The sequence below is a fragment of the Oryx dammah genome, unplaced genomic scaffold (assembly GCF_014754425.2).
Source record: "Oryx dammah isolate SB20612 unplaced genomic scaffold, SCBI_Odam_1.1 HiC_scaffold_18, whole genome shotgun sequence".
Classification (NCBI taxonomy): domain Eukaryota; kingdom Metazoa; phylum Chordata; class Mammalia; order Artiodactyla; family Bovidae; genus Oryx; species Oryx dammah.
The window spans coordinates 78773976-78918154 of record NW_024070202.1 but is presented as its reverse complement, the minus strand read 5'-3'; positions in this window follow the sequence as shown (position 1 = coordinate 78918154).

Here is a 144179-nt window from a genome sequence, read left to right as displayed (position 1 = left end):
AGTTCAGCAAAAGGAGAAGACAAATCCAGCTGGTAATGAATTATGCATGTATTTATCATGTCTTGAGAATGGGGCTGGAATTCAGAGCAAAGGAGAAGGCACAAGGGAAGAAATGATTTCAATGTCAAATGTATTTATTCATCATAACTCAAAACAGGGGTTTTGAGTGGGAAACTCCAGCTGGAAGTGATGTATAAAAAGGAAAGGCTGAGTGTATGTTGTAAACACGTTCATGTTTGTGGGACCAAGGATGGCTAGGGTGAGATCAAGGGCTCAGGGGGAATGGCAGGGTGTGAAACACAGAGAAATGCGAGTATTCGTAGCTCATATTCTGCTTACACAACTTTGAGATGAACGTGGTCTTCATAACTTCACAGGCCTACATAGCATGGGAAATCAGACATCTTTACAATACAGGGATACTTTCCTTTGGGGTCTCAAGAAAGAAAATTCTTACATTCTCCCTATCCTCGCTCTGATCTCATCAGGAAGCCTGCACCATCAGCATCAAGAAGGTCGTTTAATCCATTCAGTGAGTGGCCTCACTGCTGACTGCCATCAGCCACAGATCTGAGGGCTGAGATTCCACTGTAAGGCTCAGTGGTAAAGAAATTGCCTGCTAATGCAAAGACACAGGAACTCCGAGTTCGATCTCTAGGATGGGAAGATGACCTGGAGGAGGAAATGGTAACCCACTCCAGTATTCTTGCTTGCAGAATTCCATGGACAGAAGAGCTTGGAGGACTATAGTCCATAGGGTCACAAAAAGTCATACATGACTGAGTAATTGAGACAGAATTAATTCCACTACAAACATAACTTGTGATGAAAATCTTTTTTCAGACAAGGATCTTCATGTCATTGTTGTTCTTTTAACTGTATTTGTGTACTGACTTAAGTTTTAGAAGCAGTGTAAAGTAAGGAACATCTGGATCTGTATAATAGATCAATGTCTCTTATCCTTTGTAATGAGGTTAAATCTAAAGGATTGCTATGAAGATCCAATGAAATTGTTCAAGTGAAATCATGATGTAAATACTAAGGAATAAACAAATGGAAGATTTGTTATTGAAATGGAGCGGTTCTCCATGGTTCTTCCACTGCTCCCCTTCCATGTCATCAGCCTGCCTTTTGTCTGTGGAAAAAATTTAGCCAAAGAATAAGTTTAATCAGAGAAGTGAGAAAATGCAGAAACAAAGGAAAACTGTCTAGTAAGACAAAATAATAATAGTTTAGTCATTAAGCAAAATCAAGGACTTTTTCGTTCCTCTTGGAGGCCTATGAATAATATTCTGATTCATATCCTATGAGCTGTCTTTTAGATACTGAAACCCCCACCAGGTAGAAGAAGTTAACTACATGATGACCAGATTGTATCCATGACATAAGCTGCCACAATTCTGAGAATTGGTCTCAAGGAAATGGAAACAAACCAACCCTGGAGAGAAGATTCAGTTCAGTTCAGCCGCTCAGTCATGTCCAGCTCTTTGTAACCCCACGGACTGCAGCATGCTCAGGCCTCCCTGTCCATCAACAACTCCCGGAGTTTATACAAACTCATGTCCATTGAGTCGGTGATGCCATCAAACCATCTCATCCTCAGTCATTCCCTTCTCTTCCTGCCTTCAATCTTTCCCCACATCAAAGTCTTTTCAAATGAGTCAGCTCTTCGCATCAGGTGGCCAAACTATTGGAGTTTCAGCTTCAGCATCAGTCCTTGCAATGAATATTCAGGATGGACTAGTTGGATCTCCTTGCAGTTCAAGGGACTCTCAAGAGTCTTCTCCAATACCACAGTTCAAAAGCATCAATTCTTTGGTGCTCAGCCTTCTTTATAGTCCAACTTTCACATCCATACATGACTACTGGAAAAAACATAGCCTTACTAGATGGACCTTAGTTGGCAAAATAATGTCTCTGCTTTTTAATATGCTGTGTAGGATGGTTATAGCTTTTCTTCCAAGGAGCAAGTGTCTTTTAATTTCATGGCTGCAGTCACCATCTCTAGTGATTTTGGAGCCCAGAAAAATACTCTTTCACTGTTTCCATTGTTTCCCCACCTATTTGCCATGAAGCGATAGGACCAGATGCCATGATCTTAGTTTTCTGAATGTTGAGTTTTAAGCCAACTTTTTCACTCTCTTCTTTCACTTTCACCAAGAGGCTCTTTAGTTCTTCTTTGCTTTCTACCATAAGGGTGGTGTCATCTGCGTATCTGAGGTTATTGATATTTCTCCAGTAATCTTGATTCCAGCTTGTGCTTCATCCAGCCTGACATTTTGCATGATGTACTCTGCATGTAAGTTAAATAAGCAGGGTGACAACATACAGCCTTAATGTACTCCTTTCCCAATTTGGAACCATTCTATTGTTCCATGTCCAGTTTTAACTGTTCCTTATTGACCTGCATACAGATTTCTCAGGGGATAGTCCCATCTCTTGAAGAATTTTCCACAGTTAGTTGTGATCCACACAGTCAAAGGTGTTGGCATAGTCAATAAAGCTGAAGTAGATGTTTTTCTGGAACTCTCTTGCTTTTTCAATGATCCAACAGATGTTGATGCTGGGAGGGATTGCAGGCAGGAGGAGAAGGGGATGACAGAGGATGAGATGGCTGGATGGCATCACCGATTCGATGGACATGCGTTTGAGTGAACTCCGGGAGTTGGTGATGCACAGGGAGGCCTGAAGTGCTGCGATTCATGGGGTCGCAAGGAGTTGGACATGACTGAGTGACTGAACTGAACTGAACGGATGTTGGCAATTTGGTCTCTGGTTCTTCTGCCTTTTCTAAAACCAGCTTGAACGTCTGCAAGTTCATGGTTCACGTACTGCTGAAGCCTGGCTTGGAGAATTTTGAGCATTACTTTGCTAGCGTGTGAGATAAGTGCAATTGTGCAGTAGTTTGAGCATTCTTTGGCATGCCTTTCTTTGGAATTGGAATGAAAACTTTTCTTTTCCAGTCCTGTGGCCACTGCTGAGTTTTCCAAATTTGCTGGTATACTGTGTGCAGCATTTCACAGCATCATCCTTTAGTATTTGAAATAGCTCAACTAGAATTCCATCACCTCCAATAGCTTTATTCATAGTGATGCTTCCTAAGGCCCACTTGACTTTGCATTCTCGGATGCCTAGCTCTAGGTGAGTGATCACAGCATCGTGACTATCTGGGTTGTGAAGATCTTTTTTGTACAGTTCTTTTGTGTATTCTTGCCACCTCTTCTTAATACCTTCTGCTTCTGTTAAGTCCATATCATTACTGTCCTTATTGAGCTCATCTTTGCATGAAATGTTCCTTTGGTATCTCTAAATTTCTTGAAGAGATCTCTAGTCTTTCCCATTCTATTCTTTTCCTCTTTTTCTTTGCATTGATCACTGAGGAAAGCTTTCTTATCTTTCCTTGCTATTCTTTGGAACTCTGCATTCAAATGGGTATATCTTTTCTCCTTCTCCTTTTGCTTCTCTTCTGCTATATTTAAGATGGATAACCAACTAGGACCTAGAGTATAGCACATGGAACTCTGCTCAATGTTACGTAGTGGTCTGAGTGGGAGGGGAGTTGGGGGAGAATGGATACAGGTATATGTATGGCTGAGTCCCTTCACTGTTCACTTGAAACTATCACAGCATTGTTAAGCCATAATCTAAAACAAAATAAAAAGTTAAAAATGAAATAAAGCAAGTTTTCCTTTCCACCAACTTGCCTCTTTATTGGCTTTTGAATGGCAAGCAGCCAGACCTCACTTTCGGTTTCAGTAAACCACTCTAATAGAAGAAAGTGAAGAGGAACTAAAGAGCCTCTGGAAGAGGATGAAAGAGGAGAGTGAAAAAGTTGGCTTGAAATGCAACATCAAAAAAACTAAGATCATGGCATCTGGTCCCATCACTTTATGGCAAATAGGAGGGGGAAAAGTGGAAACAGTGACAGATTTTATTTTCTTGGGCTCCAAAATCACTGCAGATGGTGACTGTAACCATGAAATTAAAAGACACTTGCTCCTTGGAAGGAAAGCTCTGACAAACCTAGGCAGTGTATTAAAAAGCAGAGATTTTTGCCGACAAAGGTGCACATAGTCAAAGCTGTGGTTTTTCCAGTTGTCATGTACGGATTTGAGAGTTCGACCCTAAAGAAGGCTGAAGAATTGATGCTTTCAAATTGTGGTGCTGGAGAAGACTCTTGAGAGTCCCTTGGACTGCAAGGAGATCAAGCCAGTCAACCCTAAAGGAAATCAATCCTGGATATTCATTGCAAGGACTCATGCTGAAGCTGAAGCTCCAATCCTTTGCCCACCTGATTCGAAGGGCTGAATCACTGGAAAAGACCCTGATGCTGGGAAAGATTGAAGGCAAAAGGAGAAGTGGGTGTCAGAGGATGAGAAAGTTAGATAGCATCACTGACTCAATGGACATGTATTTGAGCAAACTCTGGAAGATAGTGGAGAACAGAGGAGGCTGACCTGCTATATTAGTCCAGTTCAGTTCAGTTGCTCAGTTGTGTCTCTTTGCAACCCCATGGATTGCAGCACACCAGGCTACCCTGTCCATCACCAACTCCCAGAGCTTGCTCAAACTCATATCCATGGAGTCGGTGATACCATCCAACCACCTCATCCTTAGTCGTCCCCTTCTCCTCCTGCCTTCAATCTTTTCTTGCATAAGGGTCTTTTCTAATGAGTCAGATCCTCACATCAGGTGACCAAAGTATTGGAGTTTCAGCTTCAGCATCAGTCCTTCAAAAGAATATTCAGGATTGGTTTCCTTTAGGATTGACTGGTTGGATCTCCTTGCAGTCCAAGGGACTCTCAAGAATCTTCACCAACACCACCATTCAGAAACATCAATTCTTTGGAGTTCAGCTTTCTTTATGGTCCAACTCCCATCCATTCATGACTACTGGAAAAAACAGTTTTGACTAGACAGACCGTTGTAGTCCATGAGGTTGCAAAGAGTTGGACATGGCCTAATGATTGAACAACGGCAATGACAACATTAAGTAGTTGTAACCTTAAAGAAATGTTAAGCTAAGTGAGAGAGAAAAAGAATGAATCAATCTTATAAGTGCTCAGATTATTATAAGTTTTGGGAGATTTCCAGTTGACTCTATTCATTTAGTATATTTTGAATAAATAATAACTCCTAGTTCTGATTTTAGTATATGTGCTGCTGAAGCAAGCACAACCATTAGTTCTGAATGAGCAGATGAGACTTAGAAAATACCATGTGTATGTGTGTATCACATTTGTAGAAATGAAAACGTACACAGTTGATCTGGAATCTGAGGGCAGTAGTTGCCTTCCATTCTCACATTCCAAAGTAAGAACTGATTATCTAAGTGTAACCCGGAAAGGAGGTGGCCAATAGCTAATTTTGTGACCTTTCTGATGCTTATAAAAGTTTGAAAGTTCCAGAGTGGATTTCTGAACAAAATGCTATCAGGAGCAGGGAGGGTGCTGGGACTTCTGTCTTTTCCCATGGAGGAGGTACTTCTCTTAACCTCAAGCCTTGTGGTCCTTCAAGGACCACACCCCAACCCCCCACACACCCCTCTGGAGACAGTCCAGGGCTGCCCCAGCAGCCTAGGACAGTGGAGGACTGTGGCTGTAATAACTAAGCTCCCATTTACCTAGAGTGTAAAGCACAAGTTTCCTACAATAAGATGTGGTGTGTGTAAGGAAAGGAGCCAGGCTGGCCCCTTCTTTAAAGGGGTGACTCTACCCCAATAGAGGAGATGTGACTTCAACAGACAACTTCAACTTCTGAGTTGGCATGGGCACCAGAGAACCAGGAGCCAAAGTGAAGGATGGAGCAGGCTGTTCTCCACATCAGTGAGTCAGAACCAGTGAATTCTCTTGGAACTCATGTCACCTCTGAGAGAAAAAATCCACCTTAAAATGTGACCTGGCCAGAAGCCAACACCAGGCGGGCTCCCCTGAAAAGTGGCTGAGGATTTCATGACAGCTAAGGGAGGATGGGCAGCAGAGCCTTGGAGCATTAGGTTCAGGGACTGAAGAGCTGCAGGTAACCTGGGGGCTCGGGCTGGCTTCCCTCTCTCCCTGCTACCCAACGCTCTCTTGCCCTGTGTCCTCTCTTGCTCTACCTTCTAGAATATGTCTACTTAAACTTGCACCTCTATTTCCTTCTTTCTTTCTCCCTAGTTTTCACTATTAATGGTGCAGAGATGCAAAGACAGCTCAAACTTATAGATTTTCTTACTTCCAGTGTTAGTTGCTCAGTCATCCAACTCTTTGTGGCCCCATTGACTGTAGTCCTTTGACCCCATGGACTGTAGCTCATCAGGCTCCTCTGTCCATGGGAATTCTCTAGGCAAGAACACTGGAGTGGGTTGCCATTCCCTTCTCCAGGGGATCTTCTCAACCCAGGGATCAACCCAGGTCTCCTGCAATGTTGGTGGATTCTTTTACTGCCTGAGCCACTAGGGAAGCCCTCTTACTAACAGAAGTGAAGTGAAAGTGAAGTCGCTCAGTCATGTCTGACTCTTAGCGACCCCATGGACTGCAGCCTACCAGGCTCCTCCATATATGGGATTTTCCAGGCAAGAGTACTGGCTGCTGCTGCTAAGTCACTTCAGTCATGTCCAACGCTGTGCGACCTCAGAGACAGCAGCCCACCAGGCTCCCCTGTCCCTGGGATTCTCCAGGCAAGAACACTGGAGTGGGTTGCCATTTCCTTCTCCAGTGCATGAAAGTGAAAAGTGAAAGGGAAGTCGCTCAGTTGTGTCCGACTCCTAGCGACCTCATGGACTGCAGCCTACCAGGCTCTTCTGTCCAAGGGATTTTCCAGGCAAGAGTACTGGATTGGGGTGCCATTGCCTTCTCCCAAAGAGAAGAAACCCAAATTGAGAGAACCCCAAATTGACTACTGCATATAAGGTCCCTTGAAAAGACCCCGATGCTGGGAAAGATTGAAGATGGGAGAAGAAGGGGACAACAGAGAATGAGATGGTTGGATGGCATCACTGACTCAGTGGACATGAGTTTGCATAAACTCTGGTAGTTGGTGATGGACAGGGAGGCCTGGCATGCTGCAGTCCATGGGGTAGCAAGAGTCAGACACAACTGAGTGACTGAACTGAATTGAACTGAACTATAAGGTCCCAATTTCAAATTCCCAGGGGAAAGATTTCAGTGAGCCCAGTTAGAATCAGTTATCTGTTCACTCAACTCAGGCCACTGTTATAGGGTCATCTTGTGCAAATAACATCGTTAAGGGCTCCTTCACAGGGGTGTGATAAAAATTTTTATGCCAAGAATTCTCAGCCTGAGAAGAAATTGCAAAGATTTTCTACCATGTATACATTCCAAGACACTGAATAAAAAAATGGAAATAAAATATAGTCCATATAGAAAACAGAGAAAGAAAAAAAAATACAATGAGAAAGAAAGAGAAAGGAGGAAGAGAGAGAGAGAAAGATCATACTTATCAAACAGGTCACTGAACATATTAATAAATGGTCTAGACTTCTTATTAAAAGACAAAAACTTTTAGATTAATTATAGAGAAATAAAATAAAATCAAACTCTACTTCAGAGTGAAATTTGTAGAATTCCAGCTACTAAGAATACACGGAAGAACTGTACAAAAAAGATCTTCACAACCCAGATAATCATGATGATGTGATCACTAATCTAGAGCCAGACATCTTGGAATATGAAGTCAAATGGGCCTTAGAAAGCATCACTACAAACAAAGCTAGTGGAGGTGATGGAATTCCAGTTGAGCTGTTTCAAATCCTGAAAGATGATGCTCTGAAAGTGCTGCACTCAATATGCCAGCAAATTTGGAAAACTCAGCAGTGGCCACAGGACTGGGAAAGGTCAGTTTTCATTCCAATCCCAAAGAAAGGCAATGCCAAAGAATGTTCAAACTACCGCACAATTGCACTCATCTCACATGCTAGTAAAGTGATGCTCAAAATTCTCCAAGTCAGACTTCAGCAACGCGTGAACCGTGAACTTCCTGATGTTCAAGCTGGTTTTAGAAAAGGCAGAGGAACCAGAGATCAAATTGCCAACATCTGCTGGATCATGGAAAAAGCAAGAGAGTTCCAGAAAAACATCTATTTCTGCTTTATTGACTATGCCAAAGACTTTGACTGTGGGGATCCCAATAAACTGTGGAAAATTCTTCAAGAGATGGGACTACCAGACCACCTGCCTGCCTCTTGAGAAATCTGTATGCAGGTCAGGAAGCAACAGTTAAAACTGGACATGGTACAACAGGCTGGTTCCAAATAGGAAAAGGAGTACGTCAAGGCTGTATATTGTCACCCTGCTTGTTTAACTTCAATGCAGAGTACATCATGACAAACGCTGGGCTGGAAGAAACACAAGCTGGAATCAAGATTGCCAGGAGAAATCTCAATAACCTCAGATATGCAGATGACACCACCCTTATGGCAGAAAGTGAAGAGGAGCCAAAAAGCCTATTGATGAAAGTGAAAGAGGAGAGTGGAGAAGTTGGCTTAAAGCTCAACATTCAGAAAACGAAAATCATGGCATCTGGTCCCATCACTTCATGGCAGATAGATGGGGAAACAGTGGAAACAGTGTCAGACTTTTTTGGGGGGGCTCCAAAATCACTGCAGATGGTGACTGCAGCCAGGAAATTAAAAGACGCTTACTCCTTGGAAGAAAAGTTATGACCAACCTAGATAGTATATTCAAAAGCAGAGATATTACTTTGCCAACTAAGGTCCATCTAGTCAAGGCTATGGTTTTTCCTGTAGTCATGTATGGATGTGAGAGTTGGACTGTGAAGAAGGCTGAGTGCCGAAGAACTGATGCTTTTGAACTGTGGTGTTGGAGAAGACTCTTGAGAGTCCCTTGGACTGCAAGGAGATCCAACCAGTCCATTCTGAAGATCAGCCCTGGGATTTCTTTGGAAGGAAAGATGCTAAAGCTGAAGCTCCAGTACTTTGGTCACCTCATGCGAAGAGTTGACTCGTTGGAAAAGACTCTGATGCTGGGATGGATTGCGGGCAGGAGGAGAAGGGGACGACAGAGGATGAGAAGGCTGAATGGCATCATGGACTCGATGGATGTGAGTCTGAGTGAACTCCGGGAGTTGGTGATGGACAGGGAGGCCTGGCATGCTGCAATTCATGGGGTCGCAAAGAGTTGGACACGACTGAGTGAATGAACTGAACTGAACTGAATTGAAGAGCAGAAGGAATGATGGAATCAGATAATCATTTTGTAGTCCATCATGTGAAAGAGGACACAGGCAGCCATTTAGCAACTGCCTGGTAAAATCATCAGGAAAATTGATGGAAACTCTATAATGGCTGGACTAGGCTCACCACACCAGAACCTATTGACTCAATCCTTACATCTAGCATCACTCAGAACAAGACGCTCATGACATATTCTTGGACAAGCAAACAAGCCTTAGCATCTAATCAAGGCTTTTCATTTGATTATCAGTTAGGAAGAAATAGACAAAGCAGGGGGACATGTTAAATGATACCACAAGGAAGCAGCCAACCAAATGTAGAATGTAGAAAATGCAACAGGACAATGACCTGGTTATTTTAACAAATAAATGACATAAGAGAAAATGAGGGGAAGGGAGACTGTTAGAGATGAAAAGAATCCTTAGAGACTGATCAGTCAAATGCAATGTAAGGAACTTATTTGAACCCTGATTTCAATAAACTAACCATGCAATGTTATGGGTTTTAAAAAACTTTTTATTTTATATTGGAGTAGAGCTGATTAACAATGTTGTGATAGTTTCAGGTGGACAGCAAAAGGACTCAGTCATACATACACATGTATCCTTTCTTCCCCAGACTACCCTCCCAGCCAGCTTTCCACATAACATTGAGCAGAGTTCCCTGTGTTATATAGTAGGACCTTGTTGATTATACATTTTAAATATAGCAGTGTGTACATGTCGATCACAAATTCCCTAATTATCGCTTCCCCCCACTCATCCTTTCCTCCTGGTTATGTTTGAGACAATCAGGGGACTATAAACTCAAACTGGGTATTAAATGATGTGAGGAATTGTTCACTTTGCACTCATCCTTTCCTCCTGGTTATGTTTGAGACAATCAGGGGACTATAAACTCAAACTGGGTATTAAATGATGTGAGGAATTGTTCACTTTGTTACAAGATCATGTACCATGGTTATCTTTAAAAAATCTTAAGATGATACAAAGTACTTACGGGCAAAGTGATATTAAAACTGGGATTTGCTTTAAAATGCTTTAGCCATCCTTCCAAAATAAGTGTGTGAATGAATGATAAAACAAGATTATTTTCATGTTGGTAATTGTTTAACTTAGTTGATTATGGCTCATATATCTATTCTCTCTGTTTTTGAGTATTTTTTTTTAATTTCCAGAATAAAATGCTTATAAAACTTATCAGGCATTGTGTAAGCAAAAGTAAACATAAAATTATTAAGAGATATGCACTACTATATATAAAATAGATAACCAGCAAGGACCTCCTGTATAGCATAAGGAACTATACTCTATTTTGTAATAATTAAAAGAAAAAGACTGTGACATTCCTGTAGCTCATATGGTAAAGAAACTGCCTGCAGTGCAGGAGATCTGGGTTCCATCTCTGGGTCAGGAAGATCCTCTGGAGAAGGGAATGGCAACTCAGTCCAGTATTCTTGCCTGGAGAATCCCAGGGACAGAGGAGCCTGGTGGGTTACAGTCTGTGGGGTCACAAAGAGTCAGACATGACTGAGTGACTAACACACAAAAGGAAAAAGAATCTGAAAAAGAATATATATATATATTCATATGTATATATATGAATCACTGTGCTGTATACATGAAACTAACACAACAGTGTAAATCAGCTATACTTCAATAAAATGTTTAAAATATTTTAAATGAAAATAAATTTAAAAGTAAACATTAATTGTATTACATTTGTTTTATTTCCCTTCTGCTAAGGAGAGTATCTAAAATGCCCCTCTTTTTTCCCCTCTGAGGATTTCTAGGCTTCTGCTCTTGGATACCTTGATTTATCGCCCAGTGAAACCACCCTCCAAACACCCAACCAAATCATCCACCATCATATCCTTAAAAGTGGCTTCAGGAGAAAGGTAGCATGAAAACTAGGGACTGAGTCCAACAACAATGAAAACATTTCTCTGTTCGCTCTGATGGCTTCAATGGCTGTAAATTTTTCCACTTCTGGAAATCACATCAGTAAAAGCAGTAGAGCCAAGTGGCTAAAAGCAGGGGCTCTGGATTCAGAGAGACTGTCTTCTGCTCTGGCTCCGTCTCTGACAACTAAGTCACTGAACCTTGTGAGTAGCTCTGTGAAGAGTAGAGACTCATAGTGCCTAATGCATAGGATTACTGTAAATGTTAAAAGAAGTACATTTAGTTTAGAGACTGACGGAGTAAGAGAGAAATGTAATAGGATGCATACTAATATAATCTATGTGTTTTAATAATTTATAGTTCTTCTGAATTCATTTTTAAATTTTTTAAATTTAATATTTAATTTTATATAAGAGTATAGTTTGAATTTATTTCCTTTTCTTCCTTTGTGACCAAATCATTTTTCTATTTTGGAAGCCAAGTTTCTAAATAAAGTCAATGTCTTTATAAAAGGGGAGCTACCAGCTTAAACTGAATTCATAATGCAATCCTTTTGACTCAAGAAAACATGGTGGAAACACACTGTTTTAATTAATTTAAAATCATCTTTTTATTTTGGGTAATTTTAGATTTATAGAAAAGCTGTAAAGATAGAACAAGAGATTCCCATATATCCCTCTGCAACTTGTATATTTAAAATGCAGGTGTGAATTATTTGATGAACAATAGTTATTGGATGATTGTGAGAGAAATGAAGTTAGATCTCCAACAGAAAACAATAAAACTATTTTATTCATAAATTTAATTCATGTTCGTTTACTCACTAGACAGTTGTCTGGAACAGAGCCTGGCCCATGGTGAACCAGCAAAGAGTTTATGCTTGAAGACATTATTAAAGTTATTGATGGGTCTTTGTAACTCTTCACTGTAGCATGTTTCTTTGTTGACAGAAAAGATTTCTTATCTATGACTTAGGAAAATTTGCAGATATGAAAGAGCTGAAACCTGAGAAATGGTGAATAAAATATAACTGTATCACTTAAAGCAATTGTTCTTGAAGTGATCCAGGGACCACTTGTTGGGGGTCTGTGACATTAAAACTACTTTCATAATATTTATGAGATTGTTGGTGATTTTAATGAATGTGTTTTTTCTATATTCTGAATGAAATGCATAAAGATTTGAAAAAACAACAAACCAATTTTTTTAGCGTTTAAAATCATGCAAGCAAGGTCCAATCCAATTGTAAGATAAATCAACCATATTTTAATGTTTCAGAGTAGAGAGGTACATCATCAAGGTTTCAGATTCCGTACTGTCACCAATCTGTAAGAAATCACACCTTGAGTTCAGGTGTAGTATCAAAGGAGAATATCTATAGTTATCTGCAAAGCTACTAAAATATTTCTCTTTTTTCCAGCTACCTATTTGTGTGAGGTTAGATTTTCTTTATATATTTCAACCAAAACAATGTATCACAACAGATTAAGAGGGAAGCAGATATGAGAATTCAGCTGTTTTGCAATAAGTCAGGCATTAAGGATATTTGCAAAAATGTAAAGCAATTTCACTCTTTCCACAAATGTGTTTCTTTTGGAAAAATATTTTTAAATAAAAATATATAATTGATGTTAACATTTAATGGATTTGTCACTAGTATTTTAAATGAATTATTAAATAAGTATTTTTGCTTTAATTTATAATACAGTAACTATTGGCAGATATAATTCATCCAAATAAAGGTTTTAAGTTTGTCAATACATTTTACAATTTTAAAACATTTACAAAACCAAAAAGTTTGAAAACCACTGCAGTTAAGTGAGCCTGAAGGAGAAATGGGCTGACCATCAGAACAGGATGCTATGAACAATGCTATCCAGCCATCCCTGGAGTTTAGTAACTCAGTTAGGGCTGTGGATTTGAGTTTAAATGCCCATAGAGGGTTCCTATTTCTTGTTCCTGCATAAATGGGAGTTGGAAGGGAGGTTCTGGCATGAACCCCACACTTTAGAACATCCTGGAGAAAGAAGAATATTTTGTCAAACCAAGCGAGTTCACTCACCCAGGCAAAGCATAACCAATTGACTGACTCTTGGTTGTGGTGAGGGTTTCTGAAGCTACTCAATGTGGTGTCGTGTAAGCAGAACAGGCAGCTCATGCTCAAAAGACCTGAACTCCCAGAAAGCTTTTGGAGAAGAGGTTTTAAAGGCAAAGTGAGGCGGAGACTTGCAGGGTGCCTGATCAGCTTATGGACATTTTTTCTGATTGGTTGGTGGTAATGCAACAGAGTGGTATTATATTTCAGGAGTCAATGTCATCAACCTTTTGGTTCAAACTAGTCTGAGGCTTCCCACGTAGCTCAGTCAGTAAAGAATCTGTCAGCAATGCAGGAGACCTGGGTTCGATCCCTAGATCGGGAAGATCCCTTGGAGAAGGAAATAGCAACCCACTCCAGTATTCTTGCTTGGAGAATCCCATGGACAGAGGAGCCTGGCAGGCTGCAGTCCATGGGGTCACAAGAGTCAGACACGATAAACCACCATCAGTCTGGGCTCTACCTGTTGGTGGTCAGCATGCAGTTGCCTTCTTCCCCCTTCAGGGGGTTTTAGCATCTCTAAAATGAGTCAAGAATATGGCTCAGTATATTATCTATAGCCCTTGAGGAGGAACTAAAGGTCCTTGACTTTGTTTTATGGCTCAACTATCATTATTTTGTCTTTTTCTTTGTTTTTCTGTGTTTCTGTATTTTCTCACTTCTTTGATTAAATTTGCTCATTTGAAGCAAACTCTTTCAAACTCAGAAACTGGAAGGAGTTTAGGAGGCTAAAGCTTTTCTACCAACAAGAGGTGGGGGACATGGGAGGGCTGTGTCCCCAGCAAGGTCCTGCAGGGTCTGACTTGGTCTCAATATTAAGTTCCCTTTACAGAATTGACAGATGACAAGGAAGCTCACTCTGCCATAATTTGATGTGGAAAATCAAATCCTTCTGAGAAATTGGATTGCTGGACCTACACCTGAATTGGAATCCTAACCCTTAAGGGATGAAAAATCACATGTCAAGACAAGAGTGTAAGAACCGGTTGAGTGTTTGGTACTCCTGGGGCACCAAGAAGGAGCAAATGCAAAACCTCTTCAGAGGAGCTCTTTAGTAATCCAGTGGCCATGAGATTCAGAATGGGCTTTGGGAAAACCAGGTTTTGCTAAATGGAAATTTTTAAAGAAAAAATTTCCTTTTTTTCTAACAACTTTTGTGGGAAGGGAAATTTCTTAACTTGATAAAGTTAAGTTAGGTATATTTGTTGAGATCCCTAACTCCATATTTCTACAGCTTAGTTAAGGAAGCACAGGGTTAAAGATGAATTTTAGAGTTCCAGAGTGTGAATTCACTGTCTCCCCAAAGCTGGCAGCATGATTTCTTTGATAGCTTAAATTCATTTTCTCCCTTTTCAGTCGACTCTGAAAATGGCTTTTAATTAGCTTAACTTTTCTTCCAGCCAGGCAGTGATATCATTCTTTTGAAGGCTGTAATTAGTTGATGGAAGAAACCACCAAATGAACCCATTGGCTAATTATCGGGTGGAAAACTTGGTTTAGGCAGTTTTGGGCTACTGATGAGTTAACAATAGATGTAATAAGGATTGCCAGCCCAGAATCCTCTGAGCTAATTTAGGCATCCCGTAAGTACCACACAAAAGCCCAAACAGAATGTTTTCAGAGATTGCCAATTTTTCTTTTTTTTCCAAGTTGAAGGGTTAATGAGGAGGTGGGACTGGAAGCTAATGGAGAAAGAATCATCTTTCTGAGCCTGAGAGGCAAACCATTCAAGGAAACTAAAATGTAGACCTTACTAGAGGTAATGGAAGTGCTCTCTGGCACCAAAAATGAAGTCATCGTTGAGGCCATCTCTATATTGTTTAAATCTCTTAAAGTTGCCTGCAGCTCTTGCTAAGGTGCAGCTTGCAATGTATAAATTGTGCTGTTGGAACAACTCACCTTTCTGGAACCCACTTTCAATGTCAAAGATTGTTTTGTGAAAAAGAAGAGTAACAGGCTAACAGAATTTGACACAACTGTTCTATCCCCATTCACTAAATCCACATCTATGTGTGAAATGCCTTCAATGTTGTACCTTATTTGCAAGAAGGTACAAGTAGACACATCATTAGGGATGGACACATTTTCACTATTTTTGCCTTTTTTTAAACACAGATGGAAGAATTGTACATTTTAATATAAAATACGCCATATCTCTAGACCTCCCAGCCATTACATACAAGTCTGTTATACTTGTGTGTTAAATGAAGCCTTTATTAGGCATAAAATTCCCAGCAGTTGCAGGACAGGAGCAGCAGCCCTCCTCTCCAGGAGGTGAATCAAGTCCATATGGTGGCCGGAGAAAAAGACTTATTCTAGGAGAAAGCCAAGGGGTATGACTTATTAGCATGCCCCCTGCTTGTTTTGCTGGGCTGGTGTACGCATCTTCTTAGATCCCTGGGCTATATCACAATTGCATAGGGCAGGCATCCAACAGGAAAGCAGAGAATCCTCTAGAGAGCTCCCAGGTGCTATTGACAAAAGCCTACGCTGAGACAGGTCTTAAGTGATAGTGCTTCTTGCTTTAAGTGTGGGTTGGATGGAGTCAAAGGCAGTTTTGCTTTTGCCAGTGTTACAAAGGAAAGGTCTGTGTAATAGTTTGTTAGTAGACTTTAGTTTTTAGAGGAGTTGTACATTCACAGCAAGATGGGAAAGGTGGTACAGAGATTTTCCATACATCCCTGCCCCCATACCCACATAGTCTTGCCCGTCATCCTGACCCCCCATCACAGTGGTACATTTGCTATAGTGGATGAGCCTCCACTGACATGTTGTTAACACCCAGATCTCTGGACTCACTGTTGGTTTTGTGGTATTGAACAACTATAGAATGACATGTATCCACCATGATAGTATCATACAGGGTAGTTTCACTGCCCTAAAAATCTTCTGTGCCCTGCCCATTTATAATAATTTTTTTCAAAAATGCTAAACCTCAATGTAAATTCTCTTATTCAATGCTGCATATGATGAAGGAGTAAGGGAAGAAACAGATTGAATTCTTGCTTTCTCCCAAGCTGCGATAAAGAAGGACGCTCTCTGTTTTGATTCCTGCACGTCCTCAGTCATCCAGGAGAACACCATCAGCTTCCTCTTCCTATCAGGCAAGTCCCCCTTGTATCAGAGGTCTGAATGCACTTTGAATCTTGTGTGTCTTGTCTGGGAAAACTTTCGCTCAGCTCCCCTCTCTCCTCCACTTCTTGTCCCATGTGTGTTGCCTTCTCACTGAAAGCTCTCTTCCAACCCAGTGTTACTAAAACTCATATTAGTATAAGACTGAGAACACACTCGTGGGGTCATGTGTGTGCAAATCTGTGTACATAGCCATGGATTTAGTAGACATTTGGTTAATGCATATTAGAGAATGTCTCCCTCACTGTACTTACTAGCCTTTCTGCAGTGATCAGTTCCAGGAGTGGAATATAGAATGCAAAATTCTAAGAAAGTTAGATCTGAAAACCAATGCCCTATTACTTATGTCCAAGTGCCTAATTTTCAATTTAAAATCAGTCACAAAAGAAGAAGCTTCTTTGAAAGATGCCTACCATCTAAGTAAATACAACCTTGCTCTTCCCAAGGATAAGCACAAAAAGCACAGTCATTGAGTACAATCCAGGGGACTTGCTAAGAAGGGATTACAAAAGCAAAGATGGGCTTTCCAGGGGGAGTGGTGCTTTTTTTTTTAATATCTAGAAGTACCTCATTATTTTCTAAGGCAAAACAAACAACAACAAAACCAACCCAACTCAAATAAAACAAAGCAAAAACGTATCAGAGCATGTTGAATGGGATTTTCCCTGTTGACAGGAACTGCAGTTAAAGCTCTAAATTATAGGCAAATGGTACTAAATTCCTAAATTCTATGTTCAGAGTTCTGCCAACAGTTTTGGCCAGCCTTCTCACCAGAAGGCTTCCAGACAGTCGGCAGGAGAGAGAGAGGCAGCCTTACCACCAACCTCCCCATCATTACTCTGTAAGTGTTAGTCCCTTAGTCGTGTCCGACTCTTTGACACCCCATGACTATATAGCCTGCCAGGCTCCTCTGTCCATGGAATTCTCCAGGCAAGAATCCTGGAATGGGTAGCCATTCCCTGCTCTAGGGGATTTTCCCGATCTAGGGATTGAACTTCGGTCTCCCACATTGCAGGCGTTTTCTTTACTGTTGGAGCCACCAAGGGGGCCTTAAGAAGGGTGATAGTGCGGGGAGGCTGAGCCCATGGAGAGCTTACTGTCTCCCTTCAAGCCTTGCATTGGGAATGGGCTTCAAGTGGCTGCTAATTCCTTGTCCATAAGCCTGGCAGGAACTCCTCAGAGAGTTCCTACAAGACAGGGAGACCATTTATCCCCTGGTAGGACAGCTTAGCCAGACTACTTGCTGAGCTGACCCTGGACTGTTAAGGCTGTGAGAACGTAAAAGAAACTAAGGAGAGATGTCATTTTGAGAGAGTTATAAGTGCAGAAAAGGCCAGAACTGTGCCAGTTCTACAGAGATATAGAAGCTGGATAACACTGAAACACGCAGCGGATGATAGGAAAGCTTGGGATTTCAGGATATCATCCCAGGCATGGCGCAATGCCTCCTGCTAGAGATGCAGTTCCATCACCAGGGGTGCCCAGAGCCCCAGAGGGTCAGCTGTTTTCTCCAGCACAAAGGATGGACATGTGTTTTCTTCTTTGCCTTTTCTGCTTCTTGCAGTCAGAGGGGCTTGTGTGCGCAGAAGAGACTGAGGGAGAGCTTGGTCCTGCCCCTACCCCAATCACAGCTCCAGTCTGCATTAGGGAGAGGAGAGGAGCAGAGTACTGGATTCTCAAATCAAGTGCTATTCCAATGACTGAGGTGGCTAGGAAAGATAGAGTTGGGCCAAGCTGTCATTATGAGGGTGAAGAAATGAGGATTTGATGGTGAGAAACAGGTCATATTTAGAAGAATTAAAACTTGTAGGTTTGGTTCTTCAATATGTCTCTCAAGATCCAGGCTTCAAATCTGGTCCATCTTCTTATAATGTTGTTGTTGTTGCTGTTCAGTCACTATGTTGTGTCTGACTCTTTGCGATCCCGTGGACTGCCAGACTCCTCTGTTCACAGGATTCTTCTGCGAGAATATTGGAGTGGGTTGTGGTTGTTCAGTTGGCTAGTCATGCCTACTTTTTGCAACCCCATAGATGGCAGCATACCAGGCCTCCCTGTCCTCCATCATCTCCCAGAGTTTGCCCAAGTTCATGTCCATTGAATCCAGTTGCTTCAAGTGGTATAGACGACTGCTGTCAGTTGTGCCCCTCTCTGGGACTTGTCCTATACCTAAGAGGGCCACTTCTCCCATAGCACATGGAACATCCAAGGTCTCAGTTCCAGGAAACTCACTTTCTGATTCTGGGCAACCCTCCAGGCTCATTCTAGCTCTGGGGTTCCCCAGCGGATAGGTGGAGGCTCTCTTGTGACTGCATCTCAATTTCAACTTCTTCCTCTAAACCAAGGTCAACAATTTCAGCCCACTGACCGCATCTAGCTTGCTGTCTGTTGAGTGATCCATGAACTAAGTATAGCTTTGGCATCTTTAGAGGGTTGAAAAAAATCGAAAGGAAGATAATATCTTGTGACATGTAAAAATTATATGAAATTAAAATTTCAGTGTCCATAAGTGAAATTTTAGTGGGACACAGTCCAGCTCATCTGTTTACATATTTCTTTTTGTGGCAGTTTTTCTGCTGTGACAGTAGTCCTAAACAGTTGCCACAGAGACCATCCACACATCCCAAAGTGTTTATGATCTGGTCCTTTATAGAAAAAGCTTGCTGACCTCTGCTTTAAACCAAACTTGTTTCCTTCACTCCGCAAAAGTGATGGTCCTGAGCTCATGCTCTGATGAACTTCTAACATTCAAGCTCCATCTCAGAGTCTGACTCCTGGGATTCCTGACTGGGGATGGGACATCACACATAGTTATTAAGTTTTCAAAGGCATGACATTGAATTCAATGGTCTTGAACATCTCAACACAAGGAGTACTAAACACATTTTCAGTATCAGTGATTTTCTATCTTCAATCAGCTTTATGGTATCTGTTGTTTATTAATGATTCTTTAAAAAGCAATTCTTGTATATAATTATTATATAATGAAATATATTTTAGTGGATCAGCTTCTGTTCTCGCCTTTGGTAATACATGCTGATTGAATTGGGTCCTCTGCACTCAGGGAGGAGAAAGCAATGGCACCCCACTCCAGTACTCTGGCCTGGAAAATCCCATGGACAGAGGAGCCTGGTAGGCTGCAGTCCATGGGGTCCCTAAGAGTTGGACATGACTGAGCGACTTTACTTTCACTTTTCACTTTCATGTATTGGAGAAGGAAATGGCAACCCACTCCAGCGTTCTTGCCTGGAGAATCCCAGGGATGGCAGAGCCTGGTGGGCTGCATAGTCCAGTCTATGGGGTAGCATAGAGTCGGACACAACTGAAGTGACTTAGCAGCAGCAGCAGCAGCACTCAGGGATCATGTAAATCCACCCCTGGCCCAGTGGGTGGGCACATGATCTGAGCTGACCAGTGTAAGTACCATATTCTCATATCTCCAGAACCACACCCCCAAACCACAGGGTGGGTGCAGGCATGCTCAGTCGCTCAGTCGTGTCTAACTCTTTGCGACTCTATGGGCTATAGCCTGCCAGGCTTCTCTGTCCATGGGATTTTTCAGGCAAGAATACTGGAGTGGGTTGACATTTCCTCCTCCAGGGGATCTTTCAGTCCCAGGGATTGAACCAACATCTCCTGCTTTGGCAGAAGGATTCTTTACAACTGAGCCACCTGGGAAGCCAATAGGGTGACCCGACTCAAGCCAGCAAGAGCCAGCCCAGAGCTTTGTACCTGGGGCTTTTGGAAAAGGGGAATCACTAAACTAGTTGGATGTCAACCTGGAGTGCTATGGGCCACCGTGATGAAGATTTGCCTGCCAAGAGAGACAGAAATGAGGTCTTAAGTGGCGGGGTGGGGGGGTGGGGGGGCCTTTTAGCTCTGTTCCCAGCTGTGATTTGTCAACAAATCTCTTCATTTGCATAAACCAGTTTTAGCTGGCTTTCGTACTTGCAGCTGACACCAATGGCAGAGATTGCCTTCTGTAACCCAGGGTTCTCACATGCAGTTCTCTTTGATCCCCGCAACATTCTGAGCTGTTTTCACATTTTAAGAAGCCAAGGCTCAGGGAGAAGTAACCTGCCCTACGTGCTGAATCTGAAACTTGAACTCTTGCCATCTCACTCTAAATCCCTGTTCTTTCTGCCATAGGGTATACATGATTGCTCATTTTTCAATTGCACATGATAAAGCAACAGAGAAAATGCTTGCTGAAATTCACAATCAGGGAGAAAAAAATCCTTCATGCCATGACTAACAGTGTATGTATGGCACTGAAACTCATTTACCTTCCTTTGTCAGTGGGAGCAACAAATTATTTTAAGAAAAAAATGTTCAAAGGATTTCAAATGTATCAGAGAACACTTAAAGAAAACATTTTGAACTAGTTAGAAATATGTTGATCTGACTTTCTTGAAAAGTCCCCAAAGTCTTGAGACTTAAACACAGAGTCCCTGGTGTATATGAGCTTCCTTTTGCTTTTTTAAAAATTATTTTATTTTTTAATTGAAGTATAGCTGATTTACAATCTTTTGTTAGTTTCAGGTGTACAACAGAGTGATTCAGTTGTGTATATATATATATTCTTTCTCAGATTAATTTCTTTTATAGGTTATTACAAAATATTGATTATAAATCTATGCCCAAACCAATACAGAATTGTAAAGTAAAAATTAAAAATAAATAAATAAATTAAAATTAAAAAAAATATATTGATTATAGTTCCCTGTGCTATACAGTAGGTCCTTGTTGGTTGTCTATTTTATGTATCAGTTCAGTTCAGTTGCTCAGTAATGTCCGCCTCTTTACCACCCCATGAACCACAGCACGCTAGGCCTCCCTGTCCATCACCAACTCCCGGAGTTCACTCACACTCACGTCCATTGAGTCGGTGATGCCATCCAGCCATCTCATCCTCTGTCATCCCTTTCTCTTCCTGCTCCCAGTACCTCCCAGCATCAGGGTCTTTTCCAATGAGTCAACTCTTAGCATGAGGTAGCCAAAGTATTGGAGTTTCAGCCTCAGCATCAGTCCTTTCAATGAACACCCAGGACTGGTCTCCTTTAGGTTGGACTGGTTGGATCTCCTTGCAGTCCAAGTGACTCTCAAGAGTCTTCTCCAACACCACAGTTCAAAAGCATCAATTCTTTGGTGCTCAGCTTTCTTCACAGTCCAACTCTCACATCCATACATGACCACTGGAAAAACCATAGCCTTGACTAGATGGACCTTAGTCAGCAAAGTAATGTCTCTGCTTTTCAATATGCTATCTAGGTTGGTCATAACTTTCCTTCCAAGGAGTAAGCATCTTTTAATTTCATGGCGGCAATCACCATCTGCAGTGATTTTGGAGCCCCCCAAAATAAAGTCTAACCCTGTTTCCACTGTTTCCCCATCTATTTGCCATGAAGTGACGGGACCAGATGCCATAACCTTAGTTTTCTGAATGTTGAGCTTTAAGTCAACTTTTTCACTCTCCTCTTTCACTTTCATCAAGAGGCTTTTTAGTTCCTCTTCACTTTCTGCCATAAGGGTGGTGTCATCTGCATATCTGAGGTTATTGATATTTCTCCCGGCAATAGTAATGTGTTTAATTAATCCCAATCTCCCAGTTTATCCTGAATTTCACTTTTAGAGGTCCAGTTGCTCAGGCAGCCACCACTGGCCTAGGCTTCCTTTCTGGAGAGACAACAAATCCACGTTTCATAAAGACAATTATGTTTCAAAATTAAAATAGAAGGATTGATTTTTTCTAATTACCTAAATGATGCATGCTGATTGTAAAATATAAAAAAGGACAGAAAATTTAAGAAGTAAGTAAACATTGCTCAATATCTGTGCCACCCAAGGAGGACCACTGTTAATATGTGAATGACACTTCCCAGACATTGAAAATGCTCACCTCCTTCATCCTCCAAAGAGGAGCATCAGGGCTCCTAATGATACAAGCTTTCCAAGCCACAGCTGTGAGCTCCAGTCTACCTGAAAACCCAGGTGTTTGCTCCTTTCTTCTTTTCCTTGATTGTGTTTCCTTTAGAACCATGTGGCTAACCTACATATACATGTATCATACATGCATGAATATATGTGGATGTATGTGTGTGTGCTAAGTAGTTCAGTCATGTCTGACTCTTGTGACCCCCACGGACTGCAGCCTGCCAAGCTCTTCTGTCTATGGAATTCTCCAGGCAAGAGTACTAGAGTGTGTTGCCATTTCCTCCTCCAGGGGATCTTCCCAAATCAGGGATCAAACCCATGTCTCCTGCATTAGCAGGTGGGTTCTTTACCTCTGAGTCACCTGGGAAACTCTGTATATGGATGAATACACGTGTGCATATACATGTATATGTAGTATGTGCATATTTATGTATATAGCTATATGTGTGTGCATGAATATATGTTATGTATGTATGTTTCTGTGTGTATATATATATTGTGTATATATATATTGTGTGTGTATATATATATATATATGTTTACACACAATTCACATGTACAGATATTCCATTTTCCTTCTGCTTCCCAGCTTTCTGGTGATGGAGAACATTGGAGTACATGCATTTTTTCCTCTATGCTTATTCACAAAGTCCATGATAACTTTGTGCTTTTCATATTTTTTAATATGGAAATCCTCCTTAAACATCAGAATGTATCTTATTGACCTTAGTACAGTACAAGTGTTCTTTAAGTAAACACTGACTGAGAAAATTCTATGAACCCACCATGTTTTTTTTAATGAATCAAAACTATATGTACATATATTACAACTGCCAGGGGAGGGTATATGTGGGAAAATATCATTTATGCAATCTATAAAACTTAAAGCTGATTACTGATACTAATCTATCTACTGAATAAAATACAAAGTATTGTTTTATGCTCAAATCTCATTCTCCACACCACATATTTTATTGGATTTAAATAAAAACCAAAATGATGATGCTTGTGTGATACAGATTGGAAGGCTCAATTCATTAATTCATAGATTTCTCAGTGTTTCAGGATGCTGAGGTTTAGAATCACTATTCTGGAGAATTTTTTGGTCAAAATCTCAACCCTCTCCTCCACATACAATAATTAGTTGAGCTCTGGTGGGTGGTAGTACAGGAGAAAGGCCTATACATGTGGTACATGACTCAAGCTTAGAATTTAAAAACTTTTATGAAGTCTTTTGGACACTGCAAATGATTCATCCTGACTGGTCATCACACACAATGGAGGAAATGATCCATATTCCTTTTTTGGTTTATTTTTAAGGCTTTTTAAAAATGTGGACCATTTATAAAGTCTTTACTGAATTTGTTCTATTATTGCTTCTGTTTATGTTTTGTTTATTTGACCACAAGGCATGTAGGATCTTAGCTCCTCAACCGGGGCCTGAACCTGCACACCCTGCACTAGACGTGAAGTCTTAACCACTGGACTGCCAGGAGAGTTGCATCCATATTTATTTTTTGATTTAGCATGTGATACATATTCCATAATGGGATTGCCAGGTGGCTCAGTGGTAAAAGAACCTGTCTGCAATGCAGGAGACAGAGTAGATATGTGTTCAATCCTCGGGTTGGGAAGATCCCCTGGCAGATCATTCCAGTATTCTTGCCTGGGAAATCCCATAGACAGTGAAACCTGGTGGGCTACAGTCCATGGGGTCACAAGGAATTGGACATGACTTAGTGACTGAGCACATGTGTGCACACACAGGTACACACACATATACTCCCTAATACAATAGTGCTACTTTGATAAGTCTACATAGAAATTGAATGTCAATTTGGAATCGAAAGTAAGAAGTAGTAGAATCTAAACCAGATTTACTGCTGTCTCCCCACAGCAGGGCATGGTCCTCCAACCACCCTCCCTCCACTCCAGCACAGGCATCGCCATCTTGGAGATCAAGGCCATGTTGCCCTAGACCAGGGCCTCAGCTTCCTGGCTTCCTGCTCCTGAATCAACTCATTGTGTGAATCCCATAAAGTCATTCATACTCAACTTGTAATATTTTATTGAACAGCCTAAAACTTAGTGGGGTACAACTATTATTAAATGGTTTTATTATATTCTAGCCATGGCCTTTAGCTGTGGAAATTCCCTTTTCCATTCTCTTACGTGTATGCCTCAGGCAGATCCCATGGAGTCCAGTCCAGTCCAGACCAATTAAAAGTTGTTAGTCTAGAGTCTCTATCTTTAGAAATAAGACTAAACTATTTATAGACAAAATAAAATTGTGCCTGGGATTTGGTTCAACTTCATATTGGAGAGTCATGAAAGGGGAGGAGAGTATGGGTCAGGGTGTAAATGAAGGAAGACTAGCTGGAATTGATAGTAACTGAAGCTGGGTAAGTAGTATATAGCAGTAGTTTCATAGTCTTTATTTCATAAACATTTTTTTCTGTCTTTTCTCCTTTCCTTTATTTTATTTATTGTATTAAAGTATAGTTGATTTACAGTGTTTCAGGTATACAGCAAGGTGATTCAGTTTTATACATACATGCATATATATATATATATATTCTTTCATAGATTCTTTTCTGTTTTAGGTTGTTACATGATATTGAATATATTTCCCTGTGCTATACATTGTGTTTATTTTTATTTTATATATAGTAATATGTATCTGTTAATTGCCAATTCCCAATTTATTCTCCATCTTTCCCCCTTGATCACCATAAGTTTGTTTTCTATGTCTGTAGTCTATTTCTGTTTTAAAAATAAGTTCATTTGTATATATCGTCTCTGCTTTTGAATGTGTTTGAAATTTTCTTTACAAATTTTTTTTAAAAACTGGTTTATCATCCCAATTATAAATGCATAATATGTGTGTGTGTGTGTGTGCCCACGTATGTGTGTGTGCAGTCACTTAATCGTGCCTTTTTGCTGCCCAGTGGACTGCCAGGCTCCTCTGTCCATGGGATTTTCCTGGCAAGAATATTGTAGTGGTTACAATTTTCTTCTCTAAGTGATCTTCCTGACTCAGGGATCAAACCTGCTTCACCAGAGTCTCCTGTATTGTAGGCAGATTCTTTACCACTGGGCCACTGGGGAAGTCCAAATGCATTATAAATCACAAAAATAAAACATTTATAATGAAAAACAGCCATTGAGGTGGGAAAACTACTTCAAGATCTTGTCCAACCTAACATGTATGCCCTGGCCTATGAGCCGGCTTCTGTGACAAGAGTCTTTGGAAGAGAGAAGGCTATGGTCTGCTCCCACTTTAGTTTCCTCCTCCTTTCTAGATCTTTCTGTGTCATTTCTACATCCTCTGGTGTTGGGATATGGAAGAGAGATTAGGGGAATAGGGTCACATCCTCTCCTGGGAGTTTCTGCTTCTGGGTCCTCACATCTTTGCCTAACTCTGGCAGGCATCCTGTCCTCTGGGTTGCAGGTATTCGACTGCTGGTTCTCATGTTCCTGGAGGTGTTGCTTTGGGAGCATCCTTGCTGCACATTTCCTTTGCACAAGAAGTCCCCTTATGGCTCCATCCCATTGACAACCACCAGTCTCTTCTCTGTATCTGTGTCTCTTTCTTTCTTTCTTTCTTTTTTAATATTCACTAGTTTGCTGTAATTTTTAGATTCCACATATAAGTGAAATCATACAATATTTCTCTTTCTGACTTATTTCACTTAGGACAATGTCCTCCAAGTCCATCAGTGTTGCTGTAAATGGCAAAATTCCATTCTTTTTGTGGCTGAGTAGTGTTCCATTGTATATATGGACCACATCTTCTTTATCCATTCATCTGTTGATGGACACTTAGGTTGTTCCCATATCTCATCAACTATAAATAATGCTACTATGAACACAGGGCTGTATGTATCTTTTTGAATTAGTGGTTTTTTTTTTTTTTTTCAGGTATATACCCAGGTGTGGAATTGCTTGGTCATATGGTTGACCTGGATTCAATCCCTGGGTTGAGAAGATTCCCTGGAGAAGTGAATGGCAACCCACTCTGGTATTCTTGCCTGGAGAGTTCCATGGACAGAGGAGCCTGGGCAGGCTACAGTCCAGAAGGTCGCAAAAAGTTGGATATGACTAAGTGACTTTCACTCACTTTCACTCACTTTCACAGTTAGTTTCTTACTAACATGGTAGTTTCTTACTAACAGATAGAAGTACTGTTCTGCCTTGACCCTTGAAATTTCCATCCCTGTGTGGCCTGTTTGTGTTAGCAGAGCAAGCTTATTCTTTTCATTCAACCATGTCTTGAGCAAGAGATGAGGATCTCTCTCTCAAAATTCACATTTCCAAACAGGTTGTCCAAATTTCTCACCAAGTTCCTCAGAATGTGGTTCAGAGTTGAAGTGTAGCTGGGCCCTAAATCTCTTCTTCCTGATTCCTAGGCCTTTTGAGTTAGGATATGCTTTTTCCCCCACTTCAAGGACTCTTCCCCTTCTCTGTCTTTTGCTCCAACTCTATGCCACCTCCTTCTTACCTCCACCCACAGGATTTTAGCTCATGGAGGTAGGTGTGCATCTGAGAATCTGCAGAAATCACCTTCAGCTGAGGTGTTTCTTCTTGCTCTTTCCCTCTATCGATTGGCAGATGGAAGAGGAGATGGCAGTACACTGAAAACAAACAGGCCACACAGGAAGACGTTTATCCTTCCCCAGTAAAACTATGACCTAATTCATACTCAAATGACAATGGCTGGGATTTAATAAGCCAACCTACACATCAGTATTCTTCAGATTGGCTTCAGAGAGTTGCCACCTTGGAAAGGAGCCATAGACTTGGGTTGTAACAACTGGGTCCAGCTCCATGGGAGTGAAAGAAAGCAGAAAGACCACCAGCTGAGGGGCACTGCAGAGTGGCAAGATATTAATTCGGGAGCCTGAGTGCTGTTGTTTGAGTTCTGCAGTAATGTTTGTGATGGTTAGGTCGTGCCTGACTCTTTGACCCCATAGACTATAATCACGAGACTCCTCTGTTCATGGGATTCTTCAGGCAGGAATACTGGAGTGGTTTGACTGCAGCCATGAAATTAAAAGATGCTTACTCTTTGGAAGAAAAGTTATGACCAACCTAGATAGTATATTCAAAAGCAGGGACATTACTTTGCCGACTAAGGTCCGTCTAGTCAAGGCTATGGTTTTTCCTGTGGCCATGTATGGATGTGAGAGTTGGACTGTGAAGAAGGCTGAGTGCCGAAGAATTGATGCTTTTGAACTGTGGTGTTGGAGAAGACTCTTGAGAGTCCCTTGGACTGCAAGGAGATCCAACCAGTCCATTCTGAAGGAGATCAACCCTGGGATTTCTTTGGAAGGAATGATGCTAAAGCTGAAACTCCAGTACTTTGACTACTTCATGCAAAGAGTTGACTCATTGGAAAAGACTCTGATGCTGGGAGGGATTGGGGGCAGGAGGAGAAGGGGACGACAGAGGATGAGATGGCTGGATGGCATTATGGACTCGATGGACGTGAGTCTGAGTGAACTCCGGGAGCTGGTGATGGACAGGGAGGCCTGGCGTGCTGCGATTCATGGGGTCGCAAAGAGTCAGACACGACTGAGCAACTGAACTGAACTGAACTTGCCATTTCCTTCTCCAGGGGATTGTCCCCACCCAGGGATTGAACCCAGGTCTCCTGCATTGCAGGCGGATTCTTTACTGGCTGAGCCACCAGGAAGGCAGCAGTGTTTACTAAGTACCAGATATGTCCATGAACTTCAGTGCCCTCATCTGTGAAAGGAACTAGTAGTTTTCTCCCAGGATTGTTGTGAGGATTAATTGAGATGATTAATATATAAAAAAAGAGCTCTGGAAATGGTAATACACATATGCACAAAACAGATATAAAAACCCCTTGAGGGCCTCTGAGGACATAAGGTATTTGTACTATTACTGACCAGGATTCTTGGCCCCTTAAATCAACAGAAATTGATCAGAGACTAAACAAGAAATTCAGGCAAGGCTTTACTGGGGCCCCTGCTGCAGTGGGAACAAGGTTGCCTCACTTGCTCACTCCCTGAGGCAAGGGAATGGGGGACAAGCTTGTTCGTTTTATGGAACAAGGGTAGGGGTGTGTTCAGGGGTTGGACCAGAGAGGTGGCTTAAGTGATCTGCCCTCCTTTGGTGATGCTGTATGCAGGGGGTCTTGTGCAGTACCCTGCTTTTGCTCCCAGATCTTCAGAAACAGTGACAATCTTTATTTTTTTAGGCTCCAAAATCACTGCAGATGGTGACGGCAACCATGAAATTAAAAGATGCTTGCTCCTCGGAAGCTATGACCAACCTAGACAGCATATTAAAAAGGAGAGACATTACTTTGAGAGCTCATCTAGTCAAAGCTATGGTTTTTCAGGTAGTCATGAATGGATGTGAGAGTGGACTATAAAGAAAGCTGAGCCTTGAAGAATTTATGCTTTTGAACTGTGGTGTTGGAGAAGACTCTTGAGAGTCCCTTGGACTGCAAGGAGATCCAACCAGTCCATCCTAAAGGAAATCAATCCTGAATATTCATTGGAAGGACTGATGTTAAAGCTGAAACTCCAATACTTTGGCCACCTGACGCGAAGGACTGACACATTTGAAAAGACCATCAGCTGGGAAAGATTGAAGGTGGAAGGAGAAGTGGACGACAGAGGATGAGATAACCATCACCAACTTGATGGACATGAGTTTGAGCAAGCTCCGGGAGTTAGTGATGGACAGGGAAGCCTGGTGTGCTGCAGTCCTTGGGGTCTCAAAGAGTCAGACACTACTTAGCGACTGAAAAGAACTGAACTGAACTTCAGAAGTAGCAGTTAGGTTTTCAGTCTCTTTGTATCTTTTTGTCCATAATTTGCTCCAGCTGCCATGCACACAGTTAGTTTTAGTCCCTCATGGTTTCTCTGACATTTGTCCAGGTGCAAACATTGCATCAGAGGGTCCCAGGTCCCAGTCTAAGTACCATGGAGGTGATTTTGCTTAGCTACACCAAGAGAAACTGAAAGTTAACAAAATATTTGATTTATGGACTGCCTTCCATGGTCTTGATCCAACTATTTTATACTTCTCCTAACTCACGCAACACTTCAAAGAGGCATCTATTCATAAAATGATGGGTGGATGGGGAAAAAACCCATCACCTTTTGCACTGTTCAGTTCAGTTCAGTTCACTCAGTCATCTCCGACTCTTTGCAACCCCATGAACCGCAGCATGCCAGGCCTCCCTGTCCATCACCAACTCCCAGAGTTTACCCAAACTCATGTCTATTGAGTCGGTGATGCCACCCAACCATCTCATCCTCTGTCATCCCCTTCTCCTCCAGCCCTCAATCCCTCCCAGCATCAGAGTCTTTTCAAATGAGTCAGCTCTTCGCATGAGGTGGCCAAAGTATTGGAGTTTCAGCTTCAACATCAGTCCTTCCAATGAACACCCAGGACTGATATCCTTTAGGATGGACTGGTTGGATTTGCACTGTTATCTCTTCCTTATTAGGCTTCTCCTCCCCACACCAGGATGTGGCAAACTGGTTCCATATGTAACCAACCTAGGGGCAAACCAGGACTCTTCGCTGAGAGATCAGGAAGTTGAATTCCACCTGGTACTTGCTTGTGACAAACCAAAGGTAGATCACTTCTCTTGGCTGGGTCAGACACCGAGATCCTTTATCCTACTCTTAGTCCCACCTAGCACCAGGGCTTTAGATAGTTCCTGCTCCTTTCCTGGACCTGTTTACTGCTGTTCACTATTTGCACTTGTGTGGAAGGACAAACACAGCATCTTTTTCTTTTACATTTTTTATATAGCAATGGGATAACTATTTCAGAGGTAGGTAATAGTGGGCTCTGAACACATCTACAGCCTGGCTTGAATCTTAAAGTGATATCAGTCTGGTCACTGGCAGTGCAGTTGAGTGGACAGGGTTTTCCCAGGGGTGTGTAATGACCATGCCTTTCAGAATTGACCTTCATTACCTCCACAAATTCCTTGTGAACTTACAGCCTGTGTCTGCCTTGGGATAAATTCTGGGAATATGATTGTGACTAAGACCAAGAGAGTCTAAGCCACATGATACTTATAGACTTTAAGGAGAAGGCAGACCTTAAGCACATAATTATACAAATAATTCATGACAACTCTAACATGTGCGATGGATAGGGGTGCCAGGACACATCCAAGATTTCCAGTTAAATCTAAATTTCAGAGAAATATTTGCAACTCTTTTATACTAAGAAGTTATTTGTTATTGGTCTGAATATTGAATTTAACTCAGTGTCCCATATATTTAATGGCTAAATCTGGTGACTGCAGCTACAAACAGGTCCAAGATGCTAAGAGCATATTTACAGTTAAGTCCTAACCTCGTCTGACTTGTGGTGGTGATGAAGTGGACGACTCAGAGGTTAGTGTTAAAAGAGCCATTTATCCATTCTTTCTAGTTTAATCTTCCAAATAGAGAAGTCACCCTCCTACACAACTAAACAAAGAACACAGACAAGCTTCATCTGACCAGCACTCCTAGGTGGGAAGCTGATTTTTAAAGTTTAATATTGCTCTACAGGGTGATTTATAGATTACACTATGGAAAGACTTTATGGGAAGTTTCCATGCAGAGCTCCAGAGCCCAGAGCAGGTGTAGGAAAGACCACGTTCCAAGAAATTCAGGAAATACCCTCCCTAACCAATTACTGCAAATCCTCTGCTCACAGAGAAGGTTTTGAGAAAGAAAGAAATACAGATGGAAGCATACCATTTTCTCCAGGCAAGACCAATAACTGAAAAAAAAAGAAAGAAAGAGAGAAAGAAAACAAAAAACCATGGTAATTTTAGTTTCCATGTAAGAATTGCTGTTTCACAATATGTTTGCTTTCTAGGCTGGAGTGCAAAGCTCTTGTGGGCAGCTCCAAGGAATAACAGTCTGAAATGCAGAGAAGGGTAAATTCACAGGTTTGCTCGAGATTTTCTTATGTGGTCCCCAGACCATTCTCCACTCTGTCCTGGAAGTTCTGGAATACACCCTCTTGAGTTTTCTCCTTTTACGCTCACTTTTCTTCTTTTCCACAGGACTCTGCCATCTCCAAAGATTTCCATCTGCTTTTGAATTTGTCTCTGCTGCTTTGGTTTTCGCTTTGCTGGTAAACATACCAAATTGAAGTATTTAAAACAATATCTATTCTTGGATTGAAGAAAGTAGCATTATTCACTCTTAACTTTTTTTTTTAAAAAAACCCAAAACTAAAACGGCTTAGTTAGGCTCACCAAACCTAATGTGGCCTTCAGTTAGCTGTAGTTTAATTCTTTCCCTGGTCCTCAATAGAAAAATGTTCCATTTTTTCTACTTACTGATAAAGTCTAAGACAGAAGAACTAAAACAAGACTCTCAGATTATATCCCTGTGGTTTCACTTTGACTTTTGGCCTCACCCAAATGTTTGTTACTTCTTTTAATTCTTAGTATGACTGTGATACAATTGATTAGGAAATAACCATATTCTTGAAATATTCAGTATATATTTCTTTAATAATATCTTAAAGAGGTAAGTTGGATTTATATTAAAAAATGCAAAAGGAGGGATTGAGAAATATTAAACTCTTTCTACATAAATTAAATTCTGTATAAGTGATATGCTGTTTGCTAAGCCACTTACTTTTGCACTGCATATGTATATACACACATATATATGCATTTATGGGGCTTTCCTGGTACTCAGTTGGTAAAGAATATGCCTGCAATGCAGGAGACCATGGTTTGATTCCTGGGTCAGGAAGATCCCCTGGAGAGGGAAATGGCAACCCATTCCAGTATTCTTGCCTAGAGAATCCCACAGACAGAGGAACCTGGTAGGCTACAGTCCATAGGATTGCAACAGTTGCACATGATTTAGCGACTAAACTACCACCACCATTTGCACACATTTGTATTTACATATATGCATGGACAGAAATGGTATGGACCTAACAGAAGCAGAAGATATTAAGAAGAGGTGGCAAGAATACACAGAAGAACTGTACAAAAAAGATCTTCATGACCCAGATAATCATGATGGTGTGATCACTCACCTAGAGCCAGACATCCTGGAATGTGAAGTCAAGTGGGCCTTAGAAAGCATCACTATGAACAAAGCTAGTGGAGGTGATGGAATTCCAGTTGAGCTATTTCAAATCCTGAAAGGTGATGCTGTGAAAATGCTGCACTCAATATGCCAACAAATTTGGAAAACTCAGCAGTGGCCACAGGACTGGAAAAGGTCAGTTTTCATTCCAATCCCAAAGAAAGGCATTGCCAAAGAATGCTCAAACTACCACACATTTGCACTCATCTCATATGCTAGTAAAGTACTGCTCAAAATTCTCTAAACCAGGCTTCAGCAATACGTGAACCGTGAACTTCCTGATGTTCAAGCTGGTTTTAGAAAAGGCAGAGGAACCAGAGATCAAATTGCCAACATTCACTGGATCATCAAAAAAGGAAGAGAGTTCCAGAAAAGCATCTATTCCTGCTTTATTGACTATGCCAAAGCCTTTGACTGTGTGGATCACAATAAACTGTGGAAAATTCTGAAAGAGATGGGAATACCAGACCACCTGACCTGCCTCTTGAGAAACCTATATGCAGGTCAGGAAGCAACAGTTAGAACTGGACATGGAACAACAGACTGGTTCCAAATAGGAAAAGGAGTACGTCAAGGCTGTATATTGTCACCCTGCTTATTTAACTTCTTTGCAGAGTACATCATGAGAAACGCTGGGCTGGAAGAAACACAAGCTGGAATCAAGATTGCCGGAAAAAATCTCAATAACCTCAGATATGCAGATGACACCACCCTTATGGCAGAAGGTGAAGAGGAACCGAAAAGCCTCTTGATGAAAGTGAAAGAGGAGAGCGGAAAAGTTGGCTTAAAGCTCAACATTCAGAAAACGAAGATCATGGCATCTGGTCCCATCACTTCATGGCAGATAGATGGGAAAACAGTGGAAACAGTGTCAGACTTTATTCTGGGGGGCTCCAAAACCACTGCAGAGGGTGACTGCAGCCATGAAATTAAAAGACGCTTACTCCTTGGAAGAAAAGGTATGACCAACCTAGATAGCATACTCAAAAGCAGAGACATTACCAACAAAGGTCCATCTAGTCAAGGCTATGGTTTTTCCAGTGGTCATGTATGGATGTGAGAGTTGGACTGTGAAGAAGGCTGAGTGCTGAAGAATTGATGCTTTTGAACTGTGGTGTTGGAGAAGACTCTTGAGAGTCCTTTGGACTGCAAGGAGATCCAACCAGTCCATTCTGAAGGAGATCAACCCTGGGATTTCTTTGGAAGGAATGATGCTGAAGCTGAAACTCCAGTACTTTGGCCACCTCATGCAAAGAGTTGACTCATTGGAAAAGACCCTGATGCTGGGAGGGATTGGGGGCAGGAGGAGAAGGGGACGACAGAGGATGAGATGGCTGGATGGCATCACTGACTTGATGGACGTGAGTCTGAGTGAACTCCGGGAGCTGGTGATGGACAGGGAGGCCTGGCGTGCTGCAATGCATGGGGTCGCAAAGAGTCAGACACCACTGAGCGACTGAACTGAACTGAACTGATACATTTTATACTCATATATTTTATATGTGTATATTTTCCAGCTAAAAGTAATTAACTCATAAAACAAAGAGCAATTTAATTGTTGATATAGAGTCTTTTACAGAGTCACAAGTACAAGTGAAATCATTAGCTAGGTGGGGCTTGGGAAATACCTCTGTCCCATGAATTCTCACTTTGTCATTATCTAGCCCAGTGTCATTTGATAATCCCTTTCTACTTTCTATATCTGACTATGTCCCTTATTGTTCCATTCAAGGAAACAATTCTTTCCTTGTATCATGTCCTGCCACCATTCTTTTTCTGAAGCACAATTGTACTTTCTGTCTCTAGACTGGCCCATTTTCCAGTCCTAGCATCAGTTCTATAAAACCAAATATGCTTCCAAAAGCTCCCTTTTTCTTTAAGATCAACAGAACTTATTTTTGTTGCTTGCAATCAGAAGTCAGACTGACTCACCTGCTGAAAATGAAGCCCGATCAGTTCCTTAAAAGAGATAAACTTAGGAAATCAACACTCTGCATTTCCCCATTTTATTTTTAATGCTTCATTGCTATTTTTATTTTAATTACCCAATTATTTCAAGTGATCAGATACAGGACAAGTTCTTTATCACCACTCTCTTGATCTTAGTTCTTCCCAGCTAGGTGTTAGAGCTGGTGTACAATTTTCAGGAATTTCTGGTTGTTAAATACAGCCATTTTGGTGGGAGCCAGAGTGGGGGTACTTACATCAAAGAAATAGATAAACGGTGCACATTCTTTTTTTCCTTTTTTCGGAGCTGGTGTAGTATTAGCTGTCCCCACTGTTCCCCACCTCTCTTTCTCACTTAACCATAACTGCCCATGTCGACAAACGTAGCACTGCTTCCTGGTCATCCTTGTCGCTAAAGCAGCAGTGCTCAGGGTGTGGTCTGAGGTCAATGAGCATCTCACACGATCTGTGAGGTCCTCACCTTTCCAAGGACACATCTGCAAGGCCGGATCTTCTTCATGTGCATCAGCTAAACCGCTGTCAAACAGGCTGATGCAGAGGCATACGTGGGATTTCGTCGGTTTTCTATCAATTCAGGCATAAAGTGATCAGCAATATATGAAACAACATGAATCTTCTCACTGAATTTTCTTTGTATAGTTATTTTTTGCAGGAATATGTTATTTATGATAAAATGTAATGTGTTTATTATTTTTATTTGTCAATGAATTCATAAACATTTAAAATTTCCCAGTCTTAATTGTTAATACAGTAACTGTGTACAACCATAACCTATGTAACCTACAAAACCTAAAGCTCTTTGGGGTCCTCAATAATTTTTAACCTTATAATGGGGTCTGAAGACTAAGACGTTTGAAAAGCACTGCTGTGATCTTGGTGTGCTGGGAGTGTCAGAAGCTGCAAATGACCTCACCTTCCTGAGCGCAATTCTGAGTGTAGAGTCAGGTCTGACAGATTGTAAAATTTCACATCACCTTACAGTGCACCTGGGATTACCAAGAGTTTCGCATGAGTTGAAGGGACTTATGGAAACTTTGCTCTCTGGCTATCAGGGCACCTCTCTCTTGGGTTAGGGCATTCTCACAAGGTGGGCAGCAGTCTCTCTAAAATGGGGCAGTCCCTCGGGGTGAGACCAGGGGCTTTGAACCTATAGGCACTGAGCATATGTGAAGATGATTTTCAAGGATGTGTGGAAATGGCTGAGACCTGAAAAATAAAGTAGGCCAAATATGAAAATAGGAAAGACCAAATCAAAATAAAAAATAATATGAAAATTCAAATCGTAAAGAGGAGTCAAATTTGGGGCAAAAAATCACATAGTATTCGTGTGTACTTTCATATGTTTACTATGATGTGGAGCAGGGACTCTGAACCTAAGCCAGTCTAAGGGTTACTAAGGTTTTTACTCACTGAATACAAACTCCAGGTAAAGTGAAATGTTGAAAGATGCTCCGCTTATATGGTTGAAATCACTGCTGCTACTTTAGGATGAGGAGGTGGAAAGGTTTATCCTGGGCTCTTATTGTCAAATGCCTAGCCTTTAAGATTTGCCTAAAGGTTTTTCTAAGATTTTCCCCAAATCACTTTTGAAACTTGCTCTTTGAGGATGGGAGGTGTAAGGGGTTTAAGAAAGCAAACATGAAAAGGAACGAAATTGGGTCATTTGTAGAGACATGGATGGACCTAGAGACTGTCATACAGACTGAAGTCAGAAAGAGAAAAACAAATAGCGTATATTAAGGCACATAGATGGGATCTAGAAAAGTCATATAGATGACCTTATCTGCAAAGCAGAAGTAGAGACACAGACATAGAAAACAAATCTATGGAAGCCCAGGGGGAAAGGGAGGGTGGGATGAATTGGGAGATTGAGACTGACATATATTTCCTTCTATGTATAAAATAGATAACTATGAGAACCTATGTATAGCACAGGGAACTCTATCTGATCAATGTTCTGTGGTAACTTAAATGGGAAGCAAATCCATATATACAAGGAAAATCCACATATATAAATATAAACATATATGCATACACATATAGCTGATTCACTTTGCTGTGCAGTAGAAACTAACACAGCACTGTAAAGCAACTATACTCCAAATAAAAATTTAAAAACACAAAAAGCAAGCTTGGAAAGGAGAGGACCCACCACACCTGTGTGCACCATGTTTAGTCACACACGTGTAGATGCTTCTGTCTCGATACCCTCTTTCCAATACTAATTCTCTTGTTCACTTCAAATGACTCCTTGATCTGCCTTGGACATTCCAGACACCTCCAACCCAGGTATTTACTCTGCCTGAAATGCTCTTCTGGTCTCCCCGTTCTTATCTTTACTAAAATGCCTTCTCACCTGCGTGGCCACACCACCAAACTGACTTTCCCAGCACTTCATATTTAGCCCCTTTCCCCCTCATTTTTCCTTGGTGATTCATCACCATATGGGATATTACCTATTTTATCAGTTATATGATCTATCATCTCCCTCTCACTAGAGTGCTCACTCCAAGAGGGCAGCGATTTCTCTCTTCTTCACTGTTGTACTCCCTGTGAGTAAACATTGCCTTGCACTTAGAAGATGTTCAATAGATGTGTTGACTCAATGAATAAAATCACACCTTATTAGCAGGGTGTTATTGCTTCTGGATGGTGTTGTTCGGCTTCTCTTGTGTGAGTCTTGGAGGAAATGGAGACAACATAGTGTGAAGGTGCCACCTGGAGCACTCTGGTCCCAGTGCAATGCTGATGTGTCCAAGTTCCAGAGTAAAGAGGAGCTGGATCTCCCCAAAGCTTAGCTGGCTGTCATAGTTGATGGGGTACCAAAACAGAACAACTCTAGAAGCCTAGCCTCAAACTCAGCAGTTTTCAAACTCATAGATTTTCAGTAACTCTCAGAAGCTCAGTTGAGAGGAATGTTTATTGAGTACTGTCTTAGAAATGTATTTATCTCTAAATTAATTTATTTTATTGGAGCTGTTTCAGGTGTACAGCAAATTGATTCAGTTATACATACATATGTATCTATTTTTTCACATTCTTTCCCCATATAGGTTATTACAAGATGTTCAGTATAATTCCCTGTGCTATACAATAAGTCCTTCTTGGTTATTTGTTCTATATATAGTAGTACGTATATTTTACTACCATATTCTTAATTTATCCCCCCACCTTCTCCTTTGGTAAACTTGTTTGTTTTCTATGTCTGTGGGTTTGTTTTATTTTGTATGTAAGTTCATTTACATCATTTTTCTAGAGTTCACTTAAGTGATACCATATGATATTTGTATTTGTCAGGCTTACTTCACCTAGTGTGATGATCTCTACTTTCATTCACATTGCTGCAAATGGCATTATTTTATTCTGTTTTTATGGCCAAGTAATATTCCATTGGGGCTTCCCAGATGCTCAGTGGTGAAGAGTCTGCCTGCCAGTGTAGAAGAACATAAATTCAACCCCTGGGTTGGGAAGATCCCTTGGAGAAGGAAATGGCTACCCACTCTAATATTCTTGCCTGAGAAATCACATGGACAGAGGAGCTTAGTGGATACTGTCCATGGGGTTGCAAAAGAGTCAAGACACAATTTAGTGCCTAAACAACAATATTCCTTTGTGCAAATATTCCACATCTCCTTTATCCATTCTCTCTGTCATGGGGTGTTTAGGTGGTTGGCTATTGCAAATAGTTCTGTGATGAGCATTGGGGTGCATTTATTTTTTCAAATTATGGTTTTTCCAGAAAAATGGCCAGGAATGGGATTGTAGTATCATATAGTGGTTCCATTTTTAGTTTCTTAAGGAACCTCCATACTGTTCTCCATAGTGGCTATACCAGTTTAAATTTCCATCAGTAGGATATTCTTTTATTTAAATTCAGAGTTTTCTGAGGATTTAAAAATATACAGATCTGAGGATTTATAACTTTTAAATATATATTTATATGTTATTATAAATATATAATTAGCCTTATCCATTCTAGAATCTCAATCTCTCTTTAGCAGGTCCTGAGTGAGACTCAGGTATCTGCATTATTAAAATCCCCCACAGGTATTTTGGTTATAGAACCAGAGCAGAGAATTACTGCACAGTCAGTCAGTTCAGTTCAGTCGCTCAGTCGTGTCCGACTCTTTGCGACCCCATGAATCGCAGCACTCCAGGCCTCCCTGTTCATCACCATCTCCCTGAGTTCACTCAGACTCATGTCCATCGAGTCCGTAATGCCATTCAGCCATCTCATCCTCGGTCGTCCCTTTCTCCTCCTGCCCCCAATCCCTCCCAGCATCAGAGTCTTTTCCAATGAGTCAACTCTTCACATGAGGTGGCCAAAGTACTGGAGTTTCAGCTTTAGCATCATTCCCTCCAAAGAAATTCCAGGGTTGATCTCTTTCAGAATGGACTGGTTGGATCTCCTTGCAGTCCAAAGGACTCTCAAGAGTCTTCTCCAACACCACAGTTCAAAAGCATCAATTCTTTGGTGCTCAGCTTTCTTCACAGTCCAACTCTCACATCCATATATGACCACTGGAAAAACCATAGCCTTGACTAGATGGTCCTTAGTTGGCAAAGTAATGTCTCTGCTTTTGAATATACTATCTAGGTTGGTCATAACTTTTCTTCCAAGGAGTAAGCGTCTTTTAATTTCATGGCTTAAGTCACCATCTGCAGAGATTTTGGAGCCCCCAAAATAAAGTCTGACACTGTTTCCACTGTTTCCCCATCTATTTCCCATGAAGTGATGGGACCAGATGCCATGATCTTTGTTTTCTGAATGTTGAGCTTTAAGCCAACTTTTTCACTCTCCATTTCACTCTCATCAAGAGGCTTTTTAGTTCCTCTTCACTTTCTGCCATAAGGGTGGTGTCATCTGCATATCTGAGATTATTGAGATTTCTCCCAGCATTCTTGATTCCAGCTTGTGTTTCTTCCAGTCCAGCGTTTCTCATGATGTACTCTGCAAAGAAGTTAAATAAGCAGGGTGACAATATACAGCCTTGACGTACTCCTTTTCCTATTTGGAACCAGTCTGTTTTTCCATGTCCAGTTCTAACTGTTGCTTCCTGACTTGCATATAGGTTTCTCAAGAGGCAGGTTAGGTGGTCTGGTATTCCCATCTCTTGAAGAATTTTCCACAGTTTATTGTGATCCACACAGTCAAAGGCTTTGGCATAGTCAATAAAGCAGAAATAGATGTTTTTCTGGAACTCTCTTGCTTTTTCCATGATCCAGCAGATGTTGACAATTTGATCTCTGGTTCTTCTGCCTTTTCTAAAACCAGTTTGAACATCAGGAAGTTCACGGTTCACGTATTGCTGAAGCCTGGCTTGGAGAATTTTGAGCAGTACTTTACTAGCATGTGATATGAGTGCAATTGTGCGGTAGTTTGAGCATTCTTTGGCGTTGCCTTTCTTTGGGATTGGAATGAAAACTGACCTTTTCCAGTCTTGTGGCCACTGCTGAGTTTTCCAAATTTGTTGGCATATTGAGTGCAGCACTTTCACAGCATCATCTTTCAGGATTTGAAATAGCTCAACTGGAATTCCATCACCTCCACTAGCTTTGTTCATAGTGATGCTTTCTAAGGCCCACTTGACTTCACATTCCAGGATGTCTGGCTCTAGGTGAGTGATCACATCATCATGATTATCTGGGTCGTGAAGATCTTTTTGGTACAGTTCTTCTGTGTATTCTTGCCACCTCTTCTTAATATCTTCTGCTTCTGTTAGGTCCATACCATTTCTGTCCTTTATCGAGCCCATGTTTGCATGAAATGTTCCCTTGGTATCTCGAATTTTCTTGAAGAGATCTCTAGTCTTTCCCATTCTATTGTTTTCCTCTATTTCTTTGCATTGATCGCTGAAGAAGGCTTTCTTATCTCTTCTTGCTATTATTTGGAACTCTGCATTCAGATGCTTATATCTTTCCTTTTCTCCTTTGCTTTTTGCCTCTCTTCTTTTTACAGCTATTTGTAAGGCCTCCCCAGAGAGCCATTTTGCTTTTTTGCATTTCTTTTTCATGGGGATGATCTTGATCCCTGTCTCCTGTACAATGTCACGAACCTCATTCCATAGTTCATCAGACACTCTATCTATCAGATCTAGGCCCTTAAATCTATTTCTCACTTCCACTGTAGAATCATAAGGGATTTGATTTAGGTCATACCTGAATGGTCTAGCAGTTTTCCCTACTTTCTTCAATTTAAGTCTGAATTTGGTAATAAGGAGTTCATGATCTGAGCCACAGTCAGCTCCTGGTCTTGTTTTTGTTGACTGTATACAGCTTCTCCATCTTTGGCTGCAGAGAATATAATCAATCTGATTTTGGTGTTGACCATCTGGTGATGTCCATGTGTAGAGTCTTCTCTGGTGTTAAGTCTAAAAATTGACCACAAGCAAAATGCCTAAGGGGACCAAGCAGGTAATATAAATTAATTATGCAGACTAGTGAGGGCTATGTAAAATCTATTGCCTACCCCCTGTCCAAAAGGGGTCAGTGCTACTCAGGGCCAACTAATTGTGCCCATGTGAGTTCAGTGTTGCCAAATCTTACAATTTTTTAAGCATTGCTGAAAAATCTGGCTTTTTATATGTAATTGCCCAATTTCTTTTATTAACTCCCCACTCACTATTGTTGCCAACCCGAACTTATTTTAGGCCAAATTTTAGCTGCTTGTTTGCATCCTCTGCGAAATCTTTTCTTGGTAGAAGCCAGTTTGTTAGAGAGCCGTGTTCCTGGGTTGCGTTGAACAGGCTCTCCATGTGACTATATTCAGAAAAGTTACAAGAACAGCCCCATTAAAAGGAGTCACTCTGGTTATTTTTGACCTGCTGTGAAATATCCCTTGTTGCTTTCTGCTTTTTGTCCTTCTGGGGTCTCTGGGCAAAGTTTATTCCTGGTATTTTATAAGGACGGGCTGACGATTTCCTGAGAGATCGGTTTGTACTTCTCCTAAGACATTATGAATGATGCTTCTTGATGCTGTCTTGATCATGATCAAGCTGGATGTCATGTTTCAACAAGGATATAAAATTGCATCATATGTATTTTTTTCTTATTGACTGAACGTCTATTTTCACTTTATAATTTAATCACATCTGTCTTCTATGTCATTATTGTTACTTCTGCCTTGTTACATTACTAGATTAAATGTCTTAATTAACATACTTCTTGAGTGGATGGAGGATAGGTTGAAAGTAATGAATACTGAAGAAAAGTTTTGCTTTTTGGGGGACTTTGACAGAATGAAAATATCATTCAGGGTTTTGAGAGAAGATGGTCATGAACACTACCTCAGTGTTAAATAGCGCTTAAATCATTTGCTATCAAGCCCATAATGAAATCAAAGTATCTGCAATATTTATACACTTTCACACTAACTACATTAATTAGAGTCTGTGAGATCAATATGCATTTTGTATGATATAGGGGCCTGCAAAGTATAACCAAACAGAGAAAAAACCAGCATTACATTAAAAAAATATGTATTTTTATTTATTTATTTATGTATATGGTTGTGCCAGGTCTTAGTTGTGGAATGTGAGATCTAGTTCCACAAATAGGAATCCAGGATGAGCCCCCTGCTCTGGGAATATGGGGTCTTAGCCACTGGACCACCAGGAAAGTCCCTATATTTTTCTGTAAGTATCTAAAGGAATGCATATTTAAATATTTAAGTGATTCTGCAAAATCATCCTCTACAATTGTGTGTCCAACTTTTCTCACCTCCACAACAAAGCCTGAGGACAATTGTTCCAACTTTGTCTTCTCCATACTGAGTAGTATCAGTCTTTTAAAATTTTTGACAATGTGATAGGTAATAAATTGCATAAGTTTGTTAGTAAATTTGAATATATTTTCATAAATTTGTTGTTTATTTCTATTTTATCTTCTAAAATTTTTTTCAGGAATTTTCCAATAGGTTGTTTATTTTTTTTTCTTATAGTGCTATTTGTACTGAATTTACATATGAGGTTGAAGAGATGACTATCCATGCAATATTAATTTCCTCTACTCAAATATGTTCTTTTATGTCTTTCGTTACTGTTTTATAATATTCTCCATTAGGGTATATAGTTCTTTTATAATATGGAGGTGATCTGTAGTTGATACTATGTTTTAAATATTTCTTGGCCACTTGCACTTAATTTGTATATGACAAAAGTGTCCATAAACTTTTATTTTCATGTTGTCAAATTCAACAATATTGCCTTGATTCTGAATATTGGCTCAGGAAAACCTTCAACACTAAAATAGTTGTAAAATTATATTCTCCATTTTTTCATTAGGCTGTACACTTTAAACTTATACGATCCTGTATGTCAATTATATCTCAGTAAAATTGGAGAGAAAAAATAAAACAGATTGAAAAAACAATGGATTACATTAAACATATGGTAATAGAAACAATATTATCCAGATTATCTAGATTAATCCTGAAAAAAATTATCTTTAGAGAGAATATTATAAGAAGCTTCTTAGAAAAAAAATTATTTGGTCATAGTTTTTGTGCTTAAAGTTTTGTGTTTATTGTTCTCTGTTTTTAATCCCACTGATACCTTTTCTGTTTGAGTTTTTCCTTATTAGTCCACGGAATAAAAATTGTTATAGGTTTTATTTAAAATCACATAAAGTAATATAAACAAATGATTATATCTATTACAAAAAACCCACTTTATTTACAAATACAAAGTTACATATTTATGTTTAGTTTTTAAATTAATTTGCAATTTATTGTGTGGTTGTGAATTAGGGATTTTCTTTTTTTTTAATTTAAAATCAATTGTAAACAATTTATTGTTCAAATAACTCCTTTCCCTGTCATTTGAACTATTCCCATTATTACATTATAAATTTAGATGGATATAAAAGACTATGATAATTCATGTTAATATACATAGCTTGAGGTCATTCATCTCAAGTTTTATATGAAAAGTACAACATGTGAATATGACATTTTTTATTTATCCATTTCCATTAAGTTGTTCATATTTTTACTTTTACAAAGTGTTATATATCCTTGTACCTATTTCTTTGAATAATTATGTGAAAAAATTTTCTATCATGTTTAGTTAGAAATATGCAGTTTTAGGTGTTAGAGTAGATGTATTTTTATCCTACATGGATATTGCTAGAGTGTTCTCTTAAGTAGTAGTTGTCACAGCAAGTAATGAATCACTTCACTTCACTTCACCTCAGCTGCTCTGTTGTATCCGACTCTTGTGACTCTATGGACGGCGTACCTCAGGCTTCCCTACCATCACCAACTCTCGGAGCTTACTGAAACTCGTCCATTGAGTCGGTGATGCCATCCAGTCATCTCATTCTCTGTCATCCCCTTCTCCTCCTGCCTTCAATCATTCCCAGCATCAGAGTCTTTTCAAATGAGTCAGCTCTTCGCATCAGGTGGCGTATTGGAGTTTCAGCTTCAACATCAGTCCTTCCAATGAATATTCAGGACTGATTTCCTTTAGGATGGACTGGTTGGATCTCCTGGCAGTCCAAGGGACTCTCAAGAGTCTTCTCCAACACCACAGTTCAAAAGCATCAATTCTTCGAGGCTCAGCTTTCTTTACAGTCCAACTCTTACATTCATACATGACTACTGAAAAAACCAAAGCTTTGACTAGATGGACCTTTGTTGGCAAAGGAACGTCTCTCCTTTTTAATATGCTGTCTAGGATGGTCATAGCTTTTCTTCCAAGGAGCAAATGTCTTTTAATTTAATGGCTGCAGTCACCATCTGTAGTGATTTTGGAGCCCCCCAAAATAAAGTCTGTCACTGTGATTTCTAAATCCTTTGTAATATTTGATGTTTTCAAAGATTTCGCTTTTGTCAAACCTAAATGTGTGAAGTATTCCACCACTGTTGCTTTAACGTGCTTGTGTTTAATTGTGCATATTACATGTTTGCTGACCTTTTGATGTTGCTCCACTAATAAATACCTGTTCTTATTTTTTGGATGTTTTTCAACTTTATTGATACCATTAGTATTAAATAAAATGAATAAAATGCACATATTTTAAGTGTATGATTTAATAAGTTTTGGCATATGTACACACTCATGAAACCATCATTGTCCAAGTCAAGATAATGAATGTATCCATCACCTCACATATATGTATGAATCCATCACCCACATGCTTACTGTATGGTTCAATTTATATCGGATTCTGGAAAATTCAAATGAATCTATGGTGACAAAAAGCAGATGCCAGAGGATGCCTGGGAATGGCAAATGTTGGGTGAATGCAAAGAAGTGGAAATTAAAAAGAAGCAAAAGGGATTGTCTTTGTTCAGAACGTCTTTGCTCTTCTTGGTTCTTTTCTCTTCCACGTTAATTTTAGAATGTTATTCAAATGTCACAGAACTATGTTTATGGAATTTTGACTGAAATTGCATTGAATTCATATATGAGTATGTAGAGACTAATATATATGTAATATTGATTTCCTCTATCCCTGAATGTTCTTTTCTTTCATTAATGATTTATAATATTCTCCATTAGGTCTATACACTTAAGAACTTTTTCCCTGGGGGTCTTTAGTATTTGTTGGTGTTGCAAATAAGGTTCCCCCCCCCTTTTTCCAACATGTAAAAATGCTACTGATATGTGATGTGGCTGCTGAAATAAGGAATCTTAAAATCTTAATAGTTTTAATTTTTAATTTTAATAGATTTATATTTTATACATTCTTAACCTTTTTATGTAGACAATCATGCTGTCTGCCAATAAGTATAATTTTGTGTCTGCCTTTACAACCTCATAATTCTTGTCTATTTCTTGTCTTATCACATTGACTGGTACTTGTGATGGTGTTGAAAGGTTTCCTCAATTTGGAGACTGAATTTACCAGTTCACTAGTGTTACAAATAATACTGTATCAGAACTCAGTTTGTGTTCACTTTACTTTTCTGTCAGACCATAAAGCTAGCCCTCAAAGGAGATAAGTAACCCAATTAAATAGATGCAGATTCCAAGAACTCCTTTATTACTTATAAATCCATGTCCAAATTGGTGGTTAATTTCAGCTGTGAGGAGTGAGAAAACCCATCTGTCAAAGGAACTCAGAATCACCAGTTCAATGTTTTTATTATACAAATAGGATGGGAGAGGGGTCACATTAGATCCAATGTCTATATCCTACCATATAAGAAATGGATTCTTCCAAGAAGTTTGTTACATTTTTCAACATTTTATATTTTACTAAATATTCTAGGCCTGGAGTACATTTGGTCAAGAAAAACTATTTTAGGTTACAAGTTTTATTTTAGTCATAGTTTGCAAATTAAAAGAATAGTGTTTATATTGATGAAAGTTTTACTTATACTGAAATGCACATATAATTTTAAAAATTTATTAGTAGTGTAAATTATATTAACAGATTTCTTAATGTTGACATTGCCTTGCATTCCTTGCATGAACTCGATTTAGTTCTAATGTATTCTTTTTCTTCAAACCACTGAATTTGATTTGCTAATTGTTTGGCTGTGCATGGCATGTGGGATCTTAGTTCCTTGATTAGGGATTGAACCCAAGCCCCCTGGAAGCATGGCGTCTCAACCATTGGACCACCAGGGAAGTCCTAATAATATTTTAATATGATTGTTACAGCCTACAACTTTTAGAAGATAACTGTTTTAACTGTTATCTCTTTTGACTGTTCTTTCTTTTTTAAATGTTTCTGTACATTGCTATGTTTATTGCATAAAAAATATAGCTGGATTTCATTGTAGCTATTATTTTAAGTTTATCTAATTTTCTCACTCTTAAAATGGTCAATCTTTTATTTGTTATTTTTACCAGTATCTGAAGTTATTTTTGCCATACTAATTAATATACACTATTTATTGTGCTTTCTCTTTGCTTCTTTTTCCTTCATTATCTTCTTACAAATTGACAAAATTTTCTTTATTCTTTTTTGTTACTAACAAAGTTTATATATTTTATCTTTTTTTTAAAGATTGACTTAAATTAAAAAAAATTTTTTTACATCAATTTAAAATTTTAAAACAAAGTCCAAGATTGTTCAATCTTTATTTTCTTTTCAGAAAAATTAGCACACATTAATTTTCCTCCAAACTGCACCATTTCTATTATTAATATCTGATGTTTTACTTTTTTAAAACTGAGATTTATTAACTTTTCCAATACTTCTTAAGATTTATTATCTGTTTATTGGTTTCTTTGTTCATCTTTTGTTGTTATTTTGCTCTCAGCCCTATTCCTTAGTGGTTTATACAGTAAATAATACCTTCATTTTTTGTTGTTCAATCAACAAGTTGTGTCTGACACTTCACAACGCCATGTACTGCAGCATGCCAGGCTTCCCTGTCCTTCACCATCTCCCAGAGTTTGCCCAGGTTCATGTCCATTGAGTCAGTGGTGCCATCTAAACATCTAATCCTCTGTCACCCTCTTCTCCTTCTGCCATCAATCTTTCCAGCATCAGAGTCTTTTCTAATGAGTTGGCTCTTCACATCAGGTGGCCAAAGTTTTGGAACTTCAGCATCAGTCCTTTCCTTTCAGATTGACTGTTTTGATCTCCTTGCAGTCCAAGGGAACTCTCAAGAGTCTTCTCTAGCACCACAGCTTGAAAGTATCAATTCTTTGGCACTCTGCCTTTTTTATTGTCCAACTTTCACATAATTACTGGAAAGACTATCACCTTAACTATCCGGACTTTTGTCGGCAAAGTGATGTCTTTGCTTCTCACGGTCTTCATTTTTATATGCCTGTTTCACTCTCAATATGAGTGATATAATTGCTTGGTATAATATACTGAAGATACTGTGATTTATGTTATTGCTGATTACTTGGAGAATTTTTCTCTTACTTTGTATTTCTTATTATATAATCTTTTTTCTTCTAATTACTGATCAACTTTCTCTGACTTTCTACAATTTTATTATGGTGTTTCTAAATGGGGTTTAGCTTGTTTGAGAACTAATGGATTTCTTCACTTTTAGAAAATTATCACTTTCAATACCAATCATCTCCTATTCTAACAATTCTTCCTTTTTGGAATGTTTATTTGATATTTTTGGTCCTTCTCTATATCCTCCATATCATTTAACATCTTTCACAGTTCTTGATTTACTCGTTTGCTACATATATTTGAATTACTCAGCTCTATTTTCACACTCACTAACTCTATTTTAAGCTGTATCTTTACTGTTTAACTCCTGTACTGTTTGTGCTTTTTACCAAAGACTATTTATTTTTCATTTTTAGAATTTATAAAATATCTCTTTTGTTACTGTTTTCTCAAAAGAAATCATTTTGGTTTTTCATATCCCCAAAACATAAAATATGTGAGTATAGGAAACATTTACATTTCCTCCTCCCCAAACCCAAATATAACATTTTAAACAAAATGATGTGTTGGAAAATTCTCAAGTTATATTCTAAATATACTAGGTAGAATGTCAGAATACATGGTAGAATGGTAGAATACATGGTATTATTTTTGGAAAGTGTACCACATGTCAATAAAGGGCATCTACAGTATTTTATCATGTATGAATTGGCTGTTTATTAACAATCATTATTATTCAATAGCTCAGAATTTCAGGGAGAAATATCAATAACCTCAGATACGCAGATGACACCACCCTTATGGCAGAAAGTGAAGAGGAACTAAAGATCCTCTTGATGAAAGTGGAAGAGGAGAGTGAAAAAGTTGGCTTAAAGCTCAACATTCAGAAAACAAAGATCGTGGCATCCGGTCCTATCACTTCATGGCAAATAGATGGGGAAACAGTGACTGACTTTATTTTTTGGGCTCCAAAATCACTGCATATGGTGACTGCAGCCATGAAATTAAAAGACAGTTGCTCTTTGGAAGAAAAGTTATGACCAACCTAGACAGCATATTAAAAAGCAGAGACATTACTTTGTCAACAAAGGTCCGTCTAGTCAAGGCTGTGGTTTTTCCAGTAGTCATATATAGATGTGAGAGTTGGACTATAAAGAAGGCTGAGCACTGAAGAATAGATGTTTTTGAACTGTGGTGCTGGAGAAGACTCTTGAGAGTCCCTAGGACTGCAAGGAGATCCAACCAGTCCATCCTAAGGAGATCAGTCCTGAATATTCATTGGAAGGACTGATGTTGAAGGTGAAACTCCAATACTTTGGCCACCTGATGTGAAGAGCTGACTCATTGGAAAAGACCCTGATGCTGGGAAAGATTGAAGGCAGGAGGAGAAGGGGATGACAGAGGATGAGAGGGTGGGATGACAGAGGATGAGAAGGTTGGATGGCGTCATTGTCTCAATGGACATGGATTTGGGTGGACTCTGGGAGTTGGTGATGGACAGGGAGACCTGGCGTGCTGCGGTTCATGGGGTCACAAAGAGTCAGACATGACTGAGTGACTGAACTGAACTGAACTGAACAATAGCTCAAGAGGTAAAGCGTCCTCCTGCAATGCAGGAGACCCCAGTTCAACTCCTGGGTTGGGAAGATCCCCTGGAGAAGGGAAAGGCTACCCACTCCAGGATTCTACCTTGGAGAACTGTATAGTCCATGGGGTTGCAAAGAGTCAGACATGACTGAGCAACTTTCACTTTCATAAATTTTCTTTAAAAAATGACTCTTTCTATAGCATCTTGGACAAAAGTAGAGAAAGAGAAGGGGAAAAAGGGACATGGAAAAAGAAAAGAGGAAACTTTGGTTAGTCTGACATCTTAATTCAATTTCCTGTAGAATAACAATGATACCAATAATGTGTGCTGTGTGCTTAGTCTCTCAGTCGTGTTCTGACTCTTTGTGACCCCATGGACTGTAGCATGTCAGGCTCTTCTGCCCATGCGGATTCTGCAGGCAAGAATACTGGCGTGGGTTGCCATGCCTTCTTCCAGGAGATCCTTGCAACCCAGGGAGCAAACCCAGGTCTCCTGCTTTGCAGGCTAATTCTTTACCAACTGAGCCACGAGGGAAGCCAATACCAATAATACTTAGCTTTTATTGAGCACTTACCGTCTTTCATCAAATCTGTACATACTTTCTCACTATATACTTATGAGATAGGTACTAGTAGTTTATTGATAAGTTTTAAAAACAAAGCTCAAAATTATGAAATAATTTGTCCAAGATAATACAAAAAATAGAAGTAATAATATATATTTATAATTATTGATGTTAAATCAATAAAACTCATTTGTCTTCTCCTGCACCAAAATATTTTAACATATAGGATTTTTCCTTCTTTCTTTCCATATTCGTCATAAATTATCCCAGGTTCCAAAAATTGAATCTTGTCTGCAGAGAGGAGGGCAAACCCTTTCTTGAATATTGATTGATTTGGTTTGGTTGTTTAGAATATAGAATTAAGTGGGTATTATAATATAGCAACATACATATCATACACATGCTAATATATGCAGGAGACACTGTCCAGAAAAACGCTTCCAGGGTAAAGCCTGCTGTTTACTGATGATCTCTTACTCTCTGCCAGGCAGGAAGCAAATGTCCCTTTGGGGGAGTAAGGCTTGACTTGGACAAATGCCCACTCAGTGATCACAGTTAGAAATTTGGACAGAAGAAGGTATTACTATGGCAAGTGTTTCTACCCAAGATAGCAAGAGATTCAGAAACCCAAGGGGACAGAATAAGGCAGAGCCCATCAAGGAAAAGATTTTTCTAATGGAGGAAAAAGAGCTAAAACATCATGTCTGGAGGGCCATGGGCAGAACTGGTCTGGGATAGCATGTATATCATCTCATGCAATTCTCACAGAAACTCTGAGAATATCACAGGGCAGTATTAGCTTCACTTTGCTAGCAAAGGACCTGTTGCCTCAGGATAGCCCAAAGCACTTCACACTGTTTCTTTAGGCCTGAGTCTCCCCTGGGCTTCAGGCTTGGTTCAGACATCTGCATCCGGAAATCCCATGCAAATGGTGAATGTAGTGTATTAATATAAAAATTCAGCATGTCCTCTCACTAAGTCTGCTTCTTTTCCTGTCATCCTGGAATCCTTCCACTTCCTTGATGACATAGTCAGACATCACGTTTTGTGACTTAACCTTTTAATATTTTTGGAAGCTCTATTCTTTCAAGTCTTGCTTTTGACTTTGTTGAGGGCTTCATCTTTGTTCACTTCCCTATTTCAGGAGCTTCCTAACTAGTGTTTCTGATTTGAAGATTTGCTCTACATGACTGCCAGAGTTATCCATCTGAAACAGCGAGAACAAGAAGGTCTCTTTTAAAACATCTTTAAATGACAGAACCAACCACACCATGACAGTTCTGAGGCTGACCATAAAAGGCCAAAAAGTGGGCAGTGGCCCAATTCCTGGAAATCCCCACCCCTTCCCCAAAATAGTTGGAATAATTCTCCCATTCATAAGCCTATGAAATTACCCAGTCCATAAAAACTAACCACCCTATATTTTCGGGCTTCTCACCTTCTGAGATGACCCACACTCTGTCTGTGGAGTGTACTTCTCTCTAAATAAACCCACTTCTTACCTATCAAAATAAACAAACAACAACAAAAACAAAAACATCCTAGTCAATCTCATAGCTTACATCTCAGCAAAAGCCCTGTTCCTTCAGGCCCTTCCAGGGCCTTTCATATTTGTTATCTGTTTCTTCTGTGATTCCTGTTTTATTCAGGGCATATAGCTTTTGTAGCCAAAATGAGTCTGAGTAAAAACATTAGTCTAAAAGGAAAAGGGATTATCCCAAAGATTCAGAGGAATGGTAGATTCCAAAAAAAATTTTAATGTAGGAAACAGGAAAAATAATTAACAGAAAATAGACTTATTTGGAAAAGGATGAAATTTAATTCATAGATGGAAAATGTGCTGGCAGAGAAGCAGAAAAACTAAAAATGACATAAAATGAAAATTAAGATTGGAAGCAATATTGAAAAAATGGACAGTACAAAAAAAGAGACAATTTTTGAGGATAAACTGGAGTTCCCTTGGGCTACAGAAAAAAAGGGAAAGGATGATGGACTTCATTTTTCTGTCTGTTATATTTAACATACAAATGGTAGTAATTCCTTAAGAAACTAGAAAAATGGGAAAATGTGGTGACTAAAAATGTGCATAACAGAAGAAAATTTTCTGAACTAAATAAAGAGCTACATATATAGATTTAAAGTGTTTTTCTTATAAGGCAAAGCTGATAAAAAGGGACTTGCATTTGGACAAATCTTGGTAAAAATACTTCAATTACAAAGAAAAAAGTAAAGCAATTGGCTTTTTTCATGTAGGAATAATAGTTAGGCTGGCCTTAGACTTATTTGTAACTCTGAACGTCAGAACATACGGAAACAATGATAATAGTGTATTGGTGAAAGTTTGTGCCCCATATCGTATATAATCTAAACCTTATACGTGAAGACAAGATAACAAAAGATTAGGTTTAAGAAGTGCAAAATGCATATAAAAACACAGCAACAAACAGAAGCATTGCTACCTGAGAAGACTCTAATATTATTGACAAACAAATTAATATTAAAAATTCAAAATGTACAAATCATATATGAATAAGGTGACTATGAGAATTAAAAATTTTAAACATATATATGTTATTTATTTCAATAATTTAAAGGTGGATTCATGTCAATGTATGGCAAAACCAATACAGAATTGTAAAGTAAAATAAAAAATAAATAAATTAAAAAAATAAATAAAGTATTTATTTTAAATTAACCTACAAATTATTGATAGAGATCAATTAATTTTTGATAAGTGAATATCATGTGATCTGTAACAATACCAGAAACAATAATATTTTTGTTTCTAAAATCTAAAATTACAGCAACACTGGGAAGTGAATGAATAAGGAAATAAAGGTGGAATAAATTTATTCATCTTACTAAGGAGGGAATTAAAATATGCATTAGTTTTTCACTTGGCTGATTGGGTAAATATAAGCCCGTATGTATTTTTGAAAAGATAATTACCACTACCATGAAAATACAGAATTTATACCCCAAAGTCACAATATATAGGAAAAAATACAACAAATATAGGAGACTAAAATGTATTTAAAAAGAGAGAAAATTAGCACTGGAGTTCTAGAGCAAGGTTATTTGTTTAAATGCCACAATTAAGAACAACAACAAATTTGGTCCCTCGAGATCAGCCAGTCTCTTGGGGACAGTTCATTTCCGTCAAATCCCTTCTATCAGCAGGGTGAGTGTGTTTCTACTTTGCCTGTAGCTACACCATTTTTGCCTCTGTCATCACTGCAATCCCGTGGCTTACAGAATACTAGATATATCAACATGGTTCACACACTGCCCTGGACCAAGAGACTGATTTCAAGACAAAGCACTCACAATACATGACCACAGGATCCACTCATTGCATCTTATCACTCAGATTTGAACTGTAGTGTTGGAGAAGACTCTTGAGAGTCCCTTGGACTGCAAGGAGATCCAACCAGTCCATCCTAAAGGAAATCAGTCCTGAATGTGCATTGGAAGGACTGATGCTGAAGCTGAAACTCCAATACTTTAGTCACCTGATGCAAAGAATTGACTCATTGGAAAAGACCCTGATGCTGGGAAAGACTAAAGGCAAGAGGAGAAGGGGACAACAGAGGATGAGATGACTGGATGGCATCACTGACTCGATGGACATGAGTTTCAGCAAGCTCCAGGAGTTGGTGATGGACAGGAAAGTCTGGTGTGCTGTAGTCGCAGTCAGACACAATTGAGTGACTGAACTGAACTGAACTGAACTCAACTGAACTCAGATTCAGCAAAAATAATAGACTATTGGAATAGCCTGTTAAAGGCTCAGCTAACAGGTTTGCTTGAAAACAAGAGCCTACACAACGTGGAGGAATGGGACACATTCCTCCACATTGCAGTGTATGCAGTAAGCCAGTGGCTGATCTAAGGTGCTATAACCCTGTCAGTTAGAACACAGGAGTCCAGGAACCCAGAGGTGGACATATAATTGGCTCTATCCACTTGCAGAATATTATATTGCTAGATTAGCTATCCTAGACCCTTCAGTTGGGGTTGGGTGGACACTTCCACCAGGACACAAAATACAGGGCTCCTCTGAACTTGAAATCATGACTATCATTCGGTCACATTGGCTGAGGGTGGTTGACCCTGTTTGCCTTGTAGAGCTAGAGTTGCTGCTACGGTGGATCAGGGATATTCACTGGGACATGTCTTGCTGTTCCTGTGCCTGGTGATCTAATTGCATGAACATTTATGGAAACCACAGCCTGTAGAGGACAAGGTAACCAAAAGCACAGATTTATCAGTGATGAAGGTCTGGGTCACTGTACCTAACCAGCCATATAGACCAGTCCAAGTGCAGGCTAAAAGTAAGGGAAATGTAAACTAGAGGATGGATGAGGGAGATAGTGAATAGCAACTATGGCCTTGGGACCAGAAGCGGCAGCAGAAACCACAGCCCATAGCTTATGTAGTAGCCCTCTGTCATCAGTTTTTGAGCAATTAAATTAAATCATCACCATGAATGGGACTCCACAGATAAATAAAGAGATGAAGAGATCTGAGTAGTGTAAGGGGATGGATTATACTAGGCACTTTGTGCACTATTTCATTTTCTTGCCCTATCTTCTAACTGGCCACCTCTGGACCAATCAGGCCTGTGCAGGCTCCAACCAGCTTCACCCAGGGATCTTTTGGCAATGCCATGCCTTGGAATATCTTCAGTGGACATCTTGCTTCCTGCCCTGGGATGTTCAGGGGACCTAGATGAGCACTCATGCTCTGACAGTCCTCAGACAACCAGTAAATCCAGGAGGGCAAAATCTGCAGAGACAAGTTTGACTCATTGGAGAATGAAGCTAGCAGACTGATGTCTTCTACCTTTCATGATCTGGACAGGCAGTTCTGAGAAGTATTCCATCCAGCTCAACAGAGAGTCCCATGGGATCTCACAGGCATGTTCAATTTGATAGCACATTGGTCTTTTTTTCCCATTGTGTCCATTTTCTTTGCATTCCTGAGATCTCATTATCAAATAAGCTACCTACACACAAATCTTTATCCAAGGTCCTGCTTTCAGAGAGACACTAAAATGCGATAATTTTATTCAGAGATATCATATTACACAATACAGCAGTTCTCAAGCTTTTTGGTTTCAGGAAACCTTTTACTCTTTGTTTTTATTTTTATTGGCCACACTATGCAACATATGGGATCCTAGTTCTTCAACCAAAGACTGAACCTGAGCTCCCTGAATTGGGAGCACAGAATCTTAACCACTGACCAGGGAAGTTTTTTAAAATTTTTTTATTGAATTATAGTTGATTTATAATATTGTGCTAGTTTCGTGTGTACAGCAAAATAATTCAGCTACATATATTCTTTTTCAGACTCTTTTCCATTATAGGTCATTACAAGATATTGAATATAGCTTCCTGTGCTATATAGTAGGTCCTTGGGGCTTATGTATTTTATACCCATTTTTTAATCTGTTAATCACGTACTCCTGATTTATCCCTTTCCACATTCCCCTTTGGTAACCATAAGTTTGTTCTCCATGTCTGTGATTCTGGTTTTTTTCATTTGATCAAATTTGTTTTTAAATTGAAGTATAGCTGCTTTACAATGTTGTGTTAACTTGGATACAGCAAAGTGATTCAATTATTCATGTATAATTCTCTTTTAAAAATATTTTTTCCACTATGGTTTATCATAGGATATTGAGTATAGTTCTCTGTGCTATACAGTAGGATCTTGTTGTTTATCCATTTTATATATAAAAGTTTACATCTGCTAACCCCAACTTCCCTGTTAGCTCCGTTGGTAAAGAATCCACCTGCAATACAGGAGACTCTGGTTCAATTCCTGGGTCGGGAAGATCCACTAGAGAAGGGATAGGCTACCTACTCCAGTATTCCTGGGGCTTCCCCTGTGACTCAGTAAAGAATCCGCCTGCAATGTGGGAGACCTGGGTTCAATCCCTGGGTTCGATTCCTGGGTTGGGGAGATCCCCTGGAGAAGGGAACGACTACCCAGTCCAGTATTCTGGCCCAGAGAATTCCATGGACTGTATAGTCCTTTGGGTCACAAAGAGTTGGACATGACTGAGTGACTTTCACTTTCTCTTTCAACACCAATTTCCACTCCAACCCTCCCCCAAACCCCTCCCCCTTGGCAAGCACCATTCTGTTCTCTATAAACTTATTCTTAAAAAAGACAATCCCAAAGAGATTTGTAATGTGGGTGATATCTATTGATATTTACAACATTAGCAATGAAAACTCAAAATTTTTACATTTACTTATAAATTTATTCAAAGTTACATTAATAAGTGCACTCTATGTTAATACGAATAACATTTTTTTATGGAGTACTAGCTATATTTTCCAAAATAAAACAAAATACTTGTAAGAAAAAAGTGGCATTGTTTTACATTTTTGCAAATCTCTTTAATGTCTAGCAAAATAAAAAAGACAGCTGGAGTCTCATAGCTGCTGCTACACCCAGTCTGTGATAAGTTTTTTCAGTTTAAGTATTTGAAAAAATATAGCCTCATAAAGGCTATGCAGTTGGGAAAAGGAGGAGTATTTAATCTTTTTTTTTTTTTTCAGATGATTGTAGCTATTCTGTGCTACATCACCAAATCTAGACAAGCAATAGTTTCTTAAATATTAGTTGTAATTCTGTACTTTTATCAATAAAACATTTGTTCTCTGTTACTGCTTATTTAACTTATATGCAGAGTACATCATGAGAAGTGCTGGGGTGGAAGAAGAACAAACTGGAATCAAGATGGCTGGGAGAAATATCAATAACCTCAGATATGCAGATGACACCACCCTTATGGCAGAAAGTGAAGAAGAACTAAAGAGCCTCTTGATGAAAGTGAAAGAGGAGAGTGAAAAAGTTGGCGTAAAGTTCAACATTCAGAAAACGAAGATCATGGTATGTGGTCCCATCACTTCATGGCAAATAGATGGGGAAACAGTGGAAACGGTCAGACTTTATTTTAGGGGGCTCGAAAATCACTGCAGATGGTGACTACAGCCATGAAATTAAAAGACCCTTACTCTTTGGAAGGAAAGTTATGACCAACCTAGATAGCATATTCAAAAGCAGAGCCGTTACTTTGCCAACAAAGTTCCGTGTAGTCAAGGCTATGGTTTTTCTAGTGGTCATGTATGGATGTGAGAGTTGGACTATAAAGAAAGCTGAGCGCTGAAGAATTGATGCTTTTGAACTGTGGTGTTGGAGAAGACTCTTGAGAGTCCCTTGGACTGCAAGGAGATCCAACCAGTCCATTATGAAGGAGATCAGTCCTGGGTGTTCTTTGGAAGGAATGATGCTGAAGCTGAAACTCCAGTACTTTGGCCACCTCATGTGAAGAGTTGACTCATTGGAAAAGACTCTGATGCTGGGAGGGATTGGGGGCAGGAGGAAAAGGGGACAACAGAGGATGAGATGGCTGGATGGCATCACCAACTCGATGGACATGAGTTTGAGTGAACTCTGGGAGTTGGTGATGGACAGGGAGGCCTGGTGTCCTGCAGTTCACGGGGTCACAAAGAGTCAGACACGACTGAGCGACTGAACTGAACTGAACTGAACTGAACTGAACTGAACTGAACATTTAAATCCATTTGGTCTCTCTCACAATTTAGGTGGGTTTCTTACCCATGTGTGATTTTATAGATTATATATAGATCTTTTGGACAATATTGGTTCAGTAGCTTATGCAAATTATTCCAATATTTTCAAATTTCATTGTACATTATAGTAACACACTTTTCTTAGGAATACACTGACCACATCAGAAAAACCTTTTAACTATTGGGAAGCTCTTAAGCTCAATGTAATGGGTACAAGTTTTTATTTTTTAACTTAAACTTTTGTTTGAAAACTTCAATCAATGGCAAAAAGGATTTTCAAGTTGTTTTCTTAAACCAACAGGCTCACCTTGTTCATTGTTGAGAAAACGTCTGAGAAACATCCAAGTCTGGATAATTATAGTTCTCTAGTTCTCCTTTCAAGTAAAAATGTTGCTTTGTGAAAAAAGTGGCTAGTTCAGCTCATGGCTGAAACAATCATCAAGTGTTTTCCCTTGAGATGATTTTCCTATATCTGTGGGCAGCAGAAGAGCTTTCTGTGTTCTTCCATCATTCTAGATAGAAGACTTATTAAAAATTGATTCTTTGGTGTTGAAATTAATAAAATTAACCATTCCACTGCTTCCTCAAGGAAGCATTCTTATGTGAAACTGGCATTTCTGTCATTGTAAGCATATGGAAGTAGAGACACTGGTTTGTCACGCTGTGTTAACTTTCTTTTACTATCATTGTTTGCTCACTATCAGAGCAAATGTGAACACAGTGAAACAAGCAAGTAACAGCTTACTATGCAAATAATTTTGACCTTGAAGGTCCTCTGAAAAGTTCTTGGGGAAACCCAGAGGCCCATAGGACATGGGAACCTCTTTTCAAATCACTGATCTGAAATATTGTGCATTTTGTTTTCCCTTTCCCATATTTTCTGAAAACTCAGTAGTTAAAACACACTCACACATACACAAATACATATACACAATACTATTTTTAATGTAAGTTCTAGTTTCTAGTTATTTTCCCCTAAAGTTTCTAGCATGCAATACTGCCAGACAAGGAAGTCTTCAATCCATTATTCCCCTGTGGCCAGGATTGTGCATCTTTCAGAAACAAACACGCATCACCCTCTTGTGTAAACATGTGTAAACGTTTCTTGAATTTTCTGTTGCACTAAGGATAACATATAAACTCCTTTGCATGACTTGTCAGTCTCTCTATTGGTCTCCTGAGCACCCTCCAGGTATATCTTTTGCTTTCATCCTTAAAAATCTCTGTTCCGACCATAAGGTATCATCCTTTGCTTGAATAATTTCTTTATATTTTTCAGGTGTCACCTTTGGTGGATCTCTCATATCTCAAGCTCGCTTGGGTGATTTCCTGATGTAATTCTAGCACATCTGGAATTGTGATTTCAGACTGCACATCTGAAATCACAGTGAGTTGTGATTTCATTTTAAGCATCCATTTTGTTCACTACTCTGTAAGTTTATGGAGGCAGTGATGTCTTTTGCTTTATGTTATATTCATGGTTAGCAGACTTTTGGCTCATGAGACATTTGGTCTATGCTAAAGGGCTCAGATATGCAGATGACACCACCCTTATGGCAGAAAGTGAAGAAGAACTAAAGAGCCTCGATGAAAGTGAAAGAGGAGAGTGAAAAAGTTGACTTAAAGCTCAACATTCAGAAAACGAAGATCATGGCATCCAGTCCCATCACTTCATGGGAAATAGATGGGGAAGCAGTGGTTGACTTTATTTTAGGGGGCTCCAAAATCACTGCAGATGGTGATTGCAGCCATGAAATTAAAAGACGCTTACTCCTTGGAAGGAAAGTTATGACCAACCTAGATAGCATATTAAAAAGTAGACACATTACTTTGCCAACAAAGTTCTGTGTAGTCAAGGCTATGGTTTTTCCAGTGGTCATGTATGGATGTGAGAGTTGGACTATAAAGAAAGCTGAGCGCTGAAGAATTGATGCTTTTGAACTGTGGTGTTGAAGACTCTTGAGAGTCCTTTGGACTGGGAGGAGATCCAACCAGTCCATCCTAAAGGAGATCAGTCCTGGCTGTTCATTGGAAAAACTGATGTTGAACCTGAAACTCTAATACTTTGGCCACCTGATGTGAAGAGTTGACTCATTTGAAAAGACCCTGATGCTGGGAAAGATTGGGGGCAGAAGGAGAAGGGGACGACAGAGGATGAGATGGCTGGATGGCATCACTGACTCAATGGACATGGGTTTGGGTGAACTCCAGGAGTTGGTGATGGACAGGGAGGCCTGGTGTGCTGAGGTTCATGGGGTCACAAAGAGTCGGACATGAATGAGAGACTTAACTGACTGAACTGAAAGGGTTCTTGATATTTGCAAGATCATTTGGTCCTGTTCAAAACATGCATAAAACATTTAGTCCATGCCAAAAGGTCTTTGATATTTGCTATATCTGGTCCTGTCCAAAATCATTTAGCATGAATCAACTATACCCATGGTCATTTTTGATAGGAATAAATTTGAAGGATCTTTTGGCGTGGATCAATGTCTTCTTAACCAAATGTCTTATGGGCACTTTGGACAAGACCAAATGGCCTTCAAAGATATTCCTACTACCTGTGAAAATGCCTGCATCATTGCCCTTCTACACGGATGAGGAAGTTGGTACTGGAGGCTGGGCTGTAAGCCAGGATGTGAGTGATTCATCACTCAGGTTCTGTAATCTGTAGAATATTTATCAATATTAAATAATACATACTAATTGCAAATACAATAGAAACATACATTACATATATATGATAGACATACATATGTTTTAAACAATGCAATCATAATTTATGGTGTCCTTGATTTTTGATAAAATACTATATCTTTTAATGCCAGGAACATAAGACTCTCCTTATTAATAAAAGCTGTACAATTTTCTTTTATTTTATTCCATTGTCTATATAAATTAACTAGTTGTCTACTGATATATCTTTAGAAATTTCTGGTTAACTATTGCAAGTAAAGCATTAATGAGCATTTTAATGCACATATCTATGTATTGTACTCATATTTTGACAGAGTAAATTCCTGGAAGTGAGACCTCCCTGAGTGTATGCACTCCAAAAATATTTTGACCAGGAGTGCATAAAATGTGGTGGTCATTTCCTTATTCTGTATTAACTATTATTTTAAAAATTTCACATTGATAGGTAAAAATTGGTTTTATTATATTATCTTTATGTAATTAGTTATAAGTAGGATTATCTCTTAATATCTTTATCATTTATATTTCTCCTTACCTGAATTGCCAGTTCATACTCTAGTGGTGTGTTCTTTTTCATTGGCCTATTGATCTTCCAAAGTAACTTAAAAAAAATTTTTATGTGTTACAGATAATAAACCATTGTCCGCTATATTTTTCATTAGTTTAAAAAAAATGGTCTTTTAATGAAACTAGAGCACTTTCTAACACCATAGTGGTGGTGGTGGTTTAGTCGCTAAGTCATGTCCAACTCTTGTGACCCCATGGACTGTAGCCCACCAGGCTCCTCTGTCCAGGGGATTTTCCAGGCAAGGATACTGGAGTGGATTGCCATTTCTTTCTCCAGGGGATCTTCCCAACCCAGGAATCCAACTGAGGAATCAAAACCAGGTCTCCTGCATTGCAGGCAGATTCTTTACCGACTGAGCTACAAGGGAAGCCCTTCTAACACCATACACAAAAATAAACTTAAAATGGATTAAAGATCTAAATGTAAGACCAGAAACTATAAAACTCCTAGAGGAAAACATAGGCAAAATACTCTCCAATATAAATCACAGCAGGATCCTCTATGATCCACCTCCCAGAGTAATGGATGGGACCTAACTAAGCTTAAATGGTTTTGCACAACGAAGGAAACTATAAGCAAGGTGAAAAGACAGCCCTCAGAATGGGAGAAAATAATAGCAAATGAAGCAACTGACAAAGAATTAATCTCAAAAATATACAAGCAGCTCCTGCAGCTCAATACCAGAAAAACAAATGACTCAATCAAAAAATGGGCCAAAGAACTAAACAGACATTTCTCCAAAGAAGACATACAGATGGTTAACAAACACATGAAAAGATGCTCAACATCACTCATTATCAGAGAAATGCAAATCAAAACCATGCTGGTCAGAATGGCTGCTATCAAAAAGTCTACAAACAATAAATGCTGGAGAGGGTATGGAGAAAAGGGAACCCTCTTAAACTGTTGGTGGGAATACAAACTAGCACAGCCACTATGGAGAACAGTGTGGAGATTCCTCAAAAACCTGGAAATAGGATTGCCATACGACTCAGCAATCCCACTACTGGGCATACAGACCAAGGAAACCAGAATTGAAAGAGACATATGTACCCTAATGTTCATCGCAGCACTGTTTGCAATAGCCAGAACATGGAAGCAACCTAGATGTCTATCAGCAGACAAATGGATAAGAAAGCTGTGGTACATATATGAAATGGAATATTACTCAGCTATTAAAAAGAATGCATTTGAATCAGTTCCAGTGAGGTGGATGAAACTGGAGCCTATTATACAGAGTGAAGTAAGCCAGAAAGAAAAACACCAATACAGTATATTAATGCATATATATGGAATTTAGAAAGATGATAATGATGACCCTATACACAAGACAGCAAAAGAGACACAGATATAAAGAACAGACTTTTGGACTCTGTGGGAAAAGGCAAGGGTGGGATAATTTGAGAGAACAGCATTGAAACATGTATATTACCATATGTGAAATACAGCACCAGTCCAAGTTCAATGCATGAAACAGGGCACTCAAAGCCGGTGTACTGGGACAACCCTGAGGAATGGGATGGGGAGGGAGGTGGGAGGAGGGTTCAGAATGAGGGACACATGTACACCCATGGCTGATTCATGTGAATGTATGGCAAAACCCACTACAATATTGTAAAATAATTAGCCTCCAATTAAAAGAAATAAATTAACTTTTAAAAATGGTCTTTTAGCTAGTTTACGTTTTCTCTGTTATTAAAGTTTTCACATAGTCAAACCTCTTGTCAATGTTTTCCTTTATGGTTATGGTTTTTGCATCCTGTTTAAGACTTGTAGCATCCCAGAGGGTAAAACATTCTCCTTTGTTTTCTTTGCAGACAAGACCATCTAGAGATGTTGCCATCAGAGAGGATGCAAGAGCCACAAGAAGCCCACTTTCCTTTCTCCTTGTGCAGTGGTCACATCACTATGCCATGCTTCCTAGAATGCCTGGACCAACTTTATAAAAAACAATCACCATGACTTTCAAAAATCAGGCATTGCCTCCATCAGGATTGATCCTGATTGTATTTAGTTTGGAATTGAACAGAAATGGTTTTGTTTTGGTGGAAATTTGAGAGGGACATTTTACTTAGATTTACACAGAAAATAAGAGGCTTTAAACAACTTGAAGACACATATCTCTCCATCAAGATCAGTTAAAATGACTTAAAAACATTTGAATCTTTATTTTTAAGAAAAAAATTTCATCAAATTTTTTGTTTTCATTTTATTCCCTTAAGTTCTGAAATTGTTTGTGTACTCAATAGCTGGAAATAGTAATTTCACCACTGCCGTCATAATTAAATATAATATGATAATCACTCAGATTATGAATCACTGTTTTAATGAATGATGATTCTATTGCTCATTATTATGGCGGTTGCTATGATTATTATTTGGGGATTATGGACTCTTTGGAAATGGCATGTTCTTTCCTAAAATGATTACTATAAATAATGACAAAGATGCCAATAATAATTTAACAACAGATTTCTAGTTTGGGGGACACATAATGACTTTATAGTTGAGATTCCTTAAAAGTGAACCTAGCATTTTTTTAAATAGAAGTTAAGGTAATAAATTGTGAATAGCCCAATAGGAGTGTGATGTTTCCTAGCATCAAGGATCCTATACACTAAAGCAAAAGTACAGAAAGTTCTAAAACTTAAACATTAATTTATCAAATGTCTAGTCATGGTAAGTGATGTAAAGAGTTAAAGACAATCAAAAGCATCCTATTTCAAATATCTTATGTTACAGTGATATAGGTTAAATGCAAAAAAAAAAAGATGCAAAAGAGTACACAGCATGACTGGTGATATGAGAGACTGACTATAAACTCCAATGAAAACATATCAAGTGGCATCTAAAAAACAAGGCCTTTTAGTCCAATACCCTCATCCTTCCCCATCCTCCTGGGAAATTATGCATGTTCTCTACGACCTATGTGGGATAATACAGACTTTTAAACTTTAATTTATTTCAGATGTGACTAACAGCAACATAATTTCTTTGAGAATTCTGCCCAAGCTTCCATCCATATTTTGCCATTTAAAAAAAGAAGACTACTCTTATTATTAACAATCATAACAGTAATAATAATAAACATGTATAAAAAGATACATGAGAAAATAAACATACTTTACTGAAAATGTACCTCAGCTGTCCTGGTGCAAGTTCAAAATATTGTAATGATTAATACTACAGATAAAGCACCTATTTTTATTTAGATTTACACAGAAAATGAAAAAACATTAGAAAAAGATGAAAAGTGCCCCAGTACCATATACAAAGTATAAAACATTCAAATTGAGTAGAATATGCGCTTAGAAACAATGAATGTTATCAGAACACTCCAAGTGTTTGAATGCGTGCGAGTGTGCTCGCTCAGTCGTGTCCCACTCTTTGTGACCCTATGGACCAGAGCCCGCCAGGTTCCTCTGTCCATGGGCTTTCCCAGGCAAGAATACTGGAGAGGGTTGCCATTTCTTCCTCCAAAGTTTTTGAATACCAAGTGGCATAAAGAAGTCGCCACCGAAGAAGAATGGTTTATACTAGCATCATGCTTGAGGTTTATATGATCTCACTGATAACCCTCTAAGATTGGTATGGTATTTGATATTACACTCCCCTTTTGTGGATGACGACATTGAGATCTAGTCCCAGCATCTGACCCAAGAACTAACACATGGGTGGCTGACTGTTGGTCCACTGTCCTCCCAACATAGTGACTGTGTTAGTCACGGCTCTCCAGATAAGCAGAACCAATAGGATGCATACATTTAGATACAAATTCCGAGATGTACAATGAAGAGATAGTTTAAGAATAAAACTGGCCACCTAATGGGTGGATTTTGGAAGCGGAGGGTGACATTTTACGTGAGAGCTGAGTGAAGTTAGCAAGGCACACAGGCCAGGGCCACTACTGTGAAGGGCATTCGAGAAGGTTCCAAAGTGGGGGGAAAGCTTGTACTTTCATGAGAATTTTTTAAAAAGCCAATGCAATTGGGGTGGGGAACAAAATAGTCTCAAGGGTGCACAGAGGAATCCTCAGAACTTTGTAGAATCCAAAATTAATCTGAAATGAAGAAGGGGCCCCAGAAAGTCTTATACTGGGGAGTTACATGCTCCAATGTGCATTTCAAAATATCACTTTTCTTTGTCAGCTAGAGAGCTGGTGAGCAAATCTCCTGTCCTTAGTTTCTATAAATCTATGAGTATTTCTCCTTTTTACTTTACCCACTTTCTTTGATTTAAAAGACTCTAATGTCTCTGAGTACAAGGACTAACTGATAACTGCTTTCAAATCTCTTCAGCCTCTGATAGTAAAATTTAAAGCCTAAAATAGGTGTTTATAATTCTTCATGATGTTTAATCCATTAGAATAAATTAATAATGCATATGTTTAAACATAGGCGCGTGCACACACACAGACCAGGAAGTCTGAGGTCCCTGGCTGCGCTTCTAGGAGGTTCTTTAGAGGGATCCCAAGCAGGCAGGGCAGACACAGGGCTGGGGGCAATTTTATGGTCCAGGCTGAATCTTCCCCAGTGAAATTCCCACCCTTGTTTTATAGACTCAACTTTACTCCATGTTAAGATAAGCATCTGAAAAGAATGGAAACACCTGCCCTTGTGAGGCCCACATTCTCAGGGCTGTAACTCTAGCCGTAAAGCTTTAAAGAATGAGGCTCTCCCCTGTCAGACAGGCCTCTTCGAAAGTTCATACAGCACATTGCTTTTACCTGAAAATATCCTTTTTGTTGAAAAAAAAAAAACACCTTATTTTGGAATTTTAAAACTGCAAAAACTATTCTAAGCTGAATACATTAAAGAGAAACCCAATTAATGAGGTATTTGAGATATGGAGAAATAATTGAGATATTTTATTCTACTTCATTACTAAGAAGAAAGAGGCAAATTACATAGCCTGGGCTCAAGGCAACTGCCAATACTCTGTAAGAATTAGTGTTGAGACTGATAACAAGAGGCACATAAAGGACGAATCTTTTGTAAATATTAAATATGAATCCTAGATACACTGTAGTTACAAATGTGGACTAATACATTTTTAAAATTAATTTTTATTGGTGTAGAGTTGCTTTATGTCGTGTTAGTAAACACCGCAAGTTAGACCAATGCATCTTAAAAAGATTCTTCCCAAGGATAAAAAATAAAAAGATTTGCCATTGAAGTTTGAATATATCAATAAATTCAATTAACTGGAAGAAATATACTCTCAAGAATTTTGATTAATTGATGGTCTGCTATCATTAGATTCTGGTGCACTAATATTAAATGTGAAAATCATAATCATGTGTCATTTACTGAATATTCTGGAATGGGTAAATAATTACATTCGACTTCCCTGGTGGCTCAGATGGTAAAGCGTCTGTCTACAATGCGGGAGACTTGGGTTCGATCCCTGGATTGGGAAGATCCCCTGGAGAAGGAAATGACAATCCACTCCAGTACTATTGCCTGGAAAATCCCATGGACAGAGGAGCCTGGTGGGCTACAGTCCATGGGGTCGCAAAGAGTCGGACACGACTGAGCGACTTGACTTCACTTCACTAAACTAAACAGGATTATACAGTCAGGAAGAACAGCCTTTTCCAAATACATGAAAGACGGAAGCTTTATTGCTATAACTTTTCTAATTCTCTTGTAACCAAATTTTTGAATATACTTGAGTGGTATATGTCTTTAAACTATGGCATTAACAGAATTATTTAAACAATCTCTAAAATTCATTGCAACATGATTTAGTCATAGATTTTGTATGAATCTCAGAGGGAAAAAAGATAGCCTCAGCATATTTCCTCAGAATGCCTTGAATGAATCAGACATAAAATAATTTATTCCTGGTTCTGGATAACAAAAGTTTAGCCACACACATTATGCTATGCACATTCCAGAAAGCACTACTTCTTTCACAAAAACATACGCCAGGAGTTTTTTTGTTTTTTTTAGATCTGAAACCCAGGGAATATTGAAAAGAAATCCCAGCAACTAGAAGAAAGCCAGTAGATGAAACATACTTTTAACTGATTGTTATTGCTAATGGGAAATGGTTTCCAGTGTTCACACTAGATGTGACCAGCAGGAAAATCCTTATCCATTTGCCCTACACCTACCTCATTAGTGCTCAGGGGTTTGATGAATAATTGGGATGATCCCATAAGTTAAATAAATGACCTTAAAGTTACTATTATTGCCAAAAATATTTCTTCCTGCGGCTTTGCTGAAATTTCATAAGCTGGCTTCCCTGGTGATTCAGTCAGTAAAGAATCCACCTATAATCACTTGCAATGTAGGAAACATGGGTTTGATCCCTGGGTCAGGCAGATCCCCTGAGGCAGGAAATGGCAACCCACTCCAGTATTCTGGCCTGGGAAATCCCATGGACAGAGAAGCCTGGCAGGCTACAGTCCATGGGGTGGCAAGAGTGGGACACAACTTAGTGGCTAAACTACCACCACCACATAGTGCATTTGGTTAGGAGACCCAATGCTCCTGAAGTTCCCTGTGGTATCACTGGTCTCTGCTTTCTAAGGGGGTGAGGGTGAGGGGAGGGTGCATTACCCGTAGGAGTTTTGGATTCATATCACAATGGACACTAGAATGCATTTTCTCATTTCTCTGGTCCTTGTAACCTGTCTAGCAACGGCCACACATATTTGAAAGGATTTTTGGTCAGAATAACACAGTACTTCACTAGAGAAGGTCTACACCATGCTTGTTTTGTGTTACCTGTAGAACAGAGTTTTTACATGTGAAGGTACTCAGCATACATTTGTTGAAAACTCACTAATTTTCTTTCTTTCTCTTCCATCCACATCTATTGCAGATTTTAGCCTCAGTCTCAGAATGATGTTGATAGATACTTGGCCAAATTGCTAAAGACTCAAAGTCAGATATTTCACTTTATTTCTGTTGTTAAAAGACCCATTTCTAGGACCACAGGGAGGCTGGTTCTTTGCCCATCTTTGTGAATTTGTGCTTACACTGATTCACAAAAACTGGAATGTAGCCTATTCTAGTGATGGCCACCCTGTGCCGCAGGAACTGTCCCTGACCTCTCACTCAAGGCAAATGCCCAAGCCCTCTGGGAGCTTCTGAACTCTCAATACAACACCCTAGGCAACCAATGCACCATGGGCGTTGACACAAGGTGACCATCCATCTTATCATGATTTGCATACATGATAAAGTCTTGATTACTATAAATACAGTCGCTTAAATTTTTTTTTACTTATTTTTATCTTTAATTGGAGTATAATTGCTTTACAATATTGTGTTAGTTTCTGCCATACATCAGCATGAATCAACCATAGGTATCCATATGTCCCCTCCCTCGTGAACCTCCCTCTCACCTCCCACTAAATTCACTTTTGGTCTAAAAGTGAGTTAAACAGTGCAAGTTTATGTTTTGACATTTATTTATCTTGGTAATACTCAGCCTTGATTTTTGATTCATAAGCTTCTGGTCTTCCTCTTCGAGCTGCTCTCTGAGGGGCATCTGGGTGTCAGGGGAGTGGGTTGACTTATGTGATACATGGTGGATGGTCTTTGGAGGCCCCTTGCATTGGCTGTTCAATATTCTTTGTATACAGAGGCCCTGGTCCTGTTGGCACCCTAGTCTGAAGTCTGTGACTGGCGGACTGTGGTCAGTTGTTCTGGCTCAGCTGATACTCTGTGGGGTCATCATTCGTCTCCTCCCAGCAGATGATACGGTCTCCTCTTTGCTTGCAGTGGCTGTGGAACACCAAGTCTCTGTTGCACCCTTCATTCTGTCCCATGCCCAGCAGTCCACCACCGCAGGCTATGGGAAGCTTGAAGGCACTCATGGGGGATCTGTCTGTCTGATCAGTCTGATCCTGCTGTTCCACTCTATCTGGGATAGAATGCAGCATGTTGGCATAGGGATTTTTGAGCACTGACCCTCAAAAATCATGAATGAAGAATCTGGGGATGCTGTTCCCCCTTCTGCTCTCTGAATTACCCTAATTTATTTTAGCTTATTTGGGTTAAACCTGGAAAAGAGGAATATTGAGACATATATCCCTACTCCATCATTTTTTATCTCTGGCTTCCTAAATATTCCTGGGAAGAGAAGAGACAGGCTTTCTTCTCCTGACACAGAATCTTTGGGGTAGGGCCTAGGAATCTGTAGTTTAACAAGCTCTCCGGGTAATTCTAATGTAGCTAATGTTTGAGAATGACTAATTAAGTCATCTCCTCCTTCTTCCTTAATCCATCATGACTAGGCATTAATGGAAAATAGGTAATTCTTTCTCCATAAAGAGAAATTTATGATCAGAGTCATCTATGATTAACCCTTGACATGTGAAAAGGGAAAGAAAGACTATCTTGAATAATCTCATCTTTTGAGGGTTGGAGCACAATTCTGAGTTAATTCTGCAACAAATGCTAATCTCTTTCTTTCCCCAACTTTTCTCTTATCCTCGCAACCAAGAGAGTACTTTGAGTCAATGAGTAAGAAAGTCATGATCTTCAAAAGGAAATAATAAAAGCACATTTATTTTTGTCTTAGCTATTTACCTTTTAGAATATGCAACAAATCATGTGCAGCATCCAATGTGAACCGTGTGCTTTAAATCACATTATTAGAACATACTTGGTGGCAACTTGGCCAGGTACTGTTAAAGTGAGCATTTTTATCAAAGACAACATCTTGGTACTTAGGAGCCCTGTTTTATAGCCCATAGTGTTTGTATTCACATCCGTGGACTCATCTGCCCATTGTCTGCTTGTGGACTTTTATTACTAATTGCAAAGGGTTCTGGGTGTTCCACTTGCCATGACTCATGGTACATATCCTCCTCAATGGCTTAATAAGGTCTGCCTTCCTCCTTGGCACCATTTTGAGAGACATTAGGGGCTGTGGCTCATCCTCCAAACCCATCTTCTCTGGTGCTCTCCTCATACTGATGAACTTGAAAGCAGGGCTTACTGCTCCCAACTTTTTGGTGGGTTCAGTTCAGTTCACCCTCTCAGTCGTGTCCGACTCTTTGCTACCCCGTGATTCACAGCATGCCAAGCCTCACTGTCCATCACCAACTCCCAGAGTTCACTCAAACTCACATCCATTGAGTCCGTGATGCCATCCAGCCATCTCATCCTCTGTCATCCCCTTCTCCTCCTGCCCCCCAATCCCTCCCAGTATCAGAGTCTTTTCCAATGAGTCAACTCGTCACATGAGGTGGCCAAACTATTGGAGTTCCAGCTTTAAAATAAGTCCTTCCAATGAACACCCAGGACTGATCTCCTTTAGGATGGACTGGTTGGATCTCCTTGCAGTCCAAGGGGACTCTCAAGAGTCTTCTCCAACACCACAGTTCAAAAGCATCAGTTCTTCGGTGCTCAGCTTTCTTCACAGTTCAACTCTCACATCCATACATGACCACTGGAAAAACCATAGCCTTGACTAGATGGACCTTTGTTGGCAAAGTAATGTCTCTGCTTTTGAATATGCTATCCAGGTTGGTCATAACTTTCCTTCCAAGGAGTAAGCGTATTTTAATTTCATGGCTGCAATCACCATCTGCAGTGATTTTGGAGCCCCCAAAAATAAAGTCTGACACTGTTTCCACTGTTTCCCCATCTATTTCCCATGAAGTGATGGGACCGGATGCCATGATCTTCGTTTTCTGAATGTTGAGCTTTAAGCCAACTTTTTCACTCTCCTCTTTCACTTTTATCAAGAGGCTTTTTAGTTCCTCTTCACTTTCTGCCATAAGGGTGGTATCATCTGCATATTGATATTTCTCCTGGCAATCTTGATTCTAGCCTGTGCTTCTTCCAGCCCAGTGTTTCTCATCACGTACTCTGCATATAAGTTAATTAAGCAGGGTGACAATATACAGCCTTGACGTACTCCTTTTTCTATTTGGAACCAGTTTGTTGTTCCATGTCCTGTTCTAACTGTTGCTTCCTGACATGTATACAGGTTTCTCAAGAGGCAGGTCAGGTGGTCTGGTATTCCCATCTCTTACAGAATTTTCCACAGTTTATTGTGATCCATACAGTCAAAGGCTTTGGCATAGTCAATAAAGCAGAAATAGATGTTTTTCTGGAACTCTCTTGCTTTTTCCATGATCCAGTGGATGTTGGCAACTTGATCTCTGGTTCCTCTGTCTTTTCTAAAACCTGCTTGAACATCTGGGCATCTTCAGGCTCGATAAAATGTTCCCTTGGTATCTCTAATTTTCTTGAAGAGATCTCTAGTCTTTCCCATTCTGTTGTTTTCCTCTATTTCTTTGCATTGATCGCTGAGGAAAGCTTTCTTATCTCTCCTTGCTATTCTTTGGAACTCTGCATTCAGATGTTTATATCTTTCCTTTTCTGCTTTGCTTTTCACTTCTCTTCTTTTCACAGCTACTTGTAAGGTCTCCCCAGACAGCCATTTTGCTTTTTTGCATTTCTTTTCCATGGGGATGGTCTTGGTCTCTGTCTCCTGTACAATGTCAAGAACCTCTGTCCATAGTTCATCAGGCACTCTATCTATCAGATCTAGTCCCTTAAAATCAAATCCCTTATGATTATACCATGGAAGTGACTCACTTAGACTGTATAATCATAAAGGATTTGATTTAAGTCATACCTGAATGGTCTAGTGGTTTTCCATACTTTCTTCAATTTAAATCTAAATTTGGCAATAAGGAGTTCATGATCTGAGCCACAGTCAGCTCCTGGTCTTGTTTCTGTTGACCTTATAGAGCTTCTCCATCTTCGGCTCCAAAGAATATAATCAATCTGATTTTGGTGTTGACCATCTGGTGATGTCCACGTGTAGAGTCTTCTCTTGTGTTCTTGGAAGAGGGTGTTTGCTATGACCAGTGTGTTCTCTTGGCAAAACTCTATTAGCCTTTGCCCTGCTTCATTTCATATTCCAAGGGCAAATTTGCCTTTTACCCCAGGTGTTTCTTGACTTCCTACTTTCGCATTCCAGTCCCCTATAATGAAAAGGACATCTTTTCTGGGTGTTAGTTCTAAAAGGTCTGTAGGTCTTCATAGAACCATTTCAACTTCAGCTTCTTCAGTGTTACTGGTTGGGGCATAGACTTGGATTACTGTGATATTGAATGGTTTGCCTTGGAAATGAACAGAGATCATTCTGTCATTTTTGAGACTGCACCCAAGCTTTCCATTTCATACTCTTTTGTTGACCATGATGGCTACTCCATTTCTTCTAAGGGATTCCTGCCCACAGTGGTAGATATAATGGTCATCTGAGTTAAATTCACCCGTTCCAGTCCATTTTAGTTTGTTGATTCCTAGAATGTGAACGTTCACTCTTGTCATCTCCTATTTGACCACTTCCAATTTGCCTTGATTCATGGACCTAACATTCCAGGTTCCTATGCAGTATTGCTCTTTACAGCACTGGACCTTGCACCTATCACCAGTCACATCCACAACTGGGTATTGGTTTTGCTTTGGCTCCATCCCTTCATTCTTTCTGGAGTTATTTCTCCACTGATCTCCAGTAGCATATTGGGCACCTACTGACCTGGGGAGTTCCTCTTTCAGTATCCTATCATTTTGCCTTTTCGTACTGTCATGGGGTTCTCAAGGCAAGAATACTGAAGTGGTTTGCCATTCCCTTCTCCAGTGGACCACATTCTGTCAGACCTCTCCACCATGACCCATCCATCTTGGGTGGCCCAACATGGCATGGCTTAGTTTCATTGAGTTAGACAAGGCTGTGGTCCATGTGATCAGATTGACTAGTTTTCTGTGATTATGGTTTAAGTGTGTCTGCCCTCTGATCCCCTCTCGCAACACCTACCATCTTACTTGGGTTTCTCTTACCTTGGACATGTGTAGAAGACACATTTCAGAAACTCTATCCAGAAAAGCATTCTCATTGCTTACATTTGTTGGATTCCTTAATAAATTTTAACACAGTTTAAACATCACAGTCTTTTTCTACCTCATGCCAGTGATCAAGTATTGACACCAGTGTCTTATAAATTAATTGCTTCAAACTCTATTGATGTAGACCAGTGACTCTAGACCTTTAGTGTACATCAGCATCATCCAGAGGGCTTAGTAAACCAGAGGTACCTCAACCCATCATTTGATTCAGTATGTATAGTAGAAAGAATGATGCCCCCAGGATGCTGTTAGCATCCTGATACCCATCACATACTACATGGCAATGGAAAATGAAGTTTGCAGGTAGGATTAAGGTTGCTAATGAGCTGACCATAAAATAAAACAATTATCCTGAGTCATCCGGGTAGGCCCAAGGTAATCACAAAGATCCTGAAATGTAGAAGAGGGAGGCAGAAGAGGTCAGAGTGGTGTAATGCAAGAAGAACTCAGCCCATTCTTGCTGGCTTTGATGATGGAGTGATGTGGCTGGGATCCAAAGACTGTGAGCAGCCTCTAGGAGCCCAAAGTGAGTGAGTGAAGCCACTCAGTCGTGTCCAACTCTTTGCGACCCCATGGACTGTAACCTACCAGGCTCCTCCGTCCACGGGATTCTCCAGGCAAGAATACTGGAGTGGGTTGCCATTTCCTTCTCCAGGGGATCTTCCCAACCAAGGGATCAAACCCGTGTCTCCCGCATTGCAAGCAGACGCTTTAACCTCTTTAGCCACCAGGGAAGCCCAAAAGAGGGAAAAAATTTCCCTCCCCTTTGAGTCTCTGAAAGCAATGCAGCCCTGCTGACAGCTTGATTTTAGGTCAGTTGGAGTCATTTCAGGCTTTTTTGACCTTGAGAACTATCAAATAATAGATTTGTGTTTTTTTGTTTTTTTAATCTGCTAAGTTTGTGGCACTTTGTTACAGCAGCAATTAAATACTAATAGAGTGGGACTGGGGTGGAACCAGTGATACTGGTACTGTTGGTAAAGGATCAAACTTAAAGAATGACAGATGAAGGCTTTACTTGTATCTCTTACTCCCTGAAGTCTTTTCTGGTTGTGGCAGATGGTCTTTAGTGTCCCCTGTACTATCCCCTCCTCCTGGTGTCCTCTTATACGATTCCCTCTTTTTGAATGTGGGTCTTGCTTCTAACCAAGAGAATGTGGCAAAGTGATGGGATGTTACTTCTACATAAAACTCTGTCTTGTTAGCAGATTCATTCTCTTCCTCTGCTGCTGCTGTTTTTGAAGAAGAAAGTTGCGATGTTGTGAAAAGGTCTATAGGGAGAGTCACACAGCAAAGGACTGACAGTAAGAAGGTAACATCCTAGGTTTTAGAGTTGCAAGGAATTGACATTTGCCAACACCTGACTGAATTGGGAGGAGGGTTAGTTTTTAATTGAGCCTCCAGATGACAACATAGCCCTGCCAATACCTTGACTGCAAAAGGCTAGACAGGAAACCCAGGTAATCTGTTCCCAGACTCCTGATCCATATAAACTGTGAGAGAATATATGTAGGTTCTTTGAAGCTACTCAGGAGTTTGTCATTTGTTACACAGCATAGAAAACTAGTAGTTATAGTCCAGAGACTGGAGTAGACAGAGGTATGCTCTGTCAGCAGAGTCAGTTGTTTCCAAAGTGGATCATCTGTTGTTCAGTGATTGTAAGAATAAAGCTACCATTTAGAGAGCAGATTCTGCGTGTGCTCAGTTGCTCAGTCATGTCCAACTCTTATAATGGATGTGGCAGGCATCAAAAGTGTCCTGAGAGTTTTATACTCATGACCTTTAAAGAATCCTTGAAGTAGTTATTATCCCATTTCACATATAAAGAAATGGAGGCCCAGGAGGACATGCTGATGTCCCTGAATTAGAGAGTAACAGGGCCTGGACTGAAATATATATTTGTCTGACTCCAAAAGTCCTAGGGATTTCCCTGATGGTCCAGTGGGTAGGAATCTGCCTTCCAGTGCAGGGGATGTGGATTTGATCACTGGTTGGGGAACGAAGATCACACATGCCTCAGGGCAACTAAGCCTGTGCTCCACTAGACAGCATGTGCCGCTAGGAAGACTCAACGTAGCCAAAAAAAACACCCACACCAGTCACACCCTCATCATTGGTACAATGATATGACCCTGAAGTGAAGGTGGTCATGGCATTCTGGGTGGTCCTGGGGTGCACCACCATAACAGACAGTGATGCCTGTGACCTTTCCTGCACAGGACTGACCTGTAGGTAGCCTGGTCTGGGAAAGAGGAAATGGTAACAGCTACACCCAGGATTTTGTGTTCATTCAACTTCCAGTTCTTCCTTTGAGCCTTTCTGACTTTAGGATATCTGAGACGAACTCTACCAGCTGCTCAGGACTGTACCTGGGCAGGGGGCTGAGGTGGTGGCTCTCCCTTCAGAAGTTGAGAATGTAGGGAAAGAAATAGGACTTGCTGACTTGAACAATAAAAAACACTTGTGCAAAAACATTTAATATCTGGAAAGGGGAGTGTTTGACTAAGCCATTTGTCTACATAACATGTTTCCCTTAATTTTTCTCGTAATGGATGATTTCCGTACATTCACTAGTATAGGGACAAGATGCCCATTTTAAGCAGACCCACACGGTTGTGAGCACGTTCATAACTGTCTCATTTGCGCAACTCAGCACACCCATTGAGTTTGATGAAGTGGAAAAATTAGGAGCTTGGAGGCTCATTCAGCTTGGAGTGTGTGCAAATACAATTAGTGCACATCTCAATAACGGTGCTGAGGAAGTGTTCTCAGCTAATATCCGATTCAAGACAACCAACAGGACTAACCCAGCGCTTTGTCTGAAGAGACATCTGAAATACATCAAGGAAATAAATTAACTGTCAAAAACTTCATTTATTCTACTGAGATTATGAAATGCAGCCGGAGAATTCATCTGAAAGATGGCTGCCAGGGCTCACAGGAGAATTGCAGTTAAAATCCCTTGTGGAAGGTCTCCAGGCTGCTGAGGTGAGGAAGCCAAGGATGAGTGGAATGAAGGGGACTTAGCCTGACTGTAGAGCTCAAACAGATAAGTGATTTTTGAGCAGTGAACTAGGGCAAGTTACAGCCAGGGTTGAACTAGAAGCACAACCAAATGGTTGCGCTAAATTCCTCTCTTCAGGTTTTTTTTAAGATTTATCTTTAATGTGGACCATTTTTCAAGTCTTTATTTAATTTGTTACAATATTGCTTCTGCTATTTTTTAATATTTTGGTGTTTTGACCACGAGGCTTGTGGAATCTTAGCCCCCGAGACGAGGGACTAAGTCTACACCTCCTGCATTGGGAAGTCTTAACCACTGGACCATCAGGGACGTCCTCTCTAGTCAGTTCTATGAATATTCTATGTCATATTCTGCGGGCTTCCCAGGAGGCTCAGTCATAAAGAACCTGCTGCCAATTCAGGAGCCACAGGAGACAAGGGTTTGATCCCTGGGTCAGGAAGATTGCCTGGAGGAGGAAATGGCAAACCACCCCAGTATTCTTGTCAGGATAATCCCATGGACAGAAGAGTCTGGAGGGCTGTAGTCTATGGGACCTCAAAGACACGACTGAGTGACTGAGCACATGCCAGCACATACACACACACACACACACGCACACACACAGACACACAGACACACACACACACACAACTGAGTCACTTTGTACAGAATAAATGAAGATAATGTTGTAAATCAACTATAGTTAATAAAAAAATAAATTAAAAAAATGAAATGTTTTGAGCTGTTAAGAAAATAAATAGTTATGAAGAGTCTATAGAGAAAAATATACCCCAGGAGAATAATTTTAAAAAAACTTCTTGGGGGGAATGATAGATTGGGAGCTTGGGATTGATACGTATACACTGCTATACTTAAAATAGGTAACCAACAAGGATCTACTGTACAGCACAGGGAACTCTGCTCAATATTCTGTAACAATCTAAACAGGAAAAGAATTTGAAAAAGAATATGTGTGTGTGCTCAGTCATGCCTGGCTCTTTTGCAACCCCATGGACTATGCCCTGCCAGGCTCCTCTGTCCATGGGATTATCCTATGAGCAATACTGGAGTGGGTTGCTATTTCCTCTTCCAGGGGATCTTCCTGACCCAGAGATAGAACCCGAGCCTCCTGCGTGGCATGCAGATTTTTTCACCCTTTGAGCCACCAGGGAAAATGAAAAAGTGAAAGTCATTCAGTCGTGTCTGACTTTTTGTGACCGCATGTATATATAGTCCATGGAACTCTCCAGGCTAGAATACTGGAATGGGTGGTTTAGTCACTTAGTTGTGTACCATGGTCTGTGACCCCATGGACTGTAGCCCACCAGGCTCCTCTGTCCATGGATTTCTCCAGAAAAGAATACTGGAGTGGGTTGCCATTTCCTTCTCCAACTGGAGTGGGTAGCCATTCCCTTCTCCAAGAGATCTTCCCAGCCCAGGGATTGAACCCAGGTCTCCTGCATTGCAGGTAGATTCTTTACCAGCTGAGCCACCTAGGAAAGCCCCCGAAAAAGAATATTATACATACATGAAGTGAAGTGAAGTGAAGTGAAGTGAAGTGAAGTCTATGTGTAGCTTAATCACTTTGCTGTACACCTGAAACTCATACAATATCATTAACAAATTATCCTGCAATATAAAATAAAAATTAAAAGAAGAAGCTTCTGGAAAATGTAAGGAACATTCCAGTATTCTTGCCTGGAGAATCCCAAGAACAGAGGAGCCTGGTGGGCTACAGTCCATGGGGTGGTAAAAAGTTGGACACGACTTAACGAATAAACAACAAAACAAAGCACATATATAAATCGGCATATAGGGACAAAAGTGGAGGGAGAGAAAATATTTCTGAATGAGATGATGTTTTTCAAACACTGACTAGGCATAAGCAAGGGGTCAGGGGAGAAGACATGAAAGCTGAAACATGAGGATGGAGACTGGATGAGAATGCGAGGTAGCAGGTGGACCTCTATTCCACCAGAATGTTTTTCATTATCTGCAGCTTCACCCTCTGGGGTCCACCTGGGGCCCCGAAGACAAGACATTCCCCAAACCCCGAGGTAGCTCAGGGGAGACTAGAAGCAGGAAGTGCCAGAAATCTTGCAAGGAAGCCATTTCTTTTGACATTCCCTGCCCCGAAGATTCAAGGGGCTCAGACAAACCTCTAAACCTGAGGAAGCTCAGTGAACTTCCCCAAGTTCACCGGATCCAGGGAGAGCCCCACAGGCTGACAGCACCTCTCACCAGCAGCAAGGATTTATGTGCCCCATTTCAAAGGACATGCATTTTAGGGATTTCTTGCTGTGTGAGAAACCATTGGGGCAAAATGGAGTAGAAGAAAAGTACACCTGATTGTAATTAATGCTGACAGTAATCTCCAGCTTTCATTCTGAAAACAGCCAGATGGGAAAGTTGGAACTGTGAATAATAGAAAACCTTGCCATCCACGGTTCCTGGAGTCATAACTCTTTAAAGACTGTTTGGATTCCAGATCTCTCCAGACCGGCCCGAGCCAGATGCTGGCTCAGACTCGTCCAAAAGGAATCAAGAGAGAGAGGAAAGTTGTGCTCTCAGACCCCCAGCCCCGAAAAGAAATCTACATGTGGGAGGCCTGGAACTGGAGGGCAGAGACAGGGAAGATAAGGAGATAGCAAGAAAATGTGGGGTCAGACCATGGCCAGGAAACATCTTAACTGATAGCCTGGCGGTACCGGCCTCAGTAAGGGAGGAGCCCATGGAGTGCATGAGGTCCCTGCCCAGATGAGTTAGGAGAAACACGTTGGCAGAGGATGTTCATCTCCAAGGGCCTGGGCAGAGGTGGCCCAGTGGAGGTCAGGGTGATGGGGTGCACTTGGGGGTGGGGGAGGGAGAAGCGGCAGGGCTGTTTGGGGCAGGGGAGGAAGGCCAGAAGGACGCTGACAGGAAGACAGCACCTCAGGAAGCCATGTCTTTCCCAGGAGCAGGAGGAGCACCCGAGGTCATCTCCCATCCCTCCTCAACTGGCCAGAGAGACCTCCAGAGCCAGTGGAGCCTTGGAGCTTGCTTACCTGACCCCCAGTGATTGGGGGCAGCCTGGCACAGTGAAACTGAATGGATGGGGGTCAACATGACTCCCCTACCTCAGTGCTCCCTAAGGCCTCAGAGAACAAAGCTGGCTGCTATGGGATTTCATGGCCAGAGAATCCCTGGGTCAGAGGTGCAACCTCCAGGACCAAGGCAGCCTTTGACAGCAGAGGGAAAATCCTTGAGAAGAGCAGATGGTGGCCTGCATGAGAGGTCTCAGTTCTGTCTCTTTTGCGTCCTTTTCAAGAGCGCTGCAGGTGTCAGCATCCCTAAAGAAACTCTGGGGAGGGCAGGAGACTATAGGGACATTGGAAGGGGCTGCAGTCCTTCCAGCAGCTCTGACTGATCCTGGCAGGTCAGACTGGCAGAGGTGAGTAGGCTCAGGAAGGGAGGAAAGGGACTGGCACATGGGAGCCCTTTTCCTCTGAAAAAAGCACTCAGGAGGCATTGGGAGGGGAAAGGTTAAGCCACAGGAAGGAGAGGAGATGAAATGGAGCCTCGGAAGGAGCCTCCCAAGCTCCTTTAGAAGCTCAAGCTCATGAGTCCTTAGCTGGGTGTGGCTTCTCCGGCTCCAGTGCCACAGCTGGAAAGCACAGAAAGGGGACTCCTGGCTACAGGCTGTGTGCAGAAGCCAAGCTCACCAGAAACTGAAGCATGGGGGTTGCTTTAGGAACAGGCACAGGAGAAGAAGTTCATCATCGATAACGAGTAGAGAAATGCCAATCAAAACTACAATGAAGTACTGCCCACACTCGTCAGGATGGCCGTCATTAGAAAGTCCACAGATAGCAAATGCTAGAGGGAGTACGGAGAAAAGAGAACCTTCTTCCACTGTTGGTAGGAATGTAAACTGGTGCAGCCACTATGGAGAACAGTACGGAGGTTCCTCAAAAAACTACAAATAGAGTTGCTGTGTGATCCAGCAATCCCACTCCTGGGCACATACCTGGAGAAAACTCTAATTTTAAAAGATACATGCACTCCAATGTTCATAGTAGCACTATTTACAATAAACAAGATGTGAAAGCAAACTAAATGTCCATCGACAGAGGAATGGATAAAGATGTAATACACACACACACACATAATGGAATAAGAGGCTTCCCAGGTGGTGCTAGTAGTAAAGAACTCACCTGGCCAAGGCTGACACATAAAGGACATGAGTTTGATCCCTGGGCTGGGAAGATCCTCTGGAGAAGCGCATGGCATCCAACTTCAGTATTCTTGCTTGGAGAATCCCATAAACAGAGGAGTCTGGTGGGCTATGGTCCATGGGGTCGCAAAGAGTTGGATACAACTGAAGTGAGTTAGCATACACATAATGGAATACTACTCACCTACAAAAAGGAATGAAATAATGCCATTCGTAGTAATGTGGATGGACCTAGAGATTATCACACTAAATGAAATAAGTCAAACAGAGAAAAACAAATACCATGTGAAATCATTTATAAATGGAATCTAAAATATGGCATAAATGAACTTGCCTATGAAGCAGAAACAGACTCATAGACAGAAAACAGACTTATGGTTGTCAAGGGGAAAGAGGTTGGGGGAGAGATGTATTGGGAACTTGGGGTTAGCAGATGCAAACTTGTATTTATAAGATAGATAAACAACAAGGTCCTACTGTGTAGCACAAGGTGCTATATTCAGTATCCTATGACACACCAAAATGGAGAACAATATAAAAAACTGTGTGTGTGTGTCTGTGTGTGTGTGTAACTGAGTCACTTTGCTGTACAGCAGAATTTACACAGCATTCTAAATTAAGTACACTTCAATAAAGTTAAACAAACAAACAAACAAACAGGTGTAGACTCCATAATGTCAATGATTTCTGGCTTCTTGGTGGATGAGATATCAAAATCCTTGCTGAGCTTGTAGGGATTGGCCTGTAAAGGTAGAAGGACTGAGGAAAACAACAGATATGGGAAAATATTCCAACAACCATGCCTGAAAATCCAAACTGTAAAAGGTGGGATTCTATTTCCACCAGTAAGTAGATTCAAAAAACCCAATATCACTTTATTTCATTCCCAGGAGACACAGAACAGGAGACACGAGTTCTATTCCTGGGTTGGGAAGATCTCCTGGAGAAGGAAGTGGCAATCCACTCCAGGACTCTTGCCTGGAAAATGCCATGGACAGAGGAGTCTGGTGGGATACAGTCCATAGGGTCACAAAGAATTGGACATGGCTTAGCGACTAACCAACAACAGTGAGAACTGTGAGAATTATTAGGATGTATCTGTTGTTATTATTTAGTTGCCAAGTCATGTCCAACTCTTTTCAATCCCATGGACTGTAGCCCACCAGGCTCCTCTGTCCAACCAGAGTGGGTTGCCATTTTTTTTCTTCCTGACCCAAGGATTAAACTTGTGTCTCCTCCCTGGAAGGTAGATTCTTTACCACTGAGTCCCCAAGGAAGCCCAATAATTTTCACTGAAAATTGAGTAAATATGAAAGAAAACACAGGGAGTATAAAGCTAGGCCTTGGGGTGACTGGGGTGACTTGGTGCTTAAGACAGGGATCAAAGGCCATGAAAAGTGAAAAGGTTTTAGCAACATTTTAACCTGATCATTTGCAGACAGAAGAAACCTTTTGTTTTTCTCCAAATAAAATCTCATGGGGAACTACACATGGAGAATACTATGGATACTCTGGAGAACCAGAGTGGATCTGATTCTGCAGTCAGATCCAAGACTCTTCCCCAGCATGCCTCCTCCTGGCCGGTAAAGAGGCCACAAATGTCCCCTGAGGAACGTGACATCTGGGAGGAGCAGCCTGAGAACCATGAACTTCATCGACCTCCCACTTTGAAAATGCAGTTGAAAACAGAAGTTAGAGGCCACCTGTGGCCCAAATGAGAAAGAACGCCTTGAAAGTGAAAAGCAAGTGAAAGTGTTAGTCACTCAGTCGTGTCTGAGTCTTTGTGACCCTGTGGACTGTAGCTCGCCAGGCTTCTCTGTCCATGGAATTCTCCAGGAAAGAATACTGGAGTAGCTAGCCATTTCCTTCTCCAGGGGATCTTGCCGACCCAGGGACTGAACCTGGGTCTCCACATTGCAGGCAGATTCTTTACCATCTGAGCCACCACAGAAATATTTATATCCCCCCAAAGCATCTTTCCAGTACCTTGGACCCCAGCTCAGAAAAGGCATATATCTGTTCTTTCCGCATGGGTGTTGAGACCCCACAGAGGAACAGGCACAAACTTGCCTCATGGATTTGTAGATGCTTCTATGGAAGTTAATTTCCACATATTTTTACAAACTTGGCTTCATCTCCGCTGCCAATCCTGCCTCTCAGAAGCTCTGCCTGAATGAGAGCTCGGGGAGAACGTGGTGCCTGGCCTGTGGATGAAGCCTTCCAGCAAGTGCTCTGGAACCTAGGTAATTACAGAGCCTCAGCCCACTCAGAGAAATTAGATGAAGCAACAAGCTATTATTTCCTTGGTTTGCAGAAATCATAGTACGGGGCACCTCCGCAGAGGCCCCTTTCATCAGGAGACTACAAGCTGCTCCCCACGCATCTTTGGGGTGGAAGTTTTCTTACACTGATTTGTAATTTATTAAGAAATAAGAGGGAGAGGAGTCCCTGGTCTGTGAACTAGCCCAGCAGCAGGCCTAGGTTGCCTCTAGGATAAGGTGTTAGTTCTGCTCTCCTCAAATAGAAGAAATTCTTCCTGGACAACACAGCTGAGGATGCTGTGGACACAGATGGAGGTGAAAAATGAAATCCCCAGGGCTGGAAACTGCTAGGAAGATTTAGCAGTTCCATGGTGCCCTCCCCGTCCCCTAAGGTCAGTGCCATTGAGCTTGGGCGCAAGGAAAGGGGGCTGGGGGAAACAAGAGAAGGCCTGGGATGTTTAAACGAGTTCACCAAGTTCAGAAAAGGGCCCGGAGGAGATGGGATGACTCAGACCCATAAAGCCATGGTTTTATATAAGGAGCCCTTGGGGACAAGGAGGAAATGGCAAGCCGGTCCATTTGACATGAATTGTGGGCCACTTTGAACTTCTTTTAAGAGTCAAAGAGGAGAACATTTGGAAAGATACAAATGGACGGGGTGACTGGAGTGCCTTCAGGAAGGAAGGGGCATTGGATTTCACGAACTCAGGGAATTCTTTATAGATCCGGCTGGTCTGGCTGACAGAGGGAACAAGTCCTGATGCCGGGGAAATCCACCTCCTCCGGCAGCGCCCACAGCCCCAGTGTGCTGAACGACTTGAGATGGGAAAGGAGGACATGGATTACAAAGGAAGGATTTGAACGATGGCCATACCATGCATACACTCTCAACCTTTACCGTCAGTCAACTCAGAGAGCCAAGATACACAGCCCTTCCTTCACGGCTGCATCTCCCGAAATGTGTCCCCCAGAATCCTGATTGTGTGATGGCCCTTTAAAAAGGTCCCATGCTGAAATAAAGTTTAGAAACGCTGTCAGAGTGCTTGGATCACTCTCTTGAAAATGAAGAGTGTGCATGAACTTATTAAAGGTCCTAATGAGTTCTGCACAAAAGAAAACGTTTTAAAGGGACTTTAGCTCTGTGTTCCCAACAATTAATTGGCCACAGGTCATTTATCTCTTTTGCAAGCACTTGGTACTGTCTCTCGTAGAATGGTGATTCTGCAGAGTGTTACTGGCAAGTATTAATCTACAGCTGGAAGAGGGCATGGCAACCCACTCCAGTATTCTTGCCTGGAAAATCCTATGGACAGAGGAGCCTGGAGGGCTGCAATCCATAGAGTCACAAAGAGCTGAACATGACTGAAGCGACTTAGCACACAAGCACGCACGCCCTTATATGAATATGATGGCATGCACCGTGGTCCTCTTGGCTCATCCAGGCTGTCAAAAGGGCAGAGACTGCTGCTTGAGACAGGCTGGGACCACATGGGAACCCTTATGGATGGGGGTAGAGTGGGGTAGGGAACTTGGGAGCTGAGGTGATCCCAGGACAATAGTGCAGGGGAGGGGGCCATGGTGTGCACCCCAGTCTCAGAGACTGGCTCCAGCAAGGACAACTGACCAATCAATAAGATAATATTCAGATAATGGAGAAAACTCAGATGTGGTTTAGGTACTGGCAAGCACATGAGACCCTCTGAGCCACAGAGAGAGGCAGCAGCCCCTTGCTAGAAATCCAGAGCAGAATTATCACTGTCTGAAAGAGTCAGAGTAAGAACAAGGAGCTCTTTTTGTAGCTAATGTAGCTTTTTGTGTATAGCTTTGTTTACCATGTGCTTGGAAACCCTCAAAAGCATTTTATATGCATGAATCTCACTGAAGTCTTCTAAGAAGAGTGTGAGATAGACACAAGTCATGAATCTTAGTGAAATCGGGTAATTTGCCTAAGGCTGCACAGACAGGAAACAGTGAGAGCTCAAATCTGAATCCAACCATCTGTCTTTAGAGTCTCCCCATGTAACCTCTATGCCAGGCGTTGGCAAACTACAGGCCTCGGGTCAAGTTCAGATCACTGCCTGTTTTTGTAACAAGCCTTTTACTGGAATACTTCCACCCGTTTACCTATTGTCCACAGCTGCTTTGGCACTGGGACAGCAGAGTGACACATTCGTGACAGAGACTGTAAAAGCCTAAGAGACAGACTCTCTGGCCGTTTACAGAAGTTTGCTGATTCTGCTTTGTGCTATGGGACCTCTAACTCGGGGCTGGGAGCACACAGAGCAAGAATCAACTTCAAGGAGCACAGGGACAGTTCCTCGGGGTCTTAAAACACTGTGTCTGTCCTAGAAAAAACAGGTGACAGGCCAGGCCACATGCAGGATCTCTGCTGTCAGGTGGGGCGAGGTGGTCTGTGACTTGGAGCATCTTAAGTGTTTGACTTTTGCTTGTGTGTTTTTAACATGCCTGGCATTACAGAACCCATAGCCAGGAGATCCGGGGGCGGCGGGGGGGGCGGGCATTCCATTCTCCAGAGGATCTTCCCGACACAGGGATCAAATCCAGGTCTCTCTTGTAGGCAGATTTCTTAACATCTGAGCCACCAGGGAAGCCACCTGGGAGTACCACAGGAGATCTTATTTCTGAGTCACAGCAGAAGGTGGGTTTTGGATGCAGATAATTTTCTGACCTTGTGGGATTGCTGAGAATTGAAGTCGTCCTGGGCCTGTAATTGTTTTCCACCAAGTGCAGCCTGCAGTTGGGCCTTGGGGCAAGATTAACCCCAGGGAGCTGGGAACGGCCAGGCTGAGGCAGGGGAGCGGGCGGAGGCTTGGCACAGGTCCCCATTGGAGCTTACAAGCCCCAGGCTTGTGACCCTGGGGAGCCAGGCTCTCAGCCCACGTGGGGTTCAGACTAATGATGCAGGCCCCTTAGCACAGCAGGCAAGGTCCTGGGGATTAGCCCCAGGGGTAATGAGCCTTGTACACAGCTAAGTGGATTCTCAGGTTTGAAGTCATTTTGTCCCTGGACTCTTGGCCCTGGAGACAGTCTGAGAGGTGGTGGCCAGGCCAAAGGCTGGGAAAAGAAAAGAAACCTCTGCTGAGGTGGGTTTGGTTCAGTCTCTGCATCTTCCTCCAGCCCTCAGGGTCAGACCACACTAACTTCCAAACATTCTGCTTTGTAAGTGTCACGTGGGACACAGGAATCTGCCTTTAACATGGAACTTAGGTGACTCAAAGTGTGGATTCTTGGGCCACTCTTTGATAACTCTGAGACCTCAACTCCAACATTGGCTGGCTGCAGCTCCTTCCCTCTGCAAACCCCACCCCCCACCCCCCCCAACCCCCGGCCCCCACCGCCTCAACCCTGGGAGACCGTCCCCTGAAGCCCCTGAGGCTGTGACTCCCCTAGAGCCTGGATTTGGTGCGCCTGAAACTGTGTGTGTTGTGCGTTTTATCACCCTCTGGCCGTGCAAACAAAAATTCTTGGCTCCAGATCCTGGTTTTACAAAACACTATTTCCTGGTGACCCCAGTCCCCCCACCTCCCATGAAAAGCAGTGGATCTCGGCAAGTGTATTAGTACATGTGGGGCAGTGCCTAAGAGCCTAGCCATGTCTAAACTCCAATCTGAGGAAGACTTCCTCTCATCAACCGACAGACAAGGAACCAGAGGCTGCCCCTATAAGCCCTTCCACTGGGAAGGGGGTCAGGCCTTGGCGAAGGGCAGGACTTCTCCCTTGATGGCAGCAGGGTCTGGGCAGGCATGTGTGGCACTCTGGGTGTAGGGCAGGGGTGATCTGGCATGACCATTGTCACCTCCCTTCCAGGGGCCCTGACCAGTGGGAATTCTCTCCTTCTGTGGGGTTACTATGGGAATTCAGAGTCTCTAGAGCACAGCTGACCCCATGGGCCAAGGCATTGACACAGAGTCCACTCTCTGAGTCCATTGGGAATGCGTTGGCTCTGCAGGCTGACACAGAAAAGGGTTCTGAGACGCCCACAGGATGGCGCTTTTCTGCTCACCAGTATCCTTTCAGAGAGCTTCAGGGTGTTCCCAGTGTTACAAGATTTCCTTCCAAATGCAAATATGCATCACTTCACAGAAACAAGTAGCAACTGGGTTGTTGACCTTTCCTTCTTGAGTCATTGACCAAAAAGGTCAGACTTGTAATCATGGTTGTTTGGGAGGTGGAAATGGGGGATTATTAATTAAGGATGTATCATGGGTATTCCATTGCAACATTTACATGTTGTTTCTCTTTTTTAAATATATGACCTTTGGTTTGCAACAAATTAAAATCATATAATAATAATGGTCCCCTTCAGGTTGTCTCTCAACTCCTTCCTTAAAATGACCCAGCAATATCCAAATTCATGCTTTTTCCTGGTGAAAGTCATGGCAATTACCCCTTTGGATGTTGTAGCAGGCTAATAAAAAGGCAAACAGAATATTTGAATATTTTATGATTTCAGTTCCTTTAAATAAGGGATGAATTATGATCAAAACGGTGTGAGACTTGGCCCAGCCAGAGATCCTCCTTTTTTTTTTTTTTGCCTCACTGAATGGCTTGTGGGATCTTAGTTCCCCAACCAGGGATCGAACCCACACTCCCTGCATTGGAAACACAGAGTCTTAGCTGCTAAACCCCTAGGGAGGTCCTCAGAGATCCCATATTGATTCACCAGTATCTCAAGCTGCCCCTGATCTTCCAGGTGCCTCCAAGATGAATCTTGAGGTGTGGAGCCCTCAGTTTCTTCTTCTCTTCATCTCTCAAGCCTGTGTTCTGATGTGAGCACTTGCTTACAAAGCCAGCAACCTCAGTGTATGTACTTTCCCAGGCCCAGGGCACTTTGCCCATGCCCAGGGCTCTGAGCAGTGCTGTGGTCAGGGAAAGGTACACACTGGGGCCTGGACACAAGCTAGCAGAGAGATACTGAATGAGTTACTTACTACCCTTAATCTTCAGTTTCTTCATTTAAAAAATGTAAAGAATTGAAAATAAAGTGACTTCTTTAAATATACTAAATCCCTCATCTGGAGCAAGTAAATTAATGAATAAATAACCCAAGCTATTATTGTGGACACTAATATTGCAACTGTCTACTCAAGCTGTTGATCGGTTTCCATGCTGCCTTCAACTGGCTCTGACAATTCCAGGCTTGTCCTTATCCTACTGCAGTCAGTGAACCAATTCATTCCTTTAACAAATATTCATTAAATGCCTGCAATATACAGGTTGCTGGGCTAGATGAAGAAAGTAAGACCCCATTCTTGTCTTCCAGGAGTATGAAGACCAGTGATTTTTTTGCTCTCCCTGCATCTCAACCATTATCCTTCCCCTAAGTCCAGGTCACTGTACCCCCTCATTCTCTCCCAAAGCCACTAGGATGTTCTGGAACTAACAGCCCTGCCTCTTATCTGCACACATGACTCAATAGTATGTCTGCCTTCTTTGTATCTGATCTCTCTGTTTAAGAAATGAGGGTGAACATGAAAATCCATGGTAGCTCAGCTGGTAAAGAATCTGCCTGCAATGCAGGAGACCTGGATCAGGGAAGATCCCCTGGAGAAGGAAATAGCAACCCTCTCCAGTATTCTTGCCTGGAGAATTCCATGGACAGAGGAGCCTGGTAAGTTTTAGTCCATGGGGTCACATGACTGAGCAACTAACACACACACACAGGCCAACTAGATAAACACATGTAACAATCCATGCTTAGTTGCTCAGTCATGTCTGACTCTTTGCCACCCCATGGACTGTAGCCCACCAGGCTCCTCTATCCATGGAATTTTCTGGGCAAGAATACTGGAGTGGGTTGGGCCAAGTACTGTGCTAATGCCATTTTTTCTTACATACTCCCATTGAGGCAGGGCCTATCTTTGCAAGAAGGAACCAGAAGCCTAAGAACCTACAGCTAATAATAACCTAAATCAATAGAGCCAGGATTTGAAGATAAGCAGTCAGAGGCCAGAGCCTGTGTTCTAAACTCTGCCCTCCTCCTTCACATTAGCCTTTGGCATCTTTTTCTTAGACAAAGATCCTCCTTTTGCTTTGTTTTTGGAAGCCTTGGTTTGTTAGGCCAGCTGCTGCTTTGGTTGACTCTTCACTGCTGAGAAATGTCAAATGTGAGATGCTTGCATTCTCTAGGCACTGACTCTTACCTACTTTGATGGTCAGCAGAAAGGCAGCATTATAGAATCAGAGCTACCTTTTTCCCTATCATTTTATTTTACTTATATATAAGCTATTTCTACTGGAAAGAAAGCTTTAAGATGGTGTCAAATTAACATGTCTTCCCTCAACTCCCATTAACAGTCCCTATGAAGATGAACTTCCCAGATAAGATGGCAGCTAGTTAGGGGAACACTATTTACCTTTCCAAATTCTAATTGAAATTATTATGGAAATTGAGTGAGGGATAAAACTTCCACTCGGAAATTAGGAATACAGACTAATGATTTGCTAGATGCTGGGAGGAATTTCTACCAACGAAAGCTTGGATGGTGCCTGAGGTAGACAAGCCAGATCAAGCAGAAAAACATTGAGAAATTTCCACTCTGTCTTACTGAGTTATATATCATGGAATTCTGGATCCTTCACCAATTAAATGGTGAAGCAACTGCTTTTTGTCTTGGCTAAGTTCATTTCATCAAGCCAAAGTCTTTCATTGGCACTTCTCTTTTGATATCCATCTGGGGAGTACCATTTGCTAATGCAAGAGGATCAGGTCAAAAATAGTCAGATGCAGGTATGAGATACTGACAGTTATAATTGGAGGGGCAGTAGAATAGTGAGAAAAGCATACTGTGGAAATTGTAGTATAGGCCTGCATCTTGAAAGGAGAGAAATACAGATTGTCAGTTACCTATGAATAAATTGTATTTTCCAGTATAAGATGATCAGAGTGGGGAAGCAGATCCCTTACCAATTCTAAAAGGCCATATTATATAATCAACTTTTAAAGACTAAAGTTTACATGGTGATTTGCAATGAAGTTGCCTTCCAGTTTGGGGTTCAGAAGGAAGATGCTGATGGAGTTCATATGGTTATTGATGGGACGAAGTGACTCTGTTCATTTATAAATATTGGCAAACTTCAAGCACAGGGAACCCTCAGATCTTTCAAGATGAGTAAACGGGGGGGAGGGGAACACTCATTGGAGAAATAGAACAATAGAAGTATCATTAACTTTAAGGTGCAGAACTCTACAGAAAAAGCTCATCAAGTAAACCACCTTTATATTCATCCTGAAAAATGCTTGATGACAAGTTGCAACTGACCAATAATAGATGAATCAAAATTAAACAGCTAAAAGTCAACAAGTAGTGGTATTATGGAAACTATGTAAATATCGAGTCAAATCTAAATAATTGTTGCTGTAATTGTGATTAGAAAATTGAATGGAAATGTAAACGGGGGAAATACAAGTAATAGGCATAACAGTGATAATTGCAAGTGTCATCAGAATCTTTATAATCAGGCAACCAGGAAAAAGGAAAAAAAGAAGGACAATAAAACAATACTCATTTTGCCATCTTATTTATTGACTGGAAAGGGTCAACAAGTCTGCTTCCTTCCTGAAACAAAAATGTACACTGGGGCAGGATTTTAAAATTATCCTTGAATTAGCCATTGGTATAACTGAAACCAAAATATACCTCTTGAAAATTACCAGATTATAAAAAAATTAAAAACCATTTCCAACCTAGTAAAAGACTGAAAAACAAAAAAGAAGTAGTCATGAGTTAGAAAAAAAGAGAAAGTGTAAAACCAGATAATAGAAACATTATGTGCACATTATAGCACAGTAAGTGAAAATGGATTAGGTTCAAATATGGACACATACAGGATGTGTAACCAAAAAAAAAAAAAAAAAAGGAATACACACAAAACTTAAAATAAAAATAAAATAGAAGTAAATAACTATTGTGAACCAAAAAAGTTTTTAGGGGAATGCTTAGGAAATATTCAAGTTTAAAGAGAATTATTTGTTCCATAATCACACATCACAACTCAATTCACAGCTGTCTTTTTTTAAAAAATCAAGATTGAACACCACTTTCTTGGACATGCATGCTATTCTGAAGCCCATAAATGAAGCATAAGAAATTCAGTGTAGGTAGGATTTCCAGTCTTCTTTATGTCTCATCAACTGAAACCCAACTTTTATTGCCCATGACCAAGGGTAAAGTGGGTTCTCACAGTCCAATTTACCATTTTATAAGTTCTCTCTTGCATAATGATGTGGTGAATTGTTCAAGATCAAACTTTGGTATTGTGATTAAAACTAAGCTCACATTAGAGCAATTATACGGTTATTTGCACCTACGATATAATCGCCTTAGACAAAAAGTCCTACACAAGTCAAAGTGTCAGTCATCATTAATATTACTGTGGGGTGAAGGGAATTCTGCACTTAGTATTCCATATACTGTACATTCTACACTTGCCTCTATTTTCTTAGACATAATTTTTTTTAGACTGAATAAATCCTTATATGATCTGAATTTCAGAGTGATTGTTTTAGGTGTCTGTGAGAGTGATGGTTGTCGTTGTTTATTGGAATAGAGTTATTTTAATTGAATTAATCTTATTACTTTAAAAATGTGTATGTAATACTAACTTTAGTGTTCTAAAGTTTATGTCTATGTGCAAATATTAAAAATATAGCCACATATCAATGTTAAAATGATCTAGTTCTGATACTCTTGAGAAATTCCCTACTGGCCAGAATGGCCATCATTAAAAAGTCTGCAAATAATACATACTGGAAAGGGTGTGGAGAATAGGGACTCCTTCTACATAAGTTGGTAGGAATGTAAATTGGTGCAGCCACTATGGATAACAGTATGGAGGTTCCTTAAAAAAATAAAACTAGAGTTGCCATATGATCCACAAATCTCTCTCTTGGGCATGTATCTGGAAAAAATGAATTCAAGAAGACACATGCACTCCAAAGTTCATAGCAGTACTATGTACAATAGCCAAGACATAGAAACAAGCTAAATGTCCATCTCAGATGAATGGACAAAGAAGATGTGGTACATATGTACAATGGAATATTACTCAGCCATAAAGAGGAATGAAACTGGGTCATTTGCAGAGACTTGGATGGACCAATGGACCTAGAGTCTGTCTTTCAGAGTGAAGTAAGTCAGAAAGAGAAAAACATATATCATATATTAGTGCATATATATGGAATCTAGAAAAATGGTACAGACAAACAAATTTGCAGGGCAGTAAAAGAGATGCAGGGTGGGCAAGTGAACAAATACAGTGGTCTTGCAATGGTTAATGAAGCCATTAGGAACAGAGTCCATAGCTGAGGGGAGGGTGGCCAAGAAAGTAAAAGGAGTTCCTTAGTATCATTTCACAATTGAGGAAGAGAGGAGCTGAGAAAATCTTGGGAGCCGTCATCAGATGCAGGCTGTGGGCATCTTTGGAAAGTCACAAAACTCAGCCTGGAAGTGGGTGGATCTGCAAAAAATGCTAAAGAAAACAGAGTTTAGAAAATGATGGATGGTTTAGATTATCGGAGTGTAAACCAGCAAGAGATGAAGTCAAGAAAAGAAGTGAGCATGGTACAAATAACAAGAATTTTCTCAGTAGCTCTATTCATAGATAACAGGGAGTGATTTATTAATATTAAAGGGATCTAGTCAGATCTGGTGATAGAAAACCATTCCCAGTACAGTGTGGAGAATGGATGAGAGAAGAGGAGGGATGGCCACAGGCCAGGTAGGGGGCTGCTGAGATGAGTAGGTCTGAGATGATGAACTCTAGAATCTGGCTAGGGCCCAAGGGCAGCATGGGTGTCTATGGGCTCTTCCCTCCAAGCAAATACATGGGGTGGGCTTCCTAGCTCTCTTGCCACCTGGGAACTCCTAAATGGTAAAGTCAGGCATCCTCACGTTGGGGAGGTCCACCCTGGTAAGGTCCATCCCCCAGGCAGACATTCGCACTCTCACACTCCCAACAGGTGGTTGAGCAGTGGCTACTTGAAGATACTATCTCTCCAGCCTCAACTGTGTAACCAGTTCATGAGCTGGCAAGGCTCTTTCTCTGCCCCAGACCTTGGCACGTGCTGTCCCTTCTCCACAGCCTTCAGGTCTGAATAAGTGGTCCTTTTCTAAGCAAGTTCCTCACTCCCCTTTATTCTCCACTCTCGTGCCATTTCCTTCCCCTCTTGCCATTGCCATGTCGAAGAACATGATTTACATATATTAATGCACTTTCAACCCTCTTCCCTCAGTCTGTGGCCTATGTATATCAGTCATATGTACTAGTGAATACCCAACCTTTTCCCATAGACCCTCATTGTTTAGCAGTTCTTAACAAGGTCCTACTGTATAGCACAGGGAACTATCGTCAATATCTTGTAATAAACTATCATGGAAAAGCAAATAACAAAAAAGAAGTTCTTAGTTCCACATATATGTGTTAATATATGATACTTGTTTTTCTCTTTCAGACTTACTTCTCTGTAGGACAGACTCCAGTCCATCCATGTCTCTCCAAATGACTCAGTTTTGTTCCTTTCTATGGCTGAGTAATATTCCACTGTATATATGTACCATATATTCTTTATCCATTCATCTAACCTACTAGCAGAGCAGGAATAGAGACACAGACATAGAGGATGGATGTGCGGATACAGTGTGAGGTGGTGGAGGAGATGAACTGAGAGATTGGGACTGAAGCATGTGCACTGCCACGTGTAAAACAGACAGCGAGTGGGAACCCGCGGTATAGCACAGGGAGCTCAGCTCGGTGCTCTGTGATGAGCTACATAGATGGCATGAGGTGGAGATGGGAAGGGTGGTCCAAGAGGGACAAATAGCTTGTTTACTTCATTGTACAGCAGAAACTAATACAACTTTGCAAAGCAAGTATACCCCAATTTAAACATATATTTTTTAAAAACTGATGTTGTTAAATGTGAACCTAAATGTTTTTTCCTTTGGTGTCCAGATTTGCTTTTTGATTTCTGCTTGAAGACAGCTCTTCCAGGCCATTGGGGAAAGCCCAGGGGGGCAATATGAACGCTCCCTGGTCCTTCCAGTCTCCTCCTAACACCTTAGATATCAGCAGACACTGATTGGAACTTACACTGGACTCTGGGAGCATATTTTGCTATCATAGATCAATTTTTGGCCCCTTAGTAATAGAACACTTTATCTTTTAGAAGATGCCAAATTTCACAGGGGACAAAATGCTGGTCTATTACTGCAAAATTTTCTTTCTGAGGATATATCCAATGTGGAATTGCTAGACTAATAAGGATGCATACCATACCATTTAATTACAGCCCAATAAAAATATAAATAAAATTATCAGTCACTTTTAATTAACTCTTGATCTGATCCTTCTGGGGAGGAAAGAATGAACTAAGCTCACTTTGGAGGTGAATGAACTCTTTCTGGCTCCTTGTTGTGATAAAGCTGTAATTTTCCAAGTGCAACGCTTGCAGCAAAACAGTTCAATTATAATCCAAATGCAGGCAATTTCCTTACTGGTAGGATGGGGGCCTTCAGTTCATATTTAAGAAGAGTCAAACATCAGATGGAGTTGGTTTCTGTTCTAATCGCCCGTGGCCAACATAAGCAGAGCCGGGTTGAGACTTGTTTAGAGTGCAGCCTCTCTTATAAGTGAGGGCTCATCCATTAGAACAAAATGGCATAGCTGTTAGTTCCTTGCTAATGGCTTGGAACCTGCAGCTAAGAGGGCCCGCAGTGCAGATCTGGTTTGTGTGCTACTTCAGTCCCAACCTATGGGGCCTTGGAGAGAAGTGTGTGGTGCTCTGAGAACACAGCTCAGCGCATCTGTGGTCATGGTCAGGTCTGTGTCTCCCTGGAGGCTGGCACAGTTGAGTCCTGGGAGACCAATGCTGTGGGTTCTGCAAGGTGGGAGGAAGGTTGAGGGGCATAGACCTTATAGCAGAAAATAACACCCCTCAGAAAAATGCCTTAAATTATGGCAAGATTTGAGGTTGGGGACCCATAGGTCGTTGATCCAGCATTTTCTGTCAACATCTGCGATATGGTCTCTCCCTAGGGAAAAATGTACTCACCACACAGTGTGTGGCCACCTAGAAAACGGGCAATTCTCCCAAAGCCCAGAAGCCATTGGGGCGGGACATTGAGCTTCCCTGAAAAGTGACCTTGGGTATTGTTGGGAAGAGCGCTGGATAGCTTTCTCCCATTTTCTCTGAATTCTTAGTAAGTGGGCAGAAAAGCCAGGTGATAAATGCAGTAATAGAAAGTGTGTAATCATTATGGCTTAATTACAACAGCTTACGGCTGCAGAAAGATGGACAGAGATTGCTTTGGCTAGGATTGGAAGCCCACCAGACAGTTTTCCTTGAACCCTCCCCTGCAGCACAGTTGGTAGTCAAGGAAGACTTCCTCCCTCCTTTCCAGAAGGCTAGGACTTAAGTAGGAAGGACGGGAGCAGAAAAAGCAGGAGCTGAGTGAAGGATAGGATGGCATAGTCTATAATGAGCAAATAGTCACCTTGGTTCTGAACCCTGATCTGGCCATGCCCATCGTGGTTCTGCCTTGAGTTCCTCTGGCTTTGGTCTTTGCCGAGTTGGCAGCATTGGCTTTGCTGGATGGCCTTGTCTGGGTTCTCTCCTCTGCAGCTTCTGGCTTCCCCTGGTATCTTGCTATGAGGTGATGGAGGGTAGAGGACGGCATGCACTATCTTACTTGATTTTTTCTTCTTGTTTTAGTGAGGATTACCACCCTTATGGCAGAAAGTGAAGAAGAACTAAAGAGCCTCTTGATGAAAGTGAAAGAGGAGAGTGAAAAAGTTGGCTTAAAGTTCAACATTCAGAAAACAAAGATCGTGGCATCCCGTCCCCATCACTTCATGGCAAATAGATGGAGAAACAGTAGAAACAGTGGCAGACTTTATTTTGGGGGGGCTCCAAAATCACTGCAGATGGTGACTTAAGCCATGAAATTAAAAGACGCTTACTACTTGGAAGAAAAGTTATGACCAACCTAGATAGCATATTAAAAAGCAGAGACATTATTTTGCCAACAAAGGTCCATCCAGTCAAGGCTATTGTTTTTCCAGTAGTCATATATGGATGTGAGAGTTGGACTATAAAGAAAGCTGAGCATAGAAGAATTAATGCTTTTGAACTACAGTGTTGGAGAAGACTCTTGAGAGTCCCTTGGACTGCAAGGAGATCCAACCAGTCCATCCTAAAGGAAATCAGTCCTGAATGTTCATTGGAAGGACTGATGTTAAAGCTAAAACTCCAATACTTTGGCCACCTGATGCGAATAGCTGACTCATTTGAAAAGACCCTGTTGCTGAGAAAGACTGAAGGCGAGAGGAGAAGGGGCTGACAGAGGATGAAATGGTTGGGTGGCATCACTGACTCAATGAACATGAATTTGAGTAAACTCTGGGAGTTGGTTATGGACAGGGAGGCCTGGTGTGCTGCAGTCCATGGGGTCACAAAGAGTCAGGCTCGACTGAGCAACTGAACTGAACTGAACTGAACCTGGGTGAGTGGAGGCGTGGAGGAAGAAAGCAGAAATGATGTTGGAAAATAACATGCAAATACTTGATGATGTGCTGTGTCTCTCTTTTTTTGTTGATAAAAAACAGCTCTCTGTTTTGGTCTCCTCAACTCTGAACACCCGTCCCTGATCCTGGGGGAAGGGTCTGTTTTAGCCCCATATTTACACAGCAAGTGTCTGGCCCTTGGGAGGAGCTATAACCACATCTCTCTGCAGTTCCATCATGGGGTCTTCATCAGGGCATGGAGAGGAACCCAAGATGTTCCTCCCACCACATGGCAGCTGTGGGCTTAGCCACCTGGCCACGAAGGTACTGATCAGAGACCTCCCTCTGTCCCGCTGTCCCTCTGTCAAGTGAGACTCAAAGCATGATGAGTGCGAGGAGTCCAAACCTACATGTTTGTGGTTCTGGCTTTGCAGACTTTCTTTTCTCTGAAACAGAAAAACAAGGCAGGCATCAGTCCCCTCTCTCAGCTGTGGACACAGGCACCCATCACTGTCTCTTAGGTGTTGGGCTCCTAGGGAATAATGGGTGGTAAAATGATAGGCACTTCATTTGTAAATAGTATTATTTTTAGCTATTTCATTATCTATGGACAAAGTATAAAAGTCAGAGCAAATTCTTCTTGAAAGTAAATCTAGAGAAGTGAGTTCTGTCCTCAGGGTTTTATATGCCAACAGGAGGCAGAGACCACTTATCCTGTCCCTTGTCCTTGGAGCCAAGTTTCCAACTGTACTCTACACCTCCATGTATCCAGCTAAAAGACTACAACTCTCAGTTTCCCTTGAAACTAATTTCTTGCCAGTGAGGTGTCAACTGAGGTCTAGGGTGGTATTTCCTAGAAGATCTCTTTAAAAGAGTTGACTCTGCTGGAGAATACACCCTTTCTGCAACGTCAACTCTCTTATTTTAGCCTGTAAGTGGGATGCAATGGCTGGAGTGACAGCATCGATCTTGGGCTGTGAGGTGACGTTGAGGCTGGAAGCACCATCTTAGGCTGATAAAGCAAAACACAGGTGTCTGGGATCCTAAAAATCACAGTACCACCAATCCAGTCCTTCCTTTGGACTTTTGCATCAGAGTATAATAAATAAATGTATATCTTGTTTAAGTCATGGATTTTAAAAAAATGTTTCCATTCTGTATGCCATCTGGTCTTTTAAAAGATCAGGTTGCCTGTGGGTGATTACTTTGTAATCTGTTCAGATATTGACTGTATCTGATTACAACTAATAATTTCACTCATTTTCACTCATTATCAGTGCTGTTTTGTTGGCTATGACCACTCCACTTGTTCTGGATAGGCTGGAAATAACTTTGTGTTTATTACTTCCTGTGATCTGTTACTTGCTGATCCAGCCCTGACCAGGAATGAGAGCTTCCTATAAAAGTGCCAATGAGAATGTCAATTATTCTTCTGCCTCTCATTTTCTATCAGATTCTTGATTTAATTTCTTTATTTGCCAGAAGCAAGGTACCCCTGAACATATAGCTTCTTAATATTGCTGGCGAAAATAATGAATAAAACAACAACTGTAAGTTAAAAGGCCAAATCAACATATTTGTTAACAGTGATAGAAAATTCTACTTCTAATGAGTATCTTATTCAAGACATATGACAAAGTTCATGACTCAACAAATTGCTTCTGTAAAAGGCCCAGATAGTAGATATTTTAGGCTTTGTAGGTCACACGTTCTCTGTCACAGTTACTCAATTGCAGTACACAGAGAGAAGTCACAGACAGAACATGAACAAAAGAGTGTGGCTGCTTTCCGATGAAACTTTGTGGGGAAAAATAGGCCACAGGTCTGGATTTGGCCCATAGATGGTAGTGTGCCAACTCCTGATCTAAAGGAAAGATTCTGAAGCAAGGCGAATATTGTATAAGTCTTTTGATGGTTGAAAAAAGACACTGGTGAAGTGACAGATAGAGCGAATGCAGCTTCTGCTGTGATGACAGGAGGCAGTGTGTGGAGGCTCTGGGATGCTCTGTGGTTCCTTGAAGGGCTCTCACAGTAGGGAGCTCTCGGACTTCAGCAGTGCTGGGCATCTCCCATGAGTGGACAACAGAGGCTTTGGAGTAGACAAGCAGAGATATATATTTTTTTCTTCTGAAAATAAGAGTGAGAGCTTTTGCAAGTGAAAGTAAGACTGTGGCAGAATTTGAGCATCTGTCAGATAGATCAAGTGTCCAGGTGACATCCATGTGCTTGACACCTGTCTGTCAAACAGACCAGACCAGTGGGAGCTGACAGAGCCCTTCCTAGAGCAGCTCAAGGGCCGACAGCTTCTCCCACAAACCAAACATGGGGAACTACACAATTTGGAACATGTTTCTCTGGAATAAGGAAAGTAACCACATCCTGGCTTATCTGGAGTAGAGTAAGTTTCCGGATGTGAGAATTTCAGAGCCAAGCCTGGAAAGTCCTGGGCAAACCAGAACGTCCTGACCACACTCTTCTGTAATAAACAACTGAACTTTCTTTAGGGGCCCCACACCACTACCCTAAACCCTAATGGGGAGATGTAGTTAAGGGAAAAATGACTCCAGTCAAATACATATCCTCATGGTACTATTGAACAAGAAGTCTCAGTTTATCTCCTGGGAAATACCCCAGCCTGAAAATCAGAGCACTTTTTCTTACCTCTGCTTCCACTTCGAACTTACTCTAGGACCTTGGGAAACCTTATCATCCTGACCCTCACTTCCTCCACCAACAAAATGAGGAAGATGAATTGGTCATTTTTAAGGGTCTTTTTAATTCTCAAATTCTAGATTCTGGTGGTTTCTATGACTTTGTGCATCTATGGTCAGAAACAGGTAATTTGCTTGTTCTCTCTAATTCCTTTAGGTTTGCATACAAGTCTCTTGTGGCTATCAAGAAAGAAAAAGATGAATTTAATTATTCCATTTTGATTAGATCTAATTATCTCTGAAAAGTCACAGCAAAATCTCATTGTCAATAAAGGAATGAATGACTATGGAAAACCTACCCTGATGCATTTATTGTCCCTTTTTTTTGACTCTTTTCCAAACAACCAGACTGAAAGTATTCCTTTTTTGAAGTTCTAGCTTACTAACAGCTTGTGATAAACATTTAATGCTTAATCCATATAGTATTTTTGATTATATTTCTAGCTTTGTTAATTGTACATATTGGGCTTCTACTGTGAGAGTGTATTGGAAAGAGCTGCAGAGATGCTGAAAGTACATCGGATAGTTTCTCATCTCATGGAATTTATCAGAGAAGGAGCTAAGATTTATACATGTTGCAAATAAGAGAATATAGCAAAGAATATGAAAAGTACAAAAGAAGGTATTCAATAAAGAACAAAAATATATGTATTGTAAATTTTCTCTTTACTGTTTAGTCCTGCCTTGAGAACTAAGCACATTCGGTCTTTTCAGGAACAAACTTGATTTCAAATATTTTCCCCTTTGTTGCTACTGAAATACTCCAAGCACAGCAGCATTTTTTTTAGCACAGTAAGATTCAAGCTACAATTTCATTTTTCCCATATCCAGAAGCAGTACAAAACATTTCGTCAGATAGTGTTCTGATTTTTGATACTGAAATACAGACTTGATTAAGAACAGAAGTGATCAGTATTGGCAAAGTTATAGGAGTGTCTTCATGGGAGAAGTAGGACCAAGATTTAGAGGGTGTTAGACCTAGAGGAAATTTCAGAAATTATGTAGCCCAACCCTTCTTTGTACGGGCCAAGGAGATGAACGGACCTATCCAGGTATGATTCAAAGGAGTCACAGACTCAAGAAAGCAAAGCTCTTGACTCTTGATGCAAGGTTTCCACTGTATGTTGAGGGGGAGCCATTCCCAGGACAGGCTGCTGTCATTCATTCAAGGCATGATTACTCTGTGCTAACTGCCCTCCTGGTAGGATGAGTGGTGGACATCCAACCTTGTTCTTGATCATAATAATGACAACGTGTAACAGTAGACACTAAGGGCCCAAATGGGATGTCTTTGGAAGATCAAGAGATGGGAATGAGCAGTATCTGGGGGTGAAACAACACAGTGAGGAGGCTGGCTGAGTAGAGAAAAGTGAATGGTGATTGCAGACGGTGTCAGATGAGAAGCAGAAGCTTTATTAGAATCCAGGACAAGGAGTTAGGACCGCCTAGGCAGGGTTGGGAGGCCAGCTAGTATAAGATGGAGTCTAAGTATCTGGGCTTGGATCCTGGTTCCAATCTTGGCGTTAAGACCTAGTTTGCTCATCCATACAAGAGATATGATAATGGTATCCTTCTAAAGGAAGATCTAATGAGAAACTATGATACGGTGTGATGCCTGGCACAGAGGATGACTCAATAAATATTTGTTATAGCTTTAGTGAACTAATTGTTTAATTTAATATTTATTTCATTTTAGAATATAGTTGATTTACAATATTGTGTTAGTTTCACGTGTACAACAAAGTGATTCAGTTATACATATACACATATCCATTCTTTTTCAGATATGAAGTAGAGTCCCCTGTGCTATTTATTATTATCATCACTATAATATTATTATTTATAATTAGTACTAGTAGTTTCCCCTTAAACAAAAGATTTAGCATGACAAGATCAGTTTCATATCTTGGAAAGAGATATATGAAATGAATTTTTCAGTGTTTCCTAAGAGATAGTTGGTATAAACCTTATATAACCCTTAGGAAGAAATGGTATAAAATGTAATGACCTGAAGATTCTGTAAGCAACCAGAGCAGGGACTATGTCTGCCCCCCACAAATGAAGATGAGACAGCTGAGTAGCACTGGGTAATGTGCAGGGAAGGATGCAGGATAAGCAAAATGAAGTAAGGAATTGGTGAGAGAACAGGAATTCCATGTGGGCTTCAGGGCCAACCTACACAATATTGCCAGGGTTTCTGCAAGGGACATATATGCCAGACAAGGAAGACAAATATTCACAAGGGTTTGGGGCAAATAATCAAGTGAATTCTTATATTAGGAAGTTAAAATATAAAGGTATCCACTAAGCAAACAAAGTTCTGAAGTCTGAGTATTTGAGCTTGCATTCGCTTATTCACAAAGTCTCTGGTGGCTCTTATAAACCTATGGGTTTCCCCAAATCATGTGCCTGTGACCACCTATGGTTTTTCTTCGAAACAGATTCTGGATTCCATTTCTGCAGCTCTGTGTTGAGGCCCAGGAGTTTCCACTGTGATAACCCCCCAGGTGAACCTGATGTGGGTGTCTGCTGGACTAAACAGAGAAATGCTGATTTACTTGTTCTGAGCCTTTCAAGGCTCAGAATATAGCTAATAATACAACAGCACTATACCAGTTATAGGTGGGGCTGTGTCCCCCAAAAGGTTTGTCTAAATCCTAACTCCTGCCATCTGTGAATGCACACTATTAGAAAATAGAGTCATGGCAGATGTATTCAAGTTAGAATGAGGTCATACTGGGTTAGAATTGGACTAAATGCAATTATCTGTTTCCTCATAAGAAGGGAAGAAGCAACACAGATGTAAGGTGGCCACGTGAAGATAGAAGCAGGATTGGAGTTATGTGTCCACAAGCCAAGGGTAACCGAGGATTGCCTGCAAGGACCAGATGCCAGAAGACGCAAGGAAATATCTTTCCCTTGAGTCTACAGAAAGAGCATGGCCCTGCAGACACCTTGATTTCAGAATCTGTCCTGAGAGAAGAGATTTCTTCTGTTTTAAGTCACTCAGTTTGTATTACTTTGTTATGGAAGCCCTAAGAAATGAATAGAGTAACTCAAGTGTGCTCAAAAAAATCAACTGAATTGTTATAGTAGTAAATGGATACATTATAGCTAACTTTTAAAAAGAGAATATAGAAAGCATTTAATAACTTGTCACATACTAATTGTCACTTTGACATGGGTATTTTCCTAAAATAAAAATTAACAGGGATTTTGCAGTATATTGTAAGGGGAGTTTAGGAAGAACGACAGCAGTTTTGAAAGAATATTGAAATAGGTGTGGCTCAGACGGTTAAGCATCTGTCTACAATGTGAGAGACCCGGGTTCGACCCCTGGGTCAGGAAGATCCCCTGGAGAAGGAAATGGCAATCCACTCCAGTACTATTGCTTGGAAAATCCCATGGACAGAGGAGCCTGGTAGTCCTTGGGTTCACAAAGAGTCAGACTGACTGAGTGAATTCACTTTCACTTTCAAGTTCTAATCTTAGTTGCTCCGTTCACTGACCATTAACCATGTCCATGCCAGGCATATCACATATCAGTTAACTTCAGTAACTGATAGTTACTTCAGTAACTTCTGTAACACATATCAGTAAACTTCCACATATCAGTTTACCTGAGGAGAGGAAGAGATGCCTTCTTTCTAAGACGGTTGGAAGATAAAATGATTTGATGACTATAGATCTGATAGACAGAGTGATCTAATGACTAGATGTGACAGAGAGAGTGCCTCATGAACTATGGATGCAGGTTTGTGACACTGTACATGAGACAGGGAGTAAGATCATCCCCAAGAGAAAGAAATGCAAAACAGCAAAACGGCTATCTGAGGAGGCCTTACAAATAGCTGTGAAAAGAAGAGAAGTGAAAAGCAAAGCAGAAAAGGAAAGATATAAGCATCTGAATGCAGAGTTCCAAAGAATAGCAAGGAGAGATAAGAAAGCCTTCCTCAGCGATCAATGCAAAGAAATAGAGGAAACAATAGAATGGGAAAGACTAGAGATCTCTTCAAGAAAATTAGAGATACCAAGGGAACATTTTATCGAGTTCGAAGATGGCCTTGATAAAGAACAGAAATGGTATGGACCTAACAGAAGCAGAAGAGATTAAGAAGAGGTGGCAAGAATACACAGAAGAACTGTACAAAAAAAAAAGTCTTCATGACCCAGATAATCACATAGGTGTGATCACTCACACTCACCTAAACAGATATCCTAGAATGTGAAGTCAAATGGGCCTTAGGAAGCATCACTACGAACAAAACTAGTGGAGGTGATAGAATTCCAGATGAGCTATTTCAAATCCTGAAAGATGATGCTGTGAAAGTGCTGCACTCAATATGCCAGCAAATTTGGAAAACCCAGCAGTGGCCACAGGACTGGAAAAGGTCAGTTTTCATTCCAGTCTCAAAGAAAGGTAATACCAAAGAATTCTCAAACTACCACACAATTGCACGCATCTCACATGCTAGTAAAGTACTGCTCAAAATTCTCCAAGCCAGGCTTCAGCAGCATGTGAACCATGAACTTCCATATGTTCAACCTGGTTTTAGAAAAGGCAGAGGAACCAGAGATCAAATTGCCAACATCCACTGGATCATCGAAAAAGCAAGAAGGTTCCAGAAAAACATCTATTTCTGCTTTATTGACTATGCAATGCCTTTGACTGTGTGGATCACAATAAACTGTGGAAAATTCTGAAAGAGATGGGAATACCAGACCATCTGACCTGCCTCTTGAGAAACCTATATACAGGTCAGGAAGCAACAGTTAGAACTGGACATGGAACAACAGACTAGTTCCAAATAGGAAAAGGAGTACATCAAGGCTGTATATTGTCACCCTGCTTATTTAACTTACATGCAGAGTACATCATGAGAAATGCTGGGCTGGATGAAGCACCAGCTGGAATCAAGATTGCTGGGAGAAATATCAACAACCACAGATATGCAGATGACACCACCCTTATGGCAGAATGAGAAGGACTAAAAAGCTTCTTGATGAAAGTGAAAGAGGAGAGTGAAAAAGTTGGCTTCAAGCTCAACTTTCAGAAAACTAAGATCATGGCATCCAGTCCCATCACTTCATGGCAAATAGATGGGGAAACAATGGAAACAGTGGCTGACTTCATTTTTGGGGGCTCCAAAATCACACCGGATGGTGATTGCATCCATGAAATTAAAAGACGCTTACTCCTTGGAAAGGTATGACCACCTAGACCGCATATTCAAAAGCAGAGCCATTACTTTGCCAACAAAGTTCCACCTAGTCAATGCTACAGTTTTTCCAGTGGTTGTGTATGGATGTGAGAGTTGGTCTATAAAGAAAGCTGAGTGCAGAAGAATCGACGCTTTTGAACTGTGGTGTTGGAGAAGATTCTCGAGAGTCCTTTGGACTGCAAGAAGATCCAACCAGTCCATCCTAAAGGAGATCAGTCCTGGGTGTTCTTTGGAAGGTCTAACGTTGAAGCTGAAACTCCAATACTTTGGCCACCTGCTTCACCTGCTTCATTTGAAAAGATCCTGATGCTGGGAAAGATTGAGGACAGGAGGAGAAGGGGACGACAGAGGATGAGATGGTTGGATGGCATCACTGACACAATGAACATGCGTTTGAGTAAACTCTGGGAGTTGGTGATGGACAGGGAGGCCTGGCATGCTGCGGTTCATGGGGTTGCAAAGAGTTGGACACAACTGAGCGACTGAACTGAACTGAATGACTATAGAAAAGCTCTTCATATACTCTAAAATGTTATGAATGTAAGAGAGTTCCTTTTTTAAAAAAGAATTTCTCTCTCTGCCTTTATTTATATTTATTTCTGGATGTGCCCTGCAGCATGAGAAATCATAGTTCCTTGACCAAGGATCGAACCAGAGTCCCCTGCTATGGAAATCACAGAACCTTAACCACGGAATAATCAGGGAAGTCCCTTTAAGAGATTCTTGAATTATCTTCTTCTTTTTTTTTTTTTTAGTGTTCAATAGGATTATGTTTGGAAACTTACTGAAAGAGTCACTCTTTAAATAACACTTGGTCTGAGTCTTGCAAATTGTGGCTCTTTCAAGAGAGGAGACATTTCAAAGCAGGTGATTACACAGGTGTTCTGTGAATTGGGGAAGAGAGGTGTTTCTGGTGAAGGAGCATTGGTACCCTTGAAGGGAAAGGTTTTGGAGATATTGTAGTGTCTGTCTCCAAGATCTGTGAGTGAGTGTTAGAGAGAGCACAGCCAGAAGTAATCACAGCAGAGAGGGTGGCAAGGTGATCTCTGGGAGATGTTGGGGCCGGAATGCCACAGGGGAGACAGCATCAAGGTGCCAGTCTACCCCAGCAGCATGCCTTTGACATAATGCATCAGGTTCAGTTCAGTTCAGTTCAGTTCAGTTCAGTTCAGTTCAGTCGCTCAGTCGTGTCTGACTCTTTGCGACCCCATGAACCACAGCACTCCAGGTCTCCCTGTCTATCACCAACTCCCGGAGTTCACTCAAACTCATGTCCATTGAGTCAGTGATGCCATCCAGCCACCTCTTCCTCTGTCTTCCCCTTCTCCTCCTGCCCCCAATCCCTCCAAGCATCAGAGTCTTTTCCAATGAGTCAACTCTTCACATGAGGTGGCCAAACTATTGGAGTTTAAGCTTTAGCATCAGTCCTTCCAAAGAAATCCCAGGGTTGATCTCCTTCAGAATGGACTGGTTGGATCTCCTTGCACTCCAAGGGACTCTCAAAAGTCTTCTCCAACACCACAGTTCAAAAGCATCAATTCTTCGGTGCTCAGCTTTCTTCACAGTCCAACTCTCACATCCATACATGACCACTGGAAAAACCATAGCCTTGACTACATGGAACTTTGTTGGCAAAGTAATGGCTCTACTTTTCAATATATTATCTAGGTTGGTCATAACTTTCCTTCCAAGGAGTAAGAGTCTTTGAATTTCATGGCTGCAATCACCATCTTCTGTGATTTTGGAGCCCCCCAAAATAAAGTCTGACACTGTTTCCACTGTTTCCCCATCTATTTCCCATGAAGTGATGGGACCAGATGCCATGATCTTCGTTTTCTGAATGTTGAGCTTTAAGCCAACTTTTTCACTCTCCTCTTTCACTTTCATCAAGAAGCTTTTTAGTTCCTCTTCAGTTTCTGCCATAAGCGTGGTGTCATCTGCATGTCTGAGGTTATTGATATTTCTCCCAGCAGTCTTGATTCTAGCTAGTGCTTCTTCCAGCCCAGCATTTCTCATGATGTACTCTGTATGTAAGTTAAATAAGCAGGTGACAATATACAGCCTTGATGTACTCCTTTTCCTATTTGGAACTAGTCTGTTGTTCCATGTCCAGTTCCAATTGTTGCTTCCTGACCTGCACATAGGTTTCTCAAGAGGCAGGTTAGGTGGTCTGGTATTCCCATCTCTTTCAGAATTTTCCACAGTTTATTGTGATCCACACAGTCAAAGGCATTGCATAGTCAATAAAGCAGAAATAGATGTTTTTCTGGAATCCTCTTGCTTTTTCGATGATCCAGTGGATGATGGCAATTTAATCTCTGGTTCTTCTGCCTTTTCTGAAACCAGCTTGAACATGTGGAAGTCCACGGTTCACATATTGCTGAAGCCTGGCTTGGAGAATTTTGAGCAGTACTTTACTAGCATGTGAGATGCGTGCAATTGTGTGGTAGTTTTAGCATTCTTTGGCATTGCCTTTCTTTAGGATTGGAATGAAAACTGACCTTTTCCATTCCTGTGGCCACTGCTGAGTTTTCCAAATTTGCTGGCATATTGAGTGCAGCACTTTCACAGCATCATCTTTCAGGTTTTGAAATAGCTCCACTGGAATTCCATCACCTCCGCTAGCTTTGTTCATAGTGATACTTTCTAAGGCCCACTTGACTTCACATTTCTGGCTGGCTCTAGGTGAGTGATCACACCATCATGATTATCTGGGTCATGAAGATCTTTTTTGTACAGTTCTGTGTATTCTTGCCCCCGTTCTTAATCTCTTCTGCTTCTGTTAGGTCTATACCATTTCTGTTCTTTATTGAGCCCATCTTTGCATGAAATGTTCCCTTGGTATCTCTAGTTTTCTTGAAGAGATCTCTAGTCTTTCGCAGTCTGTTGTTTTCCTCTATTTCTTTTCATTGATTGCGAAGGAAGGCTTTCTTATCTCTCCTTGCTATTCTTTGGAACTCTGCATTCAGATGCTTATATCTTTCCTTTTCTGCTTTGCTTGTCACTTCTCTTCTTGTAAGGCCGTTTTGCTTTTTTGCATTTCTTTTCCACGGGCACAGAGCAATTCAGGGCGACTCACAGAAAACAGAACCAGGGAGAGTGGCACAGACAATGTGCCCACATGCCAGCCCAGGAGGGTCTGACCAGCCAAAGGGTCCAGGGTCAAGTGCATCATCCTGAGATGCCTTCCTAGAAAGGTTAATATTTGAAGCAGAGTGTAAACTGGGGAGTGAGTCACACTGAGCCAGCAAGGTGGTGTCTGGTTAAATTGTTCTATCTATCATCACTTATTATGACTGGACTGTCCCCCCCACAGAAATCCACATGGTGAAGTCCTGGCCCCCAGCACCTCAGAATCTGACTGCATTTGGAGACAGGGCATTTAAAGAAGTAATTAAGGTAAATGAGGTCATTAGAGTGGTCTCTAATCCTATCTGATTGGTGTTCTCATAAAAAGAGGAATTTTGAAGGGCTTCCCTTCAGTGGTTAAGACTCTGCGATTCCAATGCAAGAGACACAGGTTCCATACCTGAACGGGAAGCCAAGATTCCACATGCTTTGTCGTGTGACCAAAAAAAGGAGGGCGTTTGGACACATAGAGAGATCCCAGGGATGTCACACATAGAAGAAAGACCATGAGAGGACACAGGGAGAAGACAGCTGTCTGCAAGCCAAGGAGAGAGGGCTTGAGAGAGAAGCCGCCCCCTGCCAACACCTTGATTCAGACTTTCAGCCTCCAAAGCTGGGAGAGAATAAACATCTGTTGTTTAGGCCACCCAGCCTGTGGTATTTTGTTATGGTTGCCTGAGCGGATGAATGCACCACATCATTTTATCCTCAAGTAGAGCCAGAGGGAGATTTTCTTCTCAGAAAGAAAATGTACCCTAAACAATAGTAAGATTGACACCCCCCTCCCACACCGTTCCTTCCGTATCATCTGTGCCAGGGCCCAACAGGAGGTGCAGACAGTGGTGAGCCAAGACAAGCTCTTTCTGATCTGAGAACAGTGTTGCCCGAAAATTAACAAGAGCAGGAAGGAATTTCATGAATACTTTTATAAAGACCTATCTCTTACGTCTTGCGAGCCATGCTTTGAGTTTCATCTCCAAATTTACTGTAGGTGAGAAGTATCACCCATTGTCCACTACCAGAACTAAGTACCATTGTGAAAGGAGCAGGTGAGCCTTTGTTTGACTTTAAGAAATTCAGAAGCATCCTTTTCTAGGCTCCCACGATGCATGCATGCATGCTCAGTCATGTCCAACTATTTGCGATCTTATGGACTGTAGTCCACCAGTCCTCTGTCATGGGATTCTCCAGGTAAGAATACTGGAGTGAGTTACAATGCTCTCTTCCAGGGACTCTTCGCAATTCAGGAATCGAACCCAAGTCTCCTGCATTGCAAGTGGATTCTTCACCCACTGAGCCACCTGGGAAGCCCAGGCTCCCATGGTAATCAAATTGAAAAGGAACATGGAATAGTGCCCTTTGCTTTTCATTTTAGAATGTCATTAAGGAATACAGCTTTGAGGTTGGAGTCTGGAAAGATGATCCCAGAACCAGAAGTAAAGAGTGGGGAAGAGTGGGATGGGGAAGTGAGAAAGTCACTGAGGCTACATCAGCTCTTTACTGCTGTGCACAACAGGGCTCAATCCTTCAGGGAATCTCTGAGGACCCATGTAGAATCGCAACCAAAGAGTGGGAGGTTGGGCATTTATTCACCAAATCCCATTAATTCAGGATGCTGTTGGCACAATAACTTCCCCGAGGGACCAGGTTGCATCTGAGTTCAAATTCTGTCGCTTTCTGTGGTTTCAGAAACTGTTCCAGGGTAGTCAAGTAGGATGATGTAATGGTATACTCATGATATAGATGTTGGTGATGTACAGTGGAACAGCTCCTAAAAGCTGTGAAGTCAGGTGAGTAGGTGGCATGGGGAGGTGCAGCATATTGCAGGCAGCACAAACAACCAGCGCAAAGGCCCTGAGGTAAGAGCATGCCGGAGGCATTCGAGTAACACCAGAAAGTCAGTGTAGCTGAATGGAATAAACAAGGAAGACAGCTGTAGGAGTTGCAGTTAGAGAAAGAGTGAGGGTTCCTCCTATGAGAAAAGTCTGGCTTTTACTCTGAGAAGATACCTGTAACATGGTCTGATGGACGTGGGTTGGGAGTAGAGTCAATTTCAAAATCCAGGCAAGAGAAGCTAGTAGCTTGTACTGGGTTGGAAACAGTGGAGGGGCAAAAAGTGATATCCATTCTGATTCTCTCAGCAACCCAGCAAGGTGATTCTTATTTTTGATTCTCTGAGGTTACATCTTCTGAGAGTTTGAAATCTCTTGGTTTATAGATAAGGTACCCATGAATCTCATACGTTAAGAAACTCTTATTGTCTGCCCCTGGTAGAGGGTAAAACTGGGTCTTGAGCCCCCATTCTCCCCAGCCCTTCCCCCAGTAATCTGAGAAAAGCTAAATGCTCTTTGTCTTCTGTATCATTAGCCACCAGCCTGGATAGACTTACTGACAAGGAAGGACGGGATGAGTAAATGAAAAGAACAAAAAGTCCATATGGTTTTTTCTAACAGAGAGACCCCTTTTCTCATCACATTCCAAGATGCTGAACAAACTAGATGCAAGACTTCAGAAACTATATAACAGCCAATTATTGAGTTGGGAAGCAATAATTAGAAAGGAAATGAAGAAAATGGACGTTGGGGGCATTAATGTGAAATCTGACATTGATAAATCAAAGGAAGCCTTGAATTAGAGATGTGGATATTTCAACTGATTATCCAAGATAACTCACATCCTCCATTAACCTCGTCCATCTTGTTTGGCCTTTGTGAGGACAAAGAGAGTCTTTGCAAATCGCCAGGCGGCAGGATCCTGTCTCCCAAATGTTTATTCAAAAGAGGGTGGGGAGGAAGGGGATGAAGCAGTTGAAAAATAATTTGCTTGTTAAGCAGCCCAGAGGAATGTTCTCCTTTCCACCGAGTCTGGTATATTTATGGGAAAGATAATAAGAGAAGCTTATGATGGATTTTGACAGTCAGGCAAAAGTAAACAATCAGCCCAGGACCAGAAAGCCTTAGATTCACGTACCTTGACTTTCGACGCTTATCCTAATAGTTGAGTGTAAACAAAGTGCCACATGACTGAGTGGAGGAGCAGAAATCGCTCAGCTGCCTTCTCTTTCCCGACAATTCCAAAGCAAATGGTGTTTATTTGGGAGACTTTGTTTTTCTGTCTCTCTCTTTCTCCTTTTTTTTTTTTTTTTCCTTAGAAGGATGCCGCTAGGGACAGAAGGCATGTTGGGACATTGGTCTGATCACGTGTCTCCAGATTGTTTTGATTCATGTGATGATGTGATGAGAGTCTAAAGGAGACCAAAGAAGTGGGAATGGAAAAGCCCTGATTGGATTATTCCACTGCAGCTACTCCACCCTTCCTGGCAGGAGAGGGTCCCTCGACAGGAGATGTAACACCCAGCCTTCGCCAAATGTCCCAGTAGTCTGGAAACTCTGACGACAGACCAGGAAGTTGAACTGGAGCCATGAGACGCCTCACAAAACCCTGTGGGCAGAGTTAAAGGGTTGGATTTACTTTGGATGAGTGTGTTTCTTGGGCGTTTTATAAATACTTTTGTGCTTGTTTTCTGGTGGGTGACCTTGTGTTAAGATCCCGGAGAATCCTTTCCGGCCTTTTTCCAGACCTGTGTCTGCCTCCCTGTTCTAATATCAGCTGTTTCTTTTATGAGGAAGCCTGTCCAATGCCAGGGCTCACAGAAAGTGGGCCTGGTTTTCCTAGTGGTGCGTGCTCAGTTGTGTCCAGACTCTTTGTGACCCCATAGACTGTAACCCACCAGGCTCTTCTGTCTGTGGGATTTTCCAGGCACGAATACTGGAGTGTGTTGCCATTTCCCTCTCCAGGGGATCTTCCCAACCCAGGGATCAAACCGCATGTCTTACATCTCCTGCACTGGTAGGTGGATTCTTTACCAGTATACCACCTGGGGTGACCCAGCAACAGTTCAAGAGTCTTGGTTTCTTCTCAGCTCTGGGAACCAGAGCCAGATTTGGCAGTGAGCATGGAGGCCTGAGGGCTTCCCTTGTAGCTCAGTCATTAAAGAATCTGCCAAATGCTGGAGAAAGTGAAGTCGCTCAGTTGTGTCCAACTCTTTGCGACCCCATGGACTGTAGCCTATCAGGCTTCTCTGTCCGTGGGATTTTCCAGGCAAGAGTACTGGAGTGGGTTGATCTGGGCTCAATTCCTGTGTCGGGAAGATCCCCTGAAGAAGGATATGGAAACTCACTCCAGTGAGTGGAGGCCTGAGGTCTTTTAGAGCTAACATATTATGCTACTTGGTTATTATCTGTTGGGTGTTGGGAGTCTTGATCCCTTATCTTCAAAATTAAATTCACATTTCACCTCAATTAGCCTCCTCACCATCCTTTACATAGGCCTCTCTTATCTCTACTTTTAATCTTCAAAAAAACTGATCATGTGATAGAGGCCTAAACTGCCCTATACTCTCCTGATTATTTAAAATCCCAAATATATGGTACCACTTGAAGAATGGTTCCACATTTGTTTAATCAGTGTTGAGAATTATGTCACCCATCATTTTCGTCATTCTTACCTTGGGTGCTTAAAAATTCAGAGCTAAAATGAATGTAGATTCTTAGACCTCTATTAGTTTTTTTATTGGTGTATTTTCTTTCTTTTTTCTGCCTGTTTGAATATGTATATCATTTATCATAAGCCTTCTATTTTTTATTGGAAGCAGCAGAGACATAAGGTCAAAATGATCACATGATATGTATTACTTCCTCAAGCCCCACCTAAAAAATCAAGTTTATCACATCAAAAGCAGGCCTAATGGCTTGCAGTGGTCAGCCTTGGCCTTCTGTCAGCACAAGCGTATTCACAGTAAGAGGAAGGCGACAGCAAGAGGACACAAGGCTACTATCCGAGGACAACAGGCATCCTCCAACCAAGCTGCCTGGGCACATCTGCTAATCCCATGGTTCTCAGAGTAGGCTCTCAGACCTAGAGCATCAATGTCATCTGGGTACTTATTTAAAATGTCACTTCTCAAGGAATGAAACTGGGTCATTTGTAGACACATGGATGAACATAGAATCTGTCATACAGGGTTAAGTAAGCCAGAAAGAGAAAAACAAATATCATATATTAACACATTTATGTGGAATCTAGAAAAATGGTAGAGATGATCTTATTTGCAAGCAGAAATAGAGACACAGACATAGAGATCAAACATATGGATACCAATGGGGAAAGGGAGGAAGGGATGAATTGGGAGATTGGGACTGATATATATACACTACTATGTATAAAATAGAAAACTAATGAGAACCTACTGTATAGCTTAGGGAACTCTACTCAGCACTCGGTGGTGACCTAAATGCAAAGGAAACCCAAAGAGAGGATATATGTATGTATATATATACATATGTATATATATAGCTGGTTCACTTTGCTGTGCAGTAGAGACTAACACAACGTTGTAAAGCAACTATATTCTAATAAAAAATAGTAATTAAAAAAATGTAACTTCTCAGGTCCCACCCAAGACTTACTGAATCAAAAGGCCTGGGGAGAGGCACAGCAATCTGTTTGAGTTAATTCTGATTCAGGCTCAAGTCTGAAAACCACTTGCCAACCCAGATATTATATGTTGATGAGGACCATTTGCAAAAACTTTTCCTACTCAGGGTAAACTTTGATGTACTGACCACTGAAAAGACGGATTTTACTTCTGTGCTTTCTTGCTCAGTCTGAGTCTCATTTGCTCTTTTTCTTTCACTTAAGGGGCCATTTCTCTGCATCCCTACTTCTTGGTGCACATGATTAGACATTGACCTGAAATGTCTTCTTGGACCCAGAAACTCGCTTATTTTCTTCAACTTGCACATCACTAAGATTTCAAGTGCATTCTTTGTTCCTATGCACACAGTCCTCAAGAACTGGTTCCCTGGTGACCGTTCTGATTCATACCATTGTTACTTACTGTTCTTGTCATTTTGAACTTAAACAGAGAGGTATCAACAGGCAGGGAACTTCCATGTATGTGGCTACAAAACAACGAACAGTAATATTCCAACAAGGTCCTAAGTGTGAAACCTTGAGCCTTGTCTTTTCTCCCAGGCCAGGGCATTCTGCCACGGATGCAGGAAACAACAGCTGAATGATGGGTTTTTGAGGAGTAGGGGGAAGTCAAGTAGCACTCAGCCTTGAAGTTAGCTCTTTCCAGCCTAAAACCAAGGGTATTTCTAAGACCTTTCCTGCCACATGAGGAAAAAAGCAAAGAACAAGCTTATGTTTTCTTAGCAGACACTGGACAGATAGCAACCATCAAGGAAGAGCATTACATTCTCCGTTGACCATGCATTACTCAAACATGTTAGGAAGCTCATTACTTTACCTGGGCTTCTGAACAGATAGGCATAGATGACTAAAGTCGACTTGGTTTGGCAGGGACAGAAACAGATGGAGGCCTTGATGGGTAAAGGCAGCAAAGCAGGAAGTCCAGCCTTCAAATAGGACCTGTTGCTATTAGAATATGTGGCCATGAGTGAAATCCCTGTTTTGGTCCTCTGTGGTGCTTACCACTCTTTTCTCCTTTTCACGAGGCTCTGTCTTCCCCCATCCTTTGCCAGGTACATCCATTCCCATTAGCACATAATTCACAGGCCACAGTGTTCCAAGTGGCTCAATGTCAACTCTATTGTGAGGATGTGAGAATTGTACTATCTAGTATTAATGTTAATTTCGATAATTACACTTACTCTCCAATTATCAGGTTGAGGCATAAAGGAGCAAGCCCAGCTCAAACTCCCCTGGCACTCCAGTGGCTAGGACTCCAAGCTTCTGATGCAGAGGATGGGGGTTCCATCCCTGGTGGGGAACCAGCATCCCACATGCAGTGCACCTCAACCAAACAAAAAAAAAGGTGTTTTTTTTAAAGAAAAAAATATCCAATTAAAAAAATAAAAATCTACATCAGTCAAGACATCACCAACACTCGTTTCGTTAACATAGCCAACAACAAAGGGAATAGTATATTTGTGTAAAACATAACAAAGGATCAGAAATGTGGCCTGGTTCTTTAACTATGCAAATTACCTGCCTTTTATTCTGTTGACATAAAAATATTTATTAAATATTTGTTAGCAAATAGGCACAAACTAGTTATACAGCACCTGTATTCAGTGGGTTTGATGATGTTGATCTGGCCCGAGACAGACATATCAACATTCCAGAGTCAGGATTCTTTACCCTAAATATTCGTTAGGCAAACAGAACTCAGTCAATGGCTATTCGGAAGATGTTAGGCATGAAGTCTGGTGTTATAAACTTTTTTTTGTCCTGTCTCTTCTTGCTTAGCCTAAGACTCCTTCCCGCTGGACAGCCACAGGTAGAATTTCTATTTCATAGACAAGGAGAAAACATGGAAAGCCAGAGGAGCCATGACATGGGCTTATTGGGGGCTTATCAAATGGTTTACTGTAAATAAGAGATGAGACACTTCAACTCCTTTTTGTAGTAGGAATACAGAGAGAATGAGGCGCTTGTCTTCTCTTCGATCAAAGTTGAAGCCCACAGAATGCCATGGAGGAGATGAAATTTATGATGGCCATAATGAGCCGTAGGCAAATAAACTGATGGGGGACAGAGCAGAAGATACGCAGTTCAGAATATACACAGAGTAAGAAGGTATAGAAGTCAGCTGATACCAGGACAAAAACAAAAGCCATGTTCAGAGGGCCTGAGTTGTTTGAATACAGGCTCACAGTGACCAGGTGTGGACTCTTACTGCTGAAGTCTCTAGAACATCCTCAGACCCAGCAACCCTTCATGTCAGGTGGCAATGAAGCTTGCTCTAATGATAGCCGCTGGTTTCACACTCTCCCCTTTGTTGACCTTCAGAAAATTTTCTCCTGCTTCTCACTCCATGTGTGTCCTTAATAACTGGTCCTTTGAGTTGAACTGACTTGAGTGAGTCTCTGAAACTTGCCACCTAAAAAGTTAACTATGTTGGATTTCTTCGCTGTGAGTTTGGTCACAATGAAATGTTGAATTTTATCACAGGCTTAACCTCTGAGCTCTCCTTACCCTTTTCTGTGAAACAGAGAAGGACTGCTTCTTCTGGCTGCCAGAAAGCTGTGCAACAGAACTATAACCAAAAATCCCCCACAAGTTTTTCACAGTCATATCCATTTTACCATTCTTCTGTAAATTGGGCTTCCTGGTTTCAATTTTCTCTGTGAATTCTCTCAGCTCTGGTTCTGGCTGGTCCACATATCTTGTTACAATGGCTCAGAGCCCCTTGGTCCTCAATGTCATGTTGATTCATGCATAGAAGGACTACAGTGAAGTCAAGTGCTGCCTTGGGACTGTCACTTTTAAAAGAAATGTCTTATATATTTATATATTCTTTCTTATTATAAAAGTTATATATGCTTACTGGGAAAAGGTGGAGACAGCAGAAGAGTAAAAAGGGAAAAAAACCAACCCTATAATCTCAGAGAACAAAAATCACAGTTAAAAATCTGTGTATGTTTTACCCTTGGTTTTTTTGTGCATGTTATGAAATAGTTGAGGTCATAAGGCACATACATTGGTGAAGTCTCATAATTCACTTAGAATTGTAATGTAAACATCTTTCCAAGCTTTAAAAAACTCTTTGTAAACATCAGTTTTAATAGCTGAACGATAGTCCATCAAATGGAACTTCATCACTTCCAATATACCTACTAATTCCACAGTGTTGAACATTTGTTTACAATATTCAACTAATATAAATAATTATGTAATGGTTCTTTAGTCCATGTTTTAGATGATTGTTTTCAGATGGATTTCTGAATGTGCGATCACTGGGAACAAGTTTGCTTTCACATTTATAAGGCCCCTTTCAAGGCTTTTGTCAAACTTGGAAACTTGAGTTTTAACAGCTTGTCCTTTGGAGTTACCAACTCTCATGAAAATTCGATAGCTGGATAGTTATCATGAAACCTGGATGTCAGATCATCTGATGACTAAACTTGCTTCTATGCCTGTGATTTAGAAATGTCACACAGTAATAACCTGATTTTTCTCCTTAAAAAGTTTGACTAGATGAGTAATTTTGGCTAACCTCAGGTAGAAGTTTGGTGGAGTAGACTGCTGTGTTGAGAACTCAATAGGTTATTATCAAAAGTTTAAAAAATATATCAACACTATATACATTCTCATCTGCATCTACATAAGACATCTTCCTCCATCTTTAAGACCACCTGCTTGGCAGAAAAGGATGGTGGAGCCTCGTGGTAGTCCATGGTACTAAGGAAAAGGGGGGAAAAAAGCAATGATGTCACCAAGGCTCCCTGGCCATCATCTCCCTAAGTGAGAGAGAATGCGTGACAGGTACCATTAGCCAGAGAGAGTGGAATATGTTAACCAAAAGAAGGACAGGTTTTGAAAAGTAAAGGATAGTCAATAACACTAGGAAAAAAGCAGACCTCCTGATTCTTTTCTAGAGGCCAGTGCAGATGCGTATTAACCATGTGACTTTGTCCTAGTCCTCTAGGCTTCCTTTTTTCAAGCTTCGTGCCGGTTTTGAACACTGGACCCTAGTTTTCTCTCTCTGTTGCTCAGATTTTGTATTAGCAGCTTCCTTGCTGACATCAGGTTCTTAACCACAACCCAAAGCCTGGTTTCTCTTTTCAATTCCATAGTGGTCCTTAACATCCTGAGGGATCTCCACCCTCCTATTCTATTCAGCATTAGTTAGGCAAGAATAAATGGCAATTCAGAATAGAGGTCGACTGACCGCCTTTTGGCCATAATGCCGTGACTTTAAACCAAACTAAATCACCATGTGCCACGAACCTGTCTTCACACTGCTGGGCACTCATGCTGTCAAATTCCATTCTCTCTTCAGTCTTTCCTTTGTCCTTCACATCCTGCTTTGCCCCTGCAGCTTCCTGCTTCCTGGGCCTCCTGGCCTTGTTATCTTCCTGTGCCCACACTTTGCTTTTGAACTTGATGACAGAAGCAACTTCCCTTGCCGCTCCTTAGGACATGCTTTGCACTCAGCCTCTGTTTCCTTACATTTCTGGCTTACCTGAGTCCTTGGATCCTATTGGGATGATCACTCACCCAGTTGGAATCTGCCTTTCCCCCTTAGTTTACCACCATAAACCCTATCTGCCATCATGGTGATGGAGGCTATTCTGCTCTTACCATTTCCCCCCAGAGTCAAATCAACCATTTTAAACCAGTCATACGTGAGCTATGGGATGCTCATTTTTCCCCTACCTTTTGACATGCTCTATAGGAAGCTCCTTTCTGAAGTCCTTTCAAATGCCAGTGTGAGATTGCTTGTAGGATAGTCAGGTTGTTCCCTAACTATACTTGGGGTAGGAATTTTATGTAGTGACTGTCAATCTTGTCAGTTCACTCTATCATCTGAGTTCTTGTGTGATGCTGTTGAGTGTTCTTCCTGTATAACACATACTGTTGTATGAACAATTTCTCAAATAATTTCTCAAGCAATTTCTCAGCAGTTCATTATAAACTTCATTGTAACATCTTTAGCTCTACATACACATGGATTTTATATATGAAGTAAATAATTTCAAGAATCTTTATTTCTCACATACTTGTTTGGTAGTAACATTAAGGGATTACAAACAGTTTCATCAAACACAGATCCAGTTGGAAAAAATAAAGAGGAAAAACACTATAGGAAACCCTGGCAAGGCAGTAGGTGGCAGGTGCTTAGTAGCACCGCAGCTAGTATTTATATCTGGTTGTGTTACAAGTTCTGCCTTCCTAAAAAAGGTTTGGAATATTTTGGTAAGAAGGAATGCAAGGCAAGATCTTGATTTCTTAGGAGGGACAAGCTTCCTATTTGGTGGTTGGAGCTGTGCTGAGAAGCTGGTTGGAGAATGTGTGTGTGTGCAGGAGAGTGCAGGGCAGGGACTGGGGAACCCACAGAAGAGATGACAATGGGAGGATTCACTGGGATTTGCCCGGCTGAGCCTCAGCTGGCAGAGCCCCCAGGGGTCAGACTAGGGGCAGCTGCTTCATTGGATTTAGAACAATAAAAAGGCTATGGTCTCCTGATAATTACTTGCCTAATAAAAAGAGCTAAATCCTGGCTACCCAGAAATAGTATCTCATAGTTCTCTCCATGATATCAAGTATAAGGTACAAAAAAGAGTAAAATCCTTCTGGGCTTTCTTTGAATATTTTTTGCCAATTGCAACTGTTGCCAAGGAGCTTTTCCTAGTAGCCCATTTATGGATCCTGGAAATGTCAGAAGAGAGGGTTGGTAAGTGCCCCAAGAGATCTGTATTGATTGTGCCCTCAGAGATGGAAAAGATCAGGTCCCTTTACCCTGAATATCTCACTGCCAAACACCTCTTGGTGTCCACAGGATAGAAACGTGCTTGATCTGTAGGAAGTGGACACCTACCTCTAGCCCTTGTTCCCATTTTCGTTTCTGTCATGGCCTTAAGTTATAATGTTATAATGTTTGGCCTTAATGCTGCTAGTGCTCCTATTATGTTTGGCCCTAATGCTGTATATTCTGGTCACACTGAACTTCTAATATCCATTGTACACTCACTCAACAAGCTATTAGTAGGTTCCTACAAGATTCTCTAGGAACTCATGACTTAATTTTAGTAAACAGTCAGAAGAGATGTAAAATATTGGTAGAGCTTAAAAAACATGAGCTATTTGGCTAACATGTGACGTTTCGCAGATGCATGGATTCCCATAATCTGGTGAAAATCTTTGTGTCTGAAGATTCACAGGGAATCACTGAATTCATGCAAATAAGTATTGGTTCTTCAATTAGTTGTAGTCCAAATGAATTGATTAGCCCCTGAAACATACTTAATAGATGGCTGCCCGTGGGTGAGTTATCCACTTTGAAGTTTTTTTCTCCTAATTATGTATTTATTATAGGCTAATGCCCATGGTAAGAAGATAAGGCATTATCTTTGGGAAAAAGAAAATGTATTAATATTTTTAACTCACTAACTTATCAAGAAAGGCTACCCTAATGCCCTGCTCTTCATGCATATATGACACAGATTACAGAAGAGAATTTAGGATGGCAGTTGAAGGCATCAAGCTCACTTACTAGTAATTAATGTCTAGACCCAGCGCCATGCAGTGAGTCAATTTCCCCTTTTACAACATATGGGCATTAGGGTTTCCATCAGTTTTAAATCCCTTTGAAATTCTCAGTTGAGAAGTACTGAATTAGTACAAAATGTCTACCCAAAGAAAACAAAAGGCAAACTCTTTGAGTTTATGAACCTACCATGAGAAATAAAGCTTAATTTTTGAGGTGATGGTATCATTGCCAAAGTACACAAACAATCTCACTTAGTTAAAATTAACTCATTTGAATGGTTCCACTCTGTAAGGAACCAGAAGACATAGGTGTGTAGGTCATGTGCACCTGTTGAGCCAAAGCCTCAGGCAGAGACCAGCTGGTCACTGGTCCCTGTGGCCACATGTTTGGGCCTGAGGGCTCTGGGCTCTCCTGAGGAGACAGGGTAGCATTTTCCTTGCTGCTCTCTTTTGAAAGCAGAATGACAGCATGAGTGACCTGGTGGTCAGGGAATTAACACTGGGGCTTGGACATGAGGCTATGTGAGCCTAGATGCCACTTGTTTGGTGAGATGCTGAGAAATGGTGCAGCCCAGAGCCTGGAGACTTGGAAGATGCAGGGCTTGTTGGAAACTGAACTGGGTGCAACTCTTCCCCTGTTGGACATGGAGACCTAGGAAACTGGGCCTTGCACTCCAGGTCATTTCCAATTAAACTGGGGTGAATCCTGCTCTGCAGAGATGCATATACTTTTTAGAGATTCTTGTCTTATCAGACGTTGACCCTACTGATTCCTTAAATGATGTTTAAAAGTTTCTACTTCTAAGGAAATTAGGTAATCATTTATATTAGATCTAAAAGTCTAACCTTTCATGATTTTAAAGGAGGAGATATTTTTCCTTTTTTAATTTTTTTAACTTTTTATTTTATATTGGAGTATAGCCACTTCCTCAGAGCCATTATTGGAGAGGAAATGGCAACCCACTCCAGTGTTCTTGCCTGGAGAATTCCAGGGATGGGGGAGCCTGGTGGGCTGCTGTCTATGGGGTCGCACAGAGTCAGACATGACTGAAGCAACTTAGCAGCAGCAGCAGCAGCAGAGCCATTAATATGCCAACTAAGAGTTTTAAGGTGAATTCCAAAAAGTGAACTGATCTGAGTGCTTCATGAACTGATTTGATTGCAGGGCATATGTATTAAAACCTAAAACCTATGTTGTTTAGTTGCTAAGTCATGTTCAACTCTTTTTGCAACCCCATGAGCTGTATAGCCTGTCAGGCTCCTCTAGTATTCTTGCCTGGGAAATCCCTTGGACAGGCTCCTTTCCCAGGCAAGAATACTAGAGTGGTTTGCTATTTCCTTCTCCAGAGGATCTTCCCAACCTAGGGATCGAATCCACGTCTCCTGCATTGGCAGGCAGATAATCTAACACTGAGCTACCAGGGAAACCCAAAACCTATGTTACGTGTTCTTTTTTTCTATGTAATTTATCAAGATGATCTTTCTGTGTGGTTAAATATTAACCTACACCTGTTTTCCAGTCATCAAAAATATGAAAGCTTAATTTATCTAATTCCCTTGTATGTCTAGTAGTTTTTGTTTTATGTGTTTTCGGGGGCAGAGTCAAGTTTGTGAGATAAAAATTTTGTACCATTTTAGGAATCACATTACAAAATTATGAACATAAAATTGTTAGCATCTCTGCCTGTTTTCTATTACATTTTCAATTTAGATTTATTTAAATAAAACACAAAGATGACTCTCTATCTTCCTCTTAGTATCTTTGCTCTATTTTATAATGAAATTGAAAAAAGTGTTTTTATAAATTAATAAAATGAATATCTTTGTCATTTTGTCTTTGTCAGCTTTTCTTGTGTTTAGTCAGAAAAATATGAAAACTTGAGATGTGTGGCCCTATAAAAAGTTACTTTAAACTACTTCTGAAAAGGTTTCACACAGCCCACCAATTAAGAGCTAATTCAAAAGAAAGATTGTAATAATTGCCATAATGTTTTCAGAAATAATCATTAGCGTAATAGTAACTAGCTAACACTGAGGACTTACTATGTACCAAGATTTGGAGCTAAGCACTTGATATGGATTATATTTTTTAAAAACTAAAAACAGATAATATGAAAACAGGTTTATTAATAGTCATACTTTTGTAGATGTGAGGCGGAAACGTTGAACAGCTTTGTGTGTGGAGTCAGCTTGGCATCCGTGCGGATTGCTGGTCTGGTCTCCTTATAGGATGCTTCTTCCTGCAAGGCTTGTGGGGAAGAAATCCACAGATTGTAAATGTGATAACAAAACGGAGTGTATTGTGTAAAATTTGGGGAATTTTAATGAAAGATGGACAAATTTCACATCAGGAAATGTTAGCATGATGCCATGTTATTCTGGCTCCCCTGGAGGCTCAGTGGTAAAGAATCCGCTTGCCAGTGTAGGAGACGTGGGTTCAATCCCTAGGTCAGAATGATCCCCTGGAGAAGGAAATGGCAACCCACTCTGGGTATTCCTGTCTGGGAAATCCCAGGGATAGAGGAACCTGTCAGGCTATAGTCCATGAGGTAGCAAAAGAGTTCCACACGACTTAGCAACTAAACAACAACGTTATTCTAGCATGTGAATGACCTGTAAGTGTCCAGGTGTTGTAGGAGCTCAGGGCACAACTGTACATCTGCTCATGCCCTTAGCATTGATTCTACAGGATTAGTGGGGCACACTATCCACCCCCAGGCCTCTCCCGCCGGGTGCCAAGATGCACAGGTGCCAAGATGCACAGGTGCCCGAAAGTATTGGATTGGTGGTAATTCACGGAGTGGAGGAGTTGGGAATCAGGCAGTGGGGTGGTGGCCTGAGGACCAAGAAGGCGGGGCGGGGGAGAAGGGTGGGGGAGGAGGACGCAGTTGGGATAGGTGACGGTGGGGACACACAAAGGGCTCTGAGTTGGCGGCCCGCCCTCAGCCACTGCGGAGAGGGGCTCTGGTTAGTTTACCAGGGCGCAGTATTATAGACTCGGCGGATACTGAAAACAAGGGGTGGCGGTTGCTCTGTGGCTGCTGGATGATGGCGTGGAAGAGCCGGGGTCTGCACCCTTTCTAGGAATGCCCACCCTCTGTGCATCCAGGCCGTAAGCGTTCAGAGAATGAGCGGGGTTTAGGTAACACCCTCCACCCCGCCGCGGCACCGCTCTTCCTAGGGCTCTACTCCTACTCTACCCGCGACAGGGTGGCTCCAGCGACAGTTCCCCGAGGCCATTCCTACCGGGGCTGCAGCGTCTTGCCCCCTGTGACCTCAAGGTCCCCAAAGTCTCCTCTTAGGGGCTTAAGCTGCGCAAGACTGCCAGGCAGAGCTGCCGGCCACCTCCAGTCGGGGGACATCAAGAGGGCTCCCCTGTCTGCTCTGCCTTGCTTTCAACACCCTCTTTTCCCCCGCGCCCGGGGCTGGAGGCTCTCCCCAGAAAGAGAAGGATTTATGGCGAGGGGCGTGGAGCATGCCGCTCCCTATAAGAATGGAGGCTTTGAGACAAAGTCCAGCTTCTTACTTTGCCTATTAACTTTTCAAGTCTGATGAATGCATCCATAAGCAGACGATTTTCCTGGACGTTTGCAAATACTCGGTCTTCCTGGCCGCTCTGCGAACACCAAGATGAACTCCGAAGCTCTCTCTTTTCATTAGGTGCCTCCGAGCCCCTGGAAGCCCAGACTGGCAACGCTTTCCATTAGGCACCTCTGTCTCGAGCCACCGTTTGAAACTATCCCCAAGGCTATTGTATTCAACCTTTATTTAAAGATCATTTCTACAAGGCATCCAATTTCTGTGGCTCCCCTGGGCTGCGGTTTTGAGACAGGCTTCACAGTATTTACTGTTTATAGTTTTGAACTGACAGCTATTTAAGGGCAAGAGATTCCAGCTGCCGCCACCCCTCACAGCTTTTGCCACCAACACATTCGTGGTAAAGAACTAGCTGGAACTTTGTGAAGCAGAGGAAACAAGTTTAACACGGCAGAGGAAAAGAGTTTCGATTTTGAAGTTATTTTCCTGCTGATATTTGCTGTGTCCTCTGACACATTTGAATATGAGGTGTTGTCACCAGTGGCATCTTGGTGGTCTACAGTTATAATTATTTATTCTTTGGGCATCTGGGGTGGTCAGCTCTGCTGGGGTCACTCACATTCATAAGTGGGTGACTGGGATAACTGATCTCTGCTCCCCAAGCCTCAGCCTCCAGCAGTCTAGCCTGGGTGTGTTATCTGAGTGAAGGCAAGTGCAGCAGAAACCCTCATAGCTTCTTCAGAACTAGGCTCAGCATTGTCCCATTGTCAAGACCAATAAATGCTGTTAGTCAAGGAAAGTCTCAAGGTCAGCCCATTTTTAAGACCCTGGGAAATAAACTCTAAGAAGAACAGAAGTTAAAAAAAGAGGGGATATATATATATATATATAGATGATTCACTTTTCTATACAGTAGAAGCTAACACATTATAAAGCTACTTTACTCCAATAAAAATTTAAAAAGAAAAAAAAGAACAGTGAAGTCACAAGACACAATGGACGGATGGATACAGGGAGAGTTGAAGTACTGGTATTATTATCAGTGTAACCTACCAACTTGTGTGCATGCCTGTCCTTTTTTCCCTTAGAGTTCTTAGAAAGTGAAAGTGTTAGTCACTCAGTTGTGTCCGACTCTTTTGTGATCTCATGGACCATAGCCCACCAGGCTCTTCTATCCATGGACTTCTCCAGGCAAGAATACTGGAATGGGTAGCCATTCCCTTCTCCAGGGGATCTGGCCAACCCAGGGATAGAACCTGGGTCTCCCACATTGCAGGCAGATTCTTTACCATCTGAGCCACGAGGTAAGTTTTTAAATTGTGTCTTCTTCACCTTTTGGTCTGCCAGTTCCTAGGGCTGCCCTTGTATGTAGATGGTGCTTGGTAAGTAACCTTGTGTAGGACTGTACCCAGAATAAGCTCTGACAATTCCAATGGCATTTTAAACTTTTTCTTATAACAGTCACATCAGTACTAGAGATGCTTCCTTGTTCTCTACGCACACCTACTTTGGCATTTCTTTTGACGTTTTCCCATGTTATGTCTAGGTCTGGATTCTCTATATTTATCTACTTAGAGTCCAATATGGCCTTTCAGGCACCTGCTTGTTTTGAGAAAATATTTAACAGTTTTCTCTATTTCTTCTCCATCATTCTCTCTAGTCTCTCTTTCTGGAATGCTTATGGGATATAGGTCAAATTTCTCTCATTTTAGCCTTGGTGTCCCTTAACTTCTTCCATATATTTATCATGTCATCATCTTTCTTTTTTTCTCTCTGTCTAAAGCTCTGTCTAGTTTGTTTGTTGTTGTTATTATTATTACGTCTCTCTTCAATCATGTCTAGTAATTGACTTAACAAAGTACTTCACAGTTCTTGTTGAATCTTAGAATCACCTGGCAGATTACGAAAAATATATATCAATGCCCAGTCCTGCCCCCAAAGTTTCTGGTTCAATTGGTGTGCATCAGGGCATGAACATCAATAGTTTTAAAGCTTGAAGGTGATTATGATGTATAACCAGAGTTAAGAATCATTGATGAAAATGTTTTATGGAAGTTTTTCTGTGACCATATTTTTCATGTCCAGCATTTTAACAACTTCTACTTTTTCTTTAAATCCACTTGATCTTATTTCATAACCCCTGTTCTTGTTTAGCAGGTGCAATTTTTTTCCCTTAGAACATTTTAAATATTCATAATTTGAGTCTCTTTCACATTGTTACATTATCTGTAGCTCCTAAAATGTAAATTCCTCTAGCGGCTGCCTCTGGCAACTGTCTATCATAATACTGAACTTCCTCAAAATCTTTGTAATTTTTGACTATAAGTTCATCTTGCATTGTGTGCCTTGGGATGTGGGGACCTCCTAATGGTCTATTTGCTTATGCCTGGTCGTGTGGATTTCACTGGCTCCAAGTCAATTTTTATGTAACTGTATCTTTGGATTTATACTGCCCAGACCTACAGCTCAAATTCAGGGATTGTATCTTGTCACCCAAATCTTAATGTTCTGAGCTCAAGTAAGTGACATATTTTACATTCATTACCTAGTGTGGAAGGCTAATTTACAGTCTAGAGGATAAAGTTATCTGAGTTTTTATTGTGAGCTTACAGTATCTTCCTGGATTCCAATTCACATAGAGAGCCCAGTTCTGGCTCCTTGGCTGGCCTTCCTGATGGACTTCCCTATGTCCAATTCCTGGGTATTTCTATACCAGAGAACTTTAATGCCACAAACAAACACATGGCAGGGATGCTTACCAGCTGTGTGACCTCATGCAAGTTACATAACTGCTCTGCGTGGCTCTACCCAGGCCCCGCCCTCCTTAATCCCTGGCCCTACTGCTATTTTGTGATTTCAAGACATGTTTCAGAATTTGCTTCTCATTTACTATCCCCAGCACTGCTAACATCTTTTATTGTTCCTCAGCCCATACAGAGCAATCATGCCTCAGAGGTGACTGGACTTAACCAAAAAGTAATGACTCCTTTAGACAAATAAAACTTAAGCTCATTATTTTTATATATTCACTTAACTCCATGCCATGTTACCTGCTACTGGGGCTTCCAAAGAATGTCCTCTATCCACCTTTGATTCTCTGAGACCTGAGTCTAAGGCCCCGTGAGCAGCACCCACTGGGAAATTCCGTACCCCATGAATGCATGGAGTGGGTGCAGGCCTGCTCAGATAAGGCTCTGTTTGCCAAGTAAATGAAGTTCTTGGGATCTTTTTTTTGAAAATGTTTGCTTTAATTCTTCCTGAGACCTGGGGCCCTATTTAGATGAACCTCAGTTACCTGATTATGACCTTCCTCTGCTCTTTTCTCTAAAGGGCTGGTATGTTTAGTTCTATCAGGACTGTTGACTCATGGTCTGGTGCTAAGATGCCACAGAAAGATGGATCTCATATCAAGCTCTAGTGCAGCTCTACTTCCCAGTGCATATCAGTCATGTGAGCTTCTTTGTAAAATCTTTCCTTTTCATAGCAACAAAAAAATAGAAGGCATGTAAGGGGAAAAAAAATATCAAGACTAAAATGGGTCTGATGCAGCTAGAAACATTTCTGTACTGCCACAGGAAAATCAATGCTCTTTTTTTCTCACACTCTAATTATTACCTTCCATTTTACTACAGAGGCTAAATTATTGTTGTCACACCACATGACATTAAATTATCATTGGAAGCCAGCCAACTAGGCAGAAGCTGGCGTCTGGTTGAAATGCCAAGTGGGTAAATATTCCAAGCTTCAGGAGAAGCCCAGGCAAATGAGAAACGCAGAGAACTTGAGTTCAGACATGTTTATTTTGACTTATGGTCTGTACAGTATGGAGATTCCATATATGGATCCTTTTCACTGTCTGATCCCTGACAGCTAAAAGGCAGACCTCAGTAACTTGGACTTTAGGAACTTTTTAAAAAAATGAATCTATTTAGTTTTATTCCTAGGTTACAGGTTTGTGACCAGGATATCTTTCTTTTTTAAAATTAAGATATAGTTGTTCTAAAATGTTGTGTTAATTTCTGCTGTATAGCAAAGTGATTCAGACTATATATATATGTATATATATATCCACATTCTTTTTAATATTCTTTTCCATTATGTTTTATCACAAGATATTGCATAGAGTTCTCTGTGCTATAGAGTAGGACCTTGTTTTTTATCCATTATATGTATGCGAGCTCACATCTGCTAATCCCCATCTCCCTCTCCATCTCTTCCCCAACCGCTGCTCCCTCAGCAGCCGTCCATCTGTTCTCTATGTCCGTAATGTAATTCTGTCTCTGTTTCATCAATAGGTTCATCATGTCATATGTGTCATATTTCAGATTCCATATATAAGCAATATCACATGGTGTTTGCCTTTCTCTTTCTGACTTACTTCATTTAGTATGATAATTTCTAGTTGCATCCATGTTGCTGCAAATGGCATTATTTAATTCCTTTTTAAAGCTGAGTAGTATTCCATTATATATATATATGTAACACATCTTCTTTAGAGACCCTTACTGCTACTCACTCCTTCAATAATAATAAACAATGACAGTGGCCTTTTAGATCTGCTTTCAGGTCCAGGCCTCATATGCATCTTATCTACTAACTTGAGCATCAGTGTTTTAGCTGATTACTTCTGTGTTCAGGTTGAGGTTGAGAGGTCCCTTCCTCCAGGAAGGCTTCCCTGAAAACCTCAGTCTGAGTTGTTTGCTCAGACCCTGTCCTCTCTGTGCCCTCCAAGAGTCTGTTTTCCAGTCCTGTGTAAATTCTGGCAGCGCTATGGTGGGGTTAATGGCAAGCTCCTCCAGGAGGGCTTAGGCCATACCCAGGTCTACTGCACCCAGAGCCCCTGCCCCCGCAGCAGTTCACTGTTGGCCCACAACTTCCCAGGAGACTCTCAAACACAGTTCTGTCTCAGTCTCTGTGGGGTCTCTGGGTCCTGGTGCACACAAGGTTTGTTTGAGCCTTCCGAGCATCTCTGGTGGGTATGGAATTTGATTCTAAACATGGTTTCACCCCTCTTACCATTTTTCTGAGGCTTCTCCTTTGCCCTCAAAGTCACTCCAACACCATGCAACTGCTGCTCCAATGCCTACCATCTTTCTGGGGCTTCTCTGCCCATGGATGTGGGGTATCAAACAAATACTTCTTGGAGGGCACAAACAAAAGCTTGTGTGCACCAGAACCCAGGAGAAAGGAGCAGTGACCCCCAACAAGAGACTGACCCAGACTTGCCTGTGAGTGTCCAGGAGTCCCTGGCAGAGGCGTGGGTCGGCAGTGGCCTGCTGCAGGGTTGGGGGCACTGAGTGCAGCAGGGCATGCATGGGACCTTTCGAAGGAGGTCGCCATTATCTTCATTACCTCCACCATAGTTTGGCCTCAAGTCAAATAACAGGGAGGGAACACATCCCCACCCATCAGCAGAATATTGGATTAAAGATTTATTGAGCATGGCCCATCAGAACAAGACCCACTTTCACCCTCAGTCATCCTCCCGCATTAGGAAGCTTTCATAAGCCTCTTATCGTTCTCCATCAGAGGGCAGAAAGAATGAAAAACACAACCACAAAAAACTAAACAATCTGATCACCTGGACCACAGCCTTGTCTAACTCAATGAAGCTATGAGCCATGCCTTGTAGGGCCACACAAAATGCCAGGTCATGGTGGAAAGTTCTGACAAACTGTGGTCCACTGGAGAAGAAATTAGCAAACCACTTCAATATTCTTGCCTTGACAATCCCATGAACAGTAGGAAGAGGCAAAAAGATAAGACACTGAAAGATGAACTCACCAGGTTGGTAGGTGCCCAGTATGCCACTGGAGATCAGTGGAGAAATAACTCCAGAAAGAATGAAGAGACAGAGCCAAAGCAAAAGCAACCCCCAGTTGTGAATGTGACTGGTGATGGAAGCAAGGTCTGATGCTGTAAAGAGCAATACTGCATAAGAACGTGGACTGTTAGGTCCATGAATTGGAAGTGGTCAAACAGGAGATGGCAAGAGTGAACATCGACATTTTAGGAATCAGTGAACTAAAATGGACTGGAATGGATGAATTTAACTCAGATGACCATTATATCTACTACTGTGGGCAAGAATCCCTCAGAAGAAATCATGTCTGACTCTTTGCGACCCCATGGACTAGAGCCTACCAAGCTCCTCCCTCCATGGGATTCTCCAGGCAAGGGTACTGGAGTGGGTTGCCATTTCCTTCTCCAGGGGATCTTCCCAACTCAGGGATCGAACCCGGGTCTCCCGCATTCCAGGCAGATGCTTTAACCTCTGAGCCACCGGGGAAGCCCTAGAAGAAATGGAGTAGCCATCACAGTCAACAAGAGAGTCTGAAATGCAAGACTTGGATGCAATCTCAAAAACGACAGAGTGATCTCTGTTCATCTCCAAGGCAAACCACTCAATATCACCGTTATTCAAGTTTATTCCCCAACCCGTAATGCTGAAGAAGCTGAATTTGAACGGTTCTATGAAGACTTACAAGACCTTCTAGAACTAACACCCCCAAAAAGATGTCATTTTCATTATAGAGGACTGGAACGCAAAAGTAGGAAGTCAAGAAACACCTAGAGTAACAGGCAAATTCAGCTTTGGAGTACAGAATGAAGCAGGGCAAATGCTAATAGAGTTTTGCCAAGAAAACACACTGGTCATAGCAAATACGCTCTTCCAACAACACAAGAGAAGGTGCTACACGTGGACATCACCAGGTGGCAAACACCAAAATCAGACTGATTATATTCTTTGAAGCCAAAGACAGAGAAGCTCTATACAGCAAAAACAAGACCACGTGCTGACTGTGACTCAGATCATGAACTCCTTATTGCCAAATTCAGACTTAAAGAAGTAGGGAAACCACTAGATCATTCAGGTATGACCTAAATCAAATCCCTTATGATTATGCAGTAGAAGTGAGAAATAGATTCAAGGGACTGGATCTGATAGATAGAGTGCCTGAAGAATTATAGACGGAGGTTTGTGACATTGTACAAGAGGCAGGGATCAAGACCATCCCCAAGAAAAAGAAACACAAAAGGCAAAATGGTTGTCTGAGGAGGCCTTATAAATTGCTAGGAAAAGAAGAGAAGCAAAAGGAAAAGGAGGAAAGGAAAGACATACCCCTTAGAATGTGGAGTTCCAAAGAATAGCAAGGAGAGACAAAAAAGCCTTCCTCAGTGATCAATGCAAAGAAATAGAGGAAAACAACAGAATGGGAAAAACTAAAGATTGCTTCAAGAAAATTAGAGATACAAGGGAATATTTCATGCAAAGATGGGTTCAATAAAGGACAGAAATGGTATGGACCTAACAGAAGCAGAAGATATTAGGAAGAGGTGGGAAGAATACACAAAAGAACTATCCATATTAGATTTTCATGACCCAGATAACCATGATGGTGTGATTACTCACCTAGAGCCAGACATCCTGGAATGTGAAGTCAAGTGGGCCTTAGGAAGCATCACTATGAACAAAGCTAGTGGAGCTGATGGCATTCCAGTTGAGCTATTTCAAATCCTGAAAGATGATGCTGTGAAAGTGCTTCACTCAATATGCCAGCAAATTTGGAAAACTCAGCAGTGGCCACAGGACTGGAAAAGATCGGTTTTATTCCAATCCCAAAGAAAGGCAATGCCAAAGAATGCTTAAACTACTGCACAATTGCACTCATCTCACACGCTACCAAAGCAATGGTCAAAATTCTCCAAGCTAGGCTTGAACAGTATATGAACCATGAACTTCCAGATGTTCAAGCTGGTTTTAGAAATGGCAGAGGAACCAGAGATCAAATTGCCAACATCTGCTGGATCATGGAAAAAGCAAGAGAGTTCCAGAAAAACATCTATTTCTGCTTTATTGACTATGCCAAAGCCTTTGACTGTGTGGATCACAACAAACTCTGGAAAATTCTGAAATAGATGGGAATACCAGGGTACCTGACCTGCCTCCTGAGAAATCTGTATGCAGGTCAAGAAGCAACAGTTAGAACAGGACATGGAACAACAGACTGGTTCCAAATAGGGAAAGGAGTCCATCAAGGCTTTATATTGTCACCCTGCTTATTTAACTTATATGCAGAGTACATCATGAGAAATGCTGGACTGGATGAAGCACAAGCTGGAATCAAGATTACCAGAAGAAATATCAATAACCTTAGATATGCAGATGACACCACCCTTATGGCAGAAAGCAAAGAAGAACTAAAGAGCCTCTTGATAAAAGTGAAAGAGGAGAGTGAAAAATTTGGCTTAAAACTCAACATTCAGAAAACTAAGATCATGGCATCCGGTCGCATCAGATCAGTTCAGTTCATTTCAGTTCAGTCACTCAGTCGTGTCTGACTCTTTGCGACCCCATGAATCGCACCACACCAAGCCTCCCTGTCCATCACCAACGCCCAGAGTTCACTCAGACTCACATCCATCGAGTCCGTGATGCCATCCAGCCATCTCATCTTCTGTCGTCTCCTTCTCCTCCTGCCCCCAATCTCTCCCAGCATCAAAGTCTTTTCCAATGAGTCAACTCTTCGCATGAGGTAGCCAAAGTACTGGAATTTCAGCTTTAGCATCATTCCTTCCAAAGAAATCCCAGGGTTGATCTCCTTCAGAATAGACTGGTTGGATCTCCTTGCAGTGCAAGGGACTCTCAAGAGTCTTCTCCAACACCACAGTTCAAACGCATCAATTCTTCGGCGCTCAGCCTTCTTCATACTTCATGGCAAATAGATGCAGAAGCAGTGGAAACAGTAACAGACTTTATTTTGGGGGGCTCTAAAATCACTGCAGGTAGTGACTGCATCCATGAAATTAAAAGATGCTTGCTCCTTGGAAGAAAAGTTATGACCAATCTTGACAGCACATTAAAAAGCAGAGACGTTACTTTGCCCACAAAGTTCCATCTAGTCAAGGCCATGGTTTTTCCATTAGTCATGTATGGATGTGAAAGTTGGACTATAAAGTAAGCTGAGCACTGAAGAATAGATGTTTTTGAACTGTGGTGGTGGGGAAGATTCTTGAGAGTCCTTTGGATAGCAAGAAGTCCAACCAGTGCATCCTAAAGGAAATCAGTCCTGAATAATCATTGGAAGGACTAATGTTAAAGCTGAAACTCCAATACTTTGACCACCTGCTGCAAAGAACTGAGTCATTTTTGAAAATACCCTAATGCTGTGAAAGATTGAAGGTGGGAGGAGAAGGGGACAACATAGGATGAGATGGTTGGATGGCATCACTGACTCGATGGTCATTAGTTTGAGTTAGCTCCAGGAGTTCATGATGGACAGGGAAGCCTGGCATACTGCAATCCATGGGGTCACAAAGAGTCGGACATGACTGAGCAACTGAACTGAACTGTCCTCTTTACTCTCTTAGCCAGATGTATTTCCCTCTTCATATCAGCTATCATAGCCTACTTAAAATTATGTCCTTCAGACCAGACTGCAAGCAATCTTAGGTTAAAGATCATGCCTTCATTGTTCTTGGCACTTGGTGGGTCTATTCTGTTCAATGCCATGGAGAAAGGGGTTGAAACGTCTCATGAGCACAAATTTATCATCAGGATAAGCACGGAGAGGACTTTGGCAGGAAGAGTAGAGTAGGGGTGGAAAGAAGAAAGTGACTGTTATGGAACACTCACTTGTCTCAGGTAGCTTGTGATATATTTTACACATCTTGTCTACTTATTCTTTATAGCAACCTTTAGAGATCATCTAATCCAACTTTTCACAGATGAGAAAATGGAGAGAAACATTCCCAGCAGTGACATGAAATTCTCCTATTTAGGTACATACTTAAGTATATTTTCACACCTTGTTGAATTGCACCCATGCATTCAATTGCACTCATTCCAAAAAGAGCTTCTTTCTCTCATATGTCCATGTATTAGCCATTCATAGAGTTCATCTTATCCCTCAAAATCTTTATTTCCTCCACCTTAAATCTTCCTATGAGAAGCCTTCCTACTCCATTGCCAGTCCTATCAATCAGAATTAAGAATTACTTCCTTTGAACCTCTTTTGAACCAGAATTTCTATCAGACCCATGAATCTGTTTGTTTAATGCATGGGCTTTGCACTCAAACTCCTTAAGTTTAAATCTTCTTCCCCCACGCATTAGCCCTATGACCTTGGACAAGTTACTTAATCTCCCTGGCTTTGTTTACTCACTTGTGTCAGTCAGTGTTCAACAAGAGAAGCAAGGCCAGTAGGAAATGTATATTAAGAGATTTATTACAGGAATTGGTTTATGAGATTGCAAGGGCTGAGTCTGAAATCCATAAGGTAACACCATCAGGAAGGACAGACCGGAACACTGGGGTACCAGATAGAGCTTTTGTCTGAAGTTTATCATTTCTTCTTTACCAAGGAAGCTTCCCACTTATGCTCTCAATGACTTTCAATTGATTGAATCAGGTCCATCCAGATTATCTAGGATAGTCTGTTACTTAAACTCAACTGGTAATGGATTTTAATTATATCTACAAAATATCCAGTCCACACAGTAGTGTTTGATTGGGTAACTGGGGACTATAGTCTAGCAAAGTTGAAACATCAAAAGGCTAATAAAGTGGGAGTAGTGAGGGAGAGTAACAATAGAACCTACCTCATAAGGTCATTACAGAGATTAAATTAGTTTATCCATACCATGCATTTAGAATAGTATTTGGTAAGTGACAAGGCCTCAATATGTGTTGACTCTTAATATAGTGTTTGTTATATTAAGTTGCTATTGTTCATTGCTAAATCATGTCCAACTCTGCATCCCCATGGACTGCAGCACACTAGGCTTCCCTGTCCTTCACTATCTCCCTGAGTTTGCTCAAACTCATGTCCATTGAGTCAGTGATGCTTTCCAACTACCACATCCTCTGTCACCCCCTTTTCCTCTTGCCCTCAATCTTTCCCAGAATCAGGGTCTTTTCCAATGAGTCAGCACTTTGCATCAGATGGCCAAAGGATCAGAGTTTCAGCTTCAACATCAGTCCTTCCAGTGAATATTCAGGGTCGATTTCCTTTAGGATTGACTGGTTTGACCTCCTTGCTGTCCAAGAGACTCTCAAGAGTCTTCTCCAGCACCACAATTTGAAGGCATCAGTTCTTTGGTCCTCAGCCTTCTTTCTGGTCCAACTCTCACATCCATACATGACTACTGGAAAAACCATAGCTTTGACTATATGGAACTTTTTCAGCAAAGTGATGCCTCTGATTTTTAATATGCTGTCTAAGTTTTTCATAGCTTTCCTTCCAAGGAGCAAGTGTCTTTTAATTTCATAACTGCAGTCACCATCTGCATTATTTTGGAGACCAAAAAAATAAAATCTGTCACTGCTTCCATTGTTTCCCCATCTATTTGCCATGAAGTGATGGGAATGGATACCATGATCTTGGTCTTTCTGAATGTTGAGTTTTAAGCCAGCTTTTTCATACTCCTCTTTCACCCTCATCAAGAGGCTCTTTAGTTCCTCTTTTTATATTATACTGCATTATAATTATTTTATGTGTATATGTTCCCTCCTAGACTTTGAATTCTCTTATTCATGTATGTGCTCAAATCTTTGTATAGACCTGACTCCTACAGCATGAATTGGTTAAGTTTTTGAATGAATAATCAATTTTCTTTCAGTTTTAATAGTGTTCTCAGGCTGTCCTATGAAGGATCCATTAATGAAGACTATTCTTCTTCATGCATTTTTCCATTGCACTGGAAGGCTAAAGAGACTATAATACTTTGGCTATTTTCCAAAGAAGTAAAGGACATGATGGTGGCTACTGAGTTCCACAGCTTTTAAAAAATAATAATTTCTAATGATATCATAGAGCATGTTATAATTTGGTGGCAGGCCAGAAAGGAGAAGATCTACCAAATAAATGGTGTTGGGATTTAAATATATATGAAGCCTAAGAGGAGGTCATATGATTTTCTGCAGAGTCACTGGGTAAAGATTATAAAGGGACAGAAGTGAACAATGTTTCACTTTTTTTTTATGTTCCATAAAGAAAGTCCTCTCGCCTATATGCTATATCATGATGAAAGAATTTCCATTCAACAAATATTTAAATAATGCCCAAGGTTTGAGTTCCTATACCTCTAATATAAGAAAGTTAAGGTAAAACCCATAGAGGTGTCTAAATCTTGTGGAGTAGCATTTCCTATATCCCCTCCACCTACATCCTAGAGGTAGAATTGTTTTACAACGTATAACCTAATACCTTAGGAGGCTGAAACTCATTAGTAATCTCTTCTTTTGTGTGGCAAGGGTGTTGCATTATCTAAGATCCAAAGAGTATGGTTGCAAAAGAGGGATTCACATTAACTTTCCATTTTTCACTTTCTTTGGATTTTTTTTTTATCTGTAAAAGTTACTTAGACTTAGCACTTGTGTGTGAATATCAGCCTTAAGCACAGTTGCAAAGAAAGCTTGCTGGCCTGAGCTTTAGAATGATCCTATTTGGAAGGCTAAGGGTAAGCAGTGTTGAACATTTAAGAAATGAGGATCAAGTTTAGGTTCTGGTAAACAGTTTGGGTGCTTACTTGAGCTAAAAGATCAAATAAGAGTGTCTAGTTAACTTTTCTTTTTAGTATCCAAGAATTTGCAGTGGTTCAGAGGGCATGCATATTTTCTACCTCAGTTTAGGAATGAGTTGTCATTAAAGGATTGAAAATACACATACAAATTGTATTTGTTCAATTCATGTGTAAACTTATTCTTCACAAGTCTTTGCATATTCTATATCTACAAATACCTAAACATATAAAGTAAGTGTGATACAATTTCTAATTGTTTTGGTCTTAAATAGCTTTTAACCAAATCATTTTCAAGGTGCTCAGGTTCTTATTACAAGCTGTTTGAGAAAAAGTATTCATGAAGAACCTACATATGGTTCTAACCAGATAAACATTCATTTACTCATTTACCTGCTAGACATTTATTCAGTGCTGCCGGGTGCAGGAAATGTGACAAGCATCAGTGATACAAAGATAGATTAGAAATTCTAGTCTAGTAGACAAACCACTCAAATAGTGTTAGAGAAAGAACAGGGTACCAGGGTAGAACACTAGAGGGGTGCCTTGATTATAAATAGTATAGAAAGCTTCCTGGAAGAAATTATGTCCACACTGAGAGCTAAATGAATTCATCATGTGAAGTGTGTATACATGTGTGATGGCATGTTGGCAGACAAAGGCAAGTTCAAACTGTTGCAGACAAAGAGAAGAGAATATGTAGGGCCTTGGTGGCAAGTAGAAGTATGGCACATTCATGTTGTGCTGTATTATTTAGAATTAAAATATGGAGTGTTTCTGGCATGTTTGTTGTTGCAGGGTTGGGCAGGACCATGAATGACAAGAATACTGGAGAAGTAGAAGTCCAGCAAAGGAGACCAGCAGATGACTCCAGAGATATTCAAGAGTTATGTTTCAGAATTTCCTTAAGGAGTTTAGTGGTGAAGGAAAAGATGACTCAGTAATGATATCAGAGTTCTGACTGAGTAAATGGGAAGATGGAAGTACAATTTACCTTAAAAAAAATGATCCTGGGAGGAGGTAAGGTTTTCAGGAGCAGATAACATAACTGGGTTGGATATTTGAGTTCGAAGTGCCAGTGGGGTAACAAGTGGAAAGGACTAGTGGGCAGTTATATCAGTGGCTCTGACTCTCAGAAGTCTCCACTAGAAAAATAGATTTGTGATCCATTTTCACATAGACCAGAGTTTCTAAACCTTAGCTCTTCTGATATTTGGGACCAGGTAGTGGTGTGATCACTCACACAGAGCCAGACACCCTGGAATGTGAAGTCAAGTGGGGCTTAGAAATCATCACTACGAACAAAGCTAGTGGAGGTGATGGAATTCCAGTTGAGCTATTTCAAATCCTGAAAGATGATGCTGTGTAAGTGCTGCATTCAATATGCCAGCAAATTTGGAAAGCTCAGCAGTGGCCACAGGACTGGAAAAGGTCAGTTTTCATTCCAATTCCAAAGAAAGACAATGCCAAAGAATACTCAAACTACCAGACAACTGCACTCATCTCACATGCTAGTAAAGTAATGCTCAAAATTCTGCAAGCCAGGCTTCAGCAGTACGTGAACCATGAACTTCCAATGTTCAACCTGGTTTTAGAAAAGGCAGAGGAACCAGAGATCAAATTGCCAACATCGCTGGATCATGGAAAAAGCAAGAGAGTTCCAGAAAAACATCTATTTCTGCTTTATTGACTATGCCAATGCCTTTGACTGTGTGGATCACAATAAAAAACTGTGGAAAATTCTGAAAGAGATGGGAATACCAGAGCACCTGACCTGCATCTTAAGAAATCTATATGCAGGTCAGGAAGCAACAGTTAGAACTGGACATGGAAGAACAGACTGGTTCCAAATAGGAAAAGGAGTACGTCAAGGCTGTATATTGTCATCCTGCTTATTTAACTTATATGCAGAGTACATCATGAGAAATGCTGGGCTGGATGAAGCACAAGCTGGAATCAAGATTGCCGGGAGAAATATCAATAACCTCAGATATGTAGATGACATCACCCTTATGGCAGAAAGTGAAGAGGAACTAAAAAGCCTATTGATGAAAGTGAAATAGGAGAGTGAAAAAGTTGGCTTAAAGCTCAACATTCAGAAAACTAAGACCATGGCATCTGGTCCCATCATTTCATGGGAAATAGATGGGGAAACAGTGGAAACAGTGTCAGACTTTATTTTGGGGGGCTCAAAAATCACTACAGATGGTGATTGCAGCCATGAAATTAAAAGATGCTTACTCCTTAGAAGGAAAGCTATGACCAGCCTAGATAGCATATTCAAAAGCAGAGACATTACTTTGCTGACTAAGGTCCGTCTAGTCAAGGCTATGGTTTTTCCAGTAGTCATGTATGGATGTGAAAGTTGGACTGTGAAGAGAGCTGAGTGCCAAAGAATTGATGCTTTTGAACTGTGGTGCTGGAGAAGACTCTTGAGGGTCCCTTGCACTGCAAGGAGATCCAACCAGTCCATCCTAAAGGAGATCAGTCCTGAGTGTTCCCTGGAAGGACTGATGCTGAAGCTGAAACCCCAGTACTTTGGCCACTTCATGCGAAGAGTTGACTCATTGGAAAAGACCCTGATGCTAGGAGAGATTGGGGGCGGGAGGAGAAGGGGACGACAGAGGATGAGAAAGCTGGATGGCATCACCGACTTGATGGATGTGAGTTTGAGTGAACTCCGGGAGTTGGAGATGGACAGGGAGGCCTGGCGTGCTGCAGTTCATGGGGTCCCAGGGTCAGACACGACTGAATGACTGAACTGAACCGAGGGAGAAGCTGCTGCGGGAGGCATGTGTTTATCTAAGGGGGCAACAGCTACCTCATCCCAGCAGTGGGCTGCCTCATGGCAGTGCCGCTCACTGGTACTCATGATGCCAAAATTTCAGCCTCTCTGCCCTGGTGTTGAATTGAATCTCAGAAACAGAGTTTAGGGTGAAGTAGAAAAGAATCACTTTATTGCTTTGCCAGACAAAGTGGGACACAACTCTACTGCATATTTGCCACCTAACCTGCCTCTTGAGAAATCTGTATGCAGGTCAGGAAGCAACAGTTAGAACTGGACATGGAACAACAGACTGGTTCCAAATAGGAAAAGGAGTACGTCAAGGCTGTATATTGTCACCCTGCTTATTTAACTTCTATGCAGAGTACATCATGAGGAACGCTGGACTGGAAGAAACACAAGCTGGAATCAAGATTGCCAGGAGAAATATCAATAACCTCAGATATGCAGATGACACCACCCTTATGGCAGAAAGTGAAGAGCTAAAAAGCCTCTTGATGAAAGTGAAAGAGGAAAGCAAAAAAGTTGGCTTAAAGCTCAACATTCAGAAAACGAAGATCATGGCATCTGGGCCCATCACTTCATGGGAAATGGATGGGGAAACAGTGGAAACAGTGTCAGACTTTATTTTGGGGGGCTCCAAAATCACTGCAGATGGTGACTGCAGCCATGAAATTAAAAGACGCTTACTCCTTGGAAGGCAAGTTATGACCAACCTAGATAGCATATTCAAAAGCAGAGACATTACTTTGCCAGCTAAGGTCCGTCTAGTCGAGGCTATGGTTTTTCCTGTGGTCATGTATGGATGTGAGAGTTGGATTGTGAAGAAGGCTGAGCACTGAAGAATTGATGCTTTTGAACTGTGGTGTTGGAGAAGACTCTTGAGAGTCCCTTGGACTGCAAGGAGATCCAACCAGTCCATTCTGAAGGAGATCAACCATGGGATTTCTTTGGAAGGAATGATGCTAAAGCTGAAGCTCCAGTACTTTGGCCACCTCATGCGAAGAGCTGACTCATTGGAAAAGACTCTGATGCTGGGAGGGATTGGGAGCAGGAGAAGAAGGGGATGACAGAGGATGAGATGGCTGGATGGCATCACGGACTCGATGGACGTGAGCCTGAGTGAACTCCGGGAGATGGTGATGGACAGGGAGGCCTGGCGTGCTGTGATTCTTGGGGTCACAAAGAGTTGGACATGACTGAGGGACTGAACTGAACTGAACTGAATGAGATTTTCCTTTTCATACGTTTCATATTTCTAGTTGTGGTCTTTTCTTTTCCACTCAGAGAAGTCCCTTTATCATTTGTTGTAAGGCTGGTTTAATTGATAATGGAAATTTTTAGTTTTTGCTTATCTGAGAAACTATTTCTCCTTCAGTTCTGGATGATAACCTGTTATAGGATTTTTTCTTTTAGCATTTAAATATATCATCTGCTTTGCTAAGTTTTCATTGAAAAATCAGCCAATGGTCTCATAGAGGTTTCCTTGTATATGATTGGCTTTCACTTGCTGGCTTAAAATTCTCTAACTTTTGCCATTTCAAAAAAGTTATTTTTAATTGGAGAATAATTGCTTTAAAATATTGTGTTGGCTTCTGCCATACGACAATGTGAATTATCCATAAGTATACATATGTCCCCTCTCTCCTGAACCTCCCCACTGCCCCCTACCCCACCCCACCCCTCTGTGTTGTCAGAAAGCACCAGGCTAAGCTCCCTGTGTTACACAGCAACTTCCCAATAGCTAGCTATTTTATATCTGGTAATGTACATATTTCCATGCTACTCTCTCAATCTGTCCCACCCTCTCCTTCCCCTACTGTGTCCACAAGTCAGTTCTCCATCTCTGTCTCTATTCCTGCCCTGCAAATAGGTCCATCAGTACCATTTTTGTAGATTCCATATATATGTGTTATACAAAATTTGTTTTTCTCTTTCTGACTTACTTCACTGTGTATAGCAGGGCTCTAGATTCATTCACCTCACTAGAACTGACTCAAATGCATTCCTTTTTATGGCTGAGTAATATTCCATTATATATCTTTATCACAACTTCTTTATCTATTCATCTGTCAATGGACATCTAGGTTACTTCCATGTCCTGGCTGTTGTAAATAGTACTGCTATGAACAATGGGGGTACATGTGTCTTTCTCAGTTATGGTTTTCTCAGGGTATATGCTGAGTGGTTGGATTGCTAGATAATATGATAGTTTTATTCCTAGTTTTTAAAGGAATCTCCATACTGTTTTCCATTGTGACTGCATTAATTAACATTCCCACCAACAGTGCAAGAAGGTTGCCTTTTCTCTACACCCTTCCAGTATTTATTCTTTCTAGATTTTTTGATGATGGCCATTCTGACTGGAATGAGGGGATTTGCATTTCTCTAATAATGAGTGATGTTAAGCATCTTTTCATATCCCTAATGGTCATCTATATAATTTTTGCCATTTTAATTATATATGTCTTGGTGTAGATTTCTTTGGGTTCTTCTTGTTTGGTACTCTCTGTGGTTCCTGGACATGGATATCCATTTCCTTCCCCAGGCTACAGGAGATTTTTTTAGCCATTGTTTCCTCAAATACATGTTCTGCCCCTTTCTCTCTCTCTTCTCCTTCTGGAACTCCTATGATGGGAATGTTATTACACATGATGTTTTCTCAGTGATCCCTTAAACTATCCTCTTTTTTTAAATTCTTTTTTTCTTTTGCTATTATATTATTTCCAATATTTTCTCTTCTAGGTCACTTATGTGTTCTTCTGTATCATCTAATCTGCTATTGATTTGTTCTAATGTATTTCTCTAGAACACAATTGCACTCATCTCACATGCTAGTAAAGTAATGCTAAAAATTCTCCAAGCCAGGCTTCAGCAATACGTGAACCGTGAACTTCCTGATGTTCAAGCTGGTTTTAGAAAAGGCAGAGGACCCAGAGATCAAATTGTCAACATCCGCTGGATCATGGAAAAAGCAAGAGAGTTCCAGAAAAACATTTGTTTCTGCTTTATTGACTATGCCAAAGCCTTTGACTGTGTGGATCACAATAAACTAGAAAATTCTGAAAGAAATGAGAATACCAGACCACCTGACCTGCCCCTTGAGAAATCTGTATGCAGGTCAGGAAGCAACAGTTAGAACTGGACTTGGAACAACAGACTGGTTTCAAATAGGAAAAGGAGTACCTCAAGGCTGTATATTGTCACTCTGCTTGTTTAACTTCTGTGCAGAGTACATCATGAGAAACGCTGGACTGGAAGAAACACAAGCTGGAATCAAGATTGTGGGAGAAATATCAATAACCTCAGATATGCAGATGACACCACCCTTATGGCAGAAAGTGAAGAGGAACTCAAAAGCCTATTGATGAAAGTGAAAGTGGAGAGTGAAAAAGTTGGCTTAAAGCTCAACATTCAGAAAACTAAGATCATGGCATCCAGTCCCATCACTTCATGGGAAATAGATGGGGAAACAGTGGAAACAGTGTCAGACTTTATTTTGGGGGGCTCCAAAATCACAGAAGATGGTGACTGCAGCCATGAAATTAAAAGATGCTTACTCCTTGGAAGAAAAGTTATGACCAACCTAGATAGCATATTCAAAAGCAGAGACATTACTTTGCCAGCTAAGGTCCATCTAGTCGAGGCTATGGTTTTTCCTGTGGTCATGTATGGATGTGAGAGTTGGACTGTGAAGAAAGCTGAGTGCCGAAGATTTAATGCTTTTGAACTGTGGTGTTGGAGAAGACTCTTGAGAGTCCCTTGGACTGCAAGGAGATCCAACCAGTCTATTCTGAAGGAGATCAACCCTGGGATTTCTTTGGAAGGAATGATGCTAAAGCTGAAGCTCCAGTACTTTGGCCACCTCATGCGAAGAGCTGACTCATTGGGAAAGACTCTGATGCTGGGAGAGATTGGGGGCAGGAGGAGAAGGAGATGACAGAGGATGAGATGGCTGGATGGTATCACGGACTCGATGGATGTGAGTCTGAGTGAACTCCGGGAGATGGTGATGGACAGGGAGGGAGGCCTGGCGTGCTGCGATTCATGGGGTTGCAAAGAGTCGGACACGACTGAGCAACTAAATTGAACTGAATATATTTCTCACTTTATTGTATTCTTCAGCTTTAATTGGCTGTTTTTTACATTCTCTAATTTTTTGTTGAAGTTCTCACTGTGTTCTTCTACTCTTCATCTGAGTTTGGTGAGCACTTTTCCTTGAACTCTTTATCAGGTAAATTATTTATCTCCATTTCATCAGAACTATTTTTTCCCCCCTAGAATTTTATCTTGTTCTTTTGTTTGGAACATATTCTTCTGTCTTCTCATTTTATTTGACTTTATTTGTCTTTATGAATTAAAGTTTTGTCCTTTTGTGGATGCATCTCTATGCAGACTGTATATGCCAGTGGTTTTGGCAGGATGGGAAGTGAGTGCAGCCTGGTGCTTCTTCTGGGGGGCACCAGGCCCATAACCTTAAAGAGGGGCCTAAAGCTGGAGCATGGGGCAGGCCAAGGCTTCACCTGGGGCCTGCTCGGGACCACTGCTTTGGTGGGGGTGCTGGAGCTGGATGCAGGCTGGGAGGTGTTCAGGCCATCTGGAGTGCCAGACATTTTCCAATCAGCTGCCTCTGCACTAGGTCTCAAAGCAGGTAAGCTGTGCACAAGTCCTTTAAGAATGTAGTCTGGGTTTTCTATAGCCTTTTAGTTCACCTGGTAGTAAGCCTCACTGGCTTTCAAAACAAGTTAAGGGAGACGGGCTTGTCTTCCCAGTGCCAATCACCAAGTTTGGGGTGCCCAATGCAGGGGTCAAACCCCTTGCTGCTTAGGGAAGACCTTTGAGTTTGTGATATCCCCTTTTTCTTTTGACTAGATTGCTTCTCTTTTCTGCTTACGCATCTTGGTGTGATGTTTTCTTTATATGCTTAACTGTAGAAGAGTTGTTCTCATAGTCTTCAGGTCATTCTCAGAGAGAGCTGTGCCAAATTGCAGTTGTAGGTTTGGGGTGTCTTCTTACTCTACCATCTTGATTCTGCCTCTCTCAGGAAAGACTTTTTGGAACACAACTTCAGATGATTTGACTTCATCACACTTTCTGCTATGGCTTTCCATATGGCCCTTGTTTAGGTAAATTCTAATGATTAGATTTTGATTTTATAGTTTTTTTGGCTTGTTGGGAAAGCACAAATATAAGAGCACTGTAGCTAATTAATTACTTCAATATATGGTTTTATCATCTGTTCTGCTTATATCTGAAATGTGTGCCATTTTTAGACTCTGAGCTCTTAATAAATGTTTTGTAATAAAGGAGTCAATGATCAACTCTCAATGGAATAATTATCCCAGGAGCTTGTTAATGCTGTTAGCCTTAAAGATAATAACTAGATGGAGGAAGGTTTGGTGAGAATTATTTCCAGTCTTGCTTGAGCTCATTTATGGATTAAGTCTTACTCTAATTCAGAATTGGCAACTTTTTGAAGTGAAATGCATCTCCACCTTGTAAAATAGAGCTACAGGGAAGAGAGAGGAGGGTGAGAGTTGGCAGTTATTCTCCAGCTGAGATAATGTATCTTTCATCTCAAGTGCCAACTCCAATCTGTCTGCTTGGAGCCATGTGTAGAAAATCAGTCTTAGGCTGAGTACATCAGGATCACTGAAGTGCTGATTAAGTAAATCTAGGATGAAGCCTGATTTTCTTTTTAATCTCCACAAATGATTCTGATGCTCAGCCAGAGGTAAGAATTATGCCCATAAGCACATGTCCACATTCTGGAGGAAGGCATACTCAAATCAGTTCATGATGTCTGCCTAGAGCATCAGAAGGCAAAACAGAGGTGTATATCCCCATATTTTCTGACCTTATTTTATAACCTTCTCATTTTACTGTAAGATACAGCATTTAAGCCTCTATTGTTGCTAACCTTTCAGAAAAAGTTATAAGACAGAGAGGAAAATCACACACAAGTATGCCCACAGAAACCAAGATTCCATGATCTTTGTATTTCTTGGGAATTTATGCTCCTCTCCAAAGTCATTCAACCACCAAAAACTATCTCGTATATCTAGGGTTTCCTCTTTCTAAATTAAAGAACCTATCAACATGGGTTAGACCTAATTGTTGGGAATAAAATACCTTTATTTATAATATCAAACTTTGAGCATCAAAATTGGGATGGCCCCAAATCAGAACTCTATCTCAGAAAATTTTTATATCAATAACCTTTTTAGACACAAAATTATATTAATATATACACATATCTTTCGTTTCCTAAAGTCATATTTCTATCACCTAACAATCAGAAAGATTCTTATTAATCTAAAACAAAACTGCAAAAATTTGGGGATATCTATGTTAACCCCCTGAACTTAACTGACAAGGAAACTAAAGCCCAATTTGGTTGATCACTATCCTATTAATAGGTACTTTCAAATTTTCCCCTCAGTAATTCTCATGTTACTTACTCCTTATAGAAACCTTGAATTCAAACTCTCTACTTTGTCAGTTTATCCAAACTCTCTACTTTATCTATCCATCAATTCTCTCCTGTATCCATTTCCTTCATTCTATAGTTTACATTTCATAGTTCCTTACCTCAACCACTTTCTTGCCATTATCATCAACTTCCATTTGCCACTGAACCATTTCTTGAACTCTCTTTCAAAACCCCAAGACAAGACCTTTTTAACTGTCCATATTTTCTTGCCTGAGCTCTCATGCCTGGCCAAAATAGTACAAAAACACAATATAAATTCATTTACTCCTCACCCCACTTCCCTGGTGGCTCAGGCGGTAAAGCGTCTGTCTACAATGCGGGAGACCCGGGTTCGATCCCTGGGTTGGGAACATCCTCTGGAGAAGGAAATGGCAACCCACTCCAGTACTATTGCCTGGAAAATCCCATGGACAGAGGAGCTTGGTAGGCTACAGTCCATGGGGTCTCAAAGAGTCAGACACGACTGAGCAGCTTCACCTCACCACCTCCCTCTCTCTGGTCTTTGCTCCCAGTGCTGTGAAGATTATCTTCATTGAGATCATCACCGACACCCTTGCTGCTAAACAGAGGGCTGCCTTTTAGGCTCCATGTGAATTAATCCGTTATCCACATTTGTCCTTAGGAATTACACCTTTCTTACCGAAACATAAGAGAAGGAAATGGCAACCCACTCCAGTATACTTGCCTAGAGAATCCCATGGA